This window comes from Hetaerina americana, unplaced genomic scaffold, assembly GCF_022747635.1.
Source record: "Hetaerina americana unplaced genomic scaffold, ioHetAmer1.1.p SCAF_10, whole genome shotgun sequence".
Classification (NCBI taxonomy): Eukaryota; Metazoa; Arthropoda; class Insecta; order Odonata; family Calopterygidae; genus Hetaerina; species Hetaerina americana.
The window spans coordinates 49,151,267-49,295,445 of record NW_027286070.1 but is presented as its reverse complement, the minus strand read 5'-3'; the positions used below and the strand labels follow the sequence as shown (position 1 = coordinate 49,295,445).

At 38.4% G+C, this 144,179-nt stretch overlaps 3 protein-coding genes across 4 annotated transcripts in view; 1 reads left to right on the top strand and 2 right to left on the bottom strand.

Moving 5' to 3' along the window:
* Positions 1-37,046: 37,046 nt before the first annotated feature.
* On the top strand, positions 37,047-56,959 carry LOC139700326 (uncharacterized). Its single transcript, XM_071598964.1, has 5 exons — positions 37,047-37,347; positions 49,102-49,345; positions 50,640-50,786; positions 55,571-55,711; positions 56,655-56,959. The coding sequence occupies exons 1-5, from the start codon at positions 37,047-37,049 to the stop codon at positions 56,788-56,790; spliced, it is 969 nt and encodes a 322-aa protein (XP_071455065.1). The 3' UTR covers positions 56,791-56,959.
* A 6,170-nt stretch (positions 56,960-63,129) lies between these two features.
* Positions 63,130-135,639, bottom strand: gpp (DOT1 like histone lysine methyltransferase grappa). 2 transcript variants are annotated; one of them, XM_071598634.1, is made up of 16 exons: positions 135,456-135,639; positions 134,989-135,029; positions 108,810-108,884; positions 107,980-108,043; positions 94,377-94,508; positions 93,970-94,155; positions 93,578-93,845; positions 91,069-91,175; positions 90,738-90,779; positions 88,110-88,440; positions 87,307-87,534; positions 84,541-84,836; positions 83,709-83,915; positions 80,793-83,484; positions 70,135-71,517; positions 63,130-65,853 (listed from the first exon to the last, which is right to left on the bottom strand). In XM_071598634.1, the coding sequence occupies exons 1-16, from the start codon at positions 135,537-135,539 to the stop codon at positions 65,831-65,833; spliced, it is 6,159 nt and encodes a 2,052-aa protein (XP_071454735.1). In that variant the 5' UTR covers positions 135,540-135,639; the 3' UTR covers positions 63,130-65,830. The 2 variants fall into 2 exon arrangements, 1 of the variants encoding a protein (XP_071454735.1); XR_011703665.1 differs by lacking the exon at positions 63,130-65,853 and adding an exon at positions 72,569-72,699 and having other exon boundaries at positions 71,409-71,517.
* Positions 135,640-138,978: 3,339 nt separating this feature from the next.
* TER94 (Transitional endoplasmic reticulum ATPase TER94) overlaps positions 138,979-144,179 on the bottom strand; it is a 25,609-nt gene continuing 20,408 nt past the window's right edge. The window contains exons 12-15 of the mRNA XM_071598633.1: positions 140,748-140,872; positions 140,460-140,621; positions 139,796-139,950; positions 138,979-139,660 (exon numbers count right to left, since the gene is read on the bottom strand). Coding sequence (XP_071454734.1) covers positions 139,564-139,660; positions 139,796-139,950; positions 140,460-140,621; positions 140,748-140,872 — 539 coding nt within the window. The 3' untranslated portion in view covers positions 138,979-139,563. The remainder of the gene's footprint in view (positions 139,661-139,795; positions 139,951-140,459; positions 140,622-140,747; positions 140,873-144,179) is intronic.

Here is a 144,179-nt window from a genome sequence, read left to right as displayed (position 1 = left end):
TGGGGGTGGTGGAAATGACAGGGAGTAAAGAGGGAGAAGAAAAGTCCTAGCTCAATATCAGTGTCGATGACAGACGACAGTTTATTGCCTTTCTGTCCAAAACACGAATAATATTTTGTGTGTACATTCCTTGCACAACGTCCGACTAGACATGATAACACCACTGATGTACTACCTCGTACAACCCCACTGCCTGGACTCAAATACTGATTCTTGGCCCTGAAAGGATATGAGGTAGGCACATTTAATTTCCAACCAAAGCAAATGTTTTTCATAGGATGAAAATAATTTTTATGAAGGGTCCGGGTTTGATTAAGGGGGATATCTCTGGACTCCCTCGGCTTCATTCAACCTGTATCATCTTCTGGGTACCAAATCTCCATGGGAAATTTCAAACGCCGTCGGACTTAGTTCTAAGTGACCTCCACCCTCATCTAACAAACTAAACTTCTCGTAATTACTGTGGTCTACATAAATTGATAATGAATAGCATTTACGTGCATAATATGTAAGATTTGGTGTTTGGTGCAAGACTGCAATGACGTCTTCGAGGGTTATCTACTGCGTTTCCCCTGGGAAAGGACCTGAAGGAAAACCCGTGAAGACCACACCATAATATTTATAACAGCTAAAATAGTATCTTATAATATTATGAATAAAGATCTATATACATATTTGAATGTGTCTCAAATTCTAACCGATTAGTTCCAAAAACAAATTTCCCCATAAATACACTTTTCTTAACCTTTAATCTCTTCTTCCTCTTCGTTCTAATTAGAAATGACATAAAAGTTCTCCTGGGAGACACCCAAACTCGACCTTGGAGTTAGTCGATAAAAATATAACCTACGAATGCTGTGGAAACAGAATGGAAGGCGAAGTCCACAGATAACAGGAAGAAGATTTTAATTAGCAATGGAACATTATGTTGTAAAAAATTATTGATGATAGCGCAATCATTTTGCAAACAAAAGCCCCTCAAACCTGGGCGAAGTGTGTCCGGCACCGGGAGGGTACCGGGCGTCACTTATAGGAGTTCTGGTCGAGGCTAACATCGCTCCGGTCGCGGCTCGACCCCGAGCGATGAGTGCTTCGCTGCTTCCCAGGACGCCTCGTCCGACGGGTCGACGAGCGAGGGCGCCTCATGTCGCCATATTCCTTCCCCCGACCTCGTCCGAAGAGGAAGAGCCAGGAAAGTGAACAAAAGAACGAGCACTCCATAAAGAAAAAAGCACTCGTTTACACTACCTTCCCACTACACACACTTGGCGGTAGCAAAACAGTAGGAGTCTAAGGTTTACCCCAAGAGATAAGGTCCGTCTTAAACCAGTAAACAAAACGAAGTAAGGATTCCTCGGCAGAAGAAAGATTTAAGTCATACCTCAGGCTTCAAGAAAAGCAAGGTGGTCAACAGGCGCACGAAAAACACGATAGGAACCTCGACCTTCGAGGTAGTTCGGCAGTGCCACTCAACGAATCCCGGCGGCCGAAGTCTCGGTCGCCGGTGAAAACAGCCACTCGATAAACGCAGGCACGTCCAAGCTACCCAGGAAACGTAAATGACACTGAAATCTGCGGATGATTTATACAACCAAGTGCCCCGTTTCTTTGGTTAGGAGATGGCGGTAGGGAGCTGTTTCACCCACCAAAGGAGAAATGGACGACACAAGAAGAAAGGACAGCTGGGAAAGCAATCATACAACGTCATGATCATCATCAGTCATGTTATCCGTATGGCGGGTTTTTGTGTTTGAAAAAATATTCATATGTTTTGGCTGCAACATAAACCAAATTTGGCACAAAATGTTGATAAAAAATTTTCAAAGTACGATATGTGCATATAAATAAGATAAAATATAAAGTATGTATAATTCTCCGTGAAAAACACTGAAATTTTATGAGTCTTCGTACTTTTCGATGACGGAGTTCAACGGAAAATAATTCGACTAGAAGCACAATGACACCATATTCCGCTCTTCCTAATTCAGTAGGTATCGAGACAAAAAAGAGACATAAAATCTTATCGGCTTAATTGAATTTGCAAGACCTGAAGCTAAAAAACAGGCAATAGTAAATGACAATTGAATTAAATATTTGAAATATTATAAAAATTGCTATGGAAATGAAATCAAATTTTCGATTGCAAAACAATCTTTAAAGATTTCAAATAACAATTTGGACTTTAAAATTTCGAGTATAACGATTTCTTCAGATATTATAATTGTAAATTTCAACTTACAACATTTTGAATGAAAAACAAATCTTCAGAGATTACCATTGTACTGTACTATGGAATCTATTTTAAATATATTGCGGTAGTTTTAGGAATGCTGGTTTTTTCCATTTTATGTCGAATCCTGCCAATACAATAACCAAACGGCATATCATTATGAGTCGCTAATTAAAGGTGGCGTTGAGTGGCTGATTTTTGAGTAGTCAATGCCCCCAGTTCAGCCATGTATGAATTCAGAGGAATGACAAGGGGAAAACGACTTCGGCCACCGTCAAAAATTTGCTGTGACCAGATGGTTAAAGGTAAGAAAATGACTCTCTTTTTAGCACCTTTCCGCCCGTTTGCGCTCGCCTTTGACTGCGAGAGGATGAGCAGACTCCCAATTCTCAACCGCAAAATTTTCTGCACGTCGCCACGCTGGGCATTTCCGCCTTGGCACCCCCCGGAGTCCTACCAAATAAACATTGGACTACTCTTCTCATCCCATGACCTCTCCTTTTTCCCGATTTGGATTTTTGCGTTAAGTAACATATTTGGCTCTGATCCTCCACGTAACACTTTGAAGCAAGTCCACGCAGCCATTTGCCCGACGCGAGACGCCCGTGAGCGGGGGTGAGCATGCTAATCTATAGATCACGTGTCCGGGGATGTTCGGTAAAGGAAGTTCAAGGAAGAATTGTTTTGATGTTTAAACCATGGCCGGAAAAAATGAAGGATTCCAAGCAACACAAAGCTGATTGCACCCTTGCTGATTAAAAATGTTTCCATGAGGTTTTTCATGACGCGTAAGGCACCAAAATTCCCACCTTTAACGGTAAATTGGATCATATTTTATTATTTTAAATTTTTTGAAATCTCGCTCTCCTTATATTGAAAGTATATGTGTGTGTATATACATATATATATATATATATATATATATATATATATATATATATATATATATACACATACTATCAATTAAGGAGAGCGAGATTTCAAATAATTTAAAAGAATAAGTATGATCTAATGAGAATCCTATGGGAAATAATTCCTGTTACCTAATCACATGTCCCATTTTACTCATCCATTTTATTGATATTAGTTTATATTATTTATTTTATGCATTCATGCCATGTCTAGTACAAGTATTTCATATTATTCGAATAACTTTTATGAATAATCTAGAATAAAAGCAAACCAAGAAAGAAATAAACCAGACATGGAGAGATAAATATAGAGACACATAGTTTGGTTGCTAATCCGATTTTATCTCATGATAATCTTGGAAAAAGAAAAAAAATCATCAAACAGATAGTAAAAAGAGTTCAAGTTCGAGAAATAAGGAGTGTAAACCGATCCGAATTATTGCACTTACAAAAGTATTAATGGAAGAATACACTTAATGTACCATATCACAATTCATACATTTTAGCAAAAGGGTTTAATTGCCTAAATATCGATTTGGTAATCTTCGGAAATCATTTCATGTGGCTAGACACAAATATCATAATTAATTTTAACATGCAAGGAGATAATCAATTTTAAGAAGATTTGGAGAACGGTGGCTTTGGAGACAAACAGCATAAAATCACGATCATCATTTGAGGCTACGTCCGCTCGCCAAACCTACCAGATGGTCCGACAAATTTTTATATCAACTTGAACTTTTCTGCAAGGCAGGTTGATAATTAACGGAACCTAACCCTTCCCCTTCTATTAAGGTGATGGAGGTTGGGCGTGGGCCAAATGAGCTCCTGATAGAAAAATAAAACACATGGTAACTGGTTGATACCAGAATCTTCTATCTGCGCCGAAGGACACGTGGATTCCTTTTAACGTCCTTCACCCCAGAGAGGACCACCCTTCTACCTGGTCATGCAGGAAGAGAAGACTCACATTATGTCCCGAGGGGAGGATTGCCCCTCGCCGGGGTTGGACCGACCGGTCAGCGAGGGGTGGGGGAAGCGGTAGGAGGTGACGGAAACTGACTGAGGTGGGGAAGAATTTCGCAACGGACTTATGTAACGGTTTGGAAAAAAATCGAGAAAATTTTGAGACCCTGTCCGACGAATTACGAGAATGGATTAACCCTTCATATCAGCCCACAAATACAAATACCCCCCCCAACACCCACCCCTGTTCTCCCTAATCTACGTTCTTCTTCGGCCGTCATCCACGATCCACTCTCTCGGTCTCCAGATCTCCTCCGCCGCAAACCGCAATCAATCTCTCTTCCCTGTTTCTTTCACCTTTATTCTGGAAGAGTTCCTCCTGATACCTCTCTCTCGCTTGCTCTCTCTCTCTCATCCTCCTCTCTCCCCTCGCCGACTGAATTTCCCCAAGGGATTCTCCCCCACATTTTCCTCTTGGAATTATCCGGTAATACGACGCCGAAATTGGATCCATTTCTCGAAGAGGTATGTGTTTCTTTTGTCATTTCCCGTAAGCATGTTCACAGGCTACAATGAGGTCAAATATGTTTGCGGAGTCGACACAATAAAATGTCCGGTAATGAAATATTCAGATACATGTGAGACCGTTCAGAATGGTATATTTTATAACAAAAATATTGCTTTTCAATTTAAGATTTAAAATGTTTTCTAGCATTTTTTTAATGCTACTGTTCCATTTCAAAGTACACCTCGCCAGTATCAGGCCTTCAAAAATGTGATTGATTCGAGGAAATCTAGTATTTAAATGTGGGTTTTCAATGTATCCTTACGACTCTTTTCTTCTATTTATCTTGAGGATTTTAAGGCTATTGTCTACCCTAGATAAGTTTATTTTTTTATTTAACAGTGTTTTCCATCCATTTTCATGGCGTCTAAAGAATCTACTTTCTTCTTTGCTCTATCTCGCTCATCAATCATTCTCCCTTTTGTCACGGCATCAAAATTTCACTTCCGTTCAATATTACCTCCACCCATCTTATTATGCAATGTTCAATTTTCGCCTAACACCTCTTCTCTGTTGCGCCCATGTGAAAAAAATCGTCGTCAGGCTTACTCCATTCGCAACTTATATTCTCCAAAAATATAATGTACCGAGTAAATATTACAGTCTAAAGAAACTGAGTAAAATAGTGATAAGCAACATTCATGAATACATAAAATAAATAACGGAGAAGGAAGAACTTTTCTCTGAAAACGTTTTTCTTCAGTATTTTAAAAAACCCGATGCAAAATTTTACCAATAAAGTCTCTCTAAAACTCAGGACGAAATTTCTTAAATATTCTCAGTTACTCGCTACAATTAATTTTTGCCCTCGTCCTCGAGTCGACCTTTGCTGTATACAAAATAAAATACACACTTGAAAAATTAGAAATTTTTCGGCTTGCTTAGTTTGCTTAATTTATGCACCTTCGTTTAATTAGTTAATTTAATGCATACAAATGTGCCAGTGTATTACTGCTATATTCTGCATAAAAACGAAAAAAATACTAATAAAGGACGACGTAAACCGCCAACATTTTTTTTAAACCTGATGTGTGAGGTGAAAGCATTATAATTCGGTTGACCCAAGATTTGGAGAGGAAACTTAATGGAAAAGGAAATGGAATGGATCTTTTCAAGCGTAAAAGTAGGGCGATCACTTTCCCCCGCGAGCGCTAAGGCATGAACTGGTAGGACAGCAAAACATCAGCAAAGCGTCCTTCCCACTACTGAACATGGGTTTTTGTACACTTTTTACCTTTCCATTTCGAATTTAGCCACGTAGAACTTGCTGTAAAAATTAAATCTTCTTCGTGAATAAATAACTGTTGAGACTTGAGTTTTTTTTGCAAATACTGCCCATTATAAGGAAAGAAAATTAAATACGCTCATAATAATAGGTGCATTGTTGTTAAAATTCCTACCACTCTCTACCTATAGCACAGGTTACTTCATATTGACTGTTCTATTGGTACTTTTTCCCAATGCAAATGGCCATTATGCTTTGATTCGACTATATGATTTATAACCCGCTTTAATATGATTAATTTGGGAGTAACCATAAAAGGAAGACAATGAGACGCATTATAATGCAAATGACACAACATCATGCCATAATTCGCTATACCACCAGGTTACATTATGATAAAAATAAATCCCAAAAAAACATTTTTAGTTTTAATCGCCTACTCAAGTTATATCACGTATTAATTCTCGATTATAATATTAATATTTTGGATACGACGATTCTTATCCCGAAATTCGTCCGCACTTATACATTTATTTAAAGAATGTATGAAATTGATTTCAGTTTCAAACTGTCGTTTCGATTTTGAGACCACTGCCGTATTGTGTTATATAATTCATCACTTGCGAATGCCATCTCCTCCAAAGTTTCCTGAACCCCACACGGCTTCACGAGATTGCACAATCGGAACCAATTTCCCTCTTGTTGTTCACTCAGCCGTCGGAAACGGTCTTGGCCTACAAAGGAATCCTTCCCCGCTGTCGGTCCCTGATATCCCGGGCTGAAAATTTAATGCCTCTGAAACTGCCCCTGATTACAGTCCCTCACCTCCGCCCTCCTGCCCGAGAGAAGGCTATGGAATGATGGAGATCCGCTACGAAATCTAGTTCTCCCCCCGACCCCTTGCTTACTCCATATCTCATTGACGGAGGTCACATTCTTCCCCCCCCCTCTCTCACTTCATCTCCTTCTTCTTATGGATTTGCATTCATTTTCCGTGGACGACTCACGTCGCCTTCCGCCACTCCCCGCCCTGCGAACGGACTGCCCCATTCTCAGGTCAACGAGATTCCCACCCGTCCAGCCTCCCTCACACTCCTACACCCTCTTGAAAATCTTCCTCATCCCCTCTCTCTCTCCCCGTACACACACACACACTCTCTCTCTCTCTCTCTCGCTACCACCCCTCTAATTCTCCGCTTCGATCCATAAAACCGTTTCTGCAACTCGAGTTTTATACTGCCCCACTCCGCCAACTGACGACGAAAATCTCGTTTTCGCAAATAGCCTTAACCTTCCGTTAACTTGGATCATTCCGTTAGCGCGAGAAATAGAAAAGGGAGCGAAGTTGGCGAAAGGAAGAGGGGTACGGAAGAATTGCTTTTTGTAGCACAACGACCGACGGTCATCTTTCTGTATGGGTAGGGAATTAATTTTATATTTATACGAACCAGAAACGTGAAATACGACTCATGAAGGACATCTACGACGTAAAGGCAAAGATTGTTTTAGTCTACAGGTGATGAAAACAGCTTCATGCATTAATCAGCACCTCTTAACCTTAGAATATAACTAGTATGACCTCGGAGTTATTCATTTATGTTTTATTGATGACTGCCTTATCGCGCCGGAAGGTGAAATTAAGTTATTTGTGCATTTAATATGCGTTTAAAGGGATGAATATGTACCAATTTAGCTTTTGTCACCACAAATTCCGCCATACATCATCTGCATAGCCCCATGTACATTACCATACCGTCACCACGGAATCCTTTTATGTGGGTTTGTACATGTGTGTGTGTGTGTATATATAAATATATTTATTTATTTATATTTATATACATGCATGCTTATGTAGGCTCATACATGTATGTGATTCACGTGTTTCTGTCACTTTTTCCTAAACCTATGTCCATACACGTAAAAACAGTTTTCCTAAGATATTATATTAAAAAACGGAATAGAAACACTTAAAAGACGAACATTTATCAGCGAGGAAGACGGAAGGGTGTAGATGTTTCCTAGCAGAAAAGTCTCCTTCACCCAACTTTGCATTTATGTCTGTCTAACATTATGTATGTGTAAATATATATAGAAATATGTATATATATATATATATATTTGTATATACTTAATAATTTGTAAATAGTCAAGAAATCTTCTTAGGAAGCACTCGCAAAAAAGGAGGGAGCTCGGCACCCATCGTGATATTACGGGGTAGGAATCGGGATTTTATTTTCACCCATGAAATAACGGAAACAAAGGCGAAATATTCTAAATTTGAGGAATATAGAGCCAGAGCACTGGAACTGGGTTGTAAATAAATACGTAATAATAAGATGCATGATGATTTATATATTTTAGGCCACTGCTCTTAATTTATAGTGAAAAGAGTAGTTAGAAAAACTTCCCAGCGTGATAAGACTGAAGACCTTCTCTATGTGTGATTTAGAATACCTAATTTTATTATTTGGCCAGATGGGTCACTATCAATTGGAAACAAAATGAACATAGCTGTTATCATAGCAAAAAACAAAGATATGTTGTGCGGGAAGAAAACGATCTGGCATCAGGAAAAAAACTATGGATAAGAGATCTCTTCCGCGAGAATCGTACGAAGAATTTGGAAAAATTCATGTATATTGTGGTGTTCTTCTTTATTGATGCGAGACAAGTGCGGTGGAACGGTAACAAAGGGAACAAGATTACAGAAATTGAACAGTAATTCCAGAAAATATTTATTAAAACAAAGTATATGTACGGTGAGATTTAATGAAGATCTTTTGCCAAGTGGAGTAAGAAAGTAACCTTTGGAAAAAATTGAAAACATGAACAGAACTCCTCGGTTATATTTTGAGTCACGATAACTCTCCGCAGACAACTATGGACGGAAACGTTCGTCGGAACGACGGCGCTGAACTTCGGATGCGGTCTATGAATCAAGTACTTAATGAATGACCTGAAAGCAAAAAAATATGGGCACATGAAGAGTATAGGTTAAGATACCCAAGTAGGGGCCTGACGTTGCCCAAACGAATCCTAGGATTGATGGATACTGGTGAATTTGATGATTGAAATACTCTCATTCATCTAACAATGTACTTGTTTCCTTTTAAAGCAATTTTAAGAGAAATTGATATAACAAGCATTTTGCAACTGAGTATTTTCCAACCTTCTTGTGCTAAAGAGTCTCCATCGATCTAATAAAACCTTCCTCCTCTTTCAGTTAGTCTCAAAACTTTGTATACTTTTTTGAGTAATGTAAGCGTCTATGCCATCTCATCCCTAAAAAAACACATGGCGTACATCAAAAGTTATATTGAGTGATACACCAGAAAACTTATTTGGTTATCTCTTCATAAAAAATGAAAAATAACTTCCTTCGGAACATTTATTCGCAATATGTTTGTGAAGTTCAGGATTCTGAGAACGAATTTCCCACAGTTGAAAGGAGCCATCATACCATTTCTAAAAGAGAAAAATTCAATGCACACCCACACTATACTCGGAAAGTCACCGTAAGGGTGCTTACAAAGGGATAATTCAACACCAGGCATGCAGCATCAAAAATTCAGTTTTCCTTAATTCTTATGTACAATCATTTTGTTAAATAGTTCAAAAAATACACGTAATGATATCTACAGATATATACACTACCGTTTCTTAGTGTGAAATACTTGTTAGTACAAAATCACGCAATAATTAATACAGTACATTTAGAATGAAACAGAAACACACTTTTTTCCCCAACACAGCTGCTAACGGTTTTTATTTTCCCTTACCGTTCATGGGAAATTTAATTCTAAGAAGAAATCAAAATTTCATATGATCCAATCTCAATTCACCTTCTACCACCTGCTCACCTATATCTCCTTCCCTTATTCGCTTGCAGGCTTTTGTCTGAGAAGTAATCAATTTCGTTCACAAAGCTTCCGACTCAAAAATGTCAGCAATTCCATTAAAGTTTTTAAGTAGAAACCTTATAATTTAGTTTATCTGAGACGCTCAGACATGGCGCAAAAAGTATTCTCCTTTGCCCCGAAGGAACTTTCGGTCCACTGGTGAGAAGCGGATAAAATCTGACACCCGACTCTCACTAAAAAAAACATGAGACTTAGACCCATTCTATTCCTCCATTTTTACACGCTTATGTTTCAATCAATTTTTTTCTAGAATTTTTTCGTCTCCTGGGCAAAAAGTGCATTATTAACCCTATCCATTCTACATATTATTTTGCAATAATAGATCCACCGTACAACGGTAGGAGAGATCACAAAATTAAAAGTAAAAAGAACATGAGTAAAACCGATAGATTTAAGATGCAAATATAAAGGATCGAAATAAATGCGAACGAAGGGGGGATCAATTTTTGTTATTCTAAATAACCTAGAGTATTTTTTTATTAACCCTTATTTTATTTTTCTTATTACAAACAGCTCGTCTCACATACGCAGAGAAGCATTTAGCTCTTTACAGTACTTACGAGTATATACAAATGCAATTAGCATTACCTATATTATATTAAATATTTTCCATTTTTATTAGCAACTTACATTTTCGCAAAATTTTAACCTTGGTGCTGCATGCGTGGAGTGGAATCATCCCCTGCCACACACCCTAGTAGTGGCTTTCAGGGCATCATGTAGATATGTAAGTCCCCCACAAGAAGTGCACGAATATCACGGATAACCCTTCTCTTGAATGATACGGAAGGGTTTCATGGGCAGATTCCCTGTGCGTGTGTGTGGCATCCACCCCCTGCCCTTGGTCCGTGCCCCCTCCCACCTATGGACTCGCCCTCAAAACAGGTTCTCCCCACAATGAGGATGAGACAGTTGAAGGCTTATCTCCCCCCTATCTCGGCGCGACGATTTAATACCGACAGACAGGTCCGTTAATTGCGGGGTCGTTGACACGGAAGGACCCTATATTGCGTAGATATGTCGCGGTTTAGTACTAGAATACCTTCATTTCAGCTTGCTATCGAAATTAAAAGTGATTCATTTTTTATATCACGATTCCACTTAATATTTTGTTATGATATGAAGAAAAACGGTCACGCATGTAGAAATAGTTCGATTTATCATGTGTTAACGTCGTACGCATGTCTAAAGTGCCATCGGTAAGTTCTTTTTAGGTTGGCACTCCAATGATTATAACTGGTTTTAGGTATTCACTCTCAGATATTCCGTTTATAAAATTGGTTTATCAGCCTAAGTCTGCTTGATTGACCACATACCATAATGGTAGCTGATTGTCACAGCGAGTGAGGAAGTAAATTTTAAAACAGTTCGTTTCTCTAATGAAATTAATAAATATTTTTTAGGACGTGTTCATGATTTATGCCCATTATAGTTCCAAAAAAAGTCATATATACGAGTGCCCTAAAAACGAAATTGTTTTAGTTATAGTTATTTACTGAATAATAGATTATGCAGAATATAAAAAATTCCTATTTCCCCCTAATTTTCGAAATAGCATTTTTTAATTCAGTTCCGCTCGATATCTTCTTGTAACAAAATCACTTCGTTGCGGTATTGAAGATGAGTCATGATATTATTTTATGAATCGTTGAGAAGATATGTATTTAAAGTTTTCATTTATAAACAACGTGAAAGAATACTTTTTTCGTGGCATTCATGAGGAATCATCTGACGCAACATCAAATAGGAAAAACTACTGGGTCAACAACCCTTTCAACTGATTTTAAAAGGATAAGAAAGGCAGAATATGTATTCCTTAACTATTTCAACCAAAAGTGCAGCCAACTATGAGTTGAAATGCAGCGTAAAAGTTACATCGGATATAGGAAAGTTTTTGGATTGAACATGATTCAATGCAAACGCTTCGAGATGTACTAGGTACACGGAATGCATTATCTCTTTGTAATACTTATAATTGGATGCTTAATGGAATAATGTGGATCCACGGTAAAAATGAATGAAATAATTCCTGAAAATTCAAAGGTCAAGTGCGGAAATGCAAAGTTGGTTGGGTTGGTCATTGGAATCGTGCCCTCGTCACAATGGCCAGTGTGCCAAAACTGTACCGTTCCGCGCGCTTCGCTAGGAGGCATCCGAGTCGTAACAAGGGGTAGGAGTGTAAACCCCATTCCCTCCGACCTCCCCTTCCCCTTACAAGAACAATAGTCCTCCAAAATGGAGAAATGCTTTCGCTTAAGCATTCCGGGGAGCGAGTGCACGCGCGCGTTCCTGGGTTGAGCTTGCGTGACGCAAATGCACGGAGAGGAGCGGAAGAGGAGGTCGGACGGCTCACATACACATGTGGCGCGTCGAGGATAGTTGGTCACTGGGTGATCAACGGTGTCCGTTACGAGATGGAGGAGGAAGTGATCGAGGGTGGGAGATGTTTAAAACCGACCCTCAGCGTTAATACCTCACATTAAAATTCGCATTGGTGCAAAATAATAGCTCTCGACTAAATGTCAAAAAGTTTTTCGAGGAAAATGTTATTCCTCCGAAGAACTATTTCGCCCATGTCTGCGAATTACAAGGGTCAAAAACCCAGGGGATGTATTTTATTACACGCCCGGGCACCCTCACAGTCATAAAGAGTGCCAAGCTTAAAAATATAACTCGTTTAGCAGTCTTAGGAAATAAAATGGAATATAAGTCTGGCCAACCTTTGTTTGGTTTGAAATGCATTCAGTGCGCCTGAATTCTTAAAAATAATCTACCCAGCGCAAAATTTTAAGAGTTCTCTTTTGCCAAAAAAAATATTTCTATGGTATTATCCATTCCGATGGATAATAGGTAACAGGAAGAATCTTTGCACAAAGTCAACAGTATAAAATTACGCATGAATACTATCTGCCATAATAAATTGCTATCGGAAAGAAACACATATATGAACATGAAGGGATATTTTTTTGCGGTTTTTAATTGTTTGATTAATAATTTTAATAAATTACACCGGGTGATCCATTACATATACCGCAACAATACAAAATGGAAATAAATCATTATATAGTTAACGTTACTTTTTATATTTTCCTATGTGATAATTGTTATTTAACTATGCAATACTATTAGTACATTGGAACTAATAAAAGTGTTTAATCCTGCTCGTTTACATTTCAAAACATTATCAAAGTATTTGGTTACAACCACGGACGTAACAGTATTGAATTACGTTGTTCATTTTTGAACCACAGAGAGAATCACAGATTTTCCGTCTTCTTTATGCAATTAAAAATCTAAATGGCATCAATGAGTGGTCAAAATTGAAAAAATTACCAAAATGTTACGTAGAGTCATCACAGAGTTTCGTTGTTCATTAATGTACGATATTATGATATTACACTTCATTCTTTTATTTTCTTTCACTTGGCATTCTCCAATCTTTTTTGTAACTGTTTTGGGAGTTTAATGCTTTTGTGGAAGTTCTCTGAACATGCTAACCACATTATAGCTACTGCACGAAGCTGGTTAAGCATTTATCTCATACATTATCGTAGAATTACACAAAAACAATTAACATGGGAAAGGATACTTATAAATTTCACTAGTGGCAATGCAATGGAATAAAATCTGTTATTGTGTGTTTAAAAAATTATTTCTGGTTCATGTAAAGCAATACATGCTAGGTAAGTTAGAGGAAGTCACTGTTGTATCATATGGGCTTCGAATAACGAAAGTGCAGAAGTATGCATGCCGAGAAGTATACAAGCACACTAACCTAAACAACTCAGACAAAATTTCCCCTTAAAGCTTTCATTTCTCTTTTACAAATGTTCCGTATTACGCAATTAGAGTATCATACAGTGATTACACCAAGAAAGTATGTTATCCAAATTCCAATGTTGAAATAAGAAAATGTATCCCCCACAGTTTCAGGGAAAAATCAATTTCTGCACATTCGTTAGCAAAAATAGTCATCTGGAATGGATCCAATGAGAGCTTCGAAATACAGTCAAGAAACCTATTTTTTTTAAATTCTTCCGAAGGAAATATTTAGGGATTATTTGAATGTTATATCGCATCACTGAGTCCACTGATGACAGTACACGGAAAGTAAACCATCCGTATTCGACCACTGAAATATCAGCCCTAACACTGTAAGGAGCATCATCATCTTTTACAGTTATTGAGTCATTTGCGAGATTAACCCACGGTTTAAGCATGTACTTTTGGTTTTGGAGACCGAAATTTTATCTTAAATACCGGAAAATGAAATTCTGGTCAGACTATTTTCTTGTGAAATGTAAGATCAGGAGAGAGCGAAGTAATCGAAGTTGATAGAAGATGGCAATGGTGAGCTCAATTGAGTAAGTACGAGGAAGTTTACTGGGTGAAGTCGAGGGGGAATACGAGGGGTGAGAAAAAAATTCCCCCCACCCTTATCTATCTTGAGTGCAAGGCGGAAGGCGGCCAACACTCCGAGCCTCTGCCGCCGGAGGTTATGTACGGAGGGAAACATTCGTACGAGGAAGACTGGGACGTTTGCGGTGGCGGCAAGGGAGGGAGAGAACGGCTCCGGCGAAAGGGATGAGCGATTCGACAATCGAAGTGGAGAGCAGGGTGAAGTTAGGTGGAATGTGGGCGGGATGGGAGGCGAAAGGAGTGGGACGGGGGAAAAACAGCGAAGTGTATTATTTTGGGGATGCTTCACAAAAGGAATTCAACGGGCAGGAGGAAAATGACGCCGAACCACCACCGAATGGCCCATCAGGACTGAATGGCTTAAATCGTTAAGGCCACCACAATAAACTTGCCATGGACTCGTTAAACTCGGGAAAAAAGACCCATATGAGGGAAAAAGAATTCGAACCTCAACAGCAATGTATGAGCTCCCTCGGTATTTTATTTGAAGAACGGATTTTTCGTGACAAGGAATGATAACTTATTTTTCAGGAAGTCGAATAGGGTTGTAACGTGAATACGTTGGGGGGGGGGGTGAAAAGTATGGTTACAATCTAGAGTTAACAATGGTTGATGAAAATAATACACGGCTGATGACAGCAAGACACTGATGGCTTGTATTGTTTCGATTGAACGATAAAGAGGAAGGGGAGCGGCAAAACTGGGCAGCCCTCCTAAAGTTCATTATACTAATTATAGGGTTAGATTTCCAGGAGAGGAATAAAATAACGCAAGTTATTTCCAGGATGAGGTCCCATTTACTATTATTCTGACCTACTAATCGTTTATTTTGTCACATAGTGCCATTTTTAAGAAAAATTCGGAGGTCGTTTTATCTATCCTACGCCGAGCGTAACGGGATTCCTCTGACAGAATAGGGCATATAACTGTGACTCATTCATTTTAAACGCTGTTTATTTGTTTGGGCACACGTCAACTCTCATATTCACACATCTATATGATTTTTAACTTACATAATCACACATGATACGGTAATTGTTTTTTTTTATTTTCTTTAAAGGATAACAAAATCCTATGGTCATGGCAACAGTTAGGTGCAGGAAATATTGCCAACATTAAGTGCTGTTACATCTACTACCGGGCTTCATAATGGCCAGAAAATTACGCTGCCCTTGAAACTTGTTTCGATCGACATTCATTATTTCTCCGATACACTAACACCCTCTCCCCCCCCCTGTCTCGCCGCTGCCACTCCCGCCATGTCCGTTTTGGGAATCCCCCGGTCGAGTGCCGAGCTATTACGTACGCTCGCCACTTGCTCGTTTGTTTTTCATTTCACCCCGAGGGTGGGGCAGGTGAACCTGCCAACCTAATTCAGACTTATCTCTTCCTCTTCCCCCCGATATTCAATGTCGACTTCTTCACCGTTATTTTCCTGGCACATGCACGCAACCGACGAAAACCAGTCATTTCTCCTCACAGAGGATTCAATGAGAGAAGCAACGTATGCATAACAGGTTTCTGCATTTAAAAACGTAAAGCATGATGTTAGAGACAAAAAAAATTTAGTGGAGAATCCCAACGAGCTAGGTCAAATTTGCGCATCGCATATTTCCATTTTACGACTAACACCTAGTGCGTTCGAGGGAATAGAGGAAATGTTGTTTGCCTTGGTGAATAAAGCGGTAAGGAAACAGCTATTGGAAACGCGAGTATTGTGAATTTTCCTACGGATACCTAAATGGTTTTATCATCTCTTCTAGCTTCCTGAGATAGTAAGACCTATCCGATAGGTATGATAAGTTCTTGCACATTCTGCAACTTGATCCTTACAGGCGGGATCGTTTTCTGAGATTATTATTGAATATAAGTACATAACTCGACGGTAGGGTCAAAAGTACCTTTCCAATATAGCGTTCTACGACAGCCAAGCATATCCTCAGTCCAAAAGACTGTTTTTTCAAATTTGAGGGTCGGAGGTAGTCTTAATGTATGGAATTTTATAATATTTTTACAATATATTTATTTAAATATTTATATGATATACATAAATAAGTTATATTGTATACATATGTACATTTTATAATAATAGTTTTACAACTTTATGAGTACAAATTACTGCAAATATGATTCTCCCTTAACTGGAGAAAGGACTATTCACCGATAACTCCAGCCACGAAGGATGTTCCTTTGAATTAAGAAAACATGGTCCCGATGACGATTTGATAATCAACAAAATATAAAAAAACTTCTGAGGGTGAAGTAAAAAACTAACTTGAATGGAATGACGAAAGATAACAATTAGACTGGGTGAATTCTCCACCTGGAGGCTTAGGGTCGAAGAATTCGTGCAACAAGTCACGTTTTATGCTTGAACTAAGTCAGTGCTGCAGGCACGCTACAGGCACAAAAATTGGGAGAATCATCCGAAATAATTCATCGCAAACTCGTGGTTTCCCTTCAAAATTCATCGGGTCCACTGCAAAAATTTGGGGTGGGTCCCCAAAATGTCACACGCGGAAAACATCGCGCAAAGAACATGGACGTGTAAATGAAGATAAGGATCCAAAGAGACCTATAGGTTCATGACCAGTCTTCACTGTAGGGGACCGCAACTCCTTCCCTTCATCCTATATCCGATCACGATCGATTTTCTTCCATTCATCATTTTAGGGAGATGTAAATCTCTAAATGACCAGTAATTGATGCCTTTTGCTCCCCATTCGCAAGGGTTAAACAATGCCCCCCTCTCGCTAAGGTTTATCTGCTCCCCCCCTTGATAAGAAACACGCACGCCTTGACGACCATCCTATCGGTGGAAATATCGCCGGATGAGCGAGCAAAATGCATTAAAGTCAGCCACTCTACTGGCAACTCGTCATCTCCAACGTACCCATGTTCCCAATGTTTTCTTGGTCAATGTCCACAACGACTACCTCATGGCATAACTTCTCCCGTGAACCTACGTCGAGACAAGCAATATTTTCCTAATTGAGATAAGATCTTCAAATGAGTTGTAATTCGTTTTACAGGGCACTGAAGGGAAAACTTTTTCATGAGCATAAGAGGATTTAGAAGACCATCGTGTGTGAGTTTTCTGAACTAAAATTTAATTGAAAAGCTAAATTTAGCCTCTACTTGTTAGTATTATTTGTCTCATAAAATACGCGAAACAAACGTTCCTTCGTTGAACTTAGAATGAGAAAGGCTTTTCGAGCTTAAATAATTAATTTTAACGTACTGAAATAAGATATAACGATTTAAATTTGACTCTGAATTTTTGAAAAGTTTGAAAAATCACTTAGAAATCATAAAAATCATGTTTCCTCACCATTGAATCACTACGCAAAATCAAAACATTTTTACAGTTAACGTTGGAAATCTAATGACCAAGACGGTTACATGCAATCCTATTTGATTAATCCCTTTGACTTGTTCAAAATTAATCTAGAACTGAGCCTCCAGTGAAAAGGTATTTGTAATGAATGCTAGCACAACTCCCAAGAAGACCTCCAAAAAATGTAAAACCCCAGAACCTCATTTAGTTACAAAACAGCTCGATCGGATTTTTTTTCTCTGCACTCGCTTACGCAGGCTATTTCGCGGAAACCTTTTTCATATTACGAGGGATCAACTGCTTCTATCCGATAAGACATTATCTTTTATTCGGAAAAGATCAAGGGCAGCGAAAATAATATGAATGCCAAGAATGAATAAGCAAATTTCGAAACCTATTTTCGCTCCCAACAAATTTCTGAGGATTTAATTTCTAGTATTGCGATTGCTCCGAAATTTTTGCGTTCTAGGCTCTTGTAACTGCCTCCAAGGATGATAGCCTGCATTATTGGAAAAAGCCATTTGGGATGTAGCAATACTTCTCATGCTTATTTAACAGCAAAACCAATTTAAGGAAGACTATATCATGTCCTTCAGTCATACCAACTCAGTCCACGAATCTGTCATGGCTCTGCGTTGACACCATGATTTATAGCGTTCCATAGCATCATGGCTTCGTATATGGTTTGCTGCTTTAGCCAATACTTTGATCCCCCTTTTGGTTGGGATAGAAATTTTGAAAAATGCTATTTTAATAACACTCATCTAAAAAAATGACTGTGCCCAGGGCGGGAAGATTTTAAAGAATAATGGATTTCATTAATTTCAATCCCAGCCATTACAAACCAGAGAAAATACACAACGGGATCCAACATGTATTAGTAAGCATTCACCCTAGATTTTCTCTAAGGTGTGAATCAAATACAAAAAAAGCTAACAAAAAATTCTTGATGAAGTCTAACAATGAAAGACATTCAATTTAGAGGCAACTGTCTACCACCGAAAAGTCTTCTTTACAAAATTTATTACAGCATTCATAAAATATTTATTTCTGATCAAAAGTAATAAAAACGCAATCCGCACAATATACATGCACTAACGCAATAAATATCTGTGTGGTCATCATGTACGATACATATGTATCGTACGTTCGAGAGAAAAATAAAAGAGTGAATGCACAAGCTTGTCTTTTTCAATTTGGCACGCACTTTTCCATATTTTTGTAGAGATTATGGACAGCTTTTTGAAATATTAGAGTGGGGGAGCGCATGGGGGATCACGAGATAGATGGTGGGAATGAAAGTAGTGTGAGGTCTGAATTTTGGGAAAACAACGTCGACCATCTCTCTAGGCCTCAACCGCAGGTTCTTGGGACCTTCCACATTTTTTAAAACTTCCGTTTTAGGTCATTCATTGTTAAAGGTATTCTATAATCCTTCGAAACTTTTCCATATTCTTTCAAGCTTAGCAATCACTTATTAAACGCATTGCCTGGTTCTCTGATTTTGCCCAATTCCACTGGAAATGCGTTTTCTACTCCTTCTTCTCCGCTTTAATATAACATATTCCCATCAATGATCACCATGAACTTTCGTTTACTTCTCAATATCCCTTTCATTCACTTTATCTGTTTGTTTCGGATACTACCAAGCCTTTCTTACGGGGTTTTATCTTCTATCAAAGTTTCGGGTTTCTCTATTCAGAGCATTTTTCCATCTCTTCATGTACTCATGCCCCAAAAGCTTCCACACCACCCTCACCAACTGCAACATTCCCGACCATGAAATACTAAACACCATATCAAGGCCCTGACTACTCTTTTCTTGACGTCTCTCCTCAACCCCATACAGATTTCCCTTTTTTCAACCGCAATTCTTCTTTTGTGACAGGCGGGAAACCCAAATTTTATAGAAATAAATGACCACAAATTCAAGGGTAAATGCCGGGCACAAAGAACGAATAAAAAAATTATATTTTATAAATAAAACAATTGTTGATTGAAACAGCTTTCCTGCAAAACTATTCGAGCCCTTTCCTAACAGAGTGCATACTTTTATAAAAGGTGTAAGGAATTTTTATACAATAATTTAATTGATGTGTGGTGTAAAATTATATGTAGCAGCTTAATTATTTTTTAATTTATCTTTTTTTTCTTGCTGATTGATTGATGTTAATTATATGGGGATTTCTTCTTTTGTGAAAGAGATTTGTTTGGAAGTTTCCTTTAAGTGTACTTTTGTTTTACTAACTGATTTTATCTATTGTCTTTTGTGATTACTTGGGACTTGTGTGCCACCTGACACTGTCTATCTGCACATGTAAATTTTAATAATAATAATAATAATAATAATGGCACTCATATTATTATTGCCTTTCCCGTTAAAATGGCACAAATACATGAAACTTTTGATCCGCATTAAGCCACTCCTTGCTACTTTAATTCCGACGTATAAGTTCTCAAATAATAATAATCCCGAATACGAAAAAAACATTTTTGAAAATCTGACACTGGCGAATTCCACTATGAACATGGTTGGGTTGAGAGCTGGAGCTTCTCTTCATACCATTCAAAATTAACACAGGAATCCCGCTCTTAGAGCATACATATCCCGGGGATGTCAAAGTGCTCCTCGCCCCAACCTTATCTTCAGACCTGGAGCCGCCAGGGATATCTTCTAAATATACATTTAACTACATTACTGATTAACCTTGGCTTCCAACTACTTGGCAGGCTTGTTTCGGCGACTGCCGAACCCCTTCTCAAGCACACCATTTCTTCGCCCTTCCTCCGTCCCCCGTGTAAACAAACTCCGCTCCACCACAGACCCATCTCCAAGCTCCCAGTCCGTGTACACCTTAATGCAAAATGTGCATTTCAAACCCGCGGGTCGTCGCGAACACTTCGACTCAAATCACAGATGCACTTAATAAAACAAAGACTCAACGAGTATATATCCACATTTCCCACAGCGTCGTAGCCACCGTAGGTTACTGAGAATCGCCATAAATATTCAGGTGCCATACAGTGAGACTTATCGAGGGGTAGATGGATGGGGCGAGGGGAGGGAGACCCAGGGAGTTGAAGGAAGAGGATTTGCCGAAAATCCAACGAGGATAAGGATAAGGGATATGAGAGGAGATTTAAGTTCACGTCAGGGTTCAGAGATGTCATCGCCGACGACTTAAAACGTAACGATGGATGTGACTACCGGTTAGTAGTAAAATATTATGAATAAACTGAGTTAATCAGAAGTAAAAGAAGACATCACCATAATAAGAACACTGCGACATAAAAACATGAGGAACCTACAGGGTTCGTCCGGAAAATAAGTGTACTGACTCCTGGGCTGGGCGCGCCGCTCCAGGCGCGCCGCTCTGACGCCCAGCACCGCTCTGACGGGCTGCGATTGGAGGGGGGTATGTTGGCAAGCGACGCTGAAAAAGGCAGCCGGCTCTGAGCTGTGGTGTAGTGAGGAGCTCTGTTAACGCGAACCTCCACGCTTCGACCCACGTCACGGAACGTGATGCCGAAGTTTTTGGAGCAGCGTTATTCCATCAAATTTGCGGTAAAGCTTGGGAAATCGTCTACCGAAACTGTCGGTGTGATTAACCAGGCTTACGGGGAGTCAGCCATGTCCAGAAACATGATCTTTCGGTGGCACAAGATGTTCGTGGAGGGCAGAGAAGAGGTCGACGACGAGTCTTCGAGAGGTTCCCGATGATGCCTTCGCGGGAGCGTTCCAGGAATGGGAACCCCGCTGGAACAAGTGTATCGACTCACAAGGGTCCTATTTTGAGGAATATTAGCTTAAGATATGTAAGAGTGTAATAATTTTTTTTCCTGAGCTCAGTACACTTATTTTCCGGACGAACCCTGTATCTTGAGGTATTAATCAATGAAATTTTTATTGCTGGATTCGATGTAGAATGAGTTGAAGAAATTATTTGACATTCCTTTCCTCTTTACGATACAGTTCTTGAATGATATGGTGCTAAACTTTGAATATGATCGTTGTCCCATATCCAAGAATTTAGATAATCGAACCATATGTTTATATTAAGGAGAAGTTGAATGATCCCTAGAGACTTTAAGAACAAATGAACAAATATTCATAAAAATCGTAATACCTTTTCAGAGGGGTGTGTATTGTCCTGTTGGTTACCTACTGAAGAAAACGATGACCCAAATTTCTTTCGCACATTTTTTTCACCGTCTAAAGTCTCTCACCAGCCTTCCTTTTCTCCTCCCATTTTCCCCACTTCACTGCAAGCACTTTTACTGGATACTACGATGTATTCTTTTAACGCGTGACTACTTCATCCTGATGATGCACCCACCATTGGACGTGAAAAGCTGAGAAAAAATAATTCAAATAACTCGGAAAAGCCAATATACTTTAAGTAAATTCCGCTAAAAAAACTCAAAATATATCTCATTCATCAATGAGAAAACCTTTTTTTGGTCCTTGTTTTTTTATAATAACATAATGTATATCGGTGTGATTTTTTCTGATATATTTGATTCAGTCAGTCAGCCAAGGGGCTGCAAGCATTGCTGAGTGAATTGGAAATTCAGTGCGACAGCTATGGGATGAGAATCAACATTAATAAAACAAAGGTTATGCGATTTTCTAGAAAGAAAAAGGCCAAGCTTAACATTAAAATAGGAGGGCAAAAACTAGAGCAGGTAGAACAGTTTACGTATCTCGGTAGTGTTTTGGACCAACACGGTCAAAGTAGTAGGGACGTAAGGAGAAGAATTGCGCTAGGCAAAGAGGCTTTCACAAGGAGGAGGGAGTTGATGACGGGGACTTTGAGTAAGGATGTTAAGAAAAGACTCGTAAAAACTTTGATATGGAGCGTAGCTATGTATGGCGCGGAAACGTGGTCATTGAAGCAGGAGGATAGACGTAGACTGGAGGCTTTTGAAATGTGGGTGTGGAGAAGAATGGAGAAGGTGAAATGGACAGAGAAGAAAACAAATGAGGAAGTACTTGGTATGGTGGGCGAAGAGAGGGGTTTGTTGGGAGCAATCCTATGGAGGCAGGAAAAGTGGATGAAGGGGGTGTTGACCGGCAGTGGGATGTTGAAGACTGTGATAGAGGGTAGAATGTTGGGCAAAAGAGGAAAGGGAAGGAACAGGATAGGGATGTTGGACGGGATGAAGGGCGGAAGAAAGTACTCAGAGATGAAGAGGGACCTGGTGTAGAGTAGGATGATGGATTTTGTGTTTTGTTAGTAGCCACAAAATATTTGTTTGGTAGTTGTGTCCATCGAAAAACCTACCTTAACCGGTAGATTACCTTAAAAAAATATATATATATTTGATTCGCCACATAACACTGTAACTGACGTGTACAGTCCCATAGAACTTACACACGCATGCAAAATTTCATTTCGTAGTATATAACCTTTTTATAGTTTTAATCCATGGCATCGGCGAGCAAATATTTTCAAGTAATGGATTATACACAAACATGGACTGCGAACTTTAAGAATAATTTGCAGCCTTTCAGGCAAAACAGTAACGCAAGCCAAAGAATTTTCTTACATGAAAAGTAAGGTTTAACTTATTATATTTACCCTGATATTGCTTTAAGTATATCAGTATTTGGGCCAATGAGATTGTGTGGTCATTTAAGGATGTTTACAACATGCACCGTAACCATATTAATATGTGCTAAATATATACGAAATAGAAGAAAAGCTGTTTTAAGATAGCTATCAGGTATGGTTAGAGGCGTGTCTTACTAAATTTTAATCACGAGAGAGACTTTTAAAGTATACGCAAAGTACAATGAATATATTGTTAGTTAAAATTAGTAAACACTAAATGAGTAATCAAATTTTCTGACGCCTCACTTTCGGTTGGCTTTTTTGATCTCGAAATCATCCTAGTCTTAGACCAGAACTATCAAATGTTATTGAAGGTATCCCAAAAAGGTTTTTATTATGAGGGTCATCCGGAAAGTAGTACCCGTTCGTGCCGCATGAAGTGCTGACGACGCGAGTAGCCGCTGGACGAGGTCAGATAGCTTCAGTGGCTTGTCTGCCTTCTCTGAGCCAAGTTGCGTGACGCTAGCATTGCCTGTGTTGTTTCTGTGATTGTTTACAATGTTTAAAAAAATTGAGAACGCCGCCAGTTGTGAAGTGAGGGCAGTGATTAAATTCCTCAATGCAAGAAACGTTCGCCCATGTGATATTCATCGCCAATTAAAGGAGGTGTATGGAGACAATGTAATGGACGAGTCGTCTGTTCGGCGGTGGTGTCGCAACTTCAACATGGGGAGGGGGAACACACACGACGATGAGCGTTCGGAGAGACCGTCTGTCATTACAGACCAACTGGTGAGCTCAGTTGACGAATTCGTGAGGAACGATCGGCGCGTCACAATTGATGACATCTGTGAGCATTTTCCCAATGTTTCTCGAACAATTGTTCATGAAATTGTTAAACACCATCTGCATTATGCAAAAATTTGTGCAAGATGGGTCCCTCGCGTATCTCAATGAGCTGGCGGCGAAGGACTATGCAGCAGGAATACAGAAACTTGTCACACGTTATGACAAATGCCTTAATTTGCTTGGAGATTATGTTGAGAAGTAGTTTAAAGTATCCTCTTTCAAATAAAATTTTTTATGTTTGTTAATATTTACTTTTGTGTCTTTATTTCACGAACGGGTACTACTTTCCGGATGACCCTCGTATATACCCCATTAACATTGAACTTACGAATTATTCTATCATGGCGATGGGAAAATAAACAAAGAGCTTGTTTCCGTGCCGTGATTCGTGTATACATTGTTCTACCAACTCTGAGTTACTTCCGACGTCATGATATTCAATCTGCTTGCGAAAAGGCCATTCCGATTTTTCGACAAGAGCCAGAGGATAGATTTTGTGCCAAACGAAATGTTTCCCGGTAACCTTGACCTCATCGATCGACCCCACTTGCTCTGTGCCTCTGGTACCATCTTCCGTCTTCCAAGTCCCTTCGAGGAACAGGAGGAGAGTCGTAGTTACCCCATTTCCGGGATCCCCGCTCCATTTTGGGGCGGTTAAGCCTTTAAAAGTGAGACGTGACTGGGAGGGACTCCTTCATCTATTCTCCTCGTCTGGCGGTAATAGCGGCTTGGCGGAAAAGGTGGAGAAGAATGGGCGAAAAAAGGGACGCCGCGAGAGGTCGCTCCTCGAAGCCCCCTCGAAGGCGTGGATGACAAGCGGTTTCCATCCCCGCGCTAACTGCTAATGAGTTCCTCGAGGATTTCGTCGATCGAGCCGCAGAAAGGAAGGAGTCGAATTTGAAGGACGCGGCTTCGAAACGAGGAAAAGTACGCCTCCCCGTCCTTGACAGTAACCTTCGTCTATTTCGAATTTCAGTTGAACTGATTTTTTACTTGCCCATGTTCCAATCGCTATCATTCAAAAATTATATCCCCTTTGCATACCACAAAGAGTCCTTCAGTTTGCCCTATGTGCTAAAATTAACTAGTCAGTCAAGGCGAATGATTTTTACACTCTGAAATAGTTGCATTGAAATGCACATTAGCGGATGGCTCCGTTAAAAGTTACTGTTGCGGTATCTCCCGCAGTTTCTTTGATAATAATTGTTCGTGCACCCTGATCTCCTGCTAACTACAGCGATTGCAATGAGGAAACCCAGTATAAACTGTCTTAAGGTTCTTCTTCATTTTATTTGGTTCATACCCTAAAAACATTTATTCACCGAATGTTTTGGGACAGGAGAAAATTACGGGTATCCTCCGGTAAAATAATCAGGGAGGAAATGTTAATCGGTAAAAATAAATTAATGCAGTTATAAAATTCATCATCTCAGGTCATATGCTGAGGGATTTTATATTGAGGACAGCACTGGGTTATCTTTATCTCAAGCATTTCATAGACATAGCTCACACCAGACGTAGGTATTTAATGTAATCAATAATTGTTTTAATATTTTTCTTGTAACTAAATAACGTACGTACAAGAAGATATTGATGTCCACTGATGTGACTAAATGATGCCGATATATTTTATCTTTTGAACATAAACAAGTAAAAATAAAATATCACCGCGGAGTTGTATTGGGAAAAATGAATGCTGAAGATAGATGCTGCTCAGAAGATATCATTGGGTAAAACATCTGTATGATAAAAAATGGGAGTGGTAGTCCATTGAGTAGAGCGCTAGACAGGGAGCCCAGGTTCGATTACCGGTGATGTGTCTGGTTACCCGAGGCTTCACCCAGGTTGTGTGAATTTCGGATGCCATTTATTACTGCGAAACCAAAGGAGCACAGGAACTAGTCCCCCTACCCTAATATGTCAATATCACACACCGTTTAGTAGGTCTTATCATCAGGTGAACCCTACCCTTCCTATTTAACCAATCTTCGGATTGATTATTGAGAAAAGTTGTATGATAAATTTTGACATAAGCCATTATTTTATGATTAAATATGCTCGACCACACGAGAATTAGTTGAGCAGTGAAAATTAGTGAGCGATCATTATTTAATCACAAACATGGGCTGGATCGACCATTGGTGGAGATAAATTGATAAAAATGTTTGTTGACATTTGATCTCATTTTATTTAACATCGTGCAGTTTACCGTAATAAAATAAAATTGATCCCAAAAATATATAAAATGTAAAGAGCGCCTACACTCAACAATTAGGTTCGCTTAATATTGAGATGAAGTTAGTGCATAGTTTTACGCTTGACCATATTACGACACACGCCTCAAAGTTTACACTTCCAGCTATACTCCCTCCCCCACCGCTAACATTTTGCACACCATTAGTACTTGAGCCAAAAGTTTCTCCATGCTACTTTAATTATTGAAATACATAATTGAAAATATGAGCAACATAGGACCGAGTTCAACTCTCTAAAATGGTACATGTCCCTCTTTAGGGGAATACTGTATGATCTTCCATTCCGTTCACACAAGTAGTTCGACAAATCCACATTAACCTTGAAGACAGACTTATACATCAATTCCATTTGAGTGCCACTGCGTCATAGAAGAAAGAAAAATACTTTCGGAAGACGAGTTTTCAAGTTTTTTTCAGCAAACAACTTGAACCAACCCGAAAGTTTAATTATCAGGTGTGGTTAGAGCTCACTTTGGACTAAGCCCTACGGCGTAAGAAACTCACGTATTCCCACCAAGAGACATGGCGAGAACTATTCCCTTCTTTGAGGCACCAACTGCTTTCTGCGAGGGGCTAGTACCCACATAATCATCACCGCGTGTATTTTGAATTGAGTTGTCCAAAGACATCCAGGGAATTGAAACGGTGACTCATCAGCCAGCAGTCGAACGCTCTGCCCAGCAAGTCAATCATGTTTGGTTTACCTTTAAACATTATAAATGGAAGCGATTTTAATATGGAAACCTAATATATACGATCTTCAAAAGAATTTAATTTTGTAGAAGTATTAATACTTTCAACCAATTCCAATGATTCGGAAGGGGAAAATTAGCGTTCGTAATAATCTCCTTAGCACAAGACTCAAGTGAGTCCGATTAAGATGTGTTCACGTTTCAATATGACTTTGCACTCCCTCTGCATAATGCTCCGGCACCAAAGCCTATCAATGTGACCACATATTTGATTCTCCTCTCCACCCGGGAATACTCTCTCACCTCCCTGCCGCCTCCTTCGCCAGCAGCAAATCGTCCGTGGAGAGTTTACCGGCCACCTACACTACGAAATTACGTGGTTCCCCCCGCAAACACCGTCCTTCCCCCGCGACGACTCCACGAAGGGAGAGGTGGTGACGGATAGCCGGGTTCTCTCCGAATCCCTTGATCCACCGACTCGGCCCGGAAAAAAAATTATTTGAGGGGAAGCCCACCTATTTTCCAGAATTGTTAACGTTTCCGTCCGTTGCCATGGTGATGCCGGGAGCGGCGGCGTATCGCGGCCGCACCGGATAGAGTTGGTTCCTGATTCCCTTTGTGGTCTCTCGCCCTCCCAACAGATGGCGCCGTTGGCAGTGATTACGCTTCAGCGGGTTCAGGAAATGAAGAATGCCCGAAAAACGATAGCCTCCAACGAAAAGCAATTTCAGGGTACCAGCGGAGGAAATGAGCATGGGCGAATCATGGTTTAGCACGGATTGGGTTCTGTCTGAGTATTGGGGCACGTGGAAACACTAATCCCCAATTCTATCGCTGTTGCTCTTTAAAGGTTGCATTTTGTTCTCAATTATTTATACAATGTATTCTGACGTTAAGTATCAATACCGATGTATGAATAATTATAGAAAAATAAGGTACAGCATATTACACATTAGGCCACAAAACCACAATGGGAGATACCCCAGGGCACTTAAGCTGGCGATCAGCTATATCACTATGCTGTTTAATCTTTATGAAGCCTCATTGACTGACCAAATCTAAGGTGCTTTGAAAAGTGGTTTTTAATTTTCCGGAAGATGCGAGAAAGTATTGGGTGGAAAGAAATCGCACAAAGTGATTAACCAGCACGATTAAGTATGATAATATTCTGTTCAGTTTGCGCTATACCTTGAGTCTAATTATCTCAAGTAATCATAATTCCCGTCATTGTTTCAATGACCGCTTTTTAATCAAATCAATAGCCAGAGAAAAGCCAATTATTTCAATACTTATATAATTGTGGGACTATCCTTCCGTTCTTCCTCTCCTTTATCTCGGAACGGTTTGACCTAGAAATATGTGATTTATTGCCTTGTGTTCCTACAAGCTTGGAAATTTAAAAGACTATTTTCATCTCCATATCAACCCTAGTTCTAATCCAGGTATAAAGTATACGTTTCCATAAGTTTGCATGCAATATCTGTTTTTTACAGTGCTAAACTTTCATCTTCATAATACGTTAAAATACGTAAAGAGGATCGATTATTCTCCTTTCTTTATTCTACGGCTAAACTATAACCCATTTTATTCGTACGAGATTCCCCGTTACGTGATCGATTATTTCGATGCATTCGCTTCAATTACTGTCAATTAAACTTATTAAAGAGTATAATTCATTCATTTCTCCCTTTTATTTTCTATTCCGAGCTATTTTTGTAGTAACCAAAAGTCAACGAATATCAACGTAAATATTTACGCTTAATTATTTTAATTCAGTGCGCATGGAAAGTATTAATAACAATTTAAACATCAATATTTCCACTTCACAGTTAATTATGAAATTTGACACATCATAGGGCGACAATAATTATATAGTTTATTAAATGCTTGCATGTGATTCTATTTATATCGGTTAAGTATTAAATGTTATTATTGCAGTTCAAATCCAAAATATATTTAAAATACTCAAAATTGTAGATTGAATGATGTACAAACGTGTTATGTGGTAAAATATTTTTAACTGTAGTAAATGTAATAATTAGTTAATAGGAACTCACTGAAAACTTTTGTGGTAAAATACGATAAAAATAACTGACATTTAGAACTTTTACGATTTTCTTGTCTCATAAAATATGAATTCGATTCGATTTCAAAAATTAGGATCCAAGTTATTTTTTGATAAGTGGTACACTGACAAGCACTTTTGACATTGTTATTGAATGTTACGCGATTTTTTATAGCGCGTTTTCAGCTAGCTATAGCTAGATATAATATATTATGCAACTTTAAAAATTAATAAATGCCAACTTTCATGGTAAATGCGAGGTCTAAATTTTACGTGCTCATTGTATGAATTATTTCTCCTTCCGAACATTTTTCTTTCTAGTTTAAAAAAAATAGTGCCGGAACGGTAACATAAGCGTTCTGGACATAATAAGAAAATGTTTGCAATGTTTTATTTTTTGCCATTTTTTCCGAAACAATGAAAACGAAGCACCCTCCGTACTATTCACATGAAATAAAGAAGTTTGGGCATAACTCGTAGGGGTTATTTAATTAAATATTATCAGACTTAGAATTTCTCTTGAACGGATGCTTTGTAACGCAAACAGTTAAATTAGTCGAGGTAAATCCGTGACTATATATCATGCACAAATAGAACGTAATGTACACTGTCAAAAAATAGCATTCGCTCTCATCAAAACAAGAGAAGAAAAAATGAAGAAATAGCCATCCCTATTTCAAGTTTAATACCGCGTTTCATTCTTATTACTCGAATTATTTAACCTTTACTTAAACCTATTCTCATCTTTCTTTCTCCTGAATAGTACAGCGGTTTAACTAAATTTCATAATGGCCTTCTCTAAGTCGATTAATATTATATCTAAAAAGGAAGCTGCATAACTCTCGTTTAGAGTGAGCTATTGCACTAGGCGATTATTTAATCAGGCAGAGGATCTCCAATCAAGACAATACATCAGTTCGCAAGTGGTATTAAACCATTAAAGAACTGAAAATTTTTTATGCATAAAAATTTTCAAGGCTTTGGTATTAAAATATTGGAAGTAGATATCACTTGATTAACAGATCAATCAGGCGGTGAGCTATAGTTCAGAAGACATACAACTAGTTTCTAACTCGACAACATTCGCAAAGTTCTTAGAAATTGTAAACCTCAATTGAGCGTCCGGCATTCGACAATCGCTTTATTATCTAACAAGGAAGTGCGATATGCCGACTTACCCAACCCAGTAGGTGCTGTAAGTGCTTTAATAAACTTTAAAAAAAAACTTTACCGTACAGTTTCAAAGCTGTCTGGTCACATACAAGGAACCGGATATCTGTTTACTCATTTCCCTCCACCAAAACGAGGCATGCATTCATGAAGGCATAATGAATGCGACGACTAAGCTTACGGTAGTATCAAAGAGAAATATTATACACAATAACGAACAACTGCTCAACTCACCTTGTTCGCTTTAGCTTACACCTTTAGTAATTTTCCTTTAGCATCTTAGATGTTAAATTCCTCCACGTAAAAGGATAAAACGGTAAGAACCACCATTTCAGGCAAAATACGACCGGTTAAAAAATGAGCACCACTTGCGTAGCTGACTCAATTTTCTTTCGCTACGAGAAATTGGTGATAATTTAATAGAGAATGAAAAAGCATGCATTATATTTATTTCAACGGGAGTGACTGAAATCACCGAAAAGCGAACCAAGTAAAATTGTTGAATTACCTATTTTTACTCCAAATTTAGCATTCCGTTATTTTCAAATGAGAGAAAAGATTTATCGCTGAGAGCTAGTCATACTACGATGGATCTATTTCATTCTTTAAAAGAGAAGTAAAATATTGCCTAACTTCGTACGAATTTTAAATTTGAAAAGAGTTCTTCTTTGTGATATTCTAATTTTTAATATTTATTCATAGTTTTTCAATATTCTCCGGCCCCACTCCTCGCCAAACTAATCCACGGCATAATCAAGCACCACTTCTCCTTACATGCGACTTCAAGGCATGATATCTGAAGCAAGTGTTTTGCGAAAAGCGATTCGTTGTTTCATCTGGTTAACTGCATGGAGCACGGGAATATTATGTCGCTTTGTAGACTCACGCGACGACATCGCGTTTGTGGGGACGCAATCTTCCCGGTTAAATTATGACACAGAACATTCCGCGAATGTTTCCGTTGTTGGCGAAACAGGTGATCATTCTTGTGTGGTGCACCGTGCTGAAGGAACGCACTCCACACCCGGGTGGAAAAAAGGAGAGACTAAGGCGACCCGCCAGCGGGGAAATCTCGCCCCTCCTCTCTCAGGGCCTCGACGGCCAACCCGCCGCGTGTCACTCTCTTTTCTGGGGTGCGCCTGCCTAAGAACAACGCCCCGATCCCCTCGTACGGTGCGAGCAGTTATGAGCGTTCTTTTTTTTTGGTGATGGCCCACGGGGTGGGAGGGTTATATCCACCAAATTGTCCCCCTCTCTTTCTCCATCTCTCTCTCCCTTTCCTCTTCTCTCACACTCCTCTCCCCTTTCCCCTCCCGCCCATCAATCCCCACATACCGCTCTCTCTCGAAATCGAAAAAAACCTGTTGAGCAGCGGTATTTTCCTTTCAGCAAGACGATCGCGTGCCCAAGCGAATGATCGAGAAGAGTTTGAGAAGGGGGAATGGGGATCGAGCGCGTGTTTCCGAGGGGGTGAGAAGGAGACGGCGAGGGATAGGAGACGAAGAAGAGCAATAAAGAAAGAGGGAATACGAAATTGGAACTAGTTTTTGACCACAAGCATGGGAATTCCCGGACGGATTTTTTTCTCCTCCATTTCGTAGGGACGGGTTTAAAAGAACGTGAACATGTCCGCCTTCGAAAACGTGGAGTAACCAACCATCCTTTACCTACCCCCTTCCCTCCCCGGCCCTCTCCCGACCTGTACGAAATTCAATTGTGTGGAGAAGGGGAAGAGACGAGACGGGAAAGAGGAGAAAACACGCCCGAGACCGTTACTAATGATGATACTAGAAAGCTGATTAATGGGTAGGAGGGAGTCCAGGGTAGTGAGATAACGACGCTTCGAATTTTTGCTCGGCAAGTTCGTTCCACGTGGCAGAGGGAAATTCGCGCGGACCTCGGACGTCGGCCTTGTATCTGCAAAGCTTCTTGCAAAAAATCGATTCACCACCGCACTCGACAACCACTTGATTTTAATCGCATAAGATAGACACGTCAAAAAGGTTAATTCCATTTTTGATAAATTTCATATTTTTAATGAGCTCTTAGAAGGGTTGGTAGCCCACGTCGTCCGGTTGGACTTTTAAACGCATAATTAATTAATTACTTCTCATTCGTGAGAGGCCTCTGAGACGATATTTAAACTAATTAATTAAATTTAATTATTTGTACATAAAATATTTAAACCGAAATATACACCCATGGATTGAAAATTCTATTAAATAGAAATGTTTCGTAAATTAGGAGGTTATTTTTTGAAACTTTTATAATTTTAGTACCACTCTCGTATATTGCATTCGGACTTTTACTGAGCTGAATTAAATAAAGATCAATTTCGATGCCGTTATTTTTTCAAAATTAACACTTTCCTATTTTGGCACACATTAGTTTCAAATACATCTACTAAAATTAGTAATTTGCATATAGCTCAAAAAGTTTTTATATATCTCTCAAGCATCAAAAGAATCCGCAATAATTTTACTAAGTGGCCCATCGCATCATAAAAAGCTATTCTCATTCATTACATTAACCTTCTAGCCTCAAATAATTGTTTAGCTCTCTAAAATGCAATGGGAACTACCTTCATGCGATGTTTTTTAAAGTTACGTGTATCATTACCCCGATCCCTCCTGCTGCAGCTAATTTCTATTCAAATACCCTAATGTTAACTCTCCTTTTCTCTTAAACTCCCAGCTTATTTTTGAATTTGGACATATTGTGACAGATTGTTCCAGCTAAGTTAGGTTCGAAATAAAACAAATTCAGGAAAGTATCAAAATTCACATTGCTGAACGCTCTTTCAAAATAGGAATCGATTTGTGAAAGTTACATTTGTTGAGAACAGGGAAAGGCTGAAGTAAGTGGCAATCTGTGTGATTATCGTGCCAAAATGTAAAATACCAAACACATCGAACGCAAGCATGTATGAGAGAATTTAGATAATTCAAGACAAATTCACCTCCCAATTATTAAGAGCACACAACAGTCTTGGCAACAAAACTCAGTAAAATTGTAACGGGGGTTTAAATTTATATATCCTATCTGAAATACTGTGATGAAAATAACTATCAGATGAGAGCAAACATTAAGACATAAAGACAGTTGATCTTCAGTTTGCAATATGTGTAATTTTTTTAATGAGCCGCTATCCAAAAATAGTAACTGATTTTTTTTAATTTGTCCTCATTTCCTAAACTTAAGACATATTCGTGTGATAGGTAATTTATCTATTAGTGTTTAGGTCTCTTTAACTGTTCTTTGTCGATGAAACTCTTAATAATGACTCTCCGAAATTAGATGATCATCGAACAAGTACAGCCAGTCAATTCAGCGCTCTTTTAAATTCTTGACGCATTTTATTCATTCGTAGTCACATACCAAACTATCATTTTTTTATAGAAATAGTTACTAAACTTAATTCGTGATATAACTAAATTAGAAATTCCCGATTTCGATAATATGCCGCATTAATCCCAACTTATGTTCTCGCCAAATGCGTAATGCTACGCTACAAGCACACTTACTCTTTCTATTTAATATATATGCGACTTAAATATTAAATCCATATTCATTGTATAAAAAAATCCTGGTCATACGGCGAACCTACGGGAAATAGTGAGACAATTTTGAATGAATTTTGAAAAATAATAAATGATTAAGGCTTATTATAGTAATGAGTTCCAAAACTGTGTAATACCAATAGGAAGAAGAAAATTTGGCTGAAATGCCTTAGCTGACTAAAATGAGGAATAAAAGGAGATATGAATATTCAATACATAATAAAATTATAATGGAGTAACATAAAATATTTAAAATTCTCCATATCTGCCAAAATCTTCCATCAAAAATAAATCTCTGTTTCCGTCCGATACTTAGGATAAAATTTGGGCAATAAAGCTAATACTTCCCTCTGTCAAATGTTTTGATCTAAATGATGTCGTCCGAAATGATTTAAATCATACGAGGGTCATCCGGAAAGTAGTACCCGTTCGTGAAATAAAGACACAAAAGTAAATATTAACAAACATAAAAAATTTTATTTGAAAGAGGATACTTTAAACTACTTCTCAACATAATCTCCAAGCAAATTAAGGCATTTGTCATAACGTGTGACAAGTTTCTGTATTCCTGCTGCATAGTCCTTCGCCGCCAGCTCATTGAGATACGCGAGGGACCCATCTTGCACAAATTTTTGCATAATGCAGATGGTGTTTAACAATTTCATGAACAATTGTTCGAGAAACATTGGGAAAATGCTCACAGATGTCATCAATTGTGACGCGCCGATCGTTCCTCACGAATTCGTCAACTGAGCTCACCAGTTGGTCTGTAATGACAGACGGTCTCTCCGAACGCTCATCGTCGTGTGTGTTCCCCCTCCCCATGTTGAAGTTGCGACACCACCGCCGAACAGACGACTCGTCCATTACATTGTCTCCATACACCTCCTTTAATTGGCGATGAATATCACATGGGCGAACGTTTCTTGCATTGAGGAATTTAATCACTGCCCTCACTTCACAACTGGCGGCGTTCTCAATTTTTTTAAACATTGTAAACAATCACAGAAACAACACAGGCAATGCTAGCGTCACGCAACTTGGCTCAGAGAAGGCAGACAAGCCACTGAAGCTATCTGACCTCGTCCAGCGGCTACTCGCGTCGTCAGCACTTCATGCGGCACGAACGGGTACTACTTTCCGGATGACCCTCGTATATTCCCAGAGAGGCTTATCCGGGAATAGAACCCGGTCCCCTCATTCAGTAGTCCATTGCTCTATTCTTGGACTACTGCGACCCACATCAATGATAGATTGATTGATGATTGATTGATTCCTGATCGAAAATTTCGTGAATATCATGTAAAAAATGATTAGCCGTATTCCTATAGTGCTTGGTTACGTATCATTCAATTTACCCCTTTTGTTTTCCGTAAGCATTAAGTGGTTGTGTGAATTCATGCTTTGGACTTTGATGGATATAGCTGAGTAGCTTGATTACCTTCCTAGATTCACAGAATATTCAGAGTGGTATTCAACAGTACTAACACTTGTTCAAACAGCACTCTGGAGCAGTCCAGGCCTGACTGGTCCAAAAGACCTTGTCTCCACATTTTCTAGATCGATGTTAGGCGACTAAATGTCATTAAATGAAATTTATTGAGATATATCTCAACAGAAATATTATTTACTAACCAATAACTAACTAAACTTAATGCACTAATAAATAACTAACCGAAGCAAAACAAATACCATGTTGTTGCTTACGCATTAATATTTAGAATTCGGAGCATCCCAAATAAATGATTGGGTTGGCAGAATACTTAAAGCTGCGTCCAAACCCATCAGTTAGAGGGCCAAATCCCTCAAATTTAAGGAAGATCTTGAAGGGTGTTTAAACTCGTTAGGCAGCAAAAGGGTGCGAATTCAGGCACCTCTTTTGATCCAAGGATTTAATACGCCATATTGCGACCCCATAATTCGGAAGTGCTGGCAGCGTGGCAACAGGCAAAAGAGAAATTGCCATGGCGGGAAGGTGTTATATTTGAAAGTCACAATAACATTGTTTTTTCCGTCCAGAAAATACACTTATTATTACCCAGGGAGCGCTGAAAAAACGGAGAGCTTTTTAAACGCGAAGTGGGAAAAGGCGGAAATTTCATGAGAAAGAGGAGCGTCTTTTTAAATTTTTCTGCTTGCTCCTATTCACACATATTTTGCCAGGATACCACTGTGATTGCATCCATGCCTCGTTTGTGTGCCCGTTAAAATTTTTATTTTGGGGTCTTTGTGCAACGGAAAATCACCTTCTAGGGTTAATATATGTTTGGAGACTAAACATTTAATAATGCCCTTATTAAAAATACAACTGTCTACATTTTTTCGACTGGGTAATCATAGGTCGTTTGCCAACCTTTGGCAAAGAGAATCACCATTTCACTCTACGGAAAAAACCCAAAAAGTATAAAAATCAAAAAGTGCCGACTAAAACTAATTGTATGATAAAATCAATTGATACAAAGCTAAACTTAAAATAATATGAAACCTTTGAGCATGCGAGTAAAAGTAAGCCTAAATATAAATATACTACACATGATACAAAGCACGAAAAACTACCTAGGAGTAAAATACTCCTCAATAAGATAAAAAGTTTAAAATTATTTATATGGTAATAATTTTCACTAATAAATTAAATCAAAATCTAAAAAAATCAGTTAATCCAAACTGAGTTAATATAGTCCGATAAGAAAATAAATATGAAACTAGTCCGAAAAAATCGAGTAAATTACAACATTAGCAGAAATAAATGAAAAATTTCAATAAAAAATTCCTCAAATGAATTGTACAGTGAACTCGCGTTTCGTGAAAATCACGTCCATAAACTACCTCAATCGTCATAATATTTATATTCGAACATCATAGGTTAATTTTTATTTTTCGCTACGTAGAAGGCAGTACTACGGCATAGGGTGTGCAAATTCAAGCTGCATTTTTATTAGATGTCTTACATTTAAACACCTAAAGGCATGCCCCCGAATGTTTAACCAGTTTGGACGCAGCTTTAATTATCATTTGAGTCACAAAATGAGGTTCGAGAAGAGAGTGTTTTGTTTGATGGGTACAATAAAATTGAAATGTCTATTTCATGCTAATTTGAATCCGCTAAATATAGATATGGCCCTGAAAAACCCAACCAGAGATGATTCCTCGTGTAACAACTAATAAGTGAGAAATCTGTCGCAAAGGGTAAAACGGCGTCAGAGGTAACGAGAGTGATAATGGGTGGATGGTGGTTGACGAGCCGCCCGGTGTCGCGAAGTCGTAATTCATACTGTCAAATGACAATTTCCTCACTCCTTCCCCTCTCCGACAGGTACACACAGCAGGATGGAACTGAGGCGGGTGTTCCTCGCGGGGGCCTGGCTCCTGCTCTTCGCGTCCATTGCCACCGCCACGACGGCGGCCGAGAGCGGGGAGGCAGCGAGGGTGGAGGAGGAGGCGGGGGCGGGCGGAGACAGCGGGAAACCTCACTCGCGCCAGAAGAGACTGCTGTGGCTGACGAGGGATGGGCGCCTGGCGCTCCCACCGGGCACCACGCTAATCATCTCTCCCTCCCTCTCGCTGCCCTTCGTCCGGTACCCGCCCGAGGGATTCCTCTCCAACATGACCATCAGCTTGCCCTTCACGAGTGAGTAACGGGCGGAAGACGCGGGGGAAGGGGGAGCTCGCATCGATTTTGGCCATCTTCCCCCGGAGTGTAACTGTCGTGGCTATAAATCCACCTCGGTCCCCTCCTAAACTGATCATCCCTGCCGTTCGTCTCCATCGGTGCTGCTAATATCCAAAACTTACGTATGCCACGGAAACCATGAGTGTTATAGGTGAACAAATCTAGAGATGACTGTTTATGCTCCCAAATATTTATTGCACTAAAATTTCCAACAACTGAACAACCATAACCAATGCATTATTATCTCGCGACCTGAGGAAAATTATGGTCGAAAACTGTAATGTAACCATTTATAAAGTGGCAACAATGACCACATTTGGCACCAAGTAATTATGCAATATAATTATTATGCAATAGTTGTGCAGAATTAACGCATTCCTTTACTATTAAGTAAACATGATCAGCATAAGTATTTGTTAATGTGACTAATCTCATTTGCACGACATACTCCGTCTAATATAGTTGAAATTGCTAGCGAGGTATTCACTGCATAGCACAAGCGCATGACACAGTCCTTAAATGGAAGCAAAAGAGATAAATATTCACTTTTTAAATCGTAGCATAAAGCAGAAATGTTCATTCCAGAATACGGCAACATAGGAGGTGCTTATGTCTTAGGGAAAATACCCATTGCGTCTCAATGTGTTACGTTTGTGCTGATCATAAAGGATACAATTAAACCGAAAGAATTCCATTTCCCCTATCCATAACCCTTCGTCCACGCAAGCGCAAAATACTCGTATATTTCGAACACCATCAATTTTCTTTTGTCTTCCGTAAAACCATCACCAGCCCCAACAGAAAAAAGACTCAACGGAAAGCAATATCCTTTCATCTTGTTCCTGAGAATGAGCATTGAAGGGAAAGAAGAAAAATGGCGCGCTCTTTTTTTACAAGCACTTAAAGATAAACCACTGGCGATCTCGCCGGCGAAATGAAGTCTCCAGTCGGGAAGCCATGGTGTTCGAACAATGAAAATTCCGTAGTTTTTAAGATCCTTTGATGGGAGAGCTTTTATCGCGCCCCGGAATTAACAGGCAAGTATTGGAATATCCCACATGGCCATATTAGGCTTAGCGAAATTACTTACCTAGGGTCTGTTTTTCCTTCAAAGTAACGGTTTCCCCACTCAGCACCCCAGTCAGCTGACCAGTCATTTCCCATTCCTACTTGAGCAGTTTCTACCAAATAAGAGATGAAATGCGAAATACTAAAAATAACAGGGACGCGGACGGTGTCAGCCTCTCGCTTTAACCCCCCACCCCCAGTTTCCTAGGGGATTATTTACAGTTTTCGTGGCCTTTGGCATGTTCCACTGAAGTGACATACCCGTACAATAATTATACCAATGATGAGGAAAGTTGGTGACATTGGAGTGATATTAAGAATTTATTAACATCATCAGACTATGGAAAGCATAAATGCCTTCAAAAAAACCACAACGATTCAAACGTAGCCCACAGGTCAATGTATATGTACAAACACACATTTCTTGTACTCAGCAAAACCCACGGCCACTCAGGTATCAGATGTAAAATGAATGTGAAACAATGTTGAAACACATCGATAAAAAAGTAAATGATTACTTTCTTCGTCGACGACAAATACATATATAATTAGGTTATATTTATGATTACGTTCTGCGGATGATATTTTTGACCATAAGACCATTAAAATAGAGGAGCTTACAGTTTTACACTTCTTTCATGAAAATTTGTTCCATCAACTTTTTTAAACTGATGATGATAACCTGAAATTATTTTCTAGCAAGGAAATTTCGATGATATGAAAACATGAAATATGAATAAAGACAATTAAAATGCAGCTCAAACAGGTGTTTTGTAGAATAACACAAACTATGTATTTATTAGTGATTTTCTTCTTATTTTGATTTTTTTACTAATTTAGAAAGATTTAAAATGTTTACTCGAGATACTGTTGAAAAATAGATGAAATTTTTTAGCCGACAATCAAAAGCTTATTCATTTTTACAGTACAGTTTTTTCATACGACTATAATTAGGCACGATATTATAACTTCCTTAAATTATTATCACTCATTCAAAGTTTACCAAAAGATACTACTACCACGTGAACAGATAAAATTATTTTTAAATGAGCCAAGAGCCTTAAGGCGTGAGGATCAAATGTTAGACAAAAAGCACTACACAGTAAACAACTGCGGCAACTTTTTTTTCCATTGTACCCGCCAAACAAAACATTTTTCTTTGAATACTAAAATACTACCATAAAATATGTCATGTAGTTTGATTAAACATTTTACTCAAAAGTATATATTCGATTCTGAAGCCTTCTTTGAAGTTTTCGGCCTCCTCATAAAGAAATTCCCGTTTCAGCGAGTGGAGTCAATTAAGGTCCGGAAAGGGTTTCAACGGCAAATCATACGGGACAGGCTGTTTACATCTTAAATACATCTATTTTTACTTGCCTTCAAAAAAAGATGATATATTTGTTCCCTGGTAAGGAAACTATGGCTATCCGTGCTCAGTCAGGAATTAAAGACGGCGTCTGAAATTTGTGAAATGCCTCACAAAAAATAATTAACTCTCTGAGTAGTATGGTGATGGGCAAAAGATCTGAGAAACAGTGCACTCTCGACGCAAAACAGGTCGTGTGGCCACGTGAACCATGGAGGAAATTACTATCGGAACGCAGATGTAAATTACGAAATAGATCCTTTAATTCATTATTGCACAATGGACCTTTCTGTGACTAATTAGGACGCATACTGTTTTGAATTCAATGTTGTTATTAAGCTAATGGAAATTTAATTCAATTCGAAAGTTAACCTTTTAGGACAATGCCCTTTAGCTGACTCATAACCAAACACTAGGCATGACTTTTAGTCATGCATGACAATGTGTATTTTATATTCGTGAATACATTATATAATTCCCATGCACGGTAGTGCCTCGAGTTTCTTATTAAAGGGAATCAATTCATTTACTAAAAGCGAATGCACTATGAAGCCGTTATGAATGAATCAAAGCTATTCAAAATAAATAGTTATACGCGCATCATATTTCATTTCTCATCTATGCTTATTCATGCTAAGGCAGTTCAGCAGTAAGTAAATAAAAACAGACGGTATTCAAAACATTAGAAATGATGGCCTTTAATAATTAATACATGTTTCATTAATATCTCATGCGCATGTAATTCAATAGATGTACTGCCGTTGAACAAACATTTTTTAAATTCTAAATACCATAAAAATATCACGGGGCAAGAAAAATTAATATCAGTTATGCAAAATAGCAGTTCAGCAAAATATCAGCGTTATGTTTAAATTTTAAAAACCACACCTACACTTGTAGTTAATTTCTATTCTTTGGTAATACTACCTTGATCAAAAAGTTCCCGGAATAACCACCGTGTGGCGCTCCCATCGTTCCGATTTGAGTTCTGTTTTTTTTGTTAAATTGGTACATCTGTTGTTGATTTTCCCTTTAAATCTTAGTGTCATAACTTGACATTTGCAAAAGTTACGTAGCCAAGAGTACATCTATCTCTGTGTGTGTTGGCGATTTTTTACAATTGCAGAAATGGATTTAAATTTGCAACAACGAACTTGTATTAAATTTTGCGTAAAAAGCGGATTTAGTGGCGCACGGACGTTGGAAATGTTGGAAAAGTGTTTCGGCAACGATTCTCTAAAAAAAACGGTCGTTTACCAGTGGCACGAGCGGTTCAGAAGTGGTCGTGAGTCAATCGAAGATGATGAACGCAGTGGCAGACCATCGACATCGAAAGTCGGTGAAAAAATTGATAAAGTAAAAGAAATGTTGGTCAATAACCGCAAATTAACCATCAGAGAAATAGCGGAGGACTTGAACATTGCCTATGGATCCGCCCAAGACATTGTGGTTAATGATTTGGGTTTCCGTCGTGTAGCAGCAAAGTTGGTGCCGAAAGACCTCAATTTCATGCAAAAAAGAGACCGTGTTGACGTCGCAAAAGACATGATTTGCGAGGCTGAATCCGATCCCACATTCATCAAAAGGATCATTACTGGAGACGAGACGTGGGTTTATGAGTACGACACGCAATCCAGACATCAGGCAAGTGAATGGCGTTCACCAAATGAGCCGAGACCAAAAAAACCACGTCGTTTTCAGTCAAAAAAGAAGGCAATGCTGACGGTTTTCATGGATTACAACGGTGTAGTGCATCATGAATTTTTGCCAGAAGGCCAGACAGTAAACAAAGAGTATTATTTGGGCGTATTGAGACGTTTGCGTGAAGCAATTCGCCGAAAGAGACCAGAAATGTGGGCAGAAAACTCGTGGATTTTGCACCATGATAACGCACCGTCGCACAGTGCTATCATTATTCGTAATTTTTTGACGAAAAATGCTACAAATACCATCCAACAGCCACCGAATTCACCTGATTTGGCTCCCTGTGACTTCTTTCTGTTCAATCGAGTTAAAAAACCATTACGGGGAACGCGTTTTAGCAGCCGAGAGGAAGTAATGGAAAAATCGCAGGAAGCACTGATGGACATACCGAAAACCGAATATAAAAAATGTTTCGAGGATTGGATCAAGCGCTGGCATAAGTGTGTTGCAGTCGATGGGGATTACTTTGAAGGGGACAATATAGATTTAGATGAATAAACTTGTATTTTTAATTTTCTGAATAAATTCCGGGAACTTTTTGATCAAGGTAGTATTAGTAAAATCAATTTCCCCAGTTCAAGCGTTTTAGATTATTTTTTATGTATCTAATTCCGTGAGAAGAGAAGTTCCAGTCATTTAAAAAACCTTATAACTATCCATCAAAATATGATTCGTCATTAGCATAACAAATTATTAGGCTTCATCCTTTAAACCATTACTGCACGTGCAGTGAGTACTTACTATACTTCCGAAGAATGTACTAGTCTTCAATGGGCTGACGCCAAATTATTGACGTAATCGTGCATTGATTCGAAAAATATCCATTATCAATATTAACGCCACATACAAATTTCTTAAATAGATAGCTTTCCTCAATAAAAATTAAATAGTCATATTTGCGAAATTCTGCAATGATTTGCCAGATGCAGGAGTCCGAATGCGCATTAGGACATTTAAATATCTCTTTCGCCAACATTTCTTTTGCGAGCTCGTCATTTTTTGTTTTCTTTACTCCGAAAATGAGAGTTCACTTAATACACCATATTTTCGTTCTACTACTGCGATTAATTCAACACTCCAAGTGGATTTTCACCTAAATAAGGACGTATTGGAGTCACAGTCGACCGAATGAAATACCATCCGATCAGCTTAACTAAAGAATGACCTCACTTCAATGCTTCAAAAATATGAGCAACAGCAATATTTTTGGCGTCAAACTATGGAAAAGCTACTCAAAACTCCCCAAAAGAATGTGATTCTTGCCTGCACTGAAGGTACATTAAAGGATTATCAGTCAGGCTGGCAATGGTCGCCTGCTTATTTATCGCCTCGACACGGTCCGCTTTCGAGTGAGATGGCGAAAATATTTATTACCTCCCTCCATTAATCCCGTAACTTTTCGTTCGACTAAATAGCTCGAAATGTTTTCTACGGGATCCTTCCGCCGTGTTCCAAAAGTGAAAGATTTATGGGGGAAACACAGACAAGGCTACAAGGGTCTATTCGGACCATCCTTCATCTCATTTCCCGTGATGCACCCGAAAAACTAACCGCAATCGATCGGTTCCTTTTTCTCTCGTGGAGATCTATGTACGGAAGTGAAGGATGCATAAGTGCGCAGGATAAGTCATGATTCCCGGAAGGTGCCCCCGTAAAAGAGGAGGGCGAGTGGGAAATAAGAAAGGGAAGGACGAGGAGGAGGTCAAAAGGCACAGTTCGCCCTCTTTTTCCTCCCGCTTTTCCTCCGGGGCTCGAGTGCAAGGACACAGCCACATTATTGCCCAGGATTGCGGAGAGGCGTAATAGGCCGCCTTGATATTGACACACAAACCGGGTGGTGGACGAGAAGAGAGTATCTGCGGAGTTCGAAAATCCTAGGAGCTTGTTTAAAATCGCGGGTGCAAAAAAAAGAGTCGCGTTGAGCCGCGGTTTAATGTATATGAACGGGTAATATCCCATGGTTCCTCGAGCCAAATCACAAATTATATCATTAACTTCCCGGTGATTTCCTGGTATTTTCTGCGATTAAGTGACGGTGACATAAATGGCAAACGTAACGACGTGAAATTAAAATATGATGTTAACTTCTCCTTTAATTTGATTTTCGATAATAAAGGTGTCTTTTTTTTTTTTGGGAGGCGACCGACAGCTAAGGTCATTTGCGCCATAGGGGATGGACAGGAAAGGATGAAGGGTGGAGAGAAACCCGGCGTCGGCATTAGCCTACTCTTTACGAAAGGCGCCAAGGGGTCCGCAGTTTAACGTCCCATCCGACGGACGGCGTACTCACTCAAAGTGCCCTCCACAAAGCTCCTCAAGTAGGGATCGAGATACCTCTGAAAAATATTCAACACCGCCGGGATTTGAACCCGCGCCCTCAGGGTGGGAAGCCAGTACGTTAGCCCCCGCACCATCTCGACCCCCAAAGGTTTCGTATCCATGTTATTAATGAATGATATTGAATAGTGCCGCGTGATTGCTCAGAGAGAACGAAAATCGAAGCAAAAATGTAATTCAAAAGTAGCATGAATTGCTACTAAATATGAAAAAAATGAGTAATTAGAATTGAGTGAATATTAAAATTAACTTAATAATCATATATGACTCTTAAAGTCGTAATTCGCTCAACATCTAAATGAATATGTTGAGAAAATGTAGCGCGGGACGAAATTACCTATAATCGCTTCTTAACGATTTTTGAGTAAGCTTTGGATATATTTTAACTATGAGGAGCATTTTTTGTCTTAATTCTGGTTTAAATCAAGTTTAGTTTAAGTCAGTATTAATTTTATAAATAATCTAATTAATTCTGTTTATCTTCTTCTGGATATTTCTCTATCTTCTTTTACGTAATTTAGAATAACATAGATTCCAGATTGTTGTATACAACTCATGTTGTGTATTCTTGTTAAATGAGTTGTGGTACACTACTCATTTAACGAGAGTATGGCAAATCTTTCACATTTGAGTGTTTTATACGCCCGCTAAAAGACGAATATAGAGTGGAGAACGCTTGGAAAGCGAAGTAGAGGCAGGAAACTAATAGGCATTTTAAATGGAATGAAGAGAGAGGTAGAAAGTATGCGAGGATAAAAAATGAGTTCTGATGATATGTAATATGGGTTTTTTAGGACTATCTGTGCCATGCTTTCCTAATCTTATGAGAACAATGGTGTAGTCCATCAAAAACCAAGCCTGACTCCGTCGACTAAAGCAGCAAAAAAACTTATAGCGTTGAATATATTTTTCCTTAACTTTAATTGGCTATAATTGTTGCTTCTATGCGTGTACTCATGCTTCGAGATTCCGTTTTGTTACATAAGGAGGTTTAAATGTTATCATTTGTACAGCAGTAGGAATTCACACAAATGTAATGAAATTAATGAAGGGTGATAATTTAACAGTCTAACAAAGATTGGAATATAACACCTTTTTGTTCTACCTTGGCGAAATACAGTTCCCTCGCGACAAAAACATTTATATCTCATTCTTTAAAGTGCACATTACTCCGTAAATCAATGATATTATTTGACGGCATGAATGGAAACTTTTTTGCACCGAGTTCTCCCAGCTGACTGGATGGACCAAGTTTTTAGAGGTTCAACTGGGAAGCACTTTTTATCGGTTATCTCGTAAATCGCGGTATATTCTACTTCGTGAAATGTCTTTTGGCCTAAGGTTCACTCCTTTCGCAGCCTGGTTCTCGAGAAAAAATATAAAATCCAGATGTCGGTATACCCTCCCAGAGAGTACTGACATAGGGCACAAATTCACCCAAATCAATTAGAATAAGAAATGCAGAGTATCATCCCACACGTGTTTCTTCATTATGTCATTCCATAGATTGAAAAAAATTGCTTAGATTCAAGCAAACTCTGAAAACCTTTGAAAAATACACGCTTACTTCTTAAAGTAAATTTACTTTTGAAACAATATCCTGTGCACGAAGGAGCATTTCGCCCTACGGCATCATTTCATTTACAGGTCAAATGCTTGCCGATGCGTCGTTGAGAGCCCTCATATAGAAAACCTTCCTCAGACTTATTCTCCTACGTTAAAAATAAAATGGCGTGAGTTATTTGATGATTCGATCTTTAAAAAACAAAATGTAAGGAACTCTGGAATTCTGTTCCCGGCGGCGACCCAATTCTTTGCACCTGATACAATGAAATCTCCCACGTTCATTAAAGCCCAGTGGGAAGATTGTCTCTACTTAGCACTTCCCCTCCGAATCTCCACTTTCCGGGCCTTTTTTTTCTTCCCGTCCCGCGCGCCGGCGGGAACGGTAAGGGAGACGGGCATTGCTACGTGCTCGGAATTTGTACAATGGGATGATAAATTTATATAAAAACCTTATGACTGAAAACTTAAGGTTTCCTTCGCACTTGCTCCAGAATCTGTCGTCGTTACTCTTTTAACCCACTTCCCCTCTTCCCTTCTCTGTCTCCTTAATCTCATCTTCAATTCCAACAAAAGGGCGAACATTTTTACAGTCGGCTTTTTTTACCTCCCCAACAATGTCGCCCGGATAGCGGAAACCGAGTAATGAACGCATTCCACGTACGCAAAAGCACGCGAGGGAGTAAATAGTGAACGAGAGAGCGGAAAACGCGGAGCGAGTGAATCCAACGAAAAAAGATTCACCCCTGGGAAACAACAGCTTTGGTAAATTTGATCAGCGGTCGTCTAAAAAAGTGGCGCGGAAGGAGTGAGGAATTCCTTAGCGGGCGGCCCCTTTTATTGGATAGAAAAAGGATTAATCCTGGATGACATAAATTCTGCAGCTCTACTCCAAGATTCAGCATCCAACTCCCTTACCTTGCTCTGAACTTTTTTAACACCACACGTCGGATGGCTGGAAATAATCCTTGACCTCGATTGAAAACGTTGATATCCCCATTTGAGTGATTGAGACAATAAAAGAAGGAATTCTTCCTTGAATGATAAAAAATTCCTCGTCGTAATCGATAGAGCGGCGGAGCCTCCGCTATTGTACGAGGAGCTGCGGGTTCACATTCTCAATGTTTCCTTTGGATAACTCCGTTCGAAATACGAGAGAGACAATTTTTTAACCACTTGAAATTCGTGAAAAACCGAATGGACACACACGTACCCGAAGGGAAAAGAGCTGTCCTCTCTACTCTCAATGTGTGAATTTCATTCGCCTCCAAGGGTAGTTCGGAATGATTGGTAGTAAAGATAAATTGATCGGGTGATGAAAAGAAGAAGACGAAAATGTCATAAAAGCCAAGATGTGATTTTTACAATGTACCATTTATACATTACAAGAGACATAAGAGGGCGGATTTCTTCAAAATTCCACTACCCGAATAAGAACATCTGGGCTATTGCCTAGAGTATAATCTAGGTCTCCCTCGATGTTTATCCTTGCGTGAGCACCCCGATATTTCTCGATTTCGGGTTGTTTATCGAGACGATGATGCAGCTCTTCTATAAACCAATTTTTTATTGGTCAATCACAGAACATTTTTATGTAGCAGGGTACGAAAACAGCGTATACAGGCCATGGACAAGAAAACATTTAGGCAAACGTGTTTTTATTTCTACAATCAGAGAATGATTTGCTCTCGGATTGCTCAAGGGCATCTCAATAATTACAAAAAAAATATTCTCTGAGTGGGAAATGAGGGACACGCGGTGGACCACGATTTCTAATTTCAATCCACGACGATTTGAACTAGCTAATTTATTACTATACAAATATAGAGTATTTTGTTTGACTTTTAGTATGTTATTTAGGTGGCGGCTTGGTTTTTATAGAAATATGAAGTATTTGAATATTTCATCGGGTTAACTTCTATTGCCGCTCTATAACACATTTGGCAGATAACATGATCTAAAATTTCAAATAGTAAATAGTACTGTCCTTAATTTATCTGTACATTAGATTTTATTTTTTAACAGTGAACTATAAGCACTTGGTACAATATATGGTGAGCGAAGTGAAGGGACAGGATGGGCAGTTACTCACTCAATTTCTGGTAAGAGATAAAAAGTATGTCCGATTTAGCTTGATTCTTATGGGCTTATACTCACGCATAATATATTTCCTTGCGGAGTGCCTAAGCAATAGGGGAAATGTGACTCAGTTTTCGATGTTTCGACTTACGACGAGGCTTTCAGGAACCAATTGTGTCGTAAGGGACTGCCCATAAATTACGTCGCACCCAAAGGTAGAGGAAGGGATTACAGGACGTTTGACGTCACCCCAAAAGCTCCCGAATTTTGCGCGATAAACGCGGTAGTTTGCTATCGATATATGAGACAACTTTCGTTCCCCGGCAAAAATCAATTGCACAGGTGGCAATAGTTTCAAATTTGGAAAATTGCAGAGGTAAGGGAGAAGGTAACGACACATTCTTTTTTGGAAAGTCCGATAATCTGAAAATTTTGGGGGGGGCGAAATGTGAGCAGTAGTGGTTCCGTAAAACATAGGGTGGCTAAATCGGATACCTCTCAAACAGTGGGTTAGACTAGGCGTTCTCTCTGGGGTAAGTAGGTGGAGAGATGCGTGGGGACCTGGGTTTCTAAATACTCATTAACCTGAGTAAATCCAGGTATTTTAAAACCAGTTCACACATATTTTAGACAATAAGCCTTTTAAAAGTACTTATGGAAAAAGCATCTAACTAGAATAATCCTCATTACCTCTCGTATTTAGTATACCGTGCAGTGAATGGCGCCAATTTAGGTAGGGGTCAACCTATGGGAAAGGACAAATGTTGATGACCTTCATACTTCATAAGTTCACTATTAAATTTTTTCTGATATCTCACGTTCCGACCTGAAAAAAATAATAATCATTTCGAGGGAATTTCATTCATTTTGAAATATTTTATCCTTTACTTTTGCATTTTACCAGGCTGACAAAACTCAAGCAAACTCAGAAAAGCAATGGAGGGTTCAACGAAGTACGGGGTATGAAAAAATCACCCTCTAGATCTTCGTCTAACGCAACACCCCACAAACCGCCGTAAGGGTGAGTGTCGGGGGGTGTTAGGGCACCGGCCACTCATGCTTCAAACATAAACAGCATACATACACACATACAGGACTAACTAGTCATGCAGAAAACGGTGCGTTGGAGTATAGTTTCAAATTTAACTTTTTGAAACACCTGAACACTCAACCGTTTAGGAAGACGCATATCTATCAATTATCGCGTAAAATAGTCTCAAACAAATTTAAAATAGTTCATCATAAAAAACTATCATGCATATCAGTCCGAATATTTTTCCGAAACCCCAGATGTTTTTTCGCTCATCCTTGGAAGAATGTATCCACAAGGCAGCGCAACATGTATTACGGAAATGAAAAACTGGCCTCAACTAAAACTTCTATCGGAATTCGACAGAAAATTTTTTATAGAGTATGATGAAAAATCCCGATGCCGATTCAAAGAGTTTCAAATCTTTGGCAGAAGATTAAAAATGTCCACCAACCGAATCATTCGAGTTTGACTATGGGTACTCTCTTTAGTATATCTCTCTCGAAATCTTAAGTCCCTAAATCTTATAACTCTAATATTTCGCCATTTTTCTCTTCCGCAGTCGAGTTCGACAAGCTAGGGTTGACCGATAATGCCAACCCATATGGCGCCCTGCCGCCCCTCTTCGCCAGGAGCCTGGGTCGAATGTCTGGTTCCTTAATGGCGCAATATGTCGGCAGCCTGATGGGGAAACTTCGCGGGAAGAGGTCGGAAGGAGGCTCGTCGGAGAATGACGAGCACGCAGATTTAAAAGGCGGATTTCACGACCCCAAAGCCCCCACGAACCTCTTCCACGGAGGAGAAAGGTAAGGGGCGACAATGAGATGGATTTGATCCTAAGAAGATGGGCAAAATGGAAAAAAAGCGAAATAGTCTCAAATTTTCCTCACACAAAATGAAACCCAGGGTAAAGTAAAATATTCCAATTCAATTATAAAACCTCATTTGAAGGGTAGTTTGTCACGTGCATTCATAAAAACCATGCACGCAATGAAATTATTTTCTCACATGTAATAATATAAAAGAGTCATTCAAAATTCACGATTTAATAAACAATGTAATAAGTATAGACGCATCATTGCCCACATCGGCACCCACACAACACCACGTCAGCCACCGAAAGAGCGTGTGGCGGGGGTGTTAGGACGCATGCCACTCATACATAAATGTGTTATATATGAGGTACTCGCATGTTATATACTCGTACGTTATTTGCGAGTTACTCGTATTCATATTTAAGTATAGTTGCAAACACAAACATCTCACACATCAGCACATACGTAGAATACTATCATATCTATGTACATAAACATCATTAACTTACACACATAAAATGTAACGCATTTACGATGAGAAATTTCAACGGGATCTAAGCGCAAAGCAGTCATCAGGATTCATTGTTGATTAAAAATATTGTTTGCATTGGGGCTAAAAAACAAAGCAATTTGAGTAGCGTGTTAAATTAATTTATGATATAATATCCCAATTCGACTTGGTGATTTTGTTTTCCATGAGTATTAAAGGAATAATCCCTCTCACTCTTCTGTCTTCAGTATTTAACGAAAATATAAAATAGTGTTCCTTTTTTGGCTCTCGATCACGGTGATTGGATAAATGTGATGACTAACATAGCCTTGATGCGTCCATACGTTATAAGGCCACTTTAGCGTCAATGATGAGAATAGAAGATTTATTTGAATAAGTATTTTTGGCCACACTTTTAGTTGTTTTTACATTGACTCATTTATAAATCAACATCGAATCATTTAGCTGTGTATTGAGTACAACCAAACAGGTATCCCTGTCACGCAACCTCAATTGTTCTTCATCAAATAATTGAATTTTCATTAAAAATCTTATTTTTCAATAACTTTACGATGTGTAAAAAGTAATTACACCAAAAACTTTTCTTTACGGATGATAGAGAAAAACTGAAAAGCATTTTCTGATATTTCTAGACAAATTTCCTTCAGTCAGCCCAGTATTTTTTGTGAATATCCAACAACTCTGAAAATATTAAAATGTTTTTAAAAAGAAATTTTTATTTAATTACCAATGAAGATTCATGAGATGTTCCAACTATTCCCATTTCAAACGCAGAGCCATATTATACGGAGTCCTTGAAGAATTCCTCTCAAACTTTGGCATGGACGGACGGGCTTGTCTCTTGCGTGCCATCTGTGAAGTTCACGGACATCCTTTGACCAGCTTTGGACTGTTGGGAGAATTCGTCAAGTTATTCTTCACGTAAGTATACAACTGGTGCAATAACTACAATGACTTAACCGCATGCCAAAATTTTCACAAAAATTTCTTTGTGATAAAAAATAGTGCATTGATATTTTTGTGCTGTTAAGTAGATATACTGATTTATGTCTTGTTATTTATAAAATAACGTATTACTTAAATATCTAGAAAGATACCCTAAAAAGTATTTATAACATGAACTGAAAAGTCTGATAATTGTGTCTTAATTATTATTAGAGATGAATCAAGAGGTATTTACAGGCAAGCATGAACATGAATCTCTGAACTTGTGGTGAGAAGTTATAAATAATTTTAAAATATAATTTCGGAACTTCATGTCTACCTAATCACACCATTCAATCCGATGGCTCATCCTCTGCTGCGCTATGAGGATACAGAAAATATACAAAAAATATATATATGATCATTTAAAACCAAATGCTTTCATTCACATTAATCCTTTACTTTGAACGCGGGTCAGCTGAAAAACACATCGGAAAAAACGATTCGTCTGAACATAAGTAAAACGGCGGAAAGAGGTTCATACCATTGAATCATCTAATTGTATCTCACACCCGCTAGTAAAATTGCTTTAGTATTTCCTCTCAGGAATTCAAGCAAGCAAAATCAGCAAAACAAGCTGATTTCGCCCCAAAATATTTTTCTCAGTTGAATTAACAACTACAGACGCTTAACGTCACCTATGTCGCAGCAATATCCCATTAAGAATTAGGCGACGGAATTGTTTTTTTTTATTTTTTTTATTTATTTATTCAGTATAAGTCCGAAAACAGCACATTCTGGCCTTTACATCGAACTATTAGCAACGATAACAATGATCACATTTACAAACACCCAAGCCCTAGGTGGAGGAAAACTCACACAGGCGGGAATCGAACCCGCGACCCTTGGAATGGCAGACGAGGACGTTACCCCGCCGCCACCGGGGTCGGCAATTTTTTAATTTGTTATTCCAACCGCTTGATCGTACATTTCAATTCCCTGTTCCATCGTCAGTCGAAGAAGAAACTGATTATGATTGTTTTTCAACAAAGGATCTGAAAGAGACACTTCAACAATTTCAGAGGGTAAAAATTATTCTCCTTGACCGAGATTCGAACCCGGATCCCTCGGTGTCCGACCAAGTGCTTTAGCCAGATGATTTTTACACTCTTAAATTGTTGCATTGTAATACACATTCATGTATAGCCGATGACTCCGTTAAAAGTTACTGTCGCGGCATCTCCCGCAGGTCTTGGAGCTGAGACAGACTTATCATCTCCCCCACTGTTTACTGGTAGTATATTGAAGTCCCAGAGTACAGGTATACTTTTCCAAACGTTCAGGAATTGACTTCATTGAAGCCTTTATCTTTTAAATTTTATAAATTGAGCTTTGACAGGAAGAAATTTTTTATTATTTTGTACTTAATTATTGCCATAATTATGCGCTTTCTCAGATAATCTGAAGCTGTAATGATAGACAGACGCCATTACTGAATTGCTTGTAGTTTCTTCTAAATTTAAATAGAAACAGAAGAAATACTTTGTAAAATGTTGGTAATTTTAATAAAAACCTGAAATCAATAATTTTATTACCTTCATTCGAACTTGATCAGATTTTTGCAATTATTATACATGCCTTTGAGGTATTTATAATGTTATTCCCCACTTCCAATTGGTATACAGTAAATTTATGTTCTTCATAAGAATATTTGTATTTATAATATTCGGTACATTTAACCATAACGTAAGAGCTTTTTTGATTATTACTGTGCATTTTTATTTAAGAAAAAAAATTTAAGTTATATCCAGGAATTGCAATGAAATCTTATTTCATTGTAATTCTTCCTAAATATTTTTGAGTTTATAGCTGCAATAATACATGGATTACGTGCCGGACGGTAGGTCTAAAAAATGTAACTTGCCAAAATCCTGGAAATGTTATTCTGATGACCCAGGCTTGTATGAAAAATACTCTGAAGAAAAATGTAATAACACGATAATTGTATTTAGAATGTTTGTCCTCCATTATGTAGACGGTCACACGACATATACTATCATATTCGATTCATTAAGATTAGGTATAAAAAATATCCCTGCAGTCCTCCGCAAGTAAAAGATTTTTAACTCTAAATACTTCATCGATTTTTTTCATTGCGTCAGAATATTGTAAATGTAGTTTTAAAGCCACGTAAATAAATGCCTTGCAATTCATCACAATGTTCCAATTTGAAACTGCGTCTGATTAAAATATAACTCTAATATAATAAATATGTTCTCCCTAAGTATGATAGATATTATATTTTTATTGAATGAACCATTTATCTTTAAATTGTTTACTACGTAAAAACCCGTACAAATTTGGTTATATTCACTATTATTGGTTAACTTCACTATTGTTGGTTAACTTTCTATACACGAAGTTTGGTGAAATTTACAAATAATTATGATTACAATAACAACCTTAACAAAGAGTTAATTTGAAACTCATTTCATAGCCAACAATTAAACTCCTGGCATCAAGGTAAATTGTGTCAAAGATCTACCGAAGTAATTAGCAGTAGTAGTAGTTTTGAGGGGAGGCGACCGACAGCTGAGGTCATTTGCGCCATAGGGGATGGACAGGAAAGGATGAAGGGTGGAGAGAAACCCGGCGTCGGCATTAGCCTACTCTTTACGAAAGGCGCCAAGGGGTCCGCGGCTTAACGTCCCATCCGACGGACGGCGTACTCACCCAAAGTGCCCTCCACAAAGCACCTCAAGTAGGGATCGAGATACCTCTGAAAAATATTCAACACCGCCGGGATTTGAACCCGCGCCCTCAGGGTGGGAAGCCAGTACGTGAGCCCCCGCACCATCTCGATCCCCGAAGTAATTAGCCCTACGCAATTTCCGAAATGAACATTTCGAATTGTATACGCGAGTGGCGGGTGGAGCCCTGCAGCAAAGGAATCATCTGGCAATGAGAGCAATTCCAATCTCATTTTGCTTCAGGTGGCTTCAAGTGTGGGGGATTTGTACGTTGCAGGGCTGTCTTCAAAATCGCCAAACTGAATGGCCATAGCAATGACGTCTGCGAAATTAGACGGATACTTCCGCCTTCACAGTCTAAAGGGGCGTGGCTCTGACTCCATGTCAGTTATAGCGGCAAAGCTGCTCTCGAGCCTCGACTCCCTGGCTCGTTCGGCTTTTTCTCGCCCATGATCCAACGGAACTCGCCGCGGAAGACCGAGTCCCCCTGCGCTGCGTACGTCGGGTCAGCGCACCGCATGTCCGAGTTTCGACACGCGACCTCCCGGATAACGGATAAGCGCGTAGTGCGGAGGGCAGTAGTTCCTACGTAACCACTCGTACATGGGAGCAGTACCTACCCACGGAGCGTCCTCTTCCCACGGAGCGCGCGCGGGAGGCAGAGAGAGGTCGGAGGGAACGCGTTTTTCTTTACGTCTGACCAATCCGGACCTGCGAGACGACCCGCACGCACTCTCACGCGTGACTTGGCAAGAGCGACGCATAATCGCAATAAAAAGGGTGGACGGAAAAACAAGAGGAGGATTACGCATCTTGAGAAAGGGTCGCCAGAAAGTGTCTTGAAACGCGGCCAGGCAAGCGTTGGCGTTTTCATAGGGCGCTCATAAAAGATCACATGGTTGATTTTTTATCCCATGTGCGCGGCACATACGCATACGCAGCCAAAGATCTAGGTTTGGAATGAAAAGTACATATATTCTTCACCTACTCCACGGTTGAAGGCAGTGCCTCATGTTAAATTTGTTCCCATTTGTATGGACAAATCAGCGTATTCCTTATGATCCCTCCTATCAATTCGTGGAATTGCACAAAGCGGATAAAATAAGAACTACAGCATAATACCATCTCTTCACTTGTCACCTGATAATGCTCACCGCGCTGATAATTCTAATGAAGGTCGAATTAGTGAATGGGTTTTGCAAACAATGTTTGGAAAACTTAATATCCAATATCACCGCCTGCATGTTTCACTATAACTATCGTTCTATTGCACCTTCTTAGATAATTATAGTTTAAAAATAGTTCGTCGAAGCACAATTTATTAAGTTTTATACAATTTTACAGTACAATTATGCAGTTGTATGTATTATTCCTAATTTCAGGTTAACCCTGTAAAGTTATATTTCATGAATTTCAGTCCCATTGAAACGAGCAAAAAAATATTTGACTGCCATGAATACGTCTTTTTCAACATTTCTCATTATTTACAGCTGCTTATTTCGATAGTTACAGATAAGCTATTTAAAATATAAATTAATGGTATTACAGACAAGTTATTCCGAAATCTTTTCTGGCTTAAAAGAAACTTTTAGGCTGATTAGCGGGTCTAAATTAGCCTCTGGAATTAGGTATACATGTGTGTGTGTGTGTGTATAATTGAAAGTAGTAAGAGGGTGATTACACTCGTGCTAAGCTAAACTTTATTGTGAACACGTTTCCAATAACCGTGACCTAATACCGACCGTTTTTCTGAAAATTTAATAGATACTAATACCCGAAGAAACTGTAAAATATGCCGTATCAGTGACTTTACTAATATTTTTTTAAAATATCATTTTACTTTTCCAATTGCATTGTATATTTTTTCAAAATAAATAATTACTCGCATTTCTCAAGGACTAAATTGTACACATATGTGAGATTGCCGAGGTAGATTTGATTTTATAGGAATAATCGTGACGAATCGCGATGGAAATATCTCGAAAATTCAACTAATTTTTGCTTTTGGCTTTTACATCCTTCCCCGAACAGGGCCAGCAAATCTCCTTTCGCCACGGTTCTCGAAGAATACGTTGCCGCGGAGAAGGCAGGAATGGAGGATGGCGACTGCTGGCGTTACTACAAGAGTTGCCCCAAGTCTCTATTCCTGTGGAAGGAGCGCAATAAATACACGTAAGTTAAGACGACTACTGAATTTCTCTGGGTAGAACACGATGTGATGCTTGGTGAAAATTATGATCCAGAAATGGAAAAAAATTCCTCCACTTGCGGGTTAAAGTTGAAAATCGGGGTAAGCGGCTTTTCTTTAACTCCTTACTGATGAACGCTGCCTGCAAAAAGGTGAACTCTAAAGTGCAATTACCAAGCTTACGAGCAAATGTAAGCATAAATTGATTTCCTTAAACTCTTGAGGCTCATGCAAGGCAGTCCTTTCCAAATTGCCTGTCTTTCATGTCCCATAGTCATGCTTTTCACCGCATCTGGTACTTTAATGTTTTTTTTTAATCGGTATCTTCAGGGTATATGCATATTTTTATCTTTTAAGTAAATAAGTAGATATTATTACTTCAATAAGCTATACATAACTATCCTGCATGACTGTTAAAATAAAATCGTTCGTGTACCACCTAAAATCATCTATCGTGAGATAAGTTTAAATCTCAACCCTCTGCACTGAGGGATGGAAATTGAAATAATGCACTTTTTAAATACTTCTTTACTACAAAAATAAAATCTGAAACTTGTCAGAGAGGATTCAAATGCATGGAAGAAATTTATTAAACGCTCAGTTTGGAGAAATGTAGCAAAATTCCATAATCGCTGAGAAACGGAATAACACTTATATACTTGATACATGGTTAAATATCTGAAATTTGACGGTGATAAAAAATAATTTTCATTAATAGATTATAATTCGATTTGCGAGTCCATGTTATGAAAGGGTCTGATTCACTCGCGAATAATGAAGAGCTTGCCGCCGGAATTAGATTCCTAGTTAGCATGATATAACACGAATAGGTTAATTTTAGCTCGAAAATACTGGTCTCTTTTCTGATTGAATCTCATTCTCTATTTGAAAAAAATGGTATCAAGTCACCTTTTGTTACTCCCACAGGGAAGACGCAGCTAAAGAGCATGAGGAAGACGACGGCATCAACGAGATTTTAACCTCAGGCGACAGACAAGTCCGGACCGCGACGAAGATCACTCTGGACAACGCATCGTCGGACTTAACCTCTCAAGTCATGTAACGAGCAAGATGCTTAGTTCGGTGACATCTCGGTGACGGGTAGAAGACGTCGTTCAGTGCAGCACGACGGAGAACGAATCCCTCTGTAGGATTGAACGGTGTTGGTCATGGTGAAATAATTTGGGAGAAGGTGGGGACTCGGGCAATGCCGCCAGAGAATTGAGTGGAGTGTTTCCGTCGTTTTCCATCTGATCAATTCAGGGACTTCATACGTGCCACGCCGAAAGACGTCGCACTAATTCTCGCGGATCTCTTCCTTAAGGCATGGGAAATATAGCCACCCCACAGGAAAACATCGCAATGATATTTCCCGGTTGGTTGACCCATGAATCAAATCGGCGGCAGGTAACTGGAAATCTCATCTGATTACTAGGCACAAAGATTTAGAGCTGGCCATTGATTCGAAAAAACTGTAGGATGACTATGCCGATGTAGTATATTTTTTATATTGAAGGCCAGAGGCATATTAAGTTAGTCCTCATTGATTTTACTTAGGACTCATTTTCTACGAGGAATGAACGGTGCGGGAAACTTCTACACGAGGCTTACTCACATTTCAAGTCCCGATTTTACAATGTATCCTCAAATCCAATCGTCAGTTAACGTGGTTATCTACATGTCCGATTATATAAACAATTCAGACTGCTCGTTGGTGAACCTGAAAATGCTAACCGTAGTTACTCCATCTTTAAGTTAACAAGAACTTTGACATCAGACGTTTAGCGGTTTCTTCCGAATTAACTAGCGATAAAACTGATTTTTACCCTTAACCGCAGGTTAAAGGCAACCTTCAGTGTAGGGAGACATTGTATCGTCGAATTTAAATGCGTCATAGCTGTAACGGAGCCAAATATACAATATTGTTCGGATGAAAAGTCAAGAGTTAGAGTTTCCAATAGTTGACTGTGATAATTTACTCAATAAGTGAACGTGTATCTACAGGAAACTTCACCTACGACTCATTCCAGGTAAATTATCTAGTGATGTGGTGCAAAGTGCTAATTAGTTGGCAAACGGGTCACCTGAAGCAAAAGACTTATCGCACGCGCGATGGCCCGTTTGTCAGACAACAGAGGACAATTGCACGGTCCTAGGAGGATAATCCTAGTGGCCCGGGCATCTCCCTGACGTCTACCGACTTCTTTCTTGCTACTACGCATGATCAGCGAGTGGATTCCATGGTTTACCCCCAGTTCAGTGGCACTGGACCGCCAGCAATGAAATTAAGGAAGCATGCCCGGTGGATGAATTTGCTCAACTGTATAGTGTCATTATATACATATATATATTTTGTGAATTCTATAGTCATCGTCAAGGTGTGCAAAAGAATGTGCATATAAGACGAAGGTGCGGGTGAGACGTTTGTGTGTTAAATAGTTCGCAGAAAGCAAGATTCAACGTCTCCGTAATGAACGGAGATCGGTTGACCTAACGCTTACGAGACCTTCTCACGAGTTCAAGCCCTCGTAAGCATCAGGATTCTATGTAGGCTAACTTATTAATTATTTATTGTACAATTGTTATCCACATGTTGTGTACCAAATACAATATTTTATAATAATCTCAGAAATCATTTTTCGAAAGTTTGCCCGATTGCCTAGTATTTTTTTATTCACGCCCCTCTTTCTTTTCAAGCCTGACACTTCTTCCCTCTATTGAAGATACCTTTTTTAGAAAAAGAGCACCTGTGCTGTATTACCTGTATCATCACTTCGCGGTAAGTTTTTATATTCTTAAGTTTTCCCAGAATTGTCAGAACAATAACGTAGATTTTCAATGCCAAAAATAAAATAACGAAGATATTATAAATTTTGGTAAAATATTGCTTTTTGAGGTTATTTTTAACCTCTAAATTTTCCATGTAAATTATTTGTCAATAACCAAATACGTATTTAGTGTCATAGGGCCGTAAAATGGAGAATGACCGCGTAATTAAGTGAAAATGATCCATATGTGCATTGAATTTCCAGAGGAGAAAGTAGTAGTATAGTATAACAGTTTCTCATGGTATTTACCACTATTTAGTTTGTTGGAGAACCAAGCAAGTCAGGGTTTCTGCATGCCAGATTCCAGGATTTTTTCCCAAAGGGGATGTTTCCATGTTAGAGTTCCAAGTGGTGATTAATGGCTGGCCGCCAATCAAGGGTTCCCACAATTAACTCAAAGATTTCAAATCTTTCAGACCCTCAGCATAATGTAACATAACTAGGTATACGTGGAATTAACTGACCGACTGAATTTAACTTATGTATATGCACTTTAAATGCATGCACCTACAAAATAGGGGCGGTCCTAATGGTTGACCTTGGTCAGTTTACATTCAATGAACCCCGGTTTTCATTGTTTGCCGTAGCTCATTGAAAATTAATGTATTCCTCGAAAACAAATAAATAGACTGGTTATGGTTGCAATGGTATTGGCGAAGTGAGATGCGATTAATACTGAAGGTGCGATTTTTGTGGAGCTTATTATTTCAATTAAGCAACCTAGTACGTATGTTGTGTACATTACATACATGAACAGAGGCGGGGCTCGGGTATACTGGATAACGAGGCAAACCCTTCAAAACAAATACTGGCTTCTTCAAGAATTGTAGAAAGGTCTTGCCATGCTGGTGGAAATGCGCCAGAGCAGACCGGTAAATGGTGGCAACCGTAAGCAGGCTATGGTTCACGTGGCACGGGTACTGCAAATTCTGGTAACTTTGCATATTCCGCGATTCATTGCTCACTACTGTCAACGAGAATCCTCGGACGATCAAAGTCATAACGGGTGGCGTGAGGCTAGGTTGCTCAAGAATCAATGTAACTGGCTCAGTACAATGACAAAATTAAATCTTACATTTAACCGCTCTATACATAATCTCTAATTTTATTGACATGATCTCGCCCACTGTAGTACGACGGGGGGAATAATAAATTTTCAACGTCACTGCTAAAGAGATATCCTTCAAATTTTTGCTAGAGATTTAATTTGCGCCTTCGCTCGGTGAGGGATTCCCAGCCTAGCTCCTCTAATATTTTTGATACGCTACTAATTTCATCATAACATTTTTTTGCAAAAGTAGCTCCTGTACGCTGCACGCGATCCAATTCGACAATCAATCCAACTTCATGAGGATCCCATCTAATAGCAGCATATTGTAAACGAAGCCAACCAGCGAAAGATAACATTAGCAAATGGCCTTATTATATATTATAATAATAATTATATATTATAATTAAATTATTTCTCCAAGTAACTTTAGCAGATAACCTTAGTGCTATACAACGTTGCGCGACTCTAGACGTCAGAAATACCGAATTATAGTGTAGACTCAGTTAAATACTTGGCCGCTACCCTCACTCACTTCTCCTGGGTGAAACATATACCGGGAATATGAGGACAAGCTGACAACAAATTAGAATTTATTAGAAGAGTATTGAATGCAATGTAAAAGGCAAAGAGCAATGTTATCTTTCGTTGGTTACGTATAATTTATTATATGCTGATTGTATATTGGATTATCATTAAGTTGGATTAAGTATCAAATTAGATCGCGGGCAGCTTCGAGGGGCTAGATTTGTATAACGTTGCTATGATAAACTGAGTAGTGCATCAAAATTATTAGAGGAGCTAAGTTGAGAAAGACTCGCAAAGCGAAGGATTAATTACAGATTAAACCTCTTGCATAAATTCGAGTCTCTTCAGCGATTACATTAAAAATGCATTATCAGTCTCATCGCACTATTGTATTTTTCGGAAGCCAGATCTTCCTGAGAAACCATTAACAGCACAGGGATAAGGTCCTGCCACCCTTACCCGGATGTGTGAATTTCACACGCCGTTGGGCTTAGAACTGGGTGAACCCTACCATCACCTACCAAGTCGAACTTCGGATTGATTACTATCTGTATGGTTGATGGTAATACACTTTCTATCTCGCCATTGAACAAACCTGGACCATATCCCTACTTCGATCATTTTGGTCCATAACCTGAGTCACGTGCACTGTTTATCTTGGCGTTTCTCTTTCTGGAAAACCACATAACCTTTGTTTTATTTGTATTAATTCTCATCCTACATCTATCGCATTAAATTTTCAATTCACTCAGCAATACTTACCGCCCCTTGGCTGACGGACAAACTAACTTGGTCATAAAACCAAACCAAACTGATGGTACGCATTCCTCACCGACTTTCATTCCTATCTCCAGTTCTTAATCATTTTTAATGACTTGTAAAATTGGCAAGGGTCCAGGATTACATACATAGAACCGTATAGAACAGAAAATTGGGAAATCTTCGACTATAAAACGTGATAATTCCAATTATTTTATGGTGATGTTTATTAATGCATCACTTCGCATAACTGCCATTGTTTTCCTGCCACAAGAAACGTTTTTCTTAATTTCAAAGGTTTCGCTTAAAGGAAAGTTAAGAGGGAAGAAGCCCATTCGGATGCCATGTGTCAACACTAAACATGACATCAACAGAGACAGAACTTAATGAAATTAGAAAATAAATTCGACAGGAACCAGATTTTATATAAATACAATTATTTAAAAACTTAACTAATTCCCGACACTAAATTATGCAAAATATCCTTTTTTTTTGTTACTTCAGGTTGTTGTTTGTTATAATTTATCACAAGTATCATTGACATCGATTACACTCAAGTTAATTATCCAGCTACTCAGTTTTTTCATTCCACGGCCACCTTAATCTTTAAGTCGCATATAATGGATACCTAAATGTGTTACATTGAATGCTTACCTTAAGTTTTCCATTCCCCACAATCACCAACAACTGCCTTTTATCAAAACCGTTCCAGAAGAGGGAAAACGTCGCAGAGAAAGATGTGGTGCAGTCTCTTTACATACGGTAGAAATTATATTACTTTCCGGTAGGTATTGCCGCGATTGAAACTAAACTGGCACCAGAGAACCGCCAATCGTTTGTACTAACATCCGGTTGCTAGGCACCATCAAATCCAAACTGTACTTCTTAAATCAAATCAGTGTCCATTAGAAATCCCTTTCAGTATTAACTAATTAGCTAATGTTTATCAAATTCGTAATAATCCAATTTCATTCTAATCCGCAGATATTTTCAATCAAAAGGGATCAGCACAAGACAATGTTAAACTTGCTTCCTATCAAGTATATGACAGGGAAAATGATAATAGATTGTATTCCAGAAAAAATACTTAACTGTTCATAAATCACTCTAATGGATAATAATTGCTTATGAAGGCCTCTACTCGCTTATTTTTGTGACAATTTGGTATACCATTCATAGATTTAACCGGATAATTAAAACTACAAACCGGTGTTGACAACATTCTCCAAATATTAAAACAATGGGGGCTGTCTCTTACCACGAGAAGAAATCTTTTGATATGACCTTTGAACAGTACTCAAGATAAAATTAACATATCTGGCCTACACTTCCCATATGCAAGTAAAATATTAATTGAAGTGCAGGGGAAGGAACTGGGCACCACAAATGATTTTATTCTTTGGTTAACAAACCACTACCAGAACAGCTCCTAAATTGAACATTTCAATGATTTTCCTGTCAGTCACAGGTTACTAGCCATAAAAAGATGCTTGTTTAATGGTCCAGGAATTCCAGTCTTTTGCAGTGACACATCATGAAGTAGCTCTCAAAAATTTTCAGGGAAGACAAGTTTTATTTGTCATTACTACAGATTGGGAGGATTTGCAATAGTAAATTCCAAATAAATAAACTAAAAATGAAGCTATCCTAATGTTAACTAGGCCACTATAAAAAGTCGAAAACCTTGTATTCTATCGGGGCTGCATGCAGGATGCTAAATAGTAAAATTAACGGCCTAATCCTGGAATAAATTTAGTAATTGCTTTAGGTAAAAATCAGCAACCAATGATATCTACCAATCTTTGGCATGCTTTGGTAGGTCAAAATCCTCCAAATGAGAAACAAGAACATGGGTGAAGAACATGACACCACGTTAAGTTTTTGTTTCTCAATATATCTGCCACAAATATATTTAACGGTACTAACAAATTTCATTTTTTTCAATAAGAAAATCATCGCAGTGACTATATTTAGTATTTTCACTTCCACTTTATCTTTTAATCTTTTGCAAAAGTAATTCTTCAGTGAATTATTTCTTCATGCATGCATGAAAGTGAAGCTGATTATATACTTGCACCTTCCTGACCAAAAGTTTAAAAAGGTTATAATTATAACTATTAAGACAATGCAATAGACTTAGACTAATAATGCAATCAAAACTATAATGGGTTACCTAAAATTAACAAGAAACTTACTTTTAAAAGTAAAATGTTAGCACAAGTCAAATGTTACACCTATGTAGAGTAGTCCATATAATTTATTACACTTCACGTTTATACATGAATGGCCTAGTAGTAATTTAGGGTCACTGACTACAAAACACAGTACATACTGACTAAAGACCACATTCTTGTTCATTTGTACTGTAGCATTTCTTCCAGTTACAATTATTTTACACACACACTTTTTCTCAATTTGCTTACAAAAATCAAAATTCATGAAACCACTTTCTATCATGCAAAACTTTTAATAGCCATGTAAACAAATTTAACACTTGAAAACAATTTGAATTATTAAGCAGTTTCATTGTAAGCAATTCCAAAAATTTTATCCAAAGTTTTCATGAGATCTGTATAACAACAGGTGTAAATATTTGATAACTATTGTGCACATCACACATAATATTCTGCAATCTGAGCAAATATGTTTTGCAAGGGCAGTTGTCAAGAATGAGTTCAAAACGAAAGTTGGTGTTTTTTTTCAAGTAACAAGTAACCACTCCTTTTCGTCAAAATTTATCCCTTTAGAAAAAGATAAAATTGTTATATACAAGCATACACCCACACATCCAAACATACAGTTGCTTCACATTTTTCTCTGCCTTTCATCAACAACATCACAAATAAAGAATATACAGAAAAAAGAGATCGCATGGTATATCTCTAATCCTTTTCACAAGAATTTTCCCTAAATCATTCGCAAAGTCTTGAATACAAGTCTTGTTTCTGGCAGTGGTGTCTGGCTGGGTTAACAGGAGGAAAAACTGGGGTAATAGGATACGCATAATGTAAACAGGTTTACAGATGAGTGGCAGGGAAAATGGCTAAAAAGGACTCATAAAAATTGGCAGTGTCTATCATAATATACAGTCAAATAGTCTCAAAGCTCCTTCTAATTGAGGGCCCTGATGAAATTTGGGATTTAAGTCTTTGGGCTCACTGTAAGGTGTTTTCTGCAAACATTTTACAGGCAACTGCTCAGCAAAATAGAATCTAAAAGTCTGAACTCCCATTAGTAAAAAGGCATTGACAATATTTTCCAACCTTTGCCATTTTACAGACATGGGAAAAACAGGTCATACATATCACAGGTGTATTTGTTGTGTCCAAGCATGCCCCCAGACATTATAAGTGCAGAGCAAGAAGGAACCTACCACATAATGAGGCCTTTGTGGGAAGTTCAAGGTACATTATTTTTTTCAAAAGGTTCTGGGTTTCATAGGTCACAAATAGCCTACCCTGATATACTTCAATTAAGAATAATATCAAGACAATTTTATAAATTCAAATATTACAAAATAACAAAAATGGCAGGTCATTTATATCTAAAATATTAAATTACAACTAACAAACTTTAACAGCAAGGTCCATAAGTTAAAAATTAAGGTTTTGCCAACCAGAATTAAATAAAAATCCAAAACTGCGCAAAACACACAAAAACGTACACACATACAACCATTCCTCATTCACAAATTGCCACAATTACGTTGCCCTTACTGTGATACTTTAATACAGTAAACTTGCTACAATTCTATAATTATTCAACTTTCACTTTCTGTGTGTTTTTTTAAAAGAACACACATCAATTTGGTTTGTCCACTCTTCCTTGCCTGTGAGGCATGCACACCAGAATCTATTCACTGATTTAAATGAAACTTGTGAAATTTTTAATTCAACATCAAAAATTGAATTTCATTCCAAAACACCTGTACGTTTCTTAATCAGCAATATGACTTTTGATTTCTGAAGAAATTATTTCTATGATACATTGCAAGAAAAATACCAGTTAAATTGTCATAAATACTTTCAGAACAAATGGGACAAAAAATTAACATATCATCAGTGTTCTTTGAATCAGTATAAATTCTGGAGACACACACATCACAGGTGTACAGCACAAGACATGCTTTTAGAGCTCACATCAGAAATAAAAGTCTCAGTTTAAATTTCTTCTTCAAATAAAATGAGAAGATTTCATTTAACAAACTAAACATGTAGATAAAAATAGGTCTCAGAATGGCCTCACAAACTCTTCAATAAAATAAATGGTGTAAGACACCAGTAAAAAATTATTCTGACAAATAAACAATAAATACACAAAACAATATCTCCAACAACTTTCGGGATAATCACTTACATCTACTCTACAAGTCACAAGAAGTTAATGACTTCCTCCCTCGCACAGATTAGATTAAAAGTGTATTACAAGTTTGGATGAAAAAAGTATAATCTGAGGAGTGATTAACATTTTTAAGTGCTAAAAACACCAGAGTTGCTTGATAACATTTCTTGAGTTCCCTGAAGGGAGGATGGAACCAGAGAATCACACACTGTATTACGGATAATCAACATGGTGGAAAACCATCGCACACTTGGAAAATATCTGGCAGTGTGTCCAGGAGACCCATGCTGACCACTTTTGAGGAACAACTACTCAGGTCTCCCGACGTATTCTTCACGAGTCTAGGATTGAGGAACGAACACAGAGGGCTCAATTAATGATTGGTGAATGCAATGAGGTGGCCCAAATGAGGGATCACAGTGGTGCACTATTTTTCCTGGCAAGTGCTCACCAACTTTTAGCCACTTTCTTCAGTCAACATGATTGGCAGTTACATTGTGGATGGCAGTTAAAGACAAATTTTGGCAGTGTTGTCGAGTAGGCAGGCATAAGGGTGGGTCTTTCATGCAAATTCTTCAAGGTCTAAACGAAGACAATTTTCAAGTATGCTGATGAGTTATCACTGTGAAAAAACAGAAGTTCAAAATCAATTTAAATTTATTAAACCACTTAATTCTAATAATTAAAACCCCATGGCATTAATGCACATTTGAACAAAATACATTTCTGTCATGCCAAGTAAACTAAGAAGATTCAAGAGAATACTTCAGGTATTTGCATTAATCAAGAACAAAATTTAACAAACATAAGTTCATTTTAGTAACTGTAACAAACTAAGCCAAAGCAACAAATTTCCAATGCAGCCACTCCTGCATGTTACATATTATTTCAATAAAAAAGCATCTCATCTATTAATGAACAATTATTTAAAATAATTTTCATTCAGGTTGGAAACCAGTATGCTAGCCACAGAATCATCCCAATTCCCAATTATTTGTGTTGAAATGAAAGTGAATAAAAGCATAATATGTGCTCACTTAGTCGCACACAACAAAGCTGAAATAAATGGGTATTAAAACGAAAGCTTGACTATTTCAATCAATTTACCACACATGAAAATCAGGAATAGCAAATAATATATAAAATTAAGTCTTTAGTAACTTTGTGGCATTCCATGTCAATAATTTATCGATATAATCTTTTAAAATACAAAAAACAAAAGTTCCTGGCTTGTGTTTCAACAAATTGATTACAAAAAGCATACATAAACCCAGTGAGTTGTGTTAGTTTCTGATTTTGTAAAAGACATCAATTCATTGGACAGAATATGTTCATAGATTATGAAGGTAAAAAGAAACTTAACACTTCCATAATAAAGATTTAATATTTCACGCCCATGGTTTCGATGCTGCGCATTCTCATTAGGAAGTGTTTAGTTTCTTTTTACCCTCAGAATGAAGGAATTCCACAAAGTTAAACCTGAAACTCTTATGTACATAGATGGTCTACATGAGAAAGAAACAAATTAATCCAGCAAGACGAGACGTGGAAAAAGAAAATGATTTTGAACGGGATAACTTAGGTCCAGGCATCTTGATGACAAGGACTTCATAACTAGGACAATAAGGGAATTGCACTCAAACAAGGTAATGGGTGTAAATACAATTCCCATGGAAGGATAATCGGAAATAGAAATGAAAAAGTGACAAGGAAGTCATAATATCAGTTATGTTTGTAGATGATCCACCATTAGTTAGTCAGTCAGCCACTGGGTTACAATCATTGCTGAGCACGTTGGGAGGTCAGTTTGAGAGGTATAAAATAAAAATTAATTTAAAAATGGGTATGCAGTTTCAAGAGAGCTAAGCCAAACATTAAAATAAGAAAATTATAAACAAGAGCAGGCAGTATGTTTATCCATTTTGGAGGTATTTTAGAGCAAAATGCCCAAAGACTTGAAGACATAAGGGCTACAATGCCATAGGCAAACAGGCTTTCGCAAGGAGAGATTCAATGACAGGGATATTGAGTAGGAGTGTTCAGAAACAGCTAGAGCTCTGATATAGAGCATGATTTTGGAAGGTGTGGAAATGAGGTAATTAAGGGAGAATGATAGGCATAGATTGGAGACTTTTAAAATGTGGATGTGGAGATGGATGGAGAGACAGCAAAGTGGACAAAGAAAACAAACGAGGAAGTGCAAGGCATGACCGCAGAAGAGAGGGGATTGTTAAGAGAAATACAAAGGATAGAATTCCATGCAATTAAAGAACAGATAGGAATAGGATGGGAACATTTTATGGAATGAAGGTAAAATGGATGCATGCAGAATTGAAGAAGGGTTTAATGTAATGCTGAATGTAAGGTTTTAATCATTTTGGGGATGAAAATAAATGCATGGTTGGTCAGTCTGTGTTCATCCAAAACCTACCCTTAATCAGTAGAATACATAATTAATAAATAATTTATTATCAGTAAACAATGCGACAACACTTAAGAGTAGGTAGTAAAGAAATATGAAGTCAAATTGATCATAGATAATTTTAAAATATCTTGAAGACTTGAGAAAAAAAATAAGTTATTCAAATGTGCACCGAAGATGACCAATTTTTGAGAACTACAAACTGGACTTTAAAAAACAGCAAAATACTAAAGCCTAATACTTGCTTACATCTGTGGCATTGTTCTAGTCAGATTTACTTTTAAAAGATTTTGTAGAAGTTAACTACAATACAATGAGATAAAACCTTATCAATTAAAATATATTGAACAACTTGATAATACAAGATATCAGGATAATTGGATTTACAAATTGAATGAAACATTTTGGTTCATGTCATGGGTGTTTTAAAACCACTGTCGTCTGAACGATATTGACACCATTGAAAACTATGATGAAAATTCAAAACGAAATATTTCAGTTGCATTTCATGTGGATTTCATTAAAACAATCATATTCAATAATGTTTCAGGGAATGAAAGCTCATCTCATAGTCATCTTTAAAGTTAAAGTGAAATGCAGGCACTCCACCAATCATCACCAATTAGTATCACTGAACAATTATGTGCACAACTACATACTAATTACATGCCATTAGTCCACTCAAAGTAATTCAAAATTCTATTAAAGAAGCATTCATTTAATGAATGTTTGGATCCGCAAAGCCAAGCAGGGCCAATTAAGGACATCTTGGGTGAAGCAATCCACTTATTGGTTTAATCTGCGATAATTGAAAATCATAAACCACATAACAGGTGATTATGAGGAACAACAATTATCGCTACACAATTTTAGCTCAGATTAAATGAAATATACGAGTATGATCCCTTATTTAAATGAGGGCTAACATATTTTAACCAAGGTAAATAATCTGCAAATATTTTCACTCAATTTTATGAATGAACCAGTGATAAGACTGTTGGCCAAAAATTTAACCAATGGCAGCATATGGGCAAATATAAATATTTTTTTGGTTTGATTAATAAAATAAGATGCTATTGCCACACATATAGTCAATAATGTACCCCAATCAGGCATTTGTAATTAAATTTACCCAAGAGCTACTTTGATTTCTAAAAAATTATACGGTAAAATAGTGGCGGCAGAATATCATATGCATGGCACAAATGGCTTTAAAATATAAATGGAAAAGTTGATATATTCCCCGAAAGACTGCTTGACAAATTATACCATGATTTTTTGAAAGATAGCATTATTTCACATACTTGAAAATGTTTGGTGTCTTGCCAAACATACTAGGACTGAACCTTGGAAATTCCAGTCATTGAAGATAAGTTATTAATAGTAACCTTCCCTTGCCTTATTAAACAATCCAAAGAGTCACAATTACAAAGGATTTGCTTCCAGGCAACCATGAGGTTGAATGGCAACTCAATGAAATGAAACTAAACTCTATAACATGGCATATTTGAAATTAAGAAACTGTAAGGAATTAAACGTTGCCATTATAACATTTCTCCACTATTAGGAGATTAACTGCAAATATACACCTTAAAATGATTGCAGGGAGCATTCCCTCCTTAAATGTGTCAAAAAAGGATTTTTTCCTCACTCCCATAAATTTCCAAGCATAAAAAACCTTCAATATATTTCCACAAGCAAAATGTTCAATTATTCAACTTTTCTTTTCATTAATTGAAGACAAACCGTAAAGTTAGTATAGACTGCATTTCTTTTTGGAGGTTGATCATTATAACAGAACATTTTAAATGAAGATAATGAGGCCCCCTTGGGATTTTCACAAGATGAAGTGATGAATGTCTGATTCTGTCAATGTCCATGGGGCATTAAGTAAACATGATTACAGCCAGCTACTGAAATGATGGGCATTCATTAACTTACATGACAGAACTCTCAATTACCAGTATTTGTATGGAAACATGAAACCTTTCAATTTCATTGAAGGGCCGCATTTATTTTATTTATACTACACATTTGTGTGATACAAATAAGATAAAGATATGTAAACATGATCGTATAAACAAAAACAAGTTCATATTCAACTAATATATGTTGAGTTATGGAACTATAAAAACCAAAATTGCTAACTATTTATACATTTACAATTATATCTCAACTCCTACAGTTATGCTTGTGGTTCTGGGTTAACATTTCTCAACGTCCTTACAAATTCTTCTGCTTACAACATTTAATTTTTCTAAGATAACTCATTAAATACAATCAATTTCCGTGAAATTATCCTGTTCCACAGTTTCTACCGAGATCAAGGCAGAACTCAATGCTATTTAAATTACACATTAACTATTAAAACATAAATCAAAACCAAATTATAAATACAATCTAAAGATTTTACATGACAGCCATCATCAAAACAATGAGACAAACCATAGTGAATAAGTTAATCTTAAAATGTACACCAACCTGCTCCTGGATATTGTGGAGCTTGTCCATGATGTACATGCATGCCAGAACTGCCCATGTGTTGGCCAAGATTGCCATCCATTCTCCAGGGTCGAGGGACACCATCTTTTTGTTCACCAATGGAGCACTTAGATGCATCCCCTTTGTAATGGGCAGTGCTCTCCGGGTGAGTAACATTGGAAATTACCTCCAGATGAGGGGGAGGAACTATGAGAAGTTTTGAGTGCACTCCTGGCCTTGAGTCACCCTCCAACATCAACGGTCTGTGCTGCTCAACATTAGGGTTATTACCTCCAAGGGTCTCATTGTTCTGGTGGCGACTGTTAGATTCGGCTAGGTTTTCATTGCTCCCATCATAGCTAGAGAAAGAATGCCTTGATGAAGGGATGTTACTGCCTTCCATTTCACGGCTGCCATGCCAATCCCAATCCTTGCCTTTAGGTCTGAACTTAGCCCTACAGTTACGGTCTCCATGAGTGTTGCTCCAAGGATCACGGAAGTATTTCTTCTTAAAATGGTGATCACCACTGGACCACTCATCATTTTGGTATTGCTGGCCACTGCTTGAGTTATCACTTCCAGTAGCATCTCGCTTAAATTGTTGCAGGTCTGATGGTGGGTGTGGTCCAGTGGGCATTAAGGGTGGTGGCCTTTCCCAATCATCCCATAAACCAGAGCCACTTCGAGGGAGACCACTGATTTCTTCCTCAGCCATGCCTTCAGCAACAGGACTGTAAGGCCCATCAAGAACATCAGGCCCATAGGGAGGTGTGAGCGGAGGTGGTGGTACTGACTCTGCAGGACCTGAAGGGGGTCTTTCGTTGGAAGGAGATGGAGTGCGAGGGGGCCCAGTCGACACCCTTCCTTCCCTGTCATCATATTCCATTGCTACTACTTCAAGAATGGGTGCAGAACCAAGGAGGATGGCAAATTCCTCCTCAGTTGGTTGGAGGTTGGGACTCTTAAAGAGCATGGGCATCTTTGGACCAGGGCTGCCTACCACTGAATTTGCATCGGTGCCATTGCCAGCATCACCTCTTACCACGTCACCAATTTTTCCAGAACTGGATGAAAGGTTTGTCACTGGCTGCTGCCTCTGTAGATGAGGTGGAGTAGTGTTTGGAGCACCATTGCCTCCATTCATCGAGCTAGGAGTGGGAGGAGCATCCCTTTCAATACCACTGTCAGGGCTAGTGTTGCAACTACTGTTACCAGTTGGAGTGGAGGCAGTGGGTTCCACCCCACCCCCTATTGCCGCATCACCCTCTGTAGATCGCCGCCTTTTGTCCAATTCAGTGGATGCAAAAGCCACGAGACGATCAAACCCACTACTAATCTTGTCCTGCCATTTATCCACCTTTTTGCTTTCATCCTCCAATGCTTCTATAAAAGAAACCAGGAAATTTAATTACTTTTCTAGCATTATTAACAGGCTCAATAATTACAGGTATAGAAATTATAACAATAGCAGTAAATCATTTCCATTATTATGTAAAATCTTATTATACAAAAAATTTACAGAAACTTAGTTGCAAACACCAAGTCTGATCATTTTGAAGGTGGCATACGTTATTATCTTTAATTAATAACAACAAAGGATGACGCTTCTCTGAGGTTTCTCGAATGCATACAAAGATATTTTTTGAAAACTGATATGTTTTATTTATTCAATGTGGAATGTTAAACCAACTTACAAGTTGGTGGGGTAGCTGCCAGCTGACACAAGAGCACAGTGATTACCAGACAATAGATAAAAGCATGATGGTTTTAGTTCAAGTGACAAAAGGAAATCTTCTCCAAAGGATGCAACTCAGAATATTCAATCACCCAAATTAAAAGTTTTTAACCATCATAAAAATAGAATTGATCTTTAATAAATTACAGTAATGACGCTTGCTTACTGAAGAAGGATAAATAACCTAGACAGCATGCACATCAGGAGCATTCTTCCATCCTGTTCTCTACGTATTGTTCAATATAATGTTGACATATCAATGCAAGAGCAAAATACTCTTGGGCGGCCACAATAGAAGGAATTGACAAAAATAATCTCAATTTATTTTTAGGCCTACAGTTTCTTCTGATGAGTGCCAACAAATAGGTAAGACAGTCTCTCCATTAGGTCATATCCATTTATAATGTGTTTGGCTTATGAAGATTTGTCATTTACAGTAAATAATTGTTTTGTTAATTAAGATGAAAGCGGAAGAGAATATAGAAAGGCCACACCACCAAGACTGAGCATTCATATTCAAGACCTTGCAATTTAACTATTCTAGATCCAAATCCACCATATTCGGCCATCGGCATTAGTACTTTCATGCAATAAAGCAACAAACCACAAACCAGCAAATATTATTATCGTTAACTGTGCCATTTATAACTCAAAAAAAACAAACATTTCCACTATTTTTTTTATCAAAATTTAACTTACCTCCAAAAAAGCCAATTGTGTATCTTTATTTGTTTATGTGGATTTTTTCTAACATTTTTTCCTCACTCGTTTTCCTTACTGAGGTAACACTACACAAGCTTAAAACGTGCACCCCAATCTCACTTCCCTGCCTGCAGGGGAAGCAGCAAGTTAGGTGAAGGATGGAAAGGGGAAGAATAGGGCATTAGGATAGGGAGAAAAGAGAAAGAGAGAGAGAAATCAGAACGTATCACACTGACAAAAAAACAAATGGAGTGATGAGCATAAAAATCTTCATTATGTAATAAGCTGATATTTAAGTTGAGCATCACTCCCAGTGCATTTTGAACTTGGGCTTCCGATTAAAAGTAACTATCCCTTTCCTTTAGTAAATGTTTTGGACTACAATTCCAAATAAAACAGCCGTTCTGTCCACTGGATTACAATGGAGACAAAGGCTGTGACTAGGACTGAAGACTGATCTTAAGCCTGAAGTGAAACCATATCTGATCTCAATTCCCTCTCATGACTTGAAGCTCAGAAAGAAATGCTATTTGTTGAACTACAGTGGTAAGGGATAGTTCTCTAACAGGAAATCTTAATTCTACAAAGCACCTACTGTGCTTACATGCAATGGGAAAGTATGGGTTTTAATAATGATAAACAAAATCTAAATAGTAATGAAGGGAAAAAATTTGGTGTTTACAGCTTAAGAGTTGAATAACAAAAATTAAACAAGCTTAGCTACACCAAATTACACTGTGCCAAAGCTACAATAATATGTGCTGAAATGTGCTCGCAGCTAGTCATAGTGCACACAACAAAATACAAAAGAACAACAATCAATACTCTTTATAGAATAACTAAAAAACAAAAAATGCAATGCAATAATGCATTTTACAATGTTTAAACATCCAAAGTCACTAACTGATGGTTTTCTGACCTACTTGTTAAAAAATTAAGTTACATCTTAATAGGCATTAAGCTAAACATGCAGCTAAATGAGATAAAGGTGTCACATGATGCTTGCTGTGAATTTACATAGACTACACAAGTGCATATGGAACATTTCTAGATGACATTTTTACTGATAACATGATTAATTTTACTGGTTAACAATACTTTCATGGACTAACAAAAGATTCCTAAGAATAAATACAAACATTCCATGACTCCACAACTACACAATAGAAATCATAAAAAAACTAAGCATTGATTTAATTAACATTTCTTTTAATTTTATATGGTTATAAATGTGTGGGCACCAACAGTTGTAGGCCAATAGTTTGCTTAGGAATAGGAAGCACTGGATTAAAATTTATTTTTTAACCAAGAAAAAAATATAATTAGGACGAAGAATTATAAATAAAATCTTGGTAAAAAGATTAAAAAATTAGACATATTGGCAATATTGCCTCACAAGTACACAAACAGCAGCATAGCAAACTCCGAAAGGCATGTCATTTCCGAATAAGCATTGAAATCATTCAGGATTAAGAATTCTTAGATCCCCATCACTCTAGACAATTTATTACTTCATGACGCTAGCATGGAAAAACTTTTATTCGTACAAATTATTCCAGGTGGAATAAAATTATAATTTACTAACCTTTGTCATTAAAATGATATTCTTAATCGCTCTAATGATCAATGTAAATTCATTGAATTGAATGTTTTCCAATATTTCACATACTTATATAGGTTTGCAATCAGAGAACTGCATTTAGGGGCATATTGCCTTTACTTTAAACAATATTTAAAAAGCTTTATTACAACCTCTAACATGGTGTAAGAAGGATTTCCGAAATATCCAGACGAATGAATATTTTATAATGCTTCTGCAATTAAAAAAAGAGGCTAATATAAGCAATATTTTAAGACAAACTCAAGTTCTACCCATCTACTTTTGTTCCCAAAAATCAAAGGAAATACTAGAATTCATTATTAATAGGAATCACTAACATCACATCATTTGTACGAGGGTCATCCGGAAAGTAGTACCCGTTCGTGCCGCATGAAGTGCTGACGACGCGAGTAGCCGCTGGACGAGGTCAGATAGCTTCAGTGGCTTGTCTGCCTTCTCTGAGCCAAGTTGCGTGACGCTAGCATTGCCTGTGTTGTTTCTGTGATTGTTTACAATGTTTAAAAAAATTGAGAACGCCGCCAGTTGTGAAGTGAGGGCAGTGATTAAATTCCTCAATGCAAGAAACGTTCGCCCATGTGATATTCATCGCCAATTAAAGGAGGTGTATGGAGACAATGTAATGGACGAGTCGTCTGTTCGGCGGTGGTGTCGCAACTTCAACATGGGGAGGGGGAACACACACGACGATGAGTGTTCGGGGAGACCGTCTGTCATTACAGACCAACTGGTGAGCTCAGTTGACGAATTCGTGAGGAAAGATCGGCGCGTCACAATTGATGACATCTGTGAGCATTTTCCCAATGTTTCTCGAACAATTGTTCATGAAATTGTTAAACACCATCTGCATTATGCAAAAATTTGTGCAAGATGGGTCCCTCGCGTATCTCAATGAGCTGGCGGCGAAGGACTATGCAGCAGGAATACAGAAACTTGTCACACGTTATGACAAATGTCTTAATTTGCTTGGAGATTATGTTGAGAAGTAGTTTAAAGTATTCTCTTTCAAATAAAATTTTTTATGTTTGTTAATATTTACTTTTGTCTTTTTATTTCACGAACGGGTACTACTTTCCGGATGACCCTCGTATCTATCATATAGATAGAATATTGATGACTAAAAACGTCAACTTCTGGGAACTTTTGTAATTGGACAGATAATGGTAAAATAAATGTTAAAACTAAAAATAAAAATGTAAATAAATGTCAATCTTTGCTGGTTTTCATATTGAATGTAACACACAAGTTTTGACAATGATAAAAATGTAAAATTAATTCAAATTTAAATTGAAAAATTAATTTAACTCCTATCAATCGCAAACAAAGGTAAGATTTGTTGTAAAGGCTTTTTTCAGAATGAAAATGAAAGTTAAATGAGAAATAGTTAAAACAGTATTTAATTTTTCAATGATAAAAAGAATACATTTAGAGGACCAAATGAAATGAAAATATCTATTATGTCTACAAACTGCCAGGTTCTAAATAATGGCAATTTGGGATGGGGTATTTGGGTTTAACAGTGCTTATGTAGTTTCAGCTCAAATACACTCTGCTTGTTCATATCAAACTTTCTTGCTTTCGAATGAACTTCTGAACTTGGAAACTTGCCTGCGAAAGTTTCTAGAGATAGATGTAAGCTTTATTGAAAGAAAAAATTGTTACAGTAGAAATGTAATTCCAATTAGCATCAGGTGAGGAACTGAATTTTATGCAATATGCTACAAATGCAAAACTTTTATTTAAGTTTAAGAATTCCTGAAACCTGATTTTGGAGACAATTCGTGTAAAATTTTCTTAAGATTTCCAGTTTCCCTATTTTTCCTGTTAAAATTAAGAAATTTTATACTAACCTACTCATTATCAGAGTGCAAGCAAAATTTATCATTTTTACTGAAATAACGTGTGAAAAATACTTAATTAAATACTTATTTTTCTTACATTAACCCTGCAATAATGCTCATTACGTTTTAATCAAAACAAGACACACATTTTAATGGGCGAGGGAGAAGATACCTTGTAGAACAAAAATAATAATTTACCAAACCCTGCAAGCAGTCTTGAGGATGACTTAACAATCAAAATTTAGTATGAAATCACAAATACACATCTAAGGACTGAATAAATTAAAATTAAAATTTTACGGGCAGTAGTACCTCACATCACACAATGCATCTGTTATAATTTAGAACTGATAAATGCATTCATTATTTCGGCACAAAGCAAAACTCATTTAATTAAACTAAATAGGTAGAAAAATATTTTTAGAAAATAATTAACTTTCCTTTTGTTGCAGTTTCATCAAAAGGTGCTCGGTGATATTACAAGAAAATAAAAGCCTAGGTCTCCAAATTTTTCTCATCAAAATAGGATAAGTTGCTACGGAGAGCATCTATAAACTCAAAATATAAAATATATACTGCAAAATGTCTAATTCTTAGCCTGACACACTAAAATGAAAATCATGGGCAATAACATTTATTAAATTCAATGAAACCTTTGTTATCTTTTCATTTCAGGGGAAGAATGAAAAATGAAAATACAGACCAAATTAACTTCAAAAAATGAAATTAAAAAAATGCCTAACGGCCTTCATGGCATAATTTTCAGAAGCAATATAAAAGCTAAAAAAATAAAACTTAAGATGTGTAGCAAAATAATGTCATGCAGATTCACAACGAATATTTCCATATCCTAGTACCATTAATACAAAACAATGAATGCCTCCATCCTCTCTACCTTTGATCAGATTCAACTAATGAAGCTGGAAGCTATCATCAAAAATCAATGATAACAAATCAAGTTATTACCATTTTTTCAGCCTTAAATATGAATTAGCCTATTAGTTTCAATATTTGCTGGATACCAACTACAATATAATTCTGTTAGTTTATAAATAGCTAATAACAAGTTGGGATAACAGAGCACCTGATTTAGTGACTTGAGAAAGTTATTACAGCAACAAGTAATAAGCTAATATTGCACATACTGTCTAAAAAATAAGCAACGAATGCATCCACCACCACTTGAGCAATTCCAATGCCACAATATTAATAAACTCAGTTGATGAAAAGAGATGACTTGACAGAGGAAAAAAATCTAGTGAACTCCATTGGACAGCTAAAATTTTTGCAGCTTAAAGAAAGAAACTATTATCTTGGCAATTTTATTATAAAAACTCCATGCTCTTTAATGTGAATAATTTGCTGAGAAACCTCAAATTGGATTTGATTTATATTTGCACCTTCAAATTTTGGAATGTAACACATTTTAGTTGAGTGTGAAGCATATATAAAAAATTGAAATAAGTTTACCACATAAAATGCCTTGAATCAAACTTAAAAAAGTATCTTTCATCATGAAAAATACCCACCTAATCCAAAAATTCACAACTAGTGAATAAGAAAAAACAACAAAAATTGCAAGGTTGTTTAGAAATCCTTAGACACTAAATCTTTCAGAACTGTTACATTGCATAATCCCAATCATATTCAACCTCAGATAATTTTCAAGTCACTTAATTTAACTTGGGGGGAAAAATAATTGCAACATGTCATTGGAGGGTATACTTTCAGTTACTTTATGACTGTATCAGTTACACTCCACAGAAGATTATGGATTAAATAACATGAATGGGTGAAGTCCATAATGATAAGAGCAGTACCCACAGATATAGCAGGTATTTTACATCAGCTTAGAAAAATCATCATGGGTATTATCTACAAATAATGCTGAGTGGATGCTTGTTTATGTGCTGATAACACTGTATGGACAGCAGAAAATGATCATTTAAAGGACAACTATTAGCTGCCCATAAGTAATCATTTTCACTTACCCTTTTCATATGGCTAGGATATAAATTCTGGTAACCATTTGATTCTATGTTCATTCCTCGAAATTTTGAAACTCATTAATATCACCAGCGTATTGGAAAAACACCTGCTCTTATAATGAATGACTACCCCATTCTTCCACATGAGGAAATATTTCCCTCACGATAATGAACATTCTAAGTGTTTGCAATCAGTTTGACTTGATAAGAAAAAAATACATAATCAAAAACCACGTTAGACACTCAACCTTGCACTGAGAGACTTTTGAGAGGCCCAAAAGATAAAATTTATTAATTCTCCACCATGACTTTTAAAGGAAACTCTCCAATTTTATAATATTTATCCTATAGAAATATCTTTGAATTCTTCCAAAATCCAGTACAAAATTATATAAAAGGGAACAAAGCTGTCATAGTATGGCACATAGTACATCTATGACGATCTTGAAATACCAAGTAGAATTTCTAGCCTTAAAAAAAAGTATTCCGACAAAAGATTACAAGAAAAGACAAATAAGAAGTGTGTATTGGATAGAGTAACACAGTTAGGCATTTCCACTGTTTCAAATGGAGAGACTGTGTCCAATGATGGCCAAAATGTCATTAAAATAACCAAAACAACAAATCAATAATTTTTTGGACTCAAAGATATTAAATAATTGTTTAAAACCACTGGACACAACAATCCTGATACAAACTCTTTCCAATAAAGGATTTTGTAAAAAGCACAGCCTAGGTCTTTCAATGCTCACTTAATGACTCACAGAGAACAATGGCCAACTTTCAACTTCAATAATATTAACACTCAAATCGCAAGAGGAAGAACACAACCAAAGAATTACTTTATCTGTAAATTATCATTTCATGAAAATTTAAAAATAAAGAACAGGGGAAAAAGCATGATGCCTAACATAACATGTATTAAATATAGACAGTACACACATTCATCGGTTGATTCAGATATGAAAACCTTAATAAATTATTTTTTTAATATACCAAGAGATAATTAAAAATGGCAATGAATTGAGTTTTTAATGTGATCAGCCACTGAATTCATCCTTAGCATGAAAAAATATAACTCCAATAGTAGGCAAAAACTTGCAACTTTCTCAATAGGCAAAATACCAAAGTGTATTTACCAAAGTGCAATAAGAAATTTTCAAAAGAATCCAATTAAATATACTACCACTGTCATTGACAATACAGAGTGAGAATTTGATTGTATTATCCCTTTCTTGCTATGGACACAATTTCACCTGAAAATGTTAGAACGTCATACAATAAAAAAGAATAAAATATCTGAGCAACAATTTCCTTTTTTGAGCTTAATTTTATATGAATTGAATGTTGTAATATTTATAGCTTTAAACAGTTTTTACCTCGATTCTTTACACAAAAAGTATTGGCAAATTCATCATTCAGTATTGTCAAAAATAATAAAAATTAGAAGATGAAACTTCAAATGATATTAGGGACTGGCAACATGCTTCTGATCCAAAGGAAAGAAGGAAAGATTGTTTTTGGTAATCAGAAAATTAATCCAAAAATTTCTTAATTTCACAAAAGAGAAAATGACAAATGCAATGATTTTTGGGCTATTGTCCTCTAATATTTTTTCACGAAAACTACCTTCACAAGCCGTAATCAAGTTTTCACCAATTACTGATTAACCTTGACTATTATGGGTGGCTGAACTTTGATGGTATATTAAAATATTCAACAGCAATGAATTCCAGGGTCAATATTATAAAATGAAAAAGTTTAATTTCATAATTGCTTGAATGAACTTAGATCTCTCTCTGCAAAGAGATGTATAATTCCCAGGAGAAACAAAAACACGAAGTAATAACATTATGAGAGCTTGTTTAACTGGTATGGAAAATTATACAAGTCCAAAATAGCTTTAGATTATAACAAGTGTTTAATACAACAATACTCTCAACTTCAAACAATATTGCCCGCCAATTTCCATTTAATATTCATTTCCAAATTCATACATTTTATCCTATATTCGACAGCGATAATGAAAATAATTACACATTTTTCTGTATAACTCATACAATTAAGAACAATGGACAGGTAGAAGCCTGCACAAAGACCAAATTTGGTATAAACAGCTGGCTTCATTGCACCTTTATACAGGTTTTTCCAGTAATGGATTCCAATTGTCAACATTTATTTAATTTGGCTAAGTATTTTTAAATTTTATGAGACATTTTAAATAATTTTAGACAAAAATAATCGAATTGATGTAATGAATTTCTCTATTAACTCTTCCTCTAACCTTATATTATGAGTGGATAATGAATGATGGCAGGCACAACAGTAGAACAATGTAACTAAACAAAATACAGCAGCCATTTAAGAGAGTACTGCATGAAAAATGATGAGCTACTCATGTAAGAAGTTCTGCGATAAGCTCAGAAAGTAAACATTTCTTAGGTATCAGTAAATGGATAATATAACTTCATGGAAAGACCTTGCATGCCACACTTACATGAAAAGTACCAAGTTCTAAATAGCACCATTATGCAAGCAAATGGAAATCAGATAGGTTTGCAAGTTTAATGCCGAATTTAAGATGAGGCAAATGACTTGCACCAGGGGTTCTAATTGCTGGTATTAGGCATTCTTTAAAGAATATGTTTTAAAATTACTCTTCTACAAAAAATTATTAAGTTGCTTGAACCAGCAAGTCAAGTAATGCAATGACTGGAGGCTACTACAACAAAACAATAATAATGACCATAAAGAATCAAAGAAAATAAACTAACCTTCTTCCTCCTCATCCTCCTCTGGCCTTCCAGTGCCCTTCCCCAACTGCGTCACTCTGCCATCTGCCCTCAACAATTTTTCTGTTTCAGACATTGACCCCAGGGATGTATTGACAGCTGACAAATCTGAAGATGGAACACTGGGACCATTGGGTAATTTACATGAATGACTATGCGACGTTAACGTTACTTCTGCAGCCTCTCTAATGCCACCTTCCTGTGTCAGCAGCCTCCTCTTGTTAGGGAGTGAGGTGTGGGTTGGAGAGCAAGCCCTCTTCCTAGGATGGTGCTCACCCTCTAGTGAAGCTTCCTCTTCCTCAGTCTTCACCACAACACCAGAAAAGGATGCATGTTGCTGCCCACTCACTGAAGACCCACTAACAGAGTCCTGACTCTTACAACTATCCCCTTGTTCCCTAACTACTTCACGGTCTTCCTCATCATCCACTTTTTCCTCCTTCAGTTTCAACCTTGAACTGCTGTTACCTCCACCTAATATTCTAGCATGAAGTGTAGCAGCTAGGCCTTCCACGGGTGCACCATACCCTGTTCTTTGACCTCCCTCTCCTCCTTTCCCACCAGCATGCAGAGATGGAGCCACCACTGTTGCACCGGAACCACCTGGGACAGCTGCCGGATCTGTGAAGTAGGATTCTCTGTAGGGCTTGATGTCAGCACGGGGAAGCTGTACTGGGACATAACCTCTACCTTCATGAGGTACTGAAGATGACGCTATCATGGTGGTAGTCGAAGAACTAGCTGGGGCTATTGTTCTCACACTTCGAGACTCATCATACCTCTGTTGGAAAAGAACAGTTGACCTTTGCTGTGGAGCTGGACCAAAAGGATGCCTGTTTGATTGATCACTTGTACTACCACCTGCAGGAGCTCCCACCATACTACTTGACGGGGACTTGGGCCTTCCTGGGTAAGCCAATCCTTCCAAGACAGCTGCCGTTGATTCCGCACTCCCTGGCCTAGATATGGGTGAGTATGCTGTGTTAGGAATGGAACTCATGGGGTTGGTGCCGCTATCTTCTCCATGATGAGAATCATCATCTGGTCGAGGGAGAGGACGAGAAATTCTAGGGGGTTGCACATGGCCAAGGGAAGAGGATCCAGAGGAGCATGAATTTGTTGGCGCAGATGTTGTGCTCATGTCCACGGCTGCATTGATTATGCTCTGGTTTGATATTTCCAGTGTTCGCTCAATCTCACCACTAACCAAATCACCAATGGTTCTAGTGAAGCTAGTACCACCACTCCGCTCCTGAAGGGCCAGCTTCTCCTGAGAAAGATGCCTTCTCAAGGCCAATTTCGCAGGAGAAACTTGTGTGTAATCAGGTTGCTGCTGCTGCAACAAAGACACCTTCCCTCCATGTACCACATTTCGCGAATGACTCGAATTCAAAACCTCAGGTTTGCTGGGGATTGGTTCTGTTATTGAATTGCTGGATCCAGGAACTACGGGAGCACTACGTATACTACTCACATTCCCAGCTACTGCTTGCTGTTGCCTTCGAGACTGGTCCTCATTAAGAACACTGGTAATGATACTTTTCAACCTATCCTCAAAGTTTGCCACTCTTGGAGGCTCCTGAGCTGGCAACCTACAACTTCCACCACTCGTACTATTTCCACTACTGCTACCACTACCAACACCAAATGAAAGGCGAGGTAAACCACTCACTGATGAGGACTTTGTGGGGCTGCTGGTTGCCTTGGTATTAACAGGTTTAGCGCTGTCTGGAGGATTTCTTGTTTGCGCCGGGAGGGGATTGGGCTTATGATGGTGTGTGTGGTGGTGGTGGTGATGATGCGAATGATGGCTATGACTTGGAGGAACAGGTGCATTACTTGATGATTTTGCTGCAGCAGCCGCTTCACGCATGCGCCCAGCCTCGATTTGGCGGCCAGTCTCCAAAATCTTTTTGGCTAGGATTTCCGGATTGTTCTCTTCTATCTTTCCAACATCTGGTATGTCTGGCCAATCCTGAGATCTCCCAGACCGTCCTTCTCTGCTACTGCTTGAACTTCCTTTCCTCCCTTTGTTCACTGATGGTGTTCCTCCAGCTTGACACGATACAACAGGAGACCGTTCCAACTTCTCTGTTATTGGTGGCTGCTTAAATACTCCAATGTCTGTTGGATAACTGTTCTTGACCACAGCTCCATTGATAACAGATGCACCTGGGGGCAAAGGAATTGGAAGGGGCCCCGGAGCTACAGCACCTGTAGCAGGTTGAACATTGGCTGTGGCTGCAGCACATCCTCCAGTCTTCTCATTCACTCTCTCAAGTGCCGTGACCTCAGATTCCAAGCGAGAAACTTGAGAGTGAAGTTTCTTGCGCTGTGAAAGGGTAGCAGATATTTCCCTTAAGATGTGCTCTTGGCTGAGTGGCCCAGCAACAGAAGTTGGAATGTTTGGTTGAGGGACCTGTTGCTGTTGTTGTTGTTGCTGCTGCTGCTGCTGTGGTGGTGGTTGAGGTTGTCCTGTTTGCTGCATGTGAATTGGTTGAGAGTTTTGGTGCATGTAGCGCTGCTGTGGTTCATTTGTCATATGATGCTGCTGGGATATAAAATTAGGATTTAAGCCATTTGGCAAAGGCACAGCACCTTTCCTCGACTTTTCAGACACATCCTGTGTACGTTGGAAGAATAGTTTACTCTGGTCTTGCTCCAAAGAAGTGACCTAAAAGAGACAATCACGTCAGTGGGATGCTTTCAAAACACAATTACTTGTTATTTTTAAGATTCATTCGAGAAACACAACATAATAAATGATAGTCAACTTTTAAAAAACATTCATATCAACACTTAGTCATGATGTAGTAAGGATACCACCAAAAGATTTCTTATTTTCAACATAGGATTTGAAATAACATGGTTACTTTTGTAAGCAATCAAGATACATACCTGAGCTTGGAGTTTTGTAGCCTTTGCCTGGAGTTCTTTATGGCGTAACACAATTTCTTTTGCTTTGGCAAGTAAATCAGATGTACAAGAGGCATTTATTCCAAGCTCTGTCATTCTGGCTTTAAGTAGTGCAACACTATCATCTATTAAAACCTTAATTTGCTTCTCAAGCTGAGCAGCACGACTCTTTAGCTTATTATTTCGATCCTGAAATGAATAATTTACCAAGGTCAATCAACTTATGATAATATTTTTATTTGACCATGTGATAAGATTTTATTTCACATAATATGGAGAGGGAAATAACTTGACAAAAAATTATTAAATGGTAAGTACATAAATATCATGAGGTTTATGTGATCCTTCATTAAACCTTTATAATTATGGCCATTCAAATGACGGGAACACAAGGTCATCCAAATATATTTCCAAATTAATCTTTAATTATTTTTAAATACTAAGGATGCAAACACTACTTTTTTAAATGCCCTGTCCACAAAATTAATCCTGGAGAATGATTTTATAAAAGCAAGGGCCATATCTTTCATGAGTTTTCCATATCATAGATTTTATAATGTTAGCAACAGAATCAAAATGTCAAAAGAAATTTAACAGAAGCCCCATTAACTTTAATTAAAAATTCCCTGAAAACCATTTTCCCAATCTTTTTTCAAACAAAATACTTGCACGTTATTTGAAGTTCTAATTTACTACTATATGACCACATCTATGACAGAATAAAATAACCATATATTTGGCATGCTTGTTTGCCTCTACTATTAGACACATTACTTGGCATCAAGGGTTCAGGGTGCAACCAAATTTGACTAACCTTTTCTTCCTCTATTTGAGCTTTGACATTGTCCGCATAATGAGGAGATTTCATTGCTTCCACTGCACTCAAATACTGACTGCGGAACATATCAAGCAGTATCTGGAGACCATAAGGAGTCTCCTGGGGATTTGAAGGTATATCCAACTCTGAATGAACATTTGTGGGCACCAAATCACTAAGCCTGGGAGCCAAATTCCCATCACCCGTAGTTCCAAGCCCTCTGCCTCCAACACCAATAGATGTCAACTGTTGGTCCACACAACCAGGAGCTGGAGGAAGCTTTTTTCCCATTGCTACAAAAAGAAATAAGAAAAAATTACCATTAAAAAAATTAAAGATATGCTAAAAATTTACCAAAGTAGTTGAAATGATAATTAATAACATTGAAAAAACCAAGCTTGTGTTTAAATGGCAAATATGACATTATTGAGTTAATTTTATTAATTAATTTATAATACGCCAAATAGTATAGAGCCAAAGGAAAAGTTTTAGTAAGAAGACATCTTGCTAGCATTCCTTCTAGGAAAACAACTCACAAATAGAGGTTGCATTGAAATGGATTCATTGTATCCCTTACAAGAGGATACAATGAAACCATCCATGGGTTATACCAGGTACATTCTTGAAGAAGCTATGTGCACATGGAACACGAACTTCTCAGTGTTTAGTTTAGCAACAATCAATGTCACATAGCTTCAGTACCTTTCAATATCATGAAATTAGATTCCAATCAATCTTCAACAGGATACATGGAAATTTTTCTTGCTATATTGTGTGTTTTTCAATAAAATGTTGTAATAAATCTTTTATACTACCAAAATATTTTGAGCAAACCTTTAATTTTATGTATTACTGTTATCATAATGAGGAATGTCTATGAAGTAGAAGTTTCCTAGATTTGAGCTCAGTAGCATATTAGTGGGAGCCACTGCAAGTTGAAACAAGATCAGTTCACCTACACCTGCCTTCGCTTGGACTGGGCAGATCATGAGGAACTCACTTCACACTGATTTTCATGAGATATTTATGGCTTCTTGAAACACACTGTAAACAAACATTTCTCATGCACAATTCTTCAGTTATCAACGTGTGGATTGAATCCAATGGATCTTCAATATTTCTGATTTGTTCTTACCATTAATTAATGATCTTCTTTCACACTGGCAGCAGTGGCTTTAATGTTTCACTTTCTTAAGAGCAGTGATTTGAGCACTGGGTTCACTTTCCAAAGAAATGGGATTATTTCCCAACTATATACATTTTAAACTTATTTCTAGATGTGCTGTACGAAAGAATAGACTTCCTATTAGCCAAAGTAATACTATTAGCATTACCTTGACCTTTGCTGACAACTGTTTCAGGCAAGAGAAAAATTTCAATGCAACACAAGGTGCTACCTCTACCATTACTTAAAGTTAACTGAACATGTTTCAACTTGCAACGGCTGTTACTGATGCAACACTCGAGTCAGACCTACCACATATTACACATTAAACTAAAAATATAATATAAAATTAAATATTAGTACAACAAATATGTACGAGGGTCATCCGGAAAGTAGTACCCGTTCGTGCCGCATGAAGTGCTGACGACGCGAGTAGCCGCTGGACGAGGTCAGATAGCTTCAGTGGCTTGTCTGCCTTCTCTGAGCCAAGTTGCGTGACGCTAGCATTGCCTGTGTTGTTTCTGTGATTGTTTACAATGTTTAAAAAAATTGAGAACGCCGCCAGTTGTGAAGTGAGGGCAGTGATTAAATTCCTCAATGCAAGAAACGTTCGCCCATGTGATATTCATCGCCAATTAAAGGAGGTGTATGGAGACAATGTAATGGACGAGTCGTCTGTTCGGCGGTGGTGTCGCAACTTCAACATGGGGAGGGGGAACACACACGACGATGAGCGTTCGGGGAGACCGTCTGTCATTACAGACCAACTGGTGAGCTCAGTTGACGAATTCGTGAGGAACGATCGGCGCGTCACAATTGATGACATCTGTGAGCATTTTCCCAATGTTTCTCGAACAATTGTTCATGAAATTGTTAAACACCATCTGCATTATGCAAAAATTTGTGCAAGATGGGTCCCTCGCGTATCTCAATGAGCTGGCGGCGAAGGACTATGCAGCAGGAATACAGAAACTTGTCACACGTTATGACAAATGCCTTAATTTGCTTGGAGATTATGTTGAGAAGTAGTTTAAAGTATCCTCTTTCAAATAAAATTTTTTATGTTTGTTAATATTTACTTTTGTGTCTTTATTTCACGAACGGGTACTACTTTCCGGATGACCCTCGTACATGAAATTGTATGATCCCTCTTCATTGAATAACCCTTGTCTTTGAAAGTCTCTTAAAAAATATGAGTGCAAGCTTTATGAATCATTATCTTAAAAACTGAAAGACATATTATACTTGCCAAACAATATGAGGGCATCTTAATGCTCCCAAAATAAGTGCTAAAATCATTTGTACATTTTGTGTAAAACCTGAATTGGAGAAAACAATCGCACGTGTGTGCTTGCATTATTCTTATCAAAACTTACAATACTACGTTCAACAAGTCCTACTCAGTTTCCAGAAGAAATTATTCAAAGATTTAAGATCAGTATATGATTCTTGAAGTCACACCAAGGGATCCCAATGTGATTAGAAAATATTTTGAAAATTACACAAACATAGAAATTCACAAAAATACATAGTATTTATTTCAAAAATTTTATTACACTGTGGTATTATCAAGAATGAACTGTAATGAATCAACTTACACTGGGGTGAAGTGCTGAGTAGAGTCTGGCTATGTAGAAGATCAAGTCCATTAATCTTGAGAGCTTTCTTGGCCTTATTGCCTCTTCTAACCCTTCCTCTGGCACGCTTTGGAGCAGCTCTCCCCTGGCATCGCGAGGATGGTGGAACAGTTGCTCCCTGCCTTGTCTTGCCCACACGAGACAACTTCCTTCTAAGCTTCTTCTTTGCAGGCTGTGACTTGCTTTTGCCTATAATGTTACATAGAATACAACATGCTTTGTGTTAAACAAGGTTATATGAAATTATGATAGTTAAATCTTTAACTTTTCACTTTGCAAAACAATATCCACTGCTTCAAAATTTTTCTGAAAATGCTAAAAATGATGCTGAAAATTATGATGAGCTCGTAAAATTTGCTTTGACTTCATTGCTTAGCAAATTACTGGGATGGGCAACATGGGATGTGATTCTTTAGGGCCATTCTGAATTGTCAGGGCAAAATACACTTCAACAAGATATCCTAATGAGGAAAAACAAATCATTCACCAAGATTATGATCAGCATAGTTGGCTTAAGAAACAGACTTGTTGCTGAAAATTATATTTTGGCTAATGTAACGTCACTCCTTCCCTTCTCTTCACCAACTTTCCCTAAACTATCTTACACGTATTTGTTCAATAAGTGAAAGAATTTACCACCCATCTATATTTCTGGAGGCTCAATTCAAATATTTCTTAGAAACCATCAAAATGTTACGCAGTAGATTGACAAAATATTCAATATAGGAATGAAAATATTAGTCAGAAAAGTCAGGCCTCCTTACCCAATGTCATATCATCATCACTTTGGCTCTCCTTACTGCTTTTTCCTTTGTTGCTACACCAATCAGACCAAGCCCTTCTAGTTGTTGGACCAACCACCTGGCTACCATCATCACTGTCTCTGCCAGCCACTGCTCCAGCTGCCAACGCTGCAACAGCCGCTGCTGCTGCACCCCTTCTCGTGGCCCCATTTGCAACAGTCCTCCCAGGCCCTTCTTCCTCCTCTTCCTCATTGGAGCTTGTTTCTATCGCAGCAGCCTGTTTAACCACTTCCCGACGATTCACACTATCCCTTCCACTCCTGCTGATCCGTGAAGTAATACCTTCATCCTCCTACAATTAAAGGACAAACGTTATTAACAATTATCTCTACCATAGTAACTGTTTCATATAAATCATTTTGAAAGCTGAAAACAAAATTTAAAAAGCAAACTTTCATTCTTTGAACCAGAGGTATATATATATATTTAATTACTCATGCTTTATGTATGAAATATTTATAGCTTTAGCATCATAAAAAAATGGATGAATTTGATAGCATGGGAATAACACCGGAGGGGCAAGATGAAGATGATAGATGACATTTGATGAGAATACAAATCCCAATAGAATAACATGTGTGACATTTCCTATTTCCCTCCGCTTGCATGTCAAAGAATTGCTTGCTTTTCGTAGAATGAAACAGAAAACAATAAAAAATTAAATAAATTTAACCATGCCATCAATACTAATGCTTAGATGATGGGCCCTCGATGTGAACTCTTTAGAAGAAATACTCATTAACAAAGTCCACATGGAGTCTTCATGGAGTAATAAGCTGGCTTTAATTCATGGGTATCATATTACTTACTGTTACACTGCATCTCACAAGGCAATAACAAAACACCACCACTTTAAGAAAAAAAACTTCGGTTAGCATGTCTCATAAAAATTTAGTACTTAAAAATCTTATGAGAAACACTATCCAGCATAAAAAACTCACTAAATCTTCTGGTAAATGGAATCAATCGTATAAAGAATTACAGAATACTTATGATATACAATACTATGCATTCTTCCCATCCAGCAATAGAATGGATTTTCCACCACGCACTAGACTATTTTTCCTTTTTTAAATATCAAGATCAGCTCCACATAATTATTAATGGAGTTTGAATTAAACTATTATATGAGGGTAATTTGAAAAGTTCTCAGAATGGAATAGAAATATATGACTTACCTCAGTGAAACATTTTAATTTTTCCAATGAAGTCTCCCTGTACACAAAGACACTTGGTCCAATGCTCTGATCCCATCATGAAAATTAGATTCCTTCATGCATGCAAAATATCTGACTACTTTTGCTGTTAGTTCTCTGTTTGGAGATAATCTCTGCCCACGGAGGAAAATTTTGTGCATGGAGAAGAGATGGGAAATCTTATGGAGCCCAATTGGGCCAAATAGCTGGGTGTGGCAACAATTCAATTCATAGTATCATGCCAATGACACATGTGTAGGCAAGCCTTGTCTTGATGAAAGATGACTTTCTCTACACAAAGCTGGTCTTCTTTCGTGTATCTTTTGCTGTAGTTAGTCAAGAAGGTTTGGGTCGTATTGTCCAGTAATTGTTTGGCCAGTGAGAAGATAATCTATCAGCAGAATTCCACCCACATCCAGAAAAATGAGGCCATTACCTTTCCGGCTGGCCATATTGCCTTAGCTTTCTTTGGTGGCGGTGAATCAACATGTTTCCACTGATATAACTGCTATTTTGTCTCTGAGGTATAGTAGTGGACCCAAGTTTCATCTATGGTAAAAATCAGCACAGAATATCTTGTCAAATGCCCTTAAAATGGGTCAAACATTGCTCAAAAATTTCCAAATTTATGTACTCTGATGCGTTTGTGATACCGCGTCCTCATTTTAAAATGTTCAAATATCCAATTCCAGTGTTAAAATGTGATTTGCCTGCTCAAATGAAGTACCAACAGCTTTAGGAATTTCAAGTACTTACAGGGCGAGAAATTGCTAAAGCTCCTCCATGACCATTTTAAGCACTTTTGCAATATTCTGGGGTAGTGGTACATTTTGGTCGACTACTAAGCGAATCACCATCTAAGCTGTCCCGACCAAACTAGTTTGTTCCCTTGGAAAAAATTGCATATGAAGGAGCAGAGTCCCTGAAAGTTGGCCTGAATTTCATTAATTTTCAAACTTTTCTTTGCAAAGTATTTAATCACAGCTCGAATATGAATTTTTTTTATCTTCATAAATCACTACATGTGAATAACAATAGAGAGGTGCCATCACCACAAATGTCTTCCCAGTGCACTGATGCATTTTGTATTTACTTGTTATGGATTACCTATTACCGAGCAGAAAACTCATTGCACTAGCGCTGGCTTCTCTAGGTGATTCCGAGAACCTTTCAAATTACCCTCCTAATAAATTACAAAAACTAGAGCCTTGGAGCTGTCTAAGAGCATATACATCTTTAATGTTGTGTCTATTTTTAAAATCTTGAAGCAGATGATTGAAGAAAAAAGCTGTTAGGTAAACTTAGTATATGCTATTTCATTTATGGGTGTAACTTATCTACAGGAAATTCATGCAAATAAATAATACTTCAAAGAAAAATAAAAAAAACTCACCCTTTGTTTGGGATTTTTAAGTCTCTGAAAGTATCTTTCCAGCTGCAAAAAGCAAACACCGACCAATTAGACTTTTCCATACAAAGATTTCCTATGCTTGTCAATAAAATAATTTATGTCTAAAAAATTAACAAAAAGTAGCAAAATAATTTCATTTATGACAACAATCATATTGAAATTTCACTCTGGTTCAACACAATAACACACTTTATCCAGCAAACTTAAATTAATTGCAACCAAAGAAAAGGTCATTCCATCAAGTTACATTGGATTTAAATAGTTACGAGATATCATATAATATTAACAGGTTTTCAGCAAAGCTAATTATTACCTTGGTGCGGTCTATAATATGCAAGTAGTAAGATACAGGTTTCCCAGTCCATGACACAGATCCCCGTAATGGTGACATCTCTGATACATGCATGATGGTTCCTATGTCTATTTAGAGATCATTGCACATCAAATGTTTTATAGGAAGAAAAAGGAGAGAGAAGAAAATATTAGCATAAACAACATGGCACACTTGTGCAATCAGCCAGATAATATCAATATGGAATTAGAGGGAAGAGCTTTTCAGAATTTCTGACTATTTATAATTAATGAAAAGTAATTTAAAACATATTTGAAAGCAATAGAAACAGCAACATTTGAAATCATTACATTATTATGAAAATGTATTTTCAAAACATTCTCTATTAATTGAACAAACATCAGCAAATTTTTCACTAGAAGCTCTTAGAAATACTTGTTTTAAAACGCTTAATGTGGGGACAAAGCCAATGTCAAAAAGTTGATTAATTTTACAGGCAGTATATTCAATTTATATAAATAAATATTTTCTACATATATACACACACACATATATATTAATAATAATCTACCGGTTGAGGTAGGTTTCTGGATGGACACAACTACCAAACAAATATTTTATTACTCCTAACAAAACACAAAATCCATCATCCTACTCTATATCAGGTCCCTCTTCATCTCTGAGTACTTTCTTCCTCCCTTCATCCCGTCCAACATCCCTATCCTGTTCCTTCCCTTTCCTCTTTTGCCCAACATTCTACCCTCTATCACAGTCTTCAACATCCCACTGCCGGTCAACACCCCCTTCATCCACTTTACCTGCCTCCATAGGAATGCTGCCAACAAACCCCTCTCTTCGCCCACCATACCAAGTACTTCCTCATTTGTTTTCTTCTCTGTCCATTTCACCTTCTCCATTCTTCTCCACACCCACATTTCAAAAGCCTCGAGTCTACGTCCATCCTCGTTCTTCAATGACCACGTTTCCGCACCGTACATAGCTACGCTCCATATCAAAGTTTTTACGAGTCTTTTCTTAACATCCTTACTCAAAGTCCCTGTCATCAACTCCCTCCTCCTTGTGAAAGCCTCTTTGCCTAGGGTAATTCTTCTCCTTACGTCCCTACTACTTTGACAGTGTTGGTCCAAAACACTACCGAGATACCTAAACTGTTCTACCTACTCTAGTTTTTGCCCTCCTATTTTAATGTTTAGCTTAGCCTTTTTCTTTCTAGAAAATCGCATAACCTTTGTTTTATTAATATTGATTCTCATCCCATACCTGTCGCACTGAATTTCCAATTCACTCAGCAATGCTTGCAGCCCCTTGGCTGACTGACAAACTAAAGCTTGGTCATCAGCAAACCTAAGTGATTTAACGAATTCCCCGCCCACTTTCATTCCCACCTCGAGTTCTTCCCATGCCTCTTTGATCATTTCCTCTGCATACAGGTTGAACAGCAACGGTTATAATGGGCAACCCTTCCTTACATCCCTTCCTAACACTGCCCATCCTGACTCCCCGTTTCCCACCCGCACCTGAGCAGTCTGAGACATGTACAGGTTGCGGATTAGCCTCCTTTCCCTCCAATCTATTGCTATTTTCTGCAGAATACTCAGTTTTTCCCAATTCACTCTATCAAACGCTTTTTCGAAATCTATGAAACAGGCAAATACCTCCTGGTTGTGTTCTATATTCCTCTCGATTAATAATCTCATTACTGCAATGGCATCACGCGTACCTCTCCCCTTCTTACACCCAAACTGATCATCCCCTAAGTAATCATTTGCCCTACTCTCTATCCTTTTGTTTATGATCCTGAGAACAACTTTAGCTGCGTGGGATATCACACTAATTGTCCTATAGCCCTCACATGACGTGGCCTTTACCTTTTTCGGAATAGGAACTTAAACTGATCTCACACAAAGTCTTCCGGCCAGATTCCTTCCTCATAAATACTACGGATCAGCCCATATAGCCTCTTCCTCCCACATTTTCCTAAGCATTTTAAAAGTTCCACGGGAATGTTATCTACCCCCACGGCCTTATTTAGTTAAATATATATATATACATACCTATATACATATATATATATATATATATATATATATATATATATATACATATATATATATATATATATATATATATATATATATACATATATATATATATACATATATATATATATATATACATATATATATATACATACACATACATATATATATATACATATATATATATATACATACACATACATATATATATACATATATATATATATATATATACACATATACATATACACATATACATATATATATATATACATATATATATATATACATATATATATACACATATACATAAATATATATATATATATACACATATACATATATATATATATATATATATATATATATATATATACATATATTCCTGCAACCAGGGTTAATAGTACCCCAAATAAGCTAGTTTAAAAATATAAATAAACTAGAATTAGAAAAACTATCAAATAACTCACCACTGAGGTTCCTGTCAGTGATCCTGAAGTTAAGCGGACAAAAAGATTTGGATGACACAATACGTGCCCCATCCTTGAGATCAGCAAATCGCTCCTTCAGGGCATGGTCAACATTTGGTCCAAAAGCAAAATTGTTCACAAACACAATTGTTGCCCCAACTATTTTTTCCCTGTGCCCATCTGTCAAAAAGTCTCCACGAATCAACTCATAATTTCCATACTTCTTTCCGTACCACCGCATCCATTTTCTAAAATTTTGGTTCATGCTCTGTAATTAAACGTGCTTTGTCTATAAAATACATTCAAAAGCATTCTTTACCCATAAAAATGGAAGAACTATCAGATTTTTATCAAAATCAACAATGACCTCCAAAATTAATTATTTATATTACCTCTGCATATTTTGATGGAACTTCAGCCTTTTCTACCCCAAAACAAATTTTGCAAGGAGTAGCAGCTGCCATCTGCAGAACTACCTGACCAACACCAGACCCAAGATCAACAAAAACGTCTTCATTGGTAATCTCTATTTGGTCAATCATTTGACAAACTAAATCATATGATGTTTCTCCGTAGACCTATGAAAACACAATGGAATGAGTATATTTGTAGTATCAAGTAACAGAAGTATGGGAAAATGTGAACAAGAAATCTATCCAACTATATGTCATTACCTATCATGTTATTTTGAGATGTTTCTAATGAATAATTAAAGCAGCAAGTCACATTAATTCAGGTGATCCGAGATTTTTTTTAAATTCCCTTACTTCAAAGATTAATACAATAATTTCAATTTTACCTCGGGTGAAAATGGTTCATACTGGTTTAACTTTTCTGGATCAGTGACAGCCTGGTTGTAGACCTGCTGCAATATATGCCGCAAAAGACCTCTTGATGGTCTTTTGGCCGGCCTATGAATAGTTGATCCTTTCTGTAAAATGAAATCCATTGCTTAGTTAAAATTTGCAACTCAGATTATAGTGTAAATTAAAGAAAACTAGAAAATCAGCCCCAGAGGCACCAAAATTTTAAATTATAATATCTCAATGAGAAAAATATAATAAATTACTAGGCTATATAAATTTTACTTTAACAGCAGAGCAAATTAAAAAAAATAAGTCAAAGAGCCAAACAAAGCATCACTACAAAGAAGAACTCCAAGCAGTATTGAAAATATGATGTGGCCAGCATATCACTTTCTCCATACAGTATTTCCTTTCTATTGCCGAAGAGAAGGATAGCATTTAACAACTAACCATAACATATTCCACTATTCATGACCATTAATGTTTATATTTGTCTCTGGAAAGCTAAATAAAACAATATATATTCCTAAATATTTTTTTTAGATATCTTTCCTTACAGGGTGGGATAGAGTTGGCATTTCTCTTATTATGGATATTGAGCCAATAGTGTCAATGTTTCCATGCATTTTTGGTGCAAGAAAACAAATGGTAGACCAAATTGTAAAATTCAATGACCTACCAATGCAATGCTTCATGTTCCACATGAATAGTTACTCTCTTTTCCATCAACGCAAGAAAAAAATTTGCATAATAGAAATTTATATTGGTTTTAGTAACAGAAGTTCCATGATATACCATCCTTCTCATTACTTTTAGAATGCAGAGACCTTCACGTATAGACCAAAGCTTAAAGTCACTTTCTAAGGGATTGATTTTGGCCGAAATCATATAAGTTCTTCTAACCTTAGCAAAATTGTTGTAAATAAAATTTTGTTCAGCTCAAGCCAATATTTTTTTATTTAATAAGTCACAAAAAACCTATCACAAACATACAACACAGACATAAGTAGGAACATGGCCAAAATACATTCAAAGGAACACAGTTTCACATTTCTGCAAAAATGCCACAATGACTACTTAAAAAGCCATTTTTTCCATGAAAACATCCTTTCAATAAACAAGTATGGAGAAAGCAATCACTGCTCAACTTATTGACATAAAAGTTAAGCTGCAACGAATGACACAAAGACGAAGACTTCACCTCATTTAGGGGTGTAAGGATTAAATAATGAGTCAGTCTAGTCCGTTCAAAATAAGCAATAAAATTTGCAGTCCTTTGTATGGTACTTTATTGTTTTAAATAAACCACCACAATCATTGGGTAGTGAATCAGTAATAGAACTAGGTATATCATACATGTCTGTAAGGAATCTATGGTATTATGTTGGATAAATAATGAACACACATTTGAAAAGGGGTTTCTAGGATACTTCTATAAGAAAATAAAAATTAGCAAGAAGTGTATTGACCTGATGAGCAAATTTTCCTACTCAGCTCAATTGGAAGGAAAAGGTTGAGGAACTATAATTTCTTGTAACTCATATTCTATAAATGCAAACATTGATAGGTCTCAAAATAGCACTTAAGTGGTAGCTAAAAAAGCTGCTTTATGGCAAAGGATAATTTTTGAGCGATTGGCAAATAGCTTAAAAATTATTTTCATATGTATTTCTTTAATAAGCCATTGACTTGACCTTCCACCTAATTAACATTTTTTTTCTTTCCTGTGGTTACAAATTACTTTTTCTGAGGAATCCTTTACAATTTATGCAATTTTTTTAATTACTTCAAATGCATTAATTAATCCATTATTTGATATTATGTTAATTACATGGGAAATTTTCCACAATTAATAAATTTCTGATTTTGAATTATTACAACAAACTGGATGCTGATTCTTCACTCTGACAAATGTGTTTGGCATCCGATATATGAAATTTGCATTTGCTAAATATGCTGCCATTTGAACCTGCAACTTCACATTAACCTGCCCTTTATAAAAATGCATATATACAAGTTTGAGCTACTGAAAAGGTCTTTTTAACAAAATACTGAGGCCACCTCAGAAGAAATGGATGCCACAGCATTTCAGCTATCACCAAGCAAAATTAAGAAATTCACCACAACGATAACATACTTCTCAATGACAAATAACTCTCCACAGAACATTGCTCGACAATTCTTTCCACTTTACCAAATAAATTTTTGGACTTTGATATCCATACTTTATCAAATATATGCACTGCATGTAAAAAGAATTTTTAATAAAAATAATTAATCAATGTAGATATTAAACAGCTAAAAACTTACTTTTCCACCAGTTTCACTAAGGCTGTCAATGGTAGGGTCTTGGAACTAGGCATTATACAATCCTTGCAAAGTGTAACAGGAATCTACACGATATTTGAATCAAAAACAAAGCAGAGGAACACCAGGAGATATCTATGTAGGCAAGGTAATTTCAAAAATACTTTTTAATTTCTCGAGAATGGAAATACGCAAAGGAATAAATTAGCTAAATCAATGGCTGTGAACTTGGGAGCAGCACAAATTAAGCTTGGAATACAGATGCACAATAGAAGTTCAATAAATCTCTTCATATGGTCAGGTAGACTCGAGCCACATCCATCAACTTATCCCTAACATCCTAGGATAATTTATAAGAGAATTTAAGCTGTTTTAAAGTCACCAAAATCAGGAATAATATGTCCGTATCCTATTTTCAAATGTGAATCAAAACTACTGTTCTACATGTATTTCCAATGCTTTCCTGGAAAACAAAAAACATACATCCTAGTATAATTTTGGGGGTTCTCAGCAACCATAAGCGGTCACTGGCAACATCCATGAATTACTCCCACTGACGATTACACCTGAGGTCTTACCCCGATGTATGCATGTTTGGTGTTAAGAAACTCTACAGACTTTATACTTTATTTTAAAAGGAAAACATTATCATGCAACTGCTGGTTTTCTAAAATGACATTCAATAATTCACATTATCGCAAGAAAGTATAATGCATCACTCAGAGGTTCCTTTAAAAATTCAGGTGATTCAGACTGTACACCTAAAATCAATCGCACGGGAATTAAATTTGTGAAAATTTAGACAATACGTCATTTGTTAAAATATAACACAGTAGCAATACTTAGTAATATACCCCACTTTCATTTTAATATACCAACTGTTTCCACAGTTCATGCATATAGGATTTAGCAAATATGGCTAAGATGAACTCTTCAAATCTTGATTGATTGACCATGTGGTAGCACACCTAGGAAATCCACCTATAAATTTTGGTTTACTTCACAATGTAAAATTAGTACCATGACCTGGGGACCTCCAAGAGCTAGACGCTAGCTTTACCATTATCCTAAGTCTCTTCAACTTTTACCGAGTCCCGGTTTGGATTTCGAGAGCATTCCCATTTTCCAAAGTGGGAGAAGACCCACCCTTCCTCAACTTCGCCACGGACATTGTCTACTTCGAGGACAAGGCCCTTAAACTGCACCGGCTCCTTATTGTCTGCCCTCACAAAAATGAACCCCTCCTAGAATTCGACCTCTTCCGCTCCTTCCACGTAATCCCCACCCACCCATCTCCCCAAGAGAAAAAAAACTCCCCCTCCGCCCTCGCGCTTGCATCTGTCCCACTCCCCTTCCTCTCCACATGTCTTCTCACTCTCCTCCTCCAAACTTCCTATCGACGGCGGGCGACGTGAGTACTCTCACGTAGGCTCAAGCTAAGACCCTCGGTGGGTTGGGGGATACAAAAGAGGGGTCTTCTGAAGGTGCAACCCATCGGGCCTGGGCACGGGCCCCATCGCAGATGCTCTCGTGTAAGATCCACACGCCAAGGTGGATCGCCCCGGGGCCCAGCATACCACACGGACGCCCGCCACATCACCTGTTCAAGCCACGCCGGAACCGAAGGGCGCCCTTCCATTCCGTAGTAGAGCGGAAGAGGAGAACGTCAAAAACGTGTACCTAACGTTACAGAAAATATTAAGCCATCTTTAAGCGTACTAAACTCAGTCACCAAGGAAGCGTATCATTGCTATGGCATTCGGACTCGGGTAGTAATGCGTCAAATGTTATAACGTATAGATAAAAACAAATACCTCTCATCCCGCTTTTTCCCGTTAATTATTGTAAACGTTGCGCTTGAGTTAATTCACTGGGCGAATTATATTGGCAAAATTCCAGGCGTTGCAGCATAGCTGTTTTCACGCGAGGAGAGATAAGGAGATAAATAAATATATAGAAAAGATTTTATTACAGCTGTCATAAATATTCTTCCATAGTGGCATCCTAAATTCTACAGATTTAGCGAAAGCAAATCACTCAATAAACTGCAGCATTTAATTTTGATGTGGTGTCCATATGTACGATATATATTTGAGAGCTGTAACCCCAAACGAGTTGCAATTGTTGAATTCAGTTTTGAATATAATTTCTATAACCTTATTTGCTAAATACAGTATTTAAAGCATCTGTTAAACCGAAATAAATTTACCGGCAAATCAAATAACTTTATTTAAGCTATATTTAAAATGTGGGCAATTTAAGGGTTTACACGCCATTTCCGGGTTACGTCACGGCTAATTGACACTGGAAAATTGATGGAGCCATCATTGACGTAAGGCTGACTGAAATAATTTTAACGAAACATCAGAATAAGTTGGCTTTAAATTCCCTAAAAACTGAGTCGAAACGGCGTACATCGCCGTAAAAAAGAAACGTTTGTTTTGTAATATAAGTCCATAAGGACCAAAAAACCAGAACCAACAGCTCTGAATGGTGAATTCGACATTTAATAATTGGCCTAACGCAATAAAACGCAACCAACCACACCAACCAATTCATTTACCATCCGCAATTTCTGAATACGTACCCTTGAATCAAAAATAAAATTCATACCTGTTACATGAAACGACGCGCGGAAAGAAACCGGAAATTGCAAGCTTTAATGTGGTTGGCAATTAATTCGCATACGCATGCTATAACTAAAATTATTTGTTTTCCTGAGCCACTTCACAAGGGGTAATTTTAAAAATACCACCTCGGCAAGCTAACGATTCCGTGAATTGTGGGGTACTCGCCCTGAAAACTAATAAAAAGTCGGACAACTAACAGTAATTAAAGCTATATGTGTATCGGATCATTTTATCGATGAGAGGCTCCGCTCGGAAGGCTACCAATTCCGTGAATTGCGGAGTACTCGCGCTGATAACTGTTGAAGAGTCCAGCATCTTAACTTTAATGAAATCCTATTGTGTCTATCTTATCATTTTATCGAAAAGGGGAGAGATAACATAATTATCAGTACTCTTTCATCGTGATCTGTCATTCGCACCGAGGCAAAACAAAGAGCGAGCTTATCGAGTATTACGCCGTCAACTTGAATTTTGAATGCTAATATCAAATAATAATAGCGGACATCAAATTCAAAAACTTGAAAAACCAATTAAACACCTCTATTGAAAATTTATTCTCTCAAGCACACCAAAATCAGAGAGATTAAAATAATGATACGTGTAGCAACATAATAACGAACAAAGTTGGATTTCCGACGAGAGAAAAGGATCCCTAAAAAAATGATAAGCCTTACCCTGAGTTAAACAATGGTCGACCTGTTTGAGCATAAATGTGAAAATTAACGACCATACCTAGAGGAGACTATTTAATCATTAACTAGCATGTTTTAAAAGTTAAAATCATAAATAAGAGTGAATTAAAACATGACAAGTACAAATTAATTGTCAACTAAGCAAATATGAGGAATGACATTAAAAATATCATTGAAGATTATATCAATTCTGACCTTACCAATGAGGTATATACATTAAAGAAATATCAGAAAATGAAGAACACGAGACAAAATAAAATAATAAATGACTATTCTATCAATTAGGCTTAGCAACAACATATACGACATTTTATCGACGATATTACAAAATAATGTCTGTACCATAAGTAATTATGATACACGGCCATGTGTTTAAGGGCTAGTGCCGAAGAGGTTGAGGTAGGCAATCAACCAAGCTTATTTAAAGGAACCTTAACCTAGAACAAGTGATCTAGGCTTGCAGCCAGCCAAAAGCGATCCGCCTATACGCGCATGCCTGCCGCATTGAAGATCCCGCCTGTTTGTCTTATCATCATCATATAGACTTAACCAAACCGAATTGTGCAATAAAGCCAATGGCAAAATTGTTTTCTAAATCCCAGTGCCATTAGTAAAACAGTGCAGATTTTCGGTGAACCATCTGAACGAATATGAATACCGTTATATGCCAACGTCGAGACAATGACCTCAAATCCCGTCGATATCGTTCAAACTGTATCCATGGTATCATTTATTGCATAATGTGTTGGACCTAGTTCGAAATTAAATTTGAATTCATGAAACATTTTTAAAGTGATTATGAAGATACCTTCGGGGCCCACGTTTCAGTCATTAAGAAGAAATAGGTACATGCATGTAAATACGTCATATATCAATCATAAGGGATGAGGTTTAATTGGATATTCTAATTAGTTTTCTAGTAAAGAGCTTAAAAATCGTCCATTATTAACAACGGTAACGGGTCAAAAAGTAAAATATAATGTCAATAATTCAATCTGAAAAAAGTTATAAAGAAAGAGGATCAACCTTTTTAGATGAACATATTTTCACTTTCAAGAAAGACAAAATATAGCGGATCACATCACAATATTAACTTCATAAAACATTTCTCGCAGAAATTCCGCAGGCTTCGGCCGAGCTTCCTACCAGGGTAGTAAAAGTGGGCAAATTATGCTAGGAAACCGTCGCATATAAATCACTTGAACACAAAGTAACAATACACAAATCGTAATATTTAGGTCATACACCAGGGAAAATATTTTAGCATTTCATAAAAAAATATTCCACAGCATTTCATAAAAATTTAAAATATACCAACAACTAATTTGGTGAGAAAAACGAATCTAGTTTAACGGATTCGGGTCTTGTAGAGGATAATAAAAAAAGCACCCTCTTAAAATGCACGACGTTTAAGGGTATTTTCCATCACGAATACTTGCAGATATTTTAAACAAGAAAATAGTTATCAATGTAATTTATGACTTCCTATTACCATTACTAACCACAATTACTCTAGCTCTCACAGATTCAGTGGTAATGGTTAACGCAAGGCAAGTAATACGAGTAACTAATGATAAGGTATTACAACGCCTTTTAAAGTTAACGCTCATTAACATTACGGGGAGGGAAACGTATTAGCCAGAAACACTTAAAATTAAAACAAGGAGTCACTCAACGTTAGTTATACACAACTAATATTGTATTAGCACGAATAATATCTAGAAATCATTGAACTTGTAATCAACTTTGTAACATCGCAAAAAATATAATTCCGCAAAATTACGAGAGTTACTAAGATCATTATTCCCTTCATGGTAATGAACGGCGATGGTAAAATTACAGAAACTGATAAATATGTAGAAAACTACACACAATAGCTGTCAGCATCAATGAAACTAATATGTTGACTACTTTTAACGTGCAGATGCTGAACATAATATCATCATATATTATCAACTTCTTTCAATTTATAATACCAAGTAATGAAAATTTATAACGCTTAACGGTTATATTAAAGTCAATCAGTGGGAAGGAAACGAACCATTAAACAACATACGGGGAAATACAAAAATTTAACTCTCTAAAACTGGTGTAAGGAAACTAAAATGGCTTTAAAGGCCCAATCAATACGAAGTCGACGACCTCGGCATGAAAATGTCCCCTCCGATATTCCCGGAAAATTCTATTAACGACTCTCAGATAAATCCCCTCTCAAGATGAAAAGACAAGTATAAACAAGTGACTGTACCGATTTTGACAACATCCAAGAAGTGCGTGACTCAGCTATAACCGATTGAGGGAAGGCGAATATACAAGACTGCGCGGGGGGATAAAAAAAACTCCGGGAGAAAAAAATAAATTATGTGCAATAGGTTAAGGTCACGACGTGGGCAGAGCAGTGAACCCCATCGAAGCGATATGTCCAAAAACGCACGAGCACCTGGAGAAAGGAGAGTGCACATCGCGGAGAGCCCCGCGAGTCCGGAGAGGTCAGCTTTAAAAGGTGGCTGTGTAAGTCGCGGGGAGAGGAAGGGGGGCGGCGGATCCTGAGAGATTGGCAAGATCTGGCAACGCCGCCTCCTCATGTTATGTAGCGAGGGCAGTGGCCTCAAAATATCCCCACCCCGCACACGCCACACGGCACTCGCAAAAGCTTCGAGTCGGAAGAGACCTACCGACACCCCTCCGCGGTTTGAATATTCGGATTCAAAAGAACGAACCCAAAAACGAAAAGCGATCTTAGAGCATACAAGTGAACAAATGCGGTTTAAAGCTAGAAGGTGCCGTGCGGCGGGGGAATATTATGCTTTGACGCTCGATTTCGTGAGGCACCGAATTGCGACGTGGACAATGAACGTATGAGCAAACCAGCAAAGGAAAATTCAACCGAGCAATGCCATCGCAGGGTCTTAGATGCAACATTACGTAACACCCAGTGTGAAGAGGGAAAATAGACGAGCGAGAGAGTTGGGAGGAATTCATGTCAAGGGAAACGACACTTTCACGTATTACTATGGAAAAAGTAGACCGGGGAGAAGGGGGAAGAGGTGCGAGAAAAATCTAATGCCCGGAGATATGGGAGCGAGAGAGAAAGTTCAAAACAAACATGCCGCAACGGTGAGGAACGTTAAAACGTTTTTATGGGAATCCTAAATTTGTATTGACTATGCTAGGTTAAATGGACGATTTCATCGACGGCCAAGTACGGCATCTATTGAAAGTAATGCAATTTGCAATAAATCCTCGGTTACTATCAATAAAAACGAATCATGATCGACAGAAGGTTGCTAATAGAAGTCACCAGAAAGAATGAAAACAATCCTCATCGCTATACACGAATTTATAGCTAAACTATTAAAGGCACTATAAACAAAAGATCAAGGCTAGCGGCTTCATTTATAAAGTAAACCATTAAGGACAACTTTAGCGAATTAATAAAAAATTAAGATAAAATCAACAACAGGCAATGCATTTACTGCACTTAATGAATTAAACTCATCTCTGTGGTACTAAACAACAAAAATGGAAATTTTTGCAGGCATCGAAAATTTCTTTTTCCTTTTTCCCACGAAATTCACGACAAAGATGTGCCGTTACCACCCTTCAAGTCTACAAACGTTGAAGAGAGGTTACATTAACACTTCGCGCTAGGTAAAAAGTCCGCGAAATTCTGGGTAGTAGGGCTCTTTAACGACGAGGAAAATCGGTTTAAAAAAACGGAATTTCGGTGGAATGCCAATCGACCACACAACCTGCTCGTCATAATCCACTCCGGCCCAAGGTATTGTGTAAGAGGGGAACCATCCGGGACGCCCTGTTTAAAACCACGGCCGCATCTGGCAAGAAATAATCAATACAATTCCCCAACAAAAGACGACAGCAATTGAGCCGCGCAAAGGGGTGGGCGAGGAGGCGATGAGAGGGGATTGAAAGAACCACGGGCTAAGGGATGGGTTGATGTGGAGGAGGGCGGAGTGTGGAACCAGGCGCTGGTGTGAGGGGGTTAGCTTATGGGTGCGAGAGCGAGGTAAATGAGAGTGGCTGAGTCATAACATAAAGGGACCGAGTGCGGCAGGGAGAGGAGAGGAGCTAAAAAACTATAGCTCCGACTGGGGTTTTGGACGTCGGGGGATGCGGAGAGGGTACGGGTGAGGACGTGGGGTAAGGCGAGGGAGGAGGAAACGATGGGCTGAAGGGAGGGGGGAAAGGGATGAAGGGGCGCAAAGGGGGAAGTGAAAAAGGGGTGAAACGCCAGGCAAAGGGAAGCTGGAATCAATACGAGCACGGGACCGCCGCCGCTGGAGCGTCTGTTAAAGATGCGCTCTACGTTCCGTCCCCCTTTAAAAGCCAAAGCAGCTGATTCACGGCAGGCGTCATCACGAACACATGGCAACGTGGGCACAAGCCCGACTTGTGCGCACGCGCCCACAAATACCACGGGGGAGGGGGACTTATTTTAAGACCGTAAACAGGAATCGATTGAAAACGGCATTAATAGGATTTTTCGTCCCTAAGAGCGAGAATGCGCAAAGAACGCTATCCACCTCCTTCCCTCCCCCTGTCCTCAACCATCTCCCGTCTCTATAAAACACGCCGAAAGGAGGTGCCGCTGCCAACAAAACGCCCCACCAAGATAGCCAACCACGAGAAAAAAAGGATGAAACCTTAGTTAACGCGCGAGAGTGCTAGGCAGCTCTTTTGTTCTCGATGCATTCGCAAGAGAATGATTGCGACACCAATTCTTTGATTTGCGGAGATGCGCAAGCTGAAGGCGGAGGGGAATAGCAAATAACGTTGGAAAGTGGTGTTTAGAAACTTAATACTGGCTCATTCCACAGATTTACAACCTCAATGTAACCACTAGAAATAACATCCATGAAGAATAGATTTAGAATAGACCAATGCAACACTGGCAAACAACAAAAAATGCAAGGAAAACGGAGTTAAATTGACACACTACCGGGTTTAGCGTAAATCCGCATTGGATTGAACGTATTGCTCGCGCTCAGCAAATTTCGTAGAACAAAAATAATACGTGCTAGACATGCTAATGGACAACATGTTCAAATATTTGTTTTTAAAACTAAAGTGCCGCACCAACTGCTAAAATACGAACGCTCGCGATCAGCATCCAATTACGCAAAAAATTAAAAGATCAGTATTTAATAACTGATTAAGATTGATTCGAATTGATTCATTGAAGATGACTAATTGCCACACGAAAAACACGAGCGATCGTAAATTCATAAGACAATAGCATTGAGTGCATGGCAATTTCATGACTGGAACACGCAAAATACACGAATTAAAAACCCGAGGACCCAAACTATACTAGAATTAGGAGATTTCACAGAAAAGCTAATGCCACTCGGCTGAGCTAACGGAGCACCTGAATTCAGAGGTCGAGGAAAAAACCACCGAGGCAAAGAGAACGGAAGTATTCCACAAGAATTAATTGCGGTGCGTCACGGAAAGCCACGCATTTCCTCGATAGGGAAAAACAAAAAAATTAAGAGCCCGATGAGTAGAAATAAGGCGACGATTACGTATTCTCTCATTGCCCAGTTTGCTTTTCTGGAACTGTTCGTAAGGTCTATGATCTGAGAATGGCATACATAACATACACTGCAAAGATGACGGAAAAACGCCTAAGTAAAATCACAAGATTACCTTAAGTCAATGGACTTTAGTTTATTTCAGCATCACCGATTAAATCACTATTTTTTCCGGGAATAGCTTCCAAGTTCAACTATGCGGAAAAACAAATTTAACTTGGACGGGTTGAAAAGGTCACGTGAAAATTGTCCATGGCGGAACAATTTACTTCCTGAATTCAACTTTCCTCAAGTACGAAATTGGCATGAAAAAGAATAAACAAATTTCAGCAGAGCAATTTGGTGACCTACTTACTACCGAAATCCCATCCTCTGCCAATTCCACTCAATGAAATCAACTTCATCCTCCAAACGGTCAGGGTCAAATCATAAAGTTCTGCCCAAAGGTCGACCACGTAATTCACTACTCATTCCAGAGTGACTCAAGATGTAAGTGGGATATCGGGAAAAATATGATCGGCGCAAAACCTGGAATCTATCGCGGAAATAGCAGTTTCCCCATGAAAAACCCATGAAGACGCGTGATTCGTCAACGTGGCGAGACGAAAACTTGCTAGCATGACAACACATAACATCCTCATTCAAAACCACGAGCCTACGTATAGCACCAGTGATGAGCACATAGCATGGAAAACGCCATAATTACACTTGACTGTGCAGGGTTAATATTTCCTCTCCCCGATTCAGGATTACGGGAGAGCTAACTTTTCTTTGCAACTAGTTACCAAAGAACCCAAAGCTGGAAATAGCCAAAATCAAAACAGAAACAATAACATTTTTGCCACACGTTTTTTAATTGGATGACGGTAATCGAAATCCCAATATAGCCTTCCTCAAGTATTTACGTAATCCCCTCCAAACGCCAAATAACATATCAAAATCTTCCTAAGACTTTTATGAAAAATGACGAGGTATACCCGCACGGAAAGTCATCAAGAAAACCTCCAAATGAAGTTCCTTCTACGGTAGGACTTCCCATAAAAGATGGCGCAATTCGCAAGACTATCTTCATCCCATCACTTTCCATCTTTTTTGTGGTGCGTAGGTACCCCAGGGCCGCGAAAAACACACAAAAAAGGCCTTTGAAGGAAATGTCACAGCAAATTCGAGACAGGTGCCCGGCAGGTGTTACGAAACACCAGTTTACCCTCTCTACATCCCCTCCTGCCGGCCCGATAACAAACTCCCTCCCCCCTCCTACCCGATTTTCCCCCTCGGAAGTAACGAACGGAAAAATGGGTCGACCGAGAATGAATTCCAAACAATCGAAAACTCGGGCACAGCTTCCCCTCCCTTCTCACCAAAGCTCGAAGAAAATGTTAAGCCCTAGGATAACAACGACCGCTGGAGCTCCGAGCTTTCATTAAAATAAAAAAAGGAAGGAGAAAGGGAGAACTTGGCCTATAATCGAAATCTCCAGTAAATTTACAGCACAAACGCGGTAGCCTTTTCCGGGGGGAATTCCCCTCTTACAGAGTTAATTTCCAGTTATCACAGATATGAGGGAATTGAGCGACTAAAATAAGAAGAGTTTACAGAGAATATCTTTCCACAAGTTCTTAAAATAAAAGTATACCTAAGTATTATGCTACCAAAAAAATAATATACAATTATTTAAATACGCCTCTTTTAAGCTACACTTGAAGCGGAAGTATTTTCTCTCGCATGTAGAAAATGGTTGAAAGCACTTTAAAGGTTTATGCATTAAACGAAAATCTCTCGCTGGCACATAAAGATAATATTATTATAGCAGGTATTATAATTCTATTTTATAAAAACCATTGGAATCAAATGATATTTTTCCCGAGCACGGAATAATAACACTTACGGAAACAGTTAAAAGTTGAGTTTACTTTAAAGCCACAGGACATTAACTAGCACAAATTATTCCTGGCATTGGAAAAATACCATGCATCAATAATAATATGGATAATGTCGATAAAAACCCAATCAAAAGCTCCATGGGCGAGTTCAGCCATGATCGAAGAATACAGACAAAGGAGAACACATTAAATTATTTCGTATTTTCTATTTCTCGGAGAACTTAAAATTGTAAAAATTTCCGGCGCGCCAATGCTGATCTAGGTAAAAAATAAAAAAACGACAAAACATTAACATGAAAACAAGTAATCGCATCTGCTTGATTAACTCCAACCGATATGCACACGTTACATCCTTCAGAAAATCGACGTGTTTGGAAAAACCTAGGAGCGAAGACATTAATAACCATCTTACCGTTCGAAATCGTTACTTACGATACTGAGGCTTACCAGTTGTCTTAACGCAGGGCGAGTTACGGCAATTCGTATTTCATTTTTAAAAATAAAAAAGACTTAGAACCCGTTCACTTACCCTCTGAACAATTCCATCGATGGCTCGGTTGAACTTATCGCAGACTCCTTTCATGCTTTCATACCTGAAAATGAATGACGGCAGAAATTAGGATAGCAATACAATTAAAGACGAAATTAACGCATCATACAACACTGGACACTACCCTGCAATAGGTTTTCGCAAAACTTGGTTAGTCTGCATATGGCATCCACTCAAATATTAAATTTTTTTCAAAACAGGCGTGAGAAGAACGAGGACCACCCGGCATATCGCCACATTAATTCCCTCAAATACGAAACTCCTGCACTAAAGGCAATGTTACCACTAAACAAACTCACTCTTAACAGAAGCCTAACTACACTCCGATTCATTTGAAAATTTAGGTCACATAGGAAATTGAAATTAACACAAAGCATACTTTAACGCATCACTTATAGCTCCTTCCACATCAAACACTATAACGACTTCCAAAACGAATTTCAGATCACTGGATACAGTCAATCACATTAAATAAATCAACTTACACTAAACATTTCAAGCAATAAGACAACAGTAATTATAAATGATTAGTTGAGGGCATCAAGGAAAAAATACCTTCCACATAAGTCTTGTGAGACTCAGCATTATTTTTGGATAAATTTATGCAGCCAAAGATAAAATATTCATAAACCAGCATAGCATATCGTCAATTATTAAAAATATGCACTCTTCAGTCATTAATTAATTTTGCCGCTGAGGTCCCACAATAGGATTCAATATTTTTAAAAAGTCAATTTTCAAACGAAGTATGAAGTTAGGATTATACATAACATTTAGCATTATAGCCCACGAATGATAGAGCAACTCACCTTCTCGTATCATATTCATGGAGGATGCCATTGTCTAGGAGCTGCTTCAGCTCCGGATAATCCTCGGCGACCCATCTGTAATCAAGAGGGGAAAATTTGTTAATGGAGCTGTGAGGTCGACATCTCATTTCATTAATGGCTTAATAAAACAGAAAAGAAAATAGCACATTCAACAGTGATCAACGATATGGACATGACCTTGAATAAAGGAAAATAACCTCGCCTTAACCGACATAGCATGGTCGTGTGGCCAATTGGTTCAAGAGGCAAATTAATTATACACGTATATGCTGCTTTCGTTGCACAAGAACCTCACCTTTAATGCCCATCGATCAATCGCAATAAAAATGCTCTAACAGGTACAAGAATTGGGTATATAATAACACTAAAACAGTCCTGCCGATAAACATGAATTCCAATATTCTGTACAAGTATATATGTAGTCTTGATCGATAGCGTGCGACCCATAAATTAAAACGATGCATATTTTCACCACCGACTCCATAATAAACACGGTACACTTACCTCTTCCGGTACAACCGTCCCGCTAAGTAACGACCGACCCGGAATACTGAATTTATCGCTACGATATATCTAATTAAAAGTAAAATAAGTTAAATTGCCTAAATAAAAGTTTTTAATTGCCGACAAAGACGAAAAAGCCATTATGCATGCAATAATAATAATACACCCCAACAATTATCACTTTAATGCTGCAGTAACCGGAAATCCCGCACTCCAATGACAAGCATACATTTTCCAATAAGGTTATCCACGGTCTTCAAACGGAAGAAAAACAATGCAAGCCATTGAAAACTGGTGCACAAACTCGGCTAACAAAGATGTAGAGACCTGCTCCATTATAACAGTAAAAAATTACCAAGATTCCCAGACCTTCATGATATGAATCACTTATATTTAACAGATTCGCTCATGGAGATTAAGGAAATCGCGTAATTTAAAACTTGATTATAGTCAGTCTCTTACGAACGTAAAATGTTCCTCAAAACTTATTTGCTCCGACTTGGGACGATCCCTAAAGACACCGCGCCTTAACAATGGGGGGATCAAGGTCGCGAAGAACGGGTGTATGATTACCACAATGGCACAGCCAACAGTTCCGAATCGCAGGATTCTTTCATATGGAGATTTGTTCGAAAGAGAGCCGCAAACTCCACACACAACATCTTCGACACCTTGGGGAATAGTGCCCGCAGGCGATTTTTGAATTTATTTTAAGAGAATAAATTATTTAATGGAATACGTTTACATGCCAAGATTTTAAAATAAGAACGGGATTGAAGTAAACCATAAAATATGGGGCTTCTCAGAAACTTATAGCGGACGAAGAGCCAAGCAAGCCATGGAAAAAAACTAGCCTGACTCAGATAAGTAACGTTTTCGTATGACATTTTTCTGGTCTTGTTAGATTGCGGTACCAAATGTCAGAAGGCAATTTCGAGTTTCACGAACAAGATTCTTCAAACAAAAAAATCATTTTGGATAAAAACATGGCGCGTGGGGCTAGGGAATGAATCTAATTCACCTCTTGTTACGTGCGGAGCAAACTGGTGAATACCAATACCTAGAAGGTCCACACTCACCATCGATTAACTCTGCCAAATTTTTGTCACGCCGAAAAGGCTAACTCGAAGAATTGGCGAGAAATAAAGCGCAAAAATAACTAACTTCGATCACAAGTGACCCTTCTCTCGATAGTAAATTAAAAACATTTTGATAAAGCAAACTAAATAAATCGCAAGAAAGGTCGCAGAGACGGATCGGGTGGGCACCTGAATTCGGGAACTAACTAATTCTACCAAGCAGTTCGCGAATCCGAGGGCTCGGCCAAGGACCCTGTCCTTCCCGTGTTGACCTTGGGGCAAGCAGCCGAAAGGGAAAAAAAACGTAGGGCGTCAGCGTTCCAAAAGAAAAATACAAGCCGGATTCCAATGCGAAGGACGCTTCCTTTGTCCGTCCGTGGAACGTAGAATCATGCAACGAGTAGCATCGAACGAAGACTTGAGCATTGCTATACCTGGACAAATTAGGTTACAACCGGCAACACCTGGGGATTTTTAAAAAATTGACTAAAGCGTGGCCTTTAACGTTTATTATCTGTCCATTACAAAATGGGAATTTTTATCACCGCTAGAAACAAAAAACGACCGACTTCATAGCGTCCTTCCAAAAACCAAAATCAGGGTAGGTATATATAGGAAGTTGGGTCATAAGCTACGAGAAAAGTTGAGGAAGCAACAAAATAGCAAAAGCCATGGAATTCTACCATTAGGAGAAATTGCACAAGCCACAAAAGCCTCGAAATTCGAAAATTAGATGAAGAGATATATTTCGGACCAACACTTCGAAATACTGAGATAGAAAGAGAAAGTTTGGAACCAATGCAAATATTACACAACTGAAGAACTATATGGCGATCAAACGGACAATCGGAGTAAATAATGATGAAAAATCGCAAAGGGCACAATAGTTAATAAAAAAACAGAACAAAATAGGAGCGTTTCATTTGACGCATTTCCTACGTAACTCCTCGAAGGCAGTTGAGGGAGAAAACTGAACAGAATTAACTACCCTGGTCGAAGTATCTGATTGAAATAATGGTAGACATGAAAACGGTGAGTTCTGAAGGTTAGTCGAAGGTAGAAACCAGTGGCAATCTTCGTTAACATACTCTAGAAGTAACCGCAATCGATGATTATATATATATATATATATATATATATATATATATATATATATATATATATATATATATAACCTTGCCAATGGGTTATGTATACTGTTATGCTAAAATTTCAAAAAAGTTAGCCAAGAACCGTCGACAAACTTAAAAGATTTTTCAATTAGCACTACTATAAATTGTGTTTCTGCTAATCTAATTGGGTGTTCATCGTTTTCTTCATATAACAGCATCATTAAGTTCCATATACACAATCCGATGCTCCCTAAAGTGAATTTTTCTTAGCCGCTTTACCATAGCGGTCTTTAATAAGATATCTGGAGACCAAAATGCGTCCTTAATACGACTTCGTTTCCATATATTCCAATCGCTTGATACTACCGATTCGCCGCAATTTAATTATTGCATATATATCTTTTAGAGTATTATTATCCCTCAGTAACAACAAACTATACTGAACGCAATTGATACCGTCAACAAATATTATCCTCACATCTATAGTTGATGAAAGTTAAGAGAAAATTGGCTCCCGTGGCAGGACCGATGCCAGATTGCGAATTCAGCAAACCACCGAAATAGATAATTCCCAAAAACCGCCACTGGTCATCTGCTTAAGATGCGAGTCAGCAGGACTACTCGGTTTACTTCCGGGTGTTTGCGAGCATATGACCATGGGCAAACGATACGACAATTCTTCCTCTTGCCCTTCAAACCGGGATAGCGTAATCTTCTTACCGAGAAAAAAACATGACGTACGATGAAGCATAGCTTCCGAGTAGCGTAAATGAAATTCGCCTCGACCGCTTCCCCGCCACTACTCATTCATAACACAATAAAAAATTCTGAATCACGATGGGAATATCCAAGGCCAAGGTCTAGCTTAAACACTTCACACACATCGAATTTATGTGACGCCCAAGTATTACGTGAACATATAAGAGGATCATTTCGTTTAACCACTAAAACCCTTTAAAGTCGATCATTTTTTATGGGGCACATGACGCTAACAATTATAATTAACTATGAGGGAAGATTATAAAAGAAATATCTCGCAGAGTTAGAAATTTTAATACACATAAAATGTACAAATCAAATGACTAGAAAAAGATAACCACTTTTTTTAGTAGCTTTTAGATGACTCGAATACTGTGCATCTACCACAAAAACTTCACAACTTGTGGTGCAATATCCAATAATAGACGCCATTGGTTTTCAAATCTAATATATCAGCACTAAAGATAAGAATCAGCCGGATTACTTACACGGTCACAATTTTAAACACAAAAAGAATAAAATGGTATCGTTCACAAGCCCGGGAAGGCGACTGATATGCTCTTAAGCAGCTCTTATTCCGTATTCTGTCGATGACTTTGACCTGTTGGCCTCGTGCAAGATATTATAATATCTTTCTCGATTATTAAACACGTTTGGCGTGGGAGTTGCTTTTGAAAAATGATAAATCCTAGCCCAATATTTTAAAATAAGAAATATTTCCCACATAAAAACCTTTTAAACATCCATTGGACCACCTTTAAAATTAACACAAAGATTACCAAGATTGTTTGAACTGATACCCTTGACTAAAACTTGCTTGGCTTGGCTAACTTGACACTTGGCAAACAACATCCATGCCAAATTGTCACTAATATGTGCATTAACATTGGTCAATGCGACAAAACATTGGTGACTTAACTTTTGAAAAATAAAACGAATTCCACGACCAATGAAAAAGGCAAGTAATGAAAAATAAACAGAGATAAAAGCCAAGTTAAAAAACGCTGGGGACAAAAATTTATAAAATATTTTCAAAAAGTACACACCAAAATTAGTATCTCCAATAAACCCTAAAATCACCTTTTAACAAAATACTTGAGCATAAGATCTCTATTTTATACCGTTCATGAAGTGCCATCATTCCCTTACAAATATGTATAAGTAAAACCCGTTTTAAAGTCAAGTTTTGAGAAGCATGACAAGAACAATGTAACGATAAAGCGCGAACGGCGACGAGAAGAAAAAGTAGAAACACGAAACATGAAAGGAGCGTCACCACCATCCTAAAAGTCTACTACCTGGCCGTTTGTCCTTGAACTCCACAGTTCACTATGAATGTCATCCATACGTGTTGCGCAGCCTCATGAATTAAATAGCATTATATAAGACGCAACGCATATAATTTATACAGGGCGGCACAGGTTACATGGTACCATGTTCAATCCTTTCAGGACCCATGGGCTTGAAAAACAAAAATATCGCGACCAGTGGGCCCGAAAAATAGCGAGAAAAAATATACATGGGCGAGATAGACCGGCATTTTCAAAACGGTAATTGGGCAGATGAATGGATAACCTTAAGGTCGAACACTCGAGTATCTCAAGATGCACGTAAATGCATTTTCATTATACATATTGTCACAATCTTATCTTCTGCTTGTATTTTAACTGTTGAACAAGTATTGAAACAGCAATGAGTAATTTGAACATATTACATTTCGTGTTCAGTACTTTTTACCATATTATCGAATACACTTAAGTATTTCTTTTTGCGGATGTGAATAATTCTATGTACTACGTTTCATTTAATGAGAACTGGTAATTGACCAAACTGGATTCTTTTCATAGCGCTTATATGTAACAGTAATCAAAAGTTCCCACGCAACAATTATTTAATTTCACCACTTTTTGTTCCAAATACCAAGAGAACTATACGTGCAATCCGATATTTATAATCGGCATGTCCGCTGTTTTATACTTAAACTTTTCAATTTAGCGCAACACATCACTGTCATTCATGCAATACTATCCTATACGCGGAGCGTTTAACTTATGACTACACATCAAAAATTCTCTTTATCAAATTCGGATTAGCGGGTGCAGCATGAGCATTGTTCTAAAATTGTACTCTAATCTATCTTGTGCGTTTTTAAAACATTAATTTTTTCCTGTGCCAAAAATGACAGGGCTATTCCCGAGATATAGCGATTGAATAAAATTCCGAAACATCATCCAGGATTTAAGCGAATGCTGAAGAACTTTTCCAATCACAGTGTATTTCTAGGATACGCTTAGGCCGAAAATATTACAATGCTTTAATCAGTTTAACGGGAGCACATGAAATAATAAATTCTGAGAAATATCCCACAAAAGGATCAAATACATCGAGATTACAATAAACACGTGAGCTTGAGATTATGAAAGAAGCTGCTTACACCGCTTGAGATAATGAAAGAGAGGCTTAAGTTTCCCAATAGTTCAAAACACACAATGGGCGAAGACACGCGAACGTGTGCATATGTTTTAACGTGAGCATCGAATTAGGAATATCATTAGAAATAGTTGGTTAAGTAATAGGAATATCATTAGAAATAGTTGGTTAAGTAATAAGGATGCCGTGTGATCCAAGTTGCTTTGACTAAGGTGAGCTTATAGACAAACCCAACCAAGACTAATCGGTCCTGCCAGTATGCCAAGATTTTCTCAAGGGATACTAGCAGCAAAAGCTTTTTGCAAGGCATGCATCCCGTTTAAATTAACATGGAACAGACAGCCAACAAAAGAAACTGGTAAACTGAAAAGCCCAGGGTAAATAAATTTAAACTTCATGAATCAACACCAAATTGATTTTTCTGAAGTTCTTTGCCATAAGATAACGCTTATAAAGATCGTAATAGAGACTTCGGTATTGTACATGCGTGATTTGAAGCTATTTTCATCTTATCTTCCCTATTATCGCCATTAAACCACAAGAGCTTCAACGAGAAACTCGGGAATTGGTGGGACAGAACCAACGTTTAACTGTTTCCGATGTGAGCGCTATCTATTCCATGCGCTGTACCGAGAAATTTACTCCTTTGACATATGGCTGGGTACTCGGCTTATCACTATGCGTAGATAAACATAACCGAGTTTCATTTTCACGATACTGATCCAATTGGTGTGCGCAAACAGAAACACCCGAGGAATGATTATAAGGAAATACTACAAAAACGAGTGGCAAAAACTTGAATTCATAAATCAATACGTAAACATTCTCCAAGTTAAGTTACAACAATCATTCGTGTCTTATTCAACAGGGAACAAATGAGACGGTAACAAATAAATCACAGCCATCGATACATACAAATAAGATAAACTGGGCTACCTTTTCATAGGAAATGGGTCAACACTTGATCGCATGGCATGTTTAAATAATGTTTTTTATAAGGCGAAATCTAAGGTTTACAAAGAAAAATGCCAATAAAAATACGTCATTACGTATTGCTAAAAAAATAATTTTCAGAACGTTCATTTCATTAAAATTGAAAACACGAGCCCATCGTGGAACAAAAGAACAAACGTGTGTTAAGCCCAAATGTTACACGACATAACCTGCAACTTATGGATTTAAAAAACAAAACTATACTGACGTTAGCACACGATTAACCTCCACACTTTTACTCTCGAGTTATTGTAACTCTCATATGACGAAGTGTATTTTGGTACGACGGGCAGGCTTACAAAGACGCCGAGGGTTCGACACTCCATGAATGCATAAAACATGTCGTCATTGACACGCTTCAGTCAAGGTGTGCGCAGAACTTCGCTCGCAGCAGAAAACAGAGGAATGGTTAGCGACGACAATTCAGTACAGAAAAAAACCCACATAATCAGCCTCCCACAGACGCAGAGTGCAACAGAAGGCACGCGGAGCCTCGCAAACAACGTGCGCATCCGAATTTCCAGCGCCAGGCCTCATCCATCACATCTGTACGACAATTAAGGGGAGGTTTAAGAGTGGAATGCAGAGAAATGAGGTCAACTGCTCCCGGGTAAGCAATGTTGACTGTGATACAGCCGCAACGGAGGGGAATGAGCAAGGAACGGAAGAAGGGACGCAAGGAAGAGGGGGAGGAGTTCCTCCCAAGAGAGTGCATGAGGGGAGGTATAATACCTTTTGGAGGGAGAATTGGGGAGGGGATGGGCATTAAGAGAGGGGGGAAGGGGGGCATAACTTGAGGGGAAGGAGTGCACTATGGAGATGGTGTGAGGAATCGACCCCAGCGCCATCCCCTAAACCGGGACGGATTGCACGTCACACGAGGCTGACTTTTCTTGACCCACAACCCGTGGCTGGGAGCCAGGGCTAAGCAAGTGCAAAGAGAGAAGAGGAGAAAAAACATTAACGATTTTTGCCATCAAGCTTGGATAGACACGCACGACGCAAGCGCTACTTGCATGCCAACGGAGAGCCCTCTTCGAGCTTTGGGACGAGAAAGTTTAGCAATTGCGGTAGTATCAAGGCGATAAAAAAAGGCTTATGACTGGCTGCGGCGTAGTGGGAAGTGCAAACGAGACGTTTCTAGGTCAGCGCAATAGGAATATACCTACGCGTCTTAAGTATCAAGTACCGCATCACTTCGGAGGGCTAACAAGCGTAATTCTAAGCGACCGCAAAATACAAAACGACTTTCGTGTCGTCCACCATTCGACCAATCTTCTGGCAACGCCGGCTTTTGGCAAAATAGACTAATTAGCGTGGGCACGAGGGCACGTGTACCACACCGACACACAACATAGCAATATCGTGCGATGGAAATCGAATTGGAAACCTTTTAAAGGCTAAATTCATTCGTGACCTAATTAGCTCGTAGTCCCGTTCCTTAATAGAATGAAACCGAAATCCAACACCGTTTGGATACTTCGGCATAGCCGCCACACCAAAACATCTGCCTCTCAACTTAATCTAAATGGGAGATCGTGGGATGGCATCACAAAAACAGGAAAACCAGATGAACAGGTTATTTAACACAGGCGCTGATCGATATAGACAATCCCATCGAAAAAATTATCCCCGAGAGAACCTTATTCATTTATGGGAATCACAAGTTTAACGTAAGCAGTTCTTTTTTTTAAAGCCTCCAATGGCAAAATCAGTGCGGAAGTTGAATTAGCGACTGAGCTCGAACTGGTCTAAACAACGACGAGGATCGAGAAGCATACTGCACGGGGCGGGGGAGAGAACCTGTGACCCGCCATGCAATTCCCCCTCCGCCGTCTCCCGGGCGAGATACAATCTAGGTCAGTGTAATTTCAGCGCACCCTGAATGACGAGTGCACTCCAAACGGCACTCACGCCAACGACGAAAAAGCGACATGCAAAACAAAGAAAGGCGAGGGAGCGAAGGCGCCGCCTCCATAATTAAAAAGACTTTTGTCTACATCTTCAGATGCTAGACACGTGGCGTGGGGCAACACCCACTTATCCGCCGAGCACGGAAAGTCGAATCCAAACCAACAAAGAAGAAACACCAATTATCGAGCGGGATGAAACGAGCATTAATAGCATGTCCACACACACCAAAATTAGTTGTTATCAGCAGTGGTCAATAGCGAGCCAAGAAAACTGGCGTAAATAAGATGAGCGATATTTTTTTATTCTACCTGAAACGCATTTCAGGGATTTAAATGCAACCAGTAGCCACCTGCAAAGCCCTACCAAGCCATTAGTTACGCCGGGAGAGTGCTCCGAAAGAATAATTCCTACGATTTACGCAAACACTGTAAACAAATATTGACAGCAGTCAAGTCGGCAAATATTATTAGCGAGTTACTACAGTTTTCAAACACCCCACACACCGTGGGTATGATACACACCTCCACATAACGATTCAATATGCTTCGAGGGAAAATTAACACACGCCTAAATCTCATTCTACGAACCTCCACGAGGGCATAAGGCAAGGAATGCTACGTCACTGCCCATAATAATAATAATTGACGAATCGAAAATTGTTTTCCAACTGCTTTGGTATCGAATCGTCCAAGGAAAAAATAATTACATAGTAACATTGTTCTGTAGTAAATTTCTCGAACGATTAGCCCTTCCGTGTCAACATTAAACTCGAATGATTAGTAATTTTCTTAATTTTTACGTCGCGCCAGTACTCCTCATTTTTCTTCTATAACAATGGGCCACTTTCTTTATGTTCAAGCGATTACCAATCCTAAAAAGAGCCTCGTCAATTTCCTTAAGTGTCGTGGATTACCATAAAAAAATTTTAAATCATTACTACAAGGTGCAACCCTTCTCACCAAATGTATTGTCTTAATTCTTCTTCGACTCGCGGAACGATTCCTTTCCTTCGAGTTGGCCGTCATTTACCCTTGTAATACATCTGGACGCAATTTTGTCTCATGAATATCAATCGAAACAGCTCCCGCAGTTTCACAAACATCCGTGTTTCAACAACAGCTGCCATCTATCGCTGGAGAAGGTAGACGTCGAAACAAGATAAGGAATGCAACAATTTCAGAGTGTAAAAATCCTTTGCCTTAACCGGGATCCCGGTCAAGGCGAATGATTTTTAACCTCTTAAATTGTCGCATTGAAATGCATATTAGCGGATGACTCCGTTAAAAGTAACTGCTTCAGCGTTTCCCGCAGTTTCTTGGAATTGAGAAAAAGAATGTCCCAATGCCGACAATTTCGCCTCATGAATATATTTTTATAGGGGAAATACGAACCAGCTGGAATAGGTCAACCGACATACGAGCAAAGAGCATTAAAACGTCATTTGGAAAAAGATACGCGAGCAGAAGAGTCTACACTCTACAGTGCCAAAACCGCGAGGAGACAGGAGCCTCGCCATAACGGCTTGGTTTCCCGCTCTGTAAGCAACGGCTCCACGCCTCGCGCCTTCCGTTATCTCTCACCTGTGGAAGGGGGGGAGTCATAAAGCGAGAGAGAGAGGTGGAGTGTAAGGAAACGCGGAGAGGGGAAGTGGGAAGCTCGGCGCGATGAGGTAAGTGAAATTGTATGAGGGGAGGAAAGACGTGGGAGGGAGCGATCGGGGAAAGTCCTCATTGCGACCAGGGACGACGGAGGGGAATTTACTAACATGCATGGGAATTTCGGGCGGGATGAGACGAACACGAAGAGACGTCGGGGCGGGAAGGTAGAAAAAGAAGCCCTTGCAAGACGGAGAGAGATAAGGGGAAACAGAGAAAACATCGGGGAGTGGGTGAGCTACAAAGACCGACGGCGGGTCGCACCTAGCACATGTTGCGCAGTCGGAAAAACTCCGCGGGAAGCCATTTTGGTGTTCCCGAGCCATGCTCCTCTCGAGTCATGCCATCCCTGGCACTCGGGTGCGTAAGACAGCCAAGGATGGTGGTTATGATGGGAGTGAAAATGTTATGACGGGAGTGAAAATGCAAGTTTTTTTAAGAATGCTCGATTAGGTTCTCTAGAGTAGGTCACTGGTGCTCACAAAAGCATGAGCAAGGATTTCCGGACGCCTCCGCAGGCCCGTGAGCGAAGAAAACGACTGCAAGAGGTTCTTCGCAGTTCGGGGCCCCACACACATCTTGCGAAGATAAACTCTGAGGAAACGCTCCAAGTTACCTCGATAACAAACGATACACATCCTTAACTCCTCGCCGAAAGGAGGGCTTTGTCCTAGACTAATTATTCTTAAATACCCGGTTAACTGAATGTGGAATTATCAAAGATATTATAAAAGGAACAAAAATGCGTAAGAAATACGTCATAAATGTAACTAATAAAAACGAAGCTTTATTAGACCAACCACAAGCAAAAAGTGGTTAGCATTTTTGTTGAAATTTACTCAAGTAGCATTAAAATGCCTCAACCCCCAATCATATCACCATACAAATCACACGCCGACAGGATCTCAAGATAACTCAACTATCATTAAAATACTAAACCAAACGATCCTTTTTCAGTAATGAGCCAAGCAACAAACATTACCAAAGCAATGGCCCGTGCAATGGAAACGCGATGATCATATTTTAAAAATGTACGAAAGAACATTCACTGTATTTTCTCACACGCCGTCGGGCTTAGTACTGCGTGAACTCTACCATCACCTACCAAACTGACCTTCAGGTTGATTATTGTGTCTATGGTTTTTTCATTTCTACGGGACAAGATAACAAGCAGGCAGTATTCGGTCACCGTGATGGTGTGAATGAATGACGGGCAGTTTGGCCTACGAACGCATTGACATTCAGCCCGAACACATGAATCGTGGGCTCCTGGAATTTCACCTGTATTTTTAAGTTGAATGGTTAATTTTTCAATTCATAGTGAAACCCCCAAAATATAAGAGCGGTGGCGAGAAAGAGCTTTAAGGTAGACTTTTAAAACAGACAAACCAGGCCCCAGCTTCACCGTATCTAGGGGAGAAAACTGGGACAGACGCCCCAAGCTGTAGGGCCGCCAACACGAGATTCCGAATGATGGGTTGTGTCATGAAGAGCCAGGATTCTGGTTGACTTATCACTTATTTATCAATCTATGTTGTTATTTCTTCCCTTTGACAACAGGAGGAGTCTTCACAATTCAGTATGGTATAAACCTATTATGATAGCGTTGGAAAATGAACCCCTTATATCGAAAATATAAACCTACGAGGGTCATCCGGAAAGTAGTACCCGTTCGTGCCGCATGAAGTGCTGACGACGCGAGTAGCCGCTGGACGAGGTCAGATAGCTTCAGTGGCTTGTCTGCCTTCTCTGAGCCAAGTTGCGTGACGCTAGCATTGCCTGTGTTGTTTCTGTGATTGTTTACAATGTTTAAAAAAATTGAGAACGCCGCCAGTTGTGAAGTGAGGGCAGTGATTAAATTCCTCAATGCAAGAAACGTTCGCCCATGTGATATTCATCGCCAATTAAAGGAGGTGTATGGAGACAATGTAATGGACGAGTCGTCTGTTCGGCGGTGGTGTCGCAACTTCAACATGGGGAGGGGGAACACACACGACGATGAGCGTTCGGAGAGACCGTCTGTCATTACAGACCAACTGGTGAGCTCAGTTGACGAATTCGTGAGGAACGATCGGCGCGTCACAATTGATGACATCTGTGAGCATTTTCCCAATGTTTCTCGAACAATTGTTCATGAAATTGTTAAACACCATCTGCATTATGCAAAAATTTGTGCAAGATGGGTCCCTCGCGTATCTCAATGAGCTGGCGGCGAAGGACTATGCAGCAGGAATACAGAAACTTGTCACACGTTATGACAAATGCCTTAATTTGCTTGGAGATTATGTTGAGAAGTAGTTTAAAGTATCCTCTTTCAAATAAAATTTTTTATGTTTGTTAATATTTACTTTTGTGTCTTTATTTCACGAACGGGTACTACTTTCCGGATGACCCTCGTATGTATTCTGGGTACGGAAAAAAATGAGCTTTAGAAAGAAAAATGTCAGCTCGTGAAATGCCCGCTGCAGTGAGTAGTTCCTTCAGCCAGCACACGAGTGAAATATATGCAAACCACTCCTCCTTTTAGTCGCAGTTTCACCCAAGGTCAGCCTATATGTTGACCACGAGGTTTAAGTGAATCCCGTATGTTAACCTTGTTATTCCACTGCAGCTATCCCTGGCATGCAGTTTAAACTAATATTGAACTTTAATCACGATACGCTAATCCATTCTTGGAATGCAGGATAGGCAACGTATGTGATCGACCATAACGGTCCACGCAAATATCTTAACTCGCGATATGTTAGCCCAATTCTTAGAAATGCACGATGAGCAAAGAATCATCATTGATAACGCTAAGCGCAGCCAATTTCTTAAAGATTTTGAATTTGCGAATGTTTATTATTCGGTGAAATGAACGCACCTACACAGTATTACAGGAATTAGAACAGGAGGGAATAGTTAAATATTTGGGGGGCTACAGAATTTACTTTCACACGTGTGATGCTATTCTAGAGAATATTTCTGTAACTAATGCTGTTGACCTAGTTAATGCGCATGTGTCCTTCCAAATTATTAGGAACAGCATTCTAGAATTTACATTCGGACATTTTGATGAGCCCAACAATTGAAGTACAATCTCCATACATTATTACAGATTACTCGTAAATTTCTTGCACAAATTGGAAGGCAATTGAAATGATGACAGCGCAATTGAAAATGTATTAATGCTAATAACTATCGTACTAGGGTAGGAGAGATCATGTCAATAAAATTAAAGAGATTAAGGGGAGAACAGATAAATTTTTAGAAGCCAATATTTCCACGAACGATAAAAAACCATAAACACAGTAATCAACACTAAGGTCGGTTGATGGTAGGGTTCACCCAGTACTAAGCCCGACGGCGTGTGAAATTCACACATCAGGGTAGGAGGGCCGGTTCCTTTCCCTGTGCCGGTTATGGTCTCCTAGGAATATCTGGTACCCGAAACACATCACATAGCTTGGGTGAAACTGCAGGTGCCGAGAGAAGCTTGCCCGGGAATCGAGCCCGGGCCCCTCCGGTCAGCAATACAACACACTACCTCTGGACTACCGCGACCCACTCCACAAACGATTAGGGATCAAACTAACATTGTCCGACCGTAATGTGGCTCATATCCGGGTACTACCAAAAGTACTCTAAAATACCAAAACAAATTACTTGATTTCTACATCATACAAACAATAAGACAATTTAAACGCAATTTAATCTTACATTGTCACTTACATTCCAAGACTGTGGATGAACCATCGATTCAAACTGTGAAATGGGGAAACGACAATTTCGTTACGAACAATGACTCGCAACAAAGTGGTAAATTTTCCGTACAGGTGCATTCGTGAAATGGCCTTGGTAAACACGGAAAAACAGACCGGAAGAAATATTCCGAGTCAATAAAATTAAAAAAAGGGTTGGAGAAAATGACTGTTGAAATATTCCCTGCTCTTCGTAATCCCCACAATCTGTATCGGGACTATATCTATTTAATGGTAGGTTTGCATACGAATACGCTCCCAAATGCTAATTGTGTTTTATTCTAACCCCTCTTAAAAAACCATAAACCGTAAAATCATTAATCTTCAACTTTGCGATAACTAAAAACTGGTATACACGCAAGGACGCATTTATGATAAATGAACTACAAAAAGCGAGAGCTACTGCAAAACCAGTCTTCCCTACCCCCTTAGTCAGACATTGAAGTTCACCTAGTAACCACATACTGGCGTACGGAATACTCGGGTTATTATTACGGTAATCGTGAAATAGAGACGCTAAATATAATCTTTCCGTCCATAAACAGCCTCCTACCACATGTGTTTACAAAGCTATACGCTACAACCGCCAACCGACACGAGAAAGCCACAAAGGAAACGAGTGAACGAAATGAGTGTTCTTTTATTGCTAACGACGACCGCTAAATAAACTTAAAGAATAAACAGCATGACATCTCCGTAAGAGTCAGAGCCGATTCGACATTCCACCAACAGCCGACCTCTAGCAATGGCATGACGTCACAGTGGGGAACCAACTGAATACGAAGCTTGGGTGAACTAATACCACCCACCACTTCTCCAATACATTTCAACAAGAACCATATTAAGTTAAATGACAACAGGGGTTGTGGAAGATAATATAAAAGCATACCTATACAGGCGAGGTTCAATGCATCTTAAGTCTACAGATCTATTAATGGGATAATGTTACTAACAACGAGGCTAAAAAGCATGGCCGTGGGCTAATCCGGTCAGGAAATCTTATTGGAACAAAAGAACCTCGACTATTCTTAGGATGTTCAAGCACGCAGTTCCAATCCTAGACTGAAGCAAAAAAAACCCTAAAGATACGGGCCATACGTGCCCGAGGTCAGTTCCATATACGAGTCAGCTGGGTTACCAACACCCGACAAGAAAGCTTCACTCACAGCCACTTACAAGAAACTAAGCTATACTGCAGATATGACCTAATGCGTGAGCGATGAAATGACCACAGTACACGAGGGGCGGCGGCATGACAAAAAGAGATGATAATAAAATATTGCCATGCAAACGGAATTACGCCATCGAGAATGTCAAAGTCAGATTAAGAAAAAGTTAAAACGTGTTATCTGGTTATCTCGCAAGCAAAATTAGGCATCAAGAATAACCATAATTACACCAATTAAAATTGGTACACACCCCCTGAGAGGAAATTGAAACTAGTTTCGACAAGCAGTAACGCGTACTACTCTGCACACTACCTACAACAATGTACAAGCAAATACAGGACAATAATGAAATTCGACACTTAAACGACAGTAACCATATATCCCAATTTTTATTTCAAAATCCGTCGAACTGAATAGTCCGTCACCTCCGTATCATAAATATTTAACAATAAGATAAAAGAAATTTAACAGACCTTCACTGTAAAAATTTGCATAAAATCCAATTAATGATGAATTAAATATCAACTTTTCAACTAAAATGGTCTCCCAAGGCACGTGGAATGCAACCCATGACACTCCACTGGATTGACGGTGAGCCTATAACGGAGTACCGGCAATATGTTTACATCATGACTTATTTTCAGGTTGGTAACTTAATTGTGGGCTACCAACAGGCATTTCCACTTTGGAGTACAAGCAGGGTGAAAAGGGGCAGTACATGAATATCCATCCTGATAAAAGTACCTCGCATGAAACTCACGGCATTTAAATCATAAATATCCCTCCAGCGAATTTTGGATGGCATATTGTTATTCCTCTCGCACCTTTGCTTTCGGCCCGTATTCAAACCCAAACTCAAGCAGATATTTTAGCAAAGTGGGCTGCTTTCATGCCTTGGTAAAGTCAACATTCTTCATCACAAGTGGAGTGAGATTCGGACGTTTGAATTCCGAAGCGAGAGCGGAAGGCTTCGGGGTGTCACACCAATCTCCATTGCAGGTGTGGGTGTTTTGTATCTTAATTCCATCACCTCATTGGAGTTAACCATCGAAATGTCAGCAACTGAAACCCTGACCGGGTGGAAAACTCGCGTAAACTTCACCGCAATCGTGCACCGAGATAATACCAAATACATATCCAAAGCGAGTGTACTATATAAACTCCGATTCCCACGTTGAATTTTCCAGGATTTGTACGTCAGACTATGCTAACTCTTCCCGTTAATGCCCACTAGAGTAAAAAATGGCCCGCATTTCCGCAGCATGCGTATCATCGCAACTGATCCGACGACACCAGCTAGCTCTCTTCTTCCGTAGTGGTGATGCGCTAAAGCACTGTTATCGCAGTAACCAAATAAAGCTTGGAAGATAAAAAATTAATTGACAACATTTGAGGAGCCTCAAAAGAACTGGAAATGGACAGGTTCATTAATATAATATCAATGTAGGTATCACTTTAATGAAATGTTTTACTTCTACCCATCCTTGCATCCTTCGCACTTATCAAACTGGGGCAATGTTCCATACATATTAATTACACGATCTTTAGTACTTCATACATCCCTGAACATAGCTGGATACCATCGGTCTCCGCTCAGTTAAAATATTTTTACACAGAATTTGTAATAAATGCTGATAAAAACAGACCTCTCCTTCGGAACGGTATACTTACCGGGAGGTTGAGAATCAATAGCATAGGTCATTTGTGTGTCAATGATCATATGTGATACGTATTAATAATCGAAAAGGATGTTTCTGAATTCCACTTCCCACCCTATTATAACATTGAGGTATCCGTCAGGTTAATGCTATTCCGGATGGACATCAGGCATGAATTTTTTGCTCGTGCAGCAAATTCATAGAGACGGCGGAAAATGAATTATTATACATTTTAAATACCTCTGTGTTTTTGCAATTAATTATCCTAAGGCAGGACTAGCTATGTACCAGCATTAATTCTCCGGGATGGGGTAAGGTCTATGCTACATGACTTACACCGCACAAAGGATGGTTACACTCATAGGTAATCCAAAAATGAACCGACAATACACATTTATCTTTTTAATTGCATACAGCGAAGATACGGAGCCATCGGTAATGCCGAAATTCTCGCGTGAGAATGGAAAGGCTTGAGCTGAAAGCGATACCTTATTAAGAAAGGTCAGTCGATCTCTTTGTTACAATGATGCAAACCATTTGGAATAATACCGACACCGACGCCTAGGTCACGAAACCTAGATTAACCTATACTCTCGTGTTATACAAATTGGTAGTGCTCAACAAACAAATATCATTCTCATGGTTATCAGAATATTTTTACCAGACTTAGAACCTGCAGGTCAGTATTTTTGCAGACCACACGTCTGATTGCTTTTCAATCATTGTCAACCGCTGCAAATATGAAATTCTACGGGAAGACTGGTCGCTTTCCGCATGTTACTTAACCGGAAATCCCGCAGGTAGTTTCTTCCAGGAACACTACATTAAAGAGCTAGCGCTTGCTTGTACTCGGCGGCAACAAACCTACTGGTCGATACGCGTCCCGTGGTGCCATTCGAGAAAGAGACTGGTTACGATACCAACGATTCAAAAAGAATTCGGTTCGCAAGCCGAAGAGAAGCAAACCAAGGAACAACCAACGCGAGAGCCAATCCTCGAGGCTTGCGTGGTGAAGCCAGCTCAACGGCGGGCCACCCCATTGCCCCAAAGACCAAATAAAGCTGAAATGAATTCCTCTCTCCCACTCTGCATCCTCGTGTATCGAGAGAGGGGGAGACGCGACGCGGGCGATTTGCCGAATCTCATACAACGGACTCGATCTTCAGGCAACCGGCTGGCTTCGGCGAGTGGTATGAAATGGGATAAGCAAAGGGGAGGGGAAGAAGGAAAGTGAGCGAGAGTTTTCGGGACTGGCAGGACGATTCGAGAGTGGCAAGAGGTAAGGGGCGGGGAGAGGCTACTGCTGCAAGCGGCGGAGGAGGCCGAGGGGACTCTTCGGGGCAGAGCGAGAGTAGACGGGACGGGAACTGGGAGGGGAGGAGACAGGAAAGGGTTGAGGGGAAGGAGCCGGGCGAGGAAGGAATGGGGGTGAGGGGAGTGTCAGTAGGGAGAAGTAGTAGGGGGGTAGGTAGGGGGAAGGTTGAGTTTTGGGATGGCGGGAAAGAAGCAGAGGGGAGAATGGGAAGAGGTTGTGCGCGCGCGTGAGTGTACAGTCCATTCTTTGTGTCCGTCCCGAAATAGTCCCCGCCTTGTGAGGGGATGGTATAGGGTAGAGGCACACGTCCCTCTCCTGGCCTTCCACTGACTTCCTAGACACCGGCGGTATCCTTCCTTCCAGCCAGTTCTCGCTGTAACCTCCCATCCCAGCGACACACCACTTCCGCTCGCCAGTCAAGGCGAATAGAGGAAGAGCGCGCCTGAAACAACGCTAAGCCGATGGTTGGTCAAGGAAGTTAGTTCTCTACTGATAGAAAAACCAGGGTCGCCAAATGAAGCAACTGGTTGCTATTGAAACGAGTAAGCATCTTATCTCGAAAAGATGGGGCTGAAGACGATAACAAGTCAACACGAGTGTTCCATGACTCAATAGAGCCGTTTATTGCTTCACTGTTCTTGGAATAAATACAACTTTTTACCCCATTACTCGATTACAAACCAAATGCCCAGGCATTTTTCATGACTGACACAATGCGAAATGAACATCTCCTTGAGCAAGAACGCATGCGAGCAAAGACACTTGGATAATTAAAATATGGCATAAATACTCCCACCATTCAACAATTATTGCTACAACCTAAGCATTAATTCTAACCAAATCTGTCAGTGATAATGCAAAATATTTTTGGACGTACTTAACGGCGATGAATGATCATAAAATCGAATTTCTCCAACATATCCAACAAGAGATTGAACAATTAAATACTTCATTTTAAATGCTGCATACATAAAAACCTTAATACCACCCTAAAGTCTGTATGCGACGGAGGAGACCTAGACAGAAGAGAGGCCTCACACTGGACATTCCTAGTGTACGGTTAAGGTGCTAGGTTCGAGCCAAACACGTTTAAGGTGAATTAAGGACTGATTTTACACGAGCGTAAATGCTCAAAAAATCTCCCTCATCGATCAAATCGGGAACAAGAAAAAATAACGCAATACATATTTCGCGTGAGACATGACGGTGATATTTCCTTAACAAAAACGTATTCGTAGGAATTTTTTAATTTGCACGTAGTATGCATCTGCCTTGAGAATGCAAAAGAAGTTAGAATGGCAACGATAAAATCCCACCCTAAGCTCAGAATTATTATCCAGGTTGCCATCAAATGACGACGAAGACTGTGCATCAACTTTGTCGAGTAGTGATTCCTTTTAAGGATAAGATTTTAAGTCTGAAGTCGTAACGATGGTTATATAACGAAAATGTCTAATAACAATCGAGATTCTACAAAAAAAAACCAGCACAGCCTACACATCGAAGAATATTCAGATATTCAGGCACGTGGGACCGTTCGACTGCCCCCTCCCTTTGCAACCACGCATCCCGACTCCGCACCCTCCCGACAGACCATTCCCCTCCTTCGCCACTTCCCGACACGCCCCCCTCCGCTCCGGCGCTCAGCTGCCGGCCGCACCAAGCCGACAGATCAATAGTGACCATTTCAAGGCGTTAAATTTCCCCCTCCCGTACCATACAGGAAACCTTTACCCCCCTCCCCCACCTCGGCACACTACAATGCTGCCACTTCCAACCCCTCTTTTTAGCAGTGAGGGGGTAATAACAGGTGCGGAAAAAGCTCAACTTAACGCATTAGCGCCGACTACATTCGCAAAACGTCGTGTTGCGAGGATTCAAAAGCAGTATTGGCGGACTCGAACCCGATAGCCAAGCCAGCCTAAGATATTAATTGAAAGAAGGCGGAAGCAGGTGTACGGGGTAGCTTTGGCCCATCGAATCGCCCGAAAGTGTTCGTCATGATTCTGAGAGAGAAATTCTATCGTTGTTAACCACCAAAAAACTACAGGCAATTTCCGATTAAAACATTTTCTCATTTCATGTCCCTCACAGTGTCATCCTGTACTTCAGTGGACCGGGAAACAAGTATATCGTCAATTAACTACTATTACTTAAATAATCTAGCAGAAGTTAATTGACATATAAAATTAAATAACTTAAAAACACTAAAGCCACGAGCAAAATAATGATAGGATCAATCTGAGGATCAAGTAACCATCATTAAGTGAGCAAAAATATAATTAGGGATAGTGCATAACCTACTTATTCGAATACATAATGTTCCCTTTAAGCCTAGTCCCTATATGACATGATTACAAATAACACCAATACATATATAGTTTATTTCTAACTATTATAATACAGACCCAATTTTATATATACATCCACGCATATTGCACGTAGGTTACTGAGAACAACACAACCCGGCACAAGGGGATTCGGTTGTTGGTCGGAAAGAAGATAAGTTCGATTCCGCTTTAACGTGCCACAGTCTTGCGGCCAAATATTTAAAGTCTTCATTCCATTAAATGCATATCTCTATGCATGGACGACACGATTCTGAGGCACTATGTATGTTATTGGCCGTACAAGAACTCAGAAATTATAAGAGGATAATACTTTTTTGTCGCGAAATAGATCACGCTTCAGAACGAATTGTATACCTACTGGAAACATTCCAGCAATTTTCGTAGTAGAAAAATGTCTTGGGTCCTGACGACTAAGGTTGGTGCCTCGATGGCTAAGGTTATTTAAAAGGAAACATTCCACCTGATTAAGATATTAAGCATTAGAAGCACACAAATCTGTTACCCTCACCAAAAAATAAAGAAATCACAGGAATACGTAAAGCTGAAAGTAACACAACTAAGCACTGCAAAATATATACAATTACGGCAGTAGAATTTACGAGTATACTTATGCTTGAATATCAAGAGCGAAAAAATGACCGTCTTATCCCAACCATATCTCAGATACCGAGCAAAGCTAACAGTTGGACGTCATCAAGACGAGTCCACCACACTGCCGTGAGGGAAATATAACTCGGATGTTAACGCGACTAAGGACGATATCAACCCGATTCTTGAGCTAAACGAAAGTCAAGCGCTAGAGATAAGGGCACCAGTGCTGCCTAAAATCGCAAGTTATTTCAACCAGTTAACCGAACGTAGCTTGAAGTGTAGCTAACAAGCATAAAATCAACTAAGTGCTACTTTACTTTTATAAAACGTTGATATTTCCATGGATATTGGTGGTAACACAGTAATAACATCAAATTGAATTATAACTTTGAAATAATCCCACCCGCGGTATGCAGCACACAAAAGTGAGGTCTAGCTAATAAAAATGTTTACGTTTTTTTGGAAAACCTTTGGATTAACTATGATGGTAAATTTAATTTTATAACAAGTAGATTAAACATATCAAGGAAAAAACGAAAACTCGATGTATGGTATTGAAACCCTAAAGATCTTTCGACATAACAATCCACCCACCACTCAATTATTATTATTTACAGCCATTTATTTAAGAAAATACCATAAGGGAGGAATGTTTTATGTTGATGGTTCCGAGAGAAATTGTTCCAAAACACTGGAATAGTCTCTCGCTTCGTTTTGCAAGGAATCGTCTGGTGGGACAATATGAGCGTTATAAGGGTAAAAAGGATCACATGAACGTCCGAAAAAAAGGTTAATGGACGAGCAAAACACCTACGCTGAATCTGTTTTAGATTAGCTGCATTGCGTTGTACGTTACAGCAAATCTGTGGAAAAGTGCAAATTTGTTTCTCATAATGACGAACTTCCACTACATCTCGCCTGAATCTGTTGAATATAATCTGAATCGGGGTACTTAAAACCTTGAGCAATACCCAAAATAATATTTTTTTGCATTGAAAGCAAATAATTCAAGTTTGAGTAGTATCGCACACACGCATGCAAAAGAGAGCAATGACTAGACCGAATATTCGAAACTAATTTTTGAGTAAATACATGTCAGACTCGCCTAGCCAAAAATGCAACTGTTTCTAGTACCCACGCCACGGAACTATCTCTAACGCCAGTCTAATGAAATCTCGCCCGAGCACATACAATCGACACCAGCGTCCAGGAGAACGGATGTCGCCAGACCGGAAACGCGCAAACTTAATGTCCACGCATCACACGCGCTTTGGCGCCTCTCCATGCAAGCACGCAACGTGCGAGTCCCGCCCGACAAACCCACAACAGGTGCTCGGGGAAAAATTAAGGCAGCTAGGTGCACGGATAAATAATGGGAGAGGTGTAAAGAAAGGAAGAGGAACAACAGCGAATCCAAAAGAATCATTCCTGTCATTCGCCGTGTTCTGGACGCGCCCACCAAACGCGATGTTCTGTGACAATCGTCACGTAAGAGTTACAGGAGATTGACATTCCTTCATAATATCAACAAAAATGACAAAGGTAAACTCAGCACAGGATATGCTGGCATGGAAGATACATCATTTCGCAGGTAACCATGGAACATGAACTTATTAACGCCATATATCACAAAATAAAAATATCATTACTTATTGTAAGCTAAAATGGCAGATAAATGATGCCAACTTCAAGGGCTATCATTTCATCCGATAAATTAATTGCCACTTAATAATTAATCCAAAAAAATTAATTGCCACTTCTAAACTAAAAAGGATGAACTAGAACTATTAAAAACATAAACATAATGCAATGGAGTATGAAATCGACAATAAGGGATGGTGCGCCATTTATATATGACATCACGCACTTGGGTGAAAGGGGTTGGCACATTTTGGTACGCGACAAGGCGGAAGTGGGAGGGGTCAAGGGGTGACGTCCGGTAGTAACGACCAAAGTAAATAAAATTCCCACATTCCAACTACCCCATTACGTGACCCTGACATTGATGTGTCACTTAGTAACACACAATAAATGAGAACGGTTTTACGGCAAGTTTAACTCGTGGTTTTGTTTTGGCTGGGATTTTGTTGTTGGCAAATTTTGCTCCTTAACAAGCTCATGTCTTTTGCAGGAGTCGGCATGTGACGTTGTGCGAGCGTCAACTTCATACATAAGTCCCATTGCCTGCGTGCAATACTGTTTCGAGGAACAAATTGATATCATTTCAGAGAGTTACACTGGCCAAGGGGAAGGCCGGGTGGACCGGGGCCCTAAAATAATGACCTTACGGCGGGCTCTAAGAAAACTTGGACTCAAGTGCAGGCACGATCAGCTGCAACTTCTAGAGTAGAACATAATCATGCTGAAGTATGGCATCTCCCATAGGCCAAAAAGGTTAGTTTGGTTATGGTTCACTGATCGCCAGACCAAGAAACTAAGTATGCATGAAACAGGTGTAGTTGTGCAGGTATTTTACAATCTCCGAGCGATCCGTGCTAGTTTGGGGGGCGAAGAGAAGGGTTGTGAAGTATTTAATAGCTAGATATGGAGTGGTAGTGCACGAGACTTGGCAACAATGCAAATAAAAACCATTATCCGGCACCGAGCCGAGGCTCGGCTGGACTGCTCGTGCTACCACAGCAGCTACGCGAGCGGACGCCAATAGCCTTCGACGCATGGAGCTTCCTTTGTGATTCCCCTTCCACGGACCTGAAAGGTCTCGTCCTCAGATCTACAGCGTCTTCCAATGCCCAACCGGCTACTTAGTCTGAAAGGTAGCTTAGAATCTATATAAGGGGAGTTGGAAAACCCTTACACGAGAGGACTTTAAAAAAACGTTAGAATTCAAAATGGAAAGGGTTAATGACCCTTCAAGGTCTCGAACACCAAGGCGTTCAACGATGAGAAAGCGTAGGTGTAGAGCGTTAGAACGGTCGATCGGAATAAATAACGACAACCGAAAAGTATACACAAATGCCTGAGATGAAAACCGATCTTGCACATGCATCCGTAGCGATTATAAGAAAACTGATGTTTCGTCTGTCCCTCGTTCTTTTCGAAATGCTCTCGAAACCTCATTGCATTCCTTCGTCGGCCAGTCCCATCCCCAAAATTTGGTCTTCGAAAAAGTGTCCGAGACGTACCGTGAAAACATTAGTCTTGTCGGCAGGCTTTCAAAGATAAACACCGATGTTTTACGGCGTAGCAAGTCACAAAACAGACCCTTTCAACAAGTAAATTTGCAAAGTGAAATTTTTAACGCTCAACCGTGTCGGATTTACACACATTGCGGCAATAAATCCTTCTGGCCACTAGACAAGGTGAAATTTATGAATAGGCTGGGCTCCGGGAAGGAACCGAAACATTTTGCACGAGAACTCCCACTAGGCCATGAGAACTTTGCTCTAGAACGAATTGAAAATCTAACCATGGGTCAGAAGCCTGGTGTAATTAAACAAAAATGATTTATCATCCCACCAAAATCACGTGGGAATCACCATAGGTGACCTTAGAATTCAGTGATGATATTTTCCACCCTTAAATATAGAGGGGCACAAGAATGATAAAAACCATGACCATCGACTCCATTACGAGAAATATTGTTTTAAATATGCAAAACGCGACAGTTTTCAACGAAGGTCTATGAAGGCTGGGGCTTACTGAGCAATCGTGGGCATGATGCTAGCAGAAAAAAATATAATGACGAGACGCCCACGAGATTGTCAAGAGGTCAGACGAGGAGTCACGGCTGGTTATTCCTCCCTTCGACGAATTCTGAGGGAAGGTAGCGTGGAGGAGGGACTTCAAATGAACGGATGCTATAAGGGGGAGAATGAGAGAAAGAGGGGAACAGTGAAGAAGCTGGGTTAGGGGGAGGTAAGAGGCAGTGTCGGCATTCAACCCAAGGCCAAATAAATTCGCATACCAGCGCGCTGGAAGGAAGCCATAGCATGAAATCGGATAGGCAACCAGCCACTATTTACAAATGTTGTTTCAAATGTGCATGTTTCTAATGGTATGGGTAAAATGGACAAATTTAAACCAAAATATTTACTTAAATACCAAAGGCAAGGGAACTTTTTGGGGGCATGTAGCAGGGCACAGGCTATATAGTTAAGAAATGCATGCAACCCTTAACCAATTGAAAAAATTACCTGTCGACTTATTCTTAATAGCCTAAAGTATTTCGCACCTGGGTGATGAAAATATTAAAATTATAATAATACAACCTCGAGAAGCCCCTTCCCGGTATTGCAATCAAAATTCCCTTATTTCTTGCCCATACACATTTTAGTGAGCTGTCATTGGGTATCTTTTAAGGATATAATCGTACATGAGACGACTTAATTTTTAAATGAAATTCTCGCTGATCCGTGAAAATGCATACATAACATCTGTACGCTTTTAACTTATTGGCTAAATAGTATCTACCGACACTACACACAACCGTTGACACGAAGAAACAAATGCAATGCTACTCTGATGCATAAGCCATTTCAGTTAGCATATCGTAGCATGGCAGTTACTATGGAAAAATAAAACAAGCAAAGGGAACCCATTAATACAATTGCTTAAGGAATAATTTGAAATTAATTCAAATTCAAAAACATGAGAGCAAATGTCAAGGGGCAACTAAATTAATCATTACCTTACTCAGGCTTTAACCCAATTCTATACTTAGAGGTACAGGAACGTCTAACTTCTAATAGCCACCCTTTTGCAACTATTACAGGTCGTCACCACAATAGCACCAAAATGCCCCACAATAACCGTTGGGCCGACACACGAAAAGAACCCACGACACCAAACCAAAAAATATGTCACTGAACTTTCCAGCAGCAACCACTCATGCAACAAAAATAATTTTAAAAAACAAAATTAAACATACCTTATCGTGTCTATAATTTCGATTGCACCATCGTGTTTATCCTGAAAAAATAAATGTTCAAATTCAGTAATGTATGAAAGGTACCAACACAATGATTTATTAATGTTTTCGTCCAATTCTTCCAGTAGTAGTGTACACAAGATTACCAGTTCATTGATTACAAAGCGGTTTCTATCGCCGTTTCAACCAAATATACAAAGTAATTCTGGAAAGTAACTCCCCTCACACTTCAAAGTGACTGTATGGGCACATACAACACTTGCAGCATGCATTTACGGCGAGGATCCACAAAAGCATGGTCTCCATGTGTATACGTACTACCCATATACATATTTCAGGTGAATTAGTGTACCTTGCAATGTATTAACACGTCTAGATCAAGCTTCTGTTGGCCCACCAGTATTATAGAAAGCTTTAATAAATAAATCCTTGTTTTCATTTCGAACCATGTTAGTCTAGACACTTACCGAACCCGTTCCAGAAGTGAGAGGCCAATGATACACCACTGGATCAGCACCAGCTGGGCTATGTAACCGTAATTCGCTCGCCATTACTTATACACACTGATGGTCGGTAGTCCATCCACTAATATTAACTTAAGACTTGCCGTGCTAAACACTAACAACACCACCAATCGCGCTCCCCTCCTGGCTGAACGCCATGATGGGGTTGACGTAACATGGCCGCCTGCCTCAGCGCTTGCGCACGAACAAGGATTTCTTGATTGGCTAGAAGGTAGGAAATTTCATCCATTTTGAGAAAGGAGAACGTCAAAGTCAAAACAAGTTGTAATTCTGCGGATTATTTGTTTCATTAGCATGTTAAGAAAGTTTGAGAATAAATTTTATTTTACATGTGGTTTAATATATAGTTAAATAGTTCCTCTTAAATGTTTCTACCAAATATTTAGTTTTCATGTTGTCTCAATTAATTTTCAATGTAACAGTACAATAATGAAATTTTGAAGTTCAGAAAGTAGGTTCTGTATTCTTGCCGAAATTAGTAATGATCGGTTTTTAGTATTGCAACCTCCTTGATTATGCATATGTAAGCGTTATTTTGTTTACTGCTTAATATTCATCACTTTCTTCCAAGTAAGTAATTATTGATACCGATGTATCAAAGAAGTAAACTGGAGTTTCATATTTTTAAAATTTATTTAATTTCGAATGAGTTTACATAAAATTACCCGTATGAACGAAGCAGGTTGATTTAATCTTATCCAAGGAAGAGTATTTAAGCGTTTTCAATCAGCTTTCTTACAAATCCAATTCCATTTCATTGTACATCACCTATTTACGAAAAAACCAGTGTAAAGATATTTTGCCTGATGACCAGTTTCCTAACATACCTTTCTTAAAACCGTCATCACTTGTCAGCCCTGGCGATTTAATATTGTATGCACATGTAATTATTTTCATGTGGAAATTATGATGAAAATATTACTGCAGTATGAAATTGACTCAATGGTTTCTTGATCCACTAGCATCATGATGAACTACCATCAAAATGTAAATAATTCATTTCCACTCATTCCAAAAGAGGGTATTGTCTAGTCCTCTGCTAAAATTACATGATAAACGAGTATGCTGTTAAAAAATTCATAATGGTGAATTCTAGAACAGGGATTCCCATTTTTACCATTATATGTTCCAAGGTTGCTTCTGGCTATTTCAGGTGAACCCTTGTCAATTACAAATCACCAAGTTGCCAGAAGATGATACTACTAGTATGTTTTGTCTGTAAATAAGGACTGCTTTGCAGCCTGGAATCATTCACCCCTTTTTTTCACATTTATTTAAATTACAGGAATAAGCGTTAAGAATTGTTACCAGTGTAAATTAAACAATTACCTGTAAACCATGCGTAGATTAGTAAACTACTTAGTGCATTTTTTACTCTATTTTAAATGTAAAAAAAATAATGACTGCATGGTTTTCAAGCTGTTTTTTCTTGTTGTAAGACTCGGAAGAAGCTAAGCACTCAATATTGATGATTCATCTTGATTGGGTTGATCTCCAGGGCCACTGCTAGTGAAATAAATATATATTTTGTTGCATTTCGTGGAATGAAATTCAAATTGCCATGTGTCACAAGTTCCATCTTCATGGCTTGACAGCATAGTCTTTCTTCAAGATAACAAATGTATCTCGTACATCACTGCACCAGAATCATCCAAAGCTATGAACTATTTCAGAGTTTCAGGGAATTGAATGAACTGAAGGATACCAATGGTATTTCTTTAGTGGGTATCTGAAGTTAATTCAACTATAATGAGCCTTCTACATCTAAAATAGCTCGGTATGAAACTACTCGAGAGTTGTCACTTCCAGCATGTGGTTGTTTTGTTCATGTTGAAGATCAATCGCAATGATGCATGTGAAACATTGATGAAAGTCTTCAGATAATCCAATGTCTCTGGTTCACTCCTGCTGAAACTAATCAATGCTTCCAACACTAGCTTAGTCATCCACAGGTCTTGATTTACAACCATCATTTTCATACATCAATTACAATATACTTCCTTTGACTTCAGTAATAATCTTTTGGATGAGCGGAAGGTTCACAAGATTTAAATATGTTTCCTAACCAAACCTGAACTAGAATATGACTTGGTTTAATTCTCAACACCAGTACTAAGTGTATCAACAGCACAACAAATCACACGAGGGCAAAATTTGTCGCACAATGTATTATGCTGAAGACGAATTGTAGGATACCCACCTATATGATTAAAAACATCACAACTACATATTAAACAAGGTTAAATGTGTTAGGGGATTAGTTTTTTTTCAAAATCTGCTTTAATTAACTCATCAAAACTGAATTTTCAAGCAATAGCATACACTTCTCAAGTATCCTAGCGAAAATCAGCCAGCAAGGAAGTGCACTCTTATGTGCTGCCAAGACTATAATCAGTTGGAACTAAGGTTAGAGTTCTAGAAGTGTTCCATAGCCCACCTGAATACACTAGCCCTCCCCAAGAAGAAGATGCCCCTCTCCCCTCAGCTGATGGTGGAAAACATCGCATGAAGGTCACTGACAAACCACTTCATAGATTATTTTCTGACAAACCAACAGCAGATGCACCTGGATGCTACATTGTGATACAAAAGATTTGGGCTTGGGAGTGGTAGTTCATTTAATCTCACATCAAAAGTTTGATTTTTCTTAAAACTATTGACTTTCTTCCACTCATAAATGCATTATTCAGCAAGCCATCCAATAGTGTAGAGCATGAGGTGCATGTGTCATGAAAAATCTGGCAGATATAAATTTTTTCGTTGAAAAAGTGAACAAAGTATCCCAGGTGTTCTGTCGACTGAATGAACATATTTTCTGTGATTAACTTTGAAATCTAATTAGATATTTGCATCAGGTACATCATCCCTCATAGTATATGCCCAAGGTCTCACAGTAGTTGGTCCATTAGTTCTGATGTATATCATTTCCTGCATGTAACCAGGCCAAGAGAACTGGTCTTGTTAACTGAAAGCATTATCATTGGGAATTGAATAATCACATACCATGCTGCGAAAATGTTCAATTTTCAGCCCACTTTCCAATTTTTAGAAGAAATTGAGTGGACATCCTGGTAAATGCAGCACCTTTATTTAGTATTAACGAGATAGTTAAGTAACCTACCAATGAAGTTGTAATTGTTTTCATTTTGAAAAAAGAAATCTCTTCTCAGTGGATAACACATTACAAATAAATTTTCCAACTCTCATTTATGAATCCTATATAATAAAGGATTATTTTAATGCAGTAAATCAAATACCAATACATGAAAAATGCAACTGGTTTAGCCTCTCTGAACTAGACCTTCAAAATTTGGAATTATAGACTATTATTAAGGGTGAAACAAATTCATCTCAATTCTTGTGCTCATTATATATTCAAAAGTTGAAGTAGCAATAAATGGTGATGAGAAACTAAACGGTGAATGTACCAGTGCATTTAAAATAATTACACAGTTTATTAAACAAATGAAAATAATGGATTTAATGTAAATTTATTGGAAAGATTTAGGATACAGGGAATCAATCATTCACCACACTCTCCTCACCTTCAGTAATTACTAAATGGCTTTGATATCAATGTCAGCCTGAAAATAAAGTTGAATATTAATATTGAAAAAATGCCAGAAGTTGAATCTGGCAAATGGAATCACAATTCAAAAAAATAAGCAATCTCTTCACAGCATCTTCATTCAGATATTCCACTGATGTGGACACCACAGTTTGTTCACATCAGTGCACAGTCCACATCCCAATACCCTAACTCATTCAACAGCATCACATCTAATCACTCAACAAATCTTTTTTTTTAACTTCAATATTATCAGTTGGTTCATTCACTACGCCTTATGTTTGGTAAAAATTACCATTTTATAATGTGTAACCAATGGCAAATAAAGCCTTACAAAAAGTCTAAAGAAATGTGAATAAAACAGTGAGGCAGCTTATCACCCCACACAATGCCCTTTGTAGATCAACTACTGACATGGCCTTCAAGTGAGATGAGAGAGAGTGGTGCGAACTGGGTTGTGTACCTTTTCACACACTTTTGGGCCTAACTATATAAATCATCATCTCCATCATCATGGAAATTGCCCTGATCTCCACCAGTACCACCAGGAGTTGAACTACTTCCAGACTGATTTGGGAATCTGTAATTCAATAACAATCAGGTTAGAAATAATGCCATTTATGTAAAAGTTGCATTTATATCGTTTAAATACATTACCAAATAACAATATTTGGTTATTTCATTACATTAAAAAAAAGAATTAAGAGTAACTTACCTAAAATTAGTGCCAAACCCTCGGGATTGCTGCAAAGTCTGAGCAAACATTTCGTATTTGCGAATGTCATTGTCAGATACTGACCGCCGTGCATAGCGCATGGCCTCTTCAAAATGCGCTCTGGTAATTTCTGGGACTGGATCTTCTTCATCCATCTAAAACATATACATTGGTACATTAAATGAGTGTCATCTGAGTCACTATCATGAATCTTACTCAACTTTCCACTCATCTAACATCAAGTACACTTTAATAAACAAATTTGAACTTAAAATCATGCAAACAAATATACTAGAGTTTCTCTTTCATTAACATTTTAAAGAAAACATTTCAGGAGATTATTTTTAATTGTATCATACGTCCATGGTAATTGGTTATGGCAATTGGTATTTCTTCATTCAGAATGAGATGAGCAGCACTTTCTAGAAGACATTGTTGAGAAATCGCGCCAAGGATAACTAATAAAATTTAATCTTCAGCAAAGTAGAAAATGTTTTCTTGTGGCAAATTCTTCTTATAAAAATTAGAGCTCTTAGAAGAAAACAGTAACTCAAAATTATATTAGAAGCCTGCAATGCATTCTCAGGGACTTCTGCTCTTTACCAGCTTTTAAACATAAGGTAACAAATAATTGTTATCAAACATAGATGAAAGATGAACTCACCTCCATAGCTGCATAATTGCTGGAAGCACGCTCGCGTTCCCTCCGAATTTCAGCCTCTATTGCCTGTCTAATTGCTAATTTACAAGCACGCTGGCAAAGCTCTGTCAGATCAGCTCCAGAAAAACCATGAGTAACTTTGGCTATATACGAGAGATCCACATCCTGCAATAAAAATTTATTAGGTACTGCTTTTTCAAAAAGAGAATTTAGTTTTTCAAAAACAAAAAACTAATATACTAACAAAAAACTAATACACTACTTTTCAACATAATGCAGTGAAAAACTAACCTTTGATACTGGAGACTTTCTAAGATTGGCACGGAATATAGCCTCCCGTGATTTCTCATCCGGAAGAGGGATGTAAATAAGTTGGTCTAAACGGCCAGGTCTTAATATAGCAGCATCAATGATATCTAAAAATATCAAAGATTGTTACTAATTACTTGGAATGTCACGGTTATTTTAACTCTATCATGTAAAACACTAGTAATTAACTTAACCACTATAAATGAATTTCTATTAAGCACCTACTAGAGGTCTTTGATATCTCTATTTAGAAATCATGTTACCCCTCCTCAGACGACTATTCCTTTTTTGGCCCCCTTTCAAGCTCTACTTTTTGCAAAGTTCCATTAACATATATTGGCACATTTCTATAACCTGCTACCAGCAGTGATAAAATTCATCATTGTCATCACCAAATGATAATGGTGAATCTTGACAGCTCAAGGCATTTTAAAAAAGAAAATTTGCTAAGCAAATTGAAGGTGGAATGCATTACGTGCAAAAGTGGCAAAATACCCTGAGACCACTAACCATACAAAATAATCAGGAAAGGAATCAGGAGGTCAGGAAATTTTTACTACTAACAAAATTTTAGTCTCAAGATAAAATAAGTGATTAAACTAATGGCCGGCAGTCAGAGTAGGAAAAATAATCTGAAAAAGAACAAGGAAAGATGAGAGCAAATGTGGAAGAGTTATGCTATTTAAACAGAACATTTACACATACATCACTAATGATGGAAGAAACAAGAGAAATATTGTAAGCATATACAAATGCAAAAAACTCTTTGTGTTAAAAGAAACATCTAAAAATAGCAAATAGTACTAGGATAGACATAAGGACTCAAAAAATTATACATGTAGCCTATTTTTCTATTGAAGTAATTCATGGGAAATATAAGTAACATAAAAATGGTTAGAGGAGATGGAAAAACGGGGTGCTATGGAAGAATTAAGAAAATAAAATAGATTAATAGAATAACAGATGAAAGAACACAAGGGGGATGAGGGCAGCTATAGAGGACACTACGAAGGACAGCAACCGATGGAAGACCAAAATCAAAGGAAATATGGAGGGAAAAATAGAGGAAGGCAAAGGATAAACTAACAGAAATAATAATAATAATGCATTTACTCGTCAAGAGATTTGTTGAATATTCATATATACACAATAGATATAAGGAAAAGGGATAGGAACACACACGAAGGACGAACACAGGAGAGGTATGGAAGCCGGAATCGAGCAGATCACAAGTGCAAAAATATATCCTTGACTGGGACTTGAACACTGGTTCTTTCAACTTGCTGGGCTTGCTCCACTTGAGCTGTCTAGGAAATTTTTACATTGATATCTGCGGGGTCTTTATGCAAACAATTGCCCCAATTCTTTGGCCAAGAGATGGCATCAGGGGGCTGTTTCATTCACCAAAGGAGAAATAGACAACACACAAGAGGAAAGGAGAGTAGGTAAGCAATCATACAATGTCATAAAGGATAGGGCCAATGCGTTTCTTGGCACGCATAGCCAGAAGAAAGCTTTTCCTCAATTCTAATTCCATGGCAATAAATATTTGTTTGCCGTAAGGTGGGTTTTCGTGTTTGAATGTGTATTTGGCCAATGTGGCTCTTCTCTCTTGATGCAATCTTGAAAAAAAAAAAGGTTATAGAAAATGTAGGTACATGGATCTATGAAAAAATGAAAGGCTGGCAGGGAATAGAATCGTTTCAAGAGCTGCTAGAAACCAATCCTTGGGATTCATGATGATGATTAGAGTGTTGCATATTTAAGACAATTGTCACTCTTTATTACAATTCTTTGATAAGGATTCTCACTCTTTGTTATGACTTTATGATGAGGATTCTCATTCTTTGTTATAATTCTACGATGAAGATTCCCTTTTTTATTATAATACCACTGCATCTCAATTCTCTAATATACTCTGATGGTAAGAAATTGCTACAGCGAATGAATTGCTGACAGATCTCAAGAATACCTAATGTTAAATTCATAGTCTCCTCCTCACATCAAAACAGTGCATTCATAGCTACAAACTTGATGTGGTGTAATGAATCAATACTGAAGATAGCATCTTTCCACTATATAGAGAATGTTGTAATACAATTATGAATTAACTCAAAATATGGTGCCTGGTATACTTCCAAGAGATTAATGCTTTCTAATTTATGCACTTTGGGGTATTCATAGCAGTGCTGCAAGTACCACGTATCACAATTGTGCGTTAAATGATTTGCATATCAGGTGATATTATTCATGACAATCAAATTTTTGGGAATAGAAAATGAAACATAACAGATTTACGATTAAAATTCCAAAACACCATATCAGATATATCTGCTGAGAGAATGAAATCTGATAATTTTATAAAAACCAACTCCATTAGCCCATATTAAACGTGGTCTATGCAATAAATGCTCTACTGGTGCAATCTGGCAGCCATGAAGCAGACTATAGTCCAGCCTTCTAGCGGTGCTAGTTGCCCGAGACCCAATGAGCCATCTGTGCTGGGTGGATTGTCAAGCTATGTGTATGGTGTCAGTTATGTTGGTTTCTGTTGTCCTTGTTTCTACTGTCTGTCGAAAATTGAAATTGACGAAATCATGGAGCAACGATTTAACATCAAGTTTTTTGGTGAAGTGCGGTAAAAGTTATCAAGATATTACTGAAATGTTGACAGCAGTTTATAATGATAATGCTCTGAAGAAAACATCCATTTTCAAGTGGATTAAGCATTTCAAAGATGGCTGACAAGACACCACGGATGATGCAAGGCCGGGACAACCTTTAACCACCTGTGTTGACAACATTGATCGTGTGCTGTCCCTTGTCCTTACTGATCGTCGAAAAACTGTCAAAATGATAGCTGATGAACTGAATTTAGGAAAATCAACAGTGCAAACTATTTTGCCGAACATGATGGATGGATCCATCACCATGGCATTGCACCTGCACATTCAGCATTGATTTTTTTGTCAGTTTCTGGCAAAATATTCAATCATCATCCTTGATCATCCTCCTTATTTACCAGATATCATCCCCTGCGACTTTTTCCTAATCCCAAAATGCAAAACTGTGATGAGGGGACATTACTGGGAAGATGTGGACACCATGGAGCAAGAAACTATGAGAAAACTTAAAGCCCTAACTGCCGAGGACTTCCAGGGGTGCTATAAACAGTGGAAAAGAAGATGGAATAGGTACATTGCAACAAATAGACAGCACTTTGAAGAGGACAAAATCAATGTAGACTAAATTTTGCAAAATTAAGTTTTTATGGCCTCAGTTCGTGTATTTATTTGACAGACCTCGTATATATATTTATATAATAATATAAGTATGATGTATCATGAATATATTTTCCCAAGCATCCACAATGAAGAACTGATTTTTCATAATCACCCACCATCTTTTACATCA

Bases quoted from the DNA above. Each gene is read 5' to 3' on its own strand.
- gpp (XM_071598634.1), bottom strand. From the start codon at position 135,539: ATGGCGAGCGAATTACGGTTACATAGCCCAGCTGGTGCTGATCCAGTG. The intron at 93,846-93,969 runs GTAATATAAATA...GTTTAATTACAG, and splicing joins TTCCATCAAAATATGCAGAG to AGCATGAACCAAAATTTTAG. The intron at 83,916-84,540 runs GTTAGTCAAATT...TATTCATTTCAG, and splicing joins CTCAAATAGAGGAAGAAAAG to GATCGAAATAATAAGCTAAA.
- LOC139700326 (XM_071598964.1), top strand. From the start codon at position 37,047: ATGGAACTGAGGCGGGTGTTCCTCGCGGGGGCCTGGCTCCTGCTCTTC. The intron at 37,348-49,101 runs GTGAGTAACGGG...TCTCTTCCGCAG, and splicing joins CATCAGCTTGCCCTTCACGA to TCGAGTTCGACAAGCTAGGG. The intron at 55,712-56,654 runs GTAAGTTAAGAC...TTACTCCCACAG, and splicing joins AAGGAGCGCAATAAATACAC to GGAAGACGCAGCTAAAGAGC.